Source organism: Panthera onca, chromosome A2 (assembly GCF_046562875.1).
Source record: "Panthera onca isolate mPanOnc1 chromosome A2, mPanOnc1 haplotype 2, whole genome shotgun sequence".
In the NCBI taxonomy this organism is placed as follows: Eukaryota; Metazoa; Chordata; class Mammalia; order Carnivora; family Felidae; genus Panthera; species Panthera onca.
Genome location: NC_138340.1, coordinates 2,226,530 through 2,365,897, shown reverse-complemented (window position 1 = coordinate 2,365,897; position 139,368 = coordinate 2,226,530). Strand labels below are relative to the sequence as shown.

The following is a 139,368-nucleotide window of genomic DNA, read 5'->3' as shown; positions in this document are numbered from 1 at the left end:
CCTGACTACAGGGGGCTGAGAGTGCCCTGCTCTGTGGGCCTCCCACACGCCCCGTTTCCCAATCTCGGGAACCCCTCCTTGAGTCCCCATCATGGCCAGGCCTGCCTGCTCACACACGGGACAGCAGAGAGCCAGCACACTGGTTTCACGAACAAGTCTTGCCCAACTATCTCACAATACAGGTGAGCAAACCCAGGCTCAGAGAGAGGCGCGCAAGTCTTAAGGTCACGGTGGGGGGGCGCTAGAACAAGGGGGAGGCCTCCCCACGTTCCCAGGTGGAAGTTAACGTGTGTGATTCTTCTGAGGGGGGGCTCACCGCCAACCTTGGCAGGAACAGAAGCTCCGAGGTCACCTGAGAGCCCTGGCCCTCAGGAGGGGACAGGCCTGGCCGGTGGCCCAGGAGCTCGGCTGGGGGCGGGGGCGGTAGGCAGAGGTTGGCGAAGTCGGAAGCCAAAGGCTTGGCCTCCCCGAGGGAGCCGCTTTCCCGGCCCGGGTCGGATCAATGGGCTGTAATTATACCGCGCCGGGCCCGGAGCCGGCGGGGAGGGAGCGGGAGCTGGCAGGAGAGAGGCGGCGGGCGGGGGAGCGCGGGCCGGGAGAGGGACCCACGTTACTTTGATTGACAGCCCGGGCGGGCGCCGCGCGGGAGCTTCTGGGGATCGTAGTCTTTCCGAGAACCCCGCTGCCGCCTCCTCTCCCGCTTGCGCTCAGGGAAACTGAGGCACGGAAACGCGCACGTCCCTCCCCTCCGCCTACACGTAGGCTTATCCTCCCCCCGCGGGGCCTGGAAACAAAAGCTGAGTCGTGCCAGGGGCCTCCAGTCCGGGCTGAGAGTCTCCGCTCTTCCCGGGGATTGGAGGTGGGAGGTGTCCAGCTCGATTTGAAGTCTGCCTCGGTTTACCCATCTGTGAAATAGGGCGAAAGGCACCTAGTCGGCCCCGCCAGCTGGCCGGGCTTTTCCAAGGTACTTTGTTGGACGAGGGGCTCCTGCTTTTAAGGAGAGACTCGCCAGGCTCAGGGGGTGGCTGGCGTCTCCGGATTTTCGGATACTAAACGGACCGGATCCCCCCCCCAACCCCCACTCCTGGGGAGCTCTGGTGTCCACGAGGCCCTCAGCGTCTCTAAGGGTGGGGGCGACCGCACTCTCCATACCCCGCTGGCAGCCTTCCGATTGGCCCAGCCGATCCTAGAGCCTCCTGCCATTGGTCGCGGGTTTCTTGATTTCCATTGGCCAGTGCCCATTGTGATGTCATGGACCCATGTGGGAGCGCCGCGGGAGGATTGGCTGGCACACCCAGCCAACCACCGCGGAGAAAGGAATTTCCACAGTAGCTGAGGCGGCGAGGCTGATTTAAGGTGGTCTGAGCAATCTCGGGTCCCAGCGCTGCTTCTCAGCTTTTTCCTTTAAAAAAAAAAAAAAAAAAATCCACATCATAAAAACCCAGCCAGGAACCGGGGCTGAGCTTTCCTAAGTGGAAGGAGAGAGATCGGAAGCTAAGTCCCTTCCCCCATTTTGCAGCTTCTCCCTGGATTCTGCAGATGGGGAAACTGAGACCTCGGGAGGTGGGGCGAGAAGCCCCGGAAGGCCCAAGAGTTAGCTGGGCGCCGCCTGCCTTCTCGGTGTAGTGGGAAGGTTGTGCTAGACTGCCCAGGCTGTAACTCACCCCTGGCGGGTCCTTTCCCTGCCTCCTGCTCTGGCTGGATGTGACATTTCAGCGAGTTATGGAGTCATGGGCTGCCTGAGGGTCTCCCATCTCACAGGTTGCTCTCAGCTAAGTCTTCCCAAATTCTCACAGCTGCTGCTCAGAGCAGAATGTCTCTTCCTTCCTGGCAGATCATATACACCATAGTGTGTGTGTGTGTGTGTGTGTGTGTGTGTGTGGTCTTGTGGCTTCTCAGGCAATCCACAAATCTGTATTTACCCTCCCTTGTGGTGTGTGCCTGGTAGAAACATCTAAAGCCTGGTGGGTAAAGGTCCCCTCCTCCAGGAAGCCTCCTCTGGACTCACCAAGCAGAGGCCCTGGTCCCTCCAGATGCTCCCTCTGTCATGACACTAACTAGGTGGGCCCAGGAGCGAGTGCTTGACTCTGCCCCCCACCCCCTGCCTCCCGGGCCCTCCCTAGGACCCCAGCGGCTTCCGTTAGGAGGATGGGTTCTAGAACAAATCCCTCCCGGAACAGCCTGAGTTCAGTGTGTGTAATGGAGGGGTTGCCTGCAGGAGACGCTTTGGGGCTGGGCCTGGAAGACGCAGAAAAGGAGCAGGAGTGAATTCCAGGAAGAGGTAACAACACACGCAAAAGCCCAGAGGTGGGAGAGAACACAGAGTAGGTACTGGGACTGGTGTGGCTGGAGCAGAGAGAGTGTGTGAACCCTGGACAGGAGGTGAAACCTGCATGGGGGGCGGGGGGGGGGGGGGGGGGATGTGTGCAGGGCATCTGATGCTAGCCTGAGGACCTGGGGATTTGTCCCGAGGGCGATGGGGAGCCATGAGAAGGTCTGAAGTGAGGGAGGGCCAGCCTCACAAAAGGTGACAAGAGTGAAATCCACTCGCATGGGGGAGGTAGGTGGCTTGAGCTCAGATGGGAGGGGTGAGGAGGCCGGAGGGGGGTGCCGTGGGGAGAGGGAATAGGATTGAGTGGTAGGCGGAGGGGAGAGAAGGGGCTGGGTTGAAGCTCTGTGTTGGGGGAGCAGGATGGACTGTGGGGCCTGGAAGGGTGAGGCACGGGCGGGGAATGCTACATCTAGCGCCCCGGGGGACATCCAGGGGAGGCACGACACTTCCTGGAAAGGTTTTGGACACAGGGCTTCACAGACCCCCCAGAACCTGGAGTTCCTGGCACTGCTTGATGGCGGACCTCCTGTTTGTTACAAGTTCCCAGCAGGAGTGTGACCAGCGGATCTCTGGCTTTAGCTGGATGCTCTGTTTCTGTTTCTGGATGCACTGCCCGGCCTGTCCTATTCATTTGTTGAGCACTTACTGTGTGCCTGGCTCTGCAAGGGATAGGCTCTGTCCCCACACAGCCTCATCGTGATCCTGTCAAAACAATAAAACACACCGTGCTGGGGCCCAGAAGGATCCAGAACAAGGCACAGTGTTGGAGGATCACAAGACAGGAGGTGTGAACGCCATGTGTGAACACCACTTAAATGGGCAGCCGGAAGGGGGTCTTCTTAGGAGGTGACATGCGAGCTGAGACTTAAATGGTGGGAAGCATTCCAGGCAGAGGGCCCCAGTCTGGTCAGCTGGGAAAACAGCGAAGGGCCTGAACGTCCCTCTGTCCCTGGGAAGAGGGAGGAGTTTGGGTGTTCTTGTGAGGACAATAGGGAGCCATTGAATACTCCAACACACACACACTCAAATCCTTATCCTCAGGATCTCTGTTCCTCTCCCCACCCTCACATCCTCCAGATCTCATCTCCAATGTAAACTTCTTCAAAGACGCCTCTCCCAGACACCCCGGATAAGCAGGTTCCCTCTCATTCATTTCCATACCTGCTCCCCAAACTCTTCCTTTGTGCACACAAATAATTCCATAATTACCAAGCCGTGGTCTTGTCTTGTTCCCGGAGCTCCGAGAAGGCAGGAATCTGTATTCTCTGCTCTCCCTTATATTCCCGGTACCTGGAAGGGTGCCTGCCACGTAATAGATGTTCCAGAAACACCTGTTGGCTGGAAGGCAATGCTCTGAAGTTTAACAGGGTTTGGGGCACTATTTGCTCACTCCCGTGCAGACACAGATGCAGGGATTGATACAACGCAAGGGTTTCTCTCTGTTTGGCTCTCTGCTGTGCCCAGTGCCCAGCGCAGTGTGCCGTCCACAACAGGTGGTCGACACGCGTTTGTTGATCGACTTAACAAAAGACCATGAGGTTTCCCATAAGCAAGATGGGAATAAGAATGTCCCCCCTCCCAGGTGAGTGTCAGGTGTCTGTGGTCTGTGCTGGGAGGTGCAGCCCCTGCCCTCAGACCCCTGAGTCTGAGGGCAGGGATTCAACTGCCGTTCTCCTGGGAGCTGGGTCTGAGGGAGGCGACAGCCCAGTCTGCTGGAGGTAGCAGTGGAAACACCAAATCCCAGCTGTGGGGGTTTTTACTCTGTGCCAGGCCAGGCTGAGGGCTGTTCATGTACCGCCTCCGCAAAAGCAGCCCCTGTGTCTGCCACTTTACAGGTGGGAATACTGAGCCCAGAGAGGGGCCAGAGAGACGCAGGTGTCCTACGTCTTAGCCCACTCCCTCAGAAAGGCCATTTCTGACCCCAACTGTCCCCTCCCCGCCACGCTGCTCCCCACTGTGGGCCCCCAGGTATTTCTTGGTTTCCTTGCGTGTCTCTCGCTTGGGCCCTGGGGGGGGGGGGGGGAGACGACGTTCCGGGAGGGGGAGGGGGACTGGGCGCGAGCCTCAGTTTCCCCACGGGTCGTCGGCCCGGGGTGGGGGAAGGGGCGGGTTCCCGGGGGAGGGGGGGTGCCCGCAGCCCGGAGGTGGCAGGGGCGCGGCGGGCGGGCCGGGTGGGCGGGCCGGGGGCGGCGGCGCCACCTTAAGGCGGCTCTGCCCGCGGCTCCCGGCCGAGCCCCGCCGGAGGGAGGCGGCTCCGCGCGGGGCCCGCCGCCCGCGCCTCTGCCGACACCGGCCGCGGCTCGCGCGACCTTCCGCGCCGCCCCGCGCGCCCCCCGCCCGGCCCGCGCCCCTCCGCGTCCCCGTCCCCCGCGCGCGCGCCCGGGGTGGGGGGGGCCTGCCCCGCGCCGCCGCGCCCCCTCCTCCTTTCTTCGGGCAGCCCCCCCCGGCCTCGCCCCCCCCCCACCCCGCCGCCGCCTCGCGCCCCCGGATCGTCGGGCTCCGGCGGCGGCGTGGGTGGGGGGCTTGCGGACCGGCAGGATGTACCCCCAGGGAAGGCACCCGGTGAGTGGGGGCCCGGGCTGCGCGGGGTGGGGGCGCGGGCGTCCGGGAGCTCAGACGCCGCCGTCCCCCCCAGACCCCGCTTCAGTCCGGCCAGCCCTTCAAGTTCTCGATCTTGGAGATCTGCGACCGCATCAAAGAAGAATTCCAGTTCCTTCAGGCTCAGTACCACAGGTGAGGGGGGGCGGGGGCGCCCCGCCCCGGGGGACCCGGGAGCCCACCCGGGAGCCCACCTGGGAGCCCACCTGGGCGCCCCCGGGGAGAGCGGCCGGGCCGCTGGGGGCCCGGGGGGGGGGGGGCGGCGAGGGGGGTGCGCAGCCAGGCGGGGGCGGGGCCTCCAGGGTGCGGGGCCGAGGGAGACCCCCCTCCCCCAGGGGCGAGGGAGGGCTTCCAGGTGGAAGCGCAGCTGAGGTGGCTGGGGACCGTCAGTGCTGGGACACTTGGAGCCTGAGAAGGGGCGGGAAGGGACCGGGACCCGGAGGTGGGCCGATAATGAGGAAGTGGGGAGGGGGCCAAGAGCCAAACCCATCGCTTTGGAAACTGGCCCAGATGGGGTGTCCCTGGGTCTTTCGCGGGGTGGGGGCGGGGTGGGGGTAGAGACGAGGCGGAGCAGGACCCCCATGCCCCGTCTCCTTTCCAGCCTCAAGCTGGAATGTGAGAAGCTGGCCAGTGAAAAGACGGAAATGCAGCGACATTATGTCATGGTGAGGGGGGTTTCGTGCCAGGATGGGGCGGCGGGAGGGCTCCCTGTGAGTAAAAGCGCCTGGGGTGTGAATCCCCACTCACCCTGCCACTCTGGGCCTCATTTTCCCTGTCTGTAAGTTGGGAGCCCCCCAACTCTTACAAACAATGGGACAAGGATGTCCCCTCTCCCCACTGGCATCTCTGAGGGGCCAGGGTCTCTGGGCACTTCCTCCCTGCCCCCCCTCCCTGCTTCTTCCTCTGGTCTTGCCCTCTGGGCTCCCAGGGGGCTGGGAGGCTCTGCTCCCCGCTGTGATCCCCCAGCCTGGGAGCCCTTGGAAAACCCAGCATCGCCCTGAGCAGGGCTGGGCACCCACTGGCCCGGCGTACATCCCAACTGAGTTTTTCCTTTCTAGTACTATGAGATGTCCTACGGGCTCAACATTGAAATGCATAAGCAGGTAACTGTGGTGGGGGGTCGGGGAGGGGGGTGCTCAGTGGGAAGGGTGAGGGTCTGGAGCTTGAGGAGAGACCCAGCGATCTGGCAGTCTGGGGCAAAGCAGACCCAGGGAACAGGGGTCTTGCCCGATTTCAGCCTCACGAAGGAAAGGAAAACACTTCTGAACTTCTAGAGATATGGTTCAGCAGAGGCAAGAAGCGGGCAGGGACGGCAGGGGCCAGGTGTCCTGGTCAAGGAGGGCTTATGGCAGAGGCTGGCAGCCAGGTCGGGGAGGAGGTAGGGGAGACATCTGTCCCAGGGTGGGGGCCGGCCACACGGTCTTGGAGGAGGTCCCCTTCAGCCCACAGGGTCTGAGGTTTGGAGGTGGAACCTGATGGTCTGCGATGGACCTCAAGCTTCTGTTGCTGCTTTGAAGGTTCTGAGGTTGACCGTGATGTTCTGAGACTCTCCTGAGCTTCTAAGTCTGATTCAAGGTTCTAAGTTAGACCAAAAGGTTCCGAAATTGACTCCGGTTGTTCAAGATTGAGCCCTCCCACCTGAGGCTGAACTCAAGGCTCTCTGATAGACAAGAGGGGCCCTGAAAGATTCTGAGGTTGATGGAATCTTAGATTTGGTCCCTGCCACTATCAGGGCAGTGGGCGGAGCCTACTGGGTGGGAAGAGGAGGGGGGTGGGCTGAGAGGGTGGGGTGCCTGGGGGTGCCTGCCCTGGCGTGCTGTTCTGGGATGTGCGGGCTCTGCGGGATCTGGTGCGCGCCGGAGGGGGCTCGCCCGCCCGGAGCATGGTGTGGTCCCTTGGGTGCGTGAAATAGACTCTCTTGCAGGGTGAGGGGCATGTGCTAGGACCCAGTCTCTGTCCTCCTGCTGGGAATTCAAACTCTGCCCAGACCCAGCACCCAGCACCCCTCTAACCCAGGCAGAAGCCAAGAAGAAAAGCATGGACTGGCCGGGCACACACCTGGATATGCCCTAGCTGCCCCCCGGCCCCACCCACACAGCCCCCGCTGTGCTCAGCCCCCGTGGGGCACCCCTGGCCCAGGCCCTGCCCCCGATGAAACCTGCAAGTAAGACCAGACTGTCTCTACTCCACTCCCTGGATTTCCCTCTACTGCACCCCCTATACTTTGACCCCAAATATGTGGGTTTTCTGCACCCCAACCAGTTCGCACCCTGGCACCAGCAGATGTCCTACAATTTGGCTCAGTTCTGACACTCTCTGCCTGGAGTTGGTGCGGACCCCCTCCCCCCACCACCACCAAGTTCAGGGCCCAGCCCCACCGGACTGCCTCCATTGGACATGCCGATCAAAAGTCTGGGTCTCTGGCCCAAACTCCTGACCAACCGGCTATATATACACGTCAAGGGTTCCCATAATCCCCTTCTCAGGTTCAATAATTTGCCAGAACAGTCCACAGAACTCAGGGAAGCGGTTCCCTTTCCTGGATCACCCGTTTGTTATGTAGGATCTAACTCAGGCACAGCCAGGGGCAAGAGAGGTGCAGGGGAGGCAGGGGGCGGGGGCGCACCACACTCCCAGAACCTCCATGCGGTCACCCCCCCAAAGCTCTCCACCAACCCGGTTACAGACATTTGTGGAGGTTTCTTTCACTGGACAGGCCTCACTGATTAAATCACTGGCCATCGGTGATTAGCTCACCCTTCATCCCTCTAGTAAACTCAGGTATGATCGAAAGGGGCTTGTTGAGGACAGAAAAATGCCGCCCCCCTCCCTTGCCGTTACCCATCACTGAGAAATTCCAAGAGTCTTAGAGCCTCTGTGCCAGGAACTGGGGACAAAGCAAAGCAAACAGATTTTTTATCCCAACACTACAAAGCCCTCCTCCTGAGTGTGGTGCATGGGGGTCTCTGCCTGGCAGTGGCCTCAGCTTGCAGACGAGACCCAGACCCAGAGACGCGGGCCCGGTGAGGGCCACTCCTTTGTTTATGAGGACCCCACGGCTTCTAAGTACCCCATCTGAGTTGGGCGTCTACGTGGCTGCTTCCTGGGAATCTGTCGATGGCGCCTCGCGGCTGGTGTATCTGTCCTTGCCTTCCGGCTCAAGGCCGCCCTGGGCATCAGCTCAGCAGATCACTTCCTCAGCAGCCCCTCCGTCTGCCCCCGAGCCTGTGTGCCACTCTGGCTTCAGTGCCCCCACCCCCTCCAAGCTTCCTCCTCATTGTTTCCTGCCAGGCCGAGATTGTGAAGCGCCTCAGTGGTATCTGTGCTCAGATTATCCCCTTCCTGACCCAGGAGGTGAGTGGGCTACTGGGACAGAGGGGAGCTGGAAGATGGGGGGCGGGGGGCTGGCTCGATGCCGATGCCGATGCCACAGGCACTGGTTCTGCTGGGTGGCCTGGAGGGTACGGGGCTGGGGCAGGGGCTTCAGGGGCGGAGGGAGGTGATCGCTGACGGTGATGAGTGGGTGCAACCAGGCTGCCTGGGTCCGAATCCTGGCCTTGTGCCCTTGGCGGCTTGCCTTGTCTGTGTCGTTGTGGTGATCAGACAAGCTGATCCGTGCAAGGGTGATACTGGGTGCTAAGGAAGCACCCAATAAAAGTCAGCCCTTACATATGTCCAGTGGAATAAGCCAGTCACCGAAGGACAAATGCTGTCCAATCCCACTCACAGGAGGTCCCTAGAGGAGTCCCGTCCTGTCCACAGAGACAGAGAGTGGATGGTGGGAGCCAGGGGTGGGGCAGGGGGCGGGGAACCAGTGTTTCATGGGGACAGAGTCTCCGTTTGGGGAGATGGAAAGTTCTGGAGACGGATGGTTGCACAACAACGTGCATGTGCTTGCTGCTGCTGAGCTGTGCACTTAGAAATGGTTACGAGGATAATGCTTATGTATTTGTAACCACAATAATAATTTTAAAAAGCTGGAATCAGGGCAGGTGAAATAATAAGCAGTGTGAACAGCTCACTGAAACTTTAAAAAAAAAAAAAATCAGCCTTTCTAAGAATGCTCTGAGTGCGTGCCAGCCTCAGGACCTTTGCATCAGCTGCCCCTGCTTCCATCCGGAGCATTCCGTCCACAAGAGACATGAGGGCAGGTTCCACTGCAGGGTGGATAAGTAGGGCACCCTCACTGTGATGGGGAACAAAAATTTTGGACCCCACTGAATCTGAGATTTTCTGGAAGCTTGGGATGGAGGGATATCCTGGCTGGACTGAGAGTGTCTGAAGCCGGGGGTGGGGACAAGGTGGCTTAGTGAGTAGGGAGAAAATGGCAGAAATGAAGATAAAAAAAACTAAGAAGTGAATAAAGACACACATATGTGCCCCAGCGACTCCATTCTTCTAGATCGAGACTCAGCAAACTGCAGTCCAAGGGCCAAATCCCCCCCTCTGCCTGTTTTGGTTTTTTAAAAAATGTTTTTAATGTTTATTTTTGAGAGAGAGAGAGAGACAAGACGGTGAGAAGGGGAGGGGCGGAGAGAGAGGGAGACACAGAATCCCAAGCAGGTTCCAGGCTCTGAGTTGTCAGCACAGGGACTGATGCGGGGCTCGAACCCACGAACCACGATATCCTGACCTGAGCCGAAGTCCTATGCTCAACTCAGGCGCGCCCTCTGACTGTTTCGTTAATAAAGTTTTATTGGCACAGGGTCATGCCCACTCACGTGCATGATCTCTGTGACAGCTTTCCTGATAAAATGGCAGAGAAGTTAAGACAAGAACCTTCTGACCTGCAAAGCGGAAAATATTCTCTGTGACCCTTTGCCGAAAAAGTTTACCAACCCTTGGCTTAGACACCCTGACACACAGGTGTGCCACACACGTCCTCAGGGGGAGCAGCTCAAACCCCCGACCTCAGGAGTGTGGATAAACAGCCTTATACAGGAGCCACCAGCCACATGTGGCCATTTACACATTAAATCGTTTTTTTTTTTTTTTTTCTAAATCCATTTGTTTCTGAGAGAGAGAGAGAGGATGAGCAGGGGAGGGGCAGAGAGGGAGAGAGAGAGAATCCCAAGCAGGCTCTACACCAGCAACGTGCAGCCTGATGCAGAGATCGAACCCATGGACCTGTGACCTAAGCTGAAATCGAGTCTCCACTTAGCGGACTGAGCCCCCCAGGTGCCCCTGCCAGTTTCTACTTTTTGACCTGGGTGGTTTACCTGGGTGCTGATTTGGATGGTGGTTCTTTGCTGGGGGGCCGTGCTGCCCCAGGGCATTCTGGGCACCGTCTGGGACATTTGTGGTTGTCACCTTGAGGGAGGGGTGCTCCTGGCACGGAGGTAGGGGGGGCCCGGGGATGCTGCTCAGCCCCGCCTCCCCCTACAGCACCCAGGATGCCCCCACAGAGAACGACCTGGCCCCAATGTCCATGGTGCTGAGGGAGACGCTGATCTGGAAACCCCGATTTTTTATTTATTTATTTTTAAAACATTTTTTAGTGTTTATTTAATTTTGAGAGAGAAACAGAGCGTGAGTGGGGGAGGGGCAGAGAGAGAGGGAGACACAGAATCCGAAGCGGGCTCCAGGCTCCGAGCTGTCAGCACGGAGCCCGACGCGGGGCTCGAACCTATAAATCGTGAGATCGTGACCCGAGCTGAAGTCGGACAGAACCCACTGAGCTACCCAGGTGCCCCAGGAAACCCCGATTTATAATTACTGGTTTTCACTGCGCTTGTGTGCCTGTTTCTTTGGCTTTGTGTTTGTTTCACGGTTTAAAATGGAAAGGGAGAGGGGCGCCTGGGTGGCTTGGTTAAGCGTCCGGCTTCAGCTCAGGCTGATCTCACGGTTGGTGGGTTCGAGCCCCCCGTCAGGCTCTATGCTGACAGCTCAGAGCCTGGAGCCTGCCTCGGATTCTGTGTCTCCCTCTCTCTCTGCCCCTCCCCCGGTCGTGCACCCTGTGTGTGTGTGTGTGTGTGTGTGTGTGTGTGTGTGTCTTTTTCAAATATTCTGTGTCTCCCTCTCTCTCTGCCCCTCCCCCGCTCATTCTCTCTCTCTCTCTCTCTCTCTCTCTCTCTCTCTCTCAAAAATAAACATAAACATTAAACAAATTAAAAGAAAATAAAATGGAAAGGGAGAGAGAAGAGAAATAACAAAGCTCTGGGAACAAGGATGGGGTGGAGGGAGGCGGGGGGCCTCAGAGGGCCCTGCCCGGCTGGGTGGGGGCTCCCAGCAGATGGGGAGCCTGAGCACCCCCTTCCCGGCCCCCCGCCTCCCAGCATCAGCAACAGGTGCTTCAAGCCGTGGAGCGGGCCAAGCAGGTGACCGTGGGGGAGCTGAACAGCCTCATTGGGGTGAGTCCGCCCAGCCCCTGCCCTGCCCTGGGGAGACCCCACCCCTGCGTCCCCGGCACCCAGGAGGTGCTAAAGCTGGAGGGTGCCGGGTGGGCAGCTGGCCTGGGCTCCGGCCTCCCTGGAGACTCTGGGGGACCCCCACAGCCCCCCGTCCCCCCGGCCCAGGGGCCCTGCTGGGCGCCCGTGTGGCCCGGCCCCGGCCCACCTCTCCTCTCTCCAGCAGCAGCAACTCCAGCCACTGTCTCACCATGCTCCCCCCGTGCCCCTCACCCCTCGCCCCACTGGCCTGGTGGGTGGCAGTGCCACGGGGCTGCTGGCCCTGTCCGGAGCCCTGGCCGCCCAGGCTCAGCTGGCCGCCGTTGCCAAGGAGGACCGGGCAGGCGTGGAGGCCGAGGGACCCAGAGGTGAGCGGGGGCAGCACGGGGGCGGCCCTGGCCGGGGGGGGGGGGGGGTGGGGGTGGCACGGGGACTTAAGTGCGAGGGAGTGAAGGAGAGGGCCTGCAGGGCCGTCGGGGTCAACTTCACTCCCCACTGGCTGTGTGTCCTGGGGCGAGTTACTGGCCCTCTCTGGGCATCTACCTGAATGGTTCAGGAAAGGAACGATCCACTCCTTTGCAAGGGTGTTGGAGAAGGGAGATCCTGAGCCCGGAAGAGGGCTCTGTCAACGCTGGAGGGGTGTGCCCTCTGGCACCATGGGCCGTGAAACCCTCACCTCTTCTCCTTCTCTCTCTCTCTCTGCCTCGCCTCCAACCTGCCAGCGGAGAGAGCTCAGAGCAGGGTAAGTCGAGAGGCATCCGGGAACTTGTGTGATATTGGCCTTGCATTCGAATGTGGCTGAAGCCAGTGGCTCTGAGCTGCTAAGGTCCTCCCAGCAGGACGCCCGCCCCGTGTTCCAGCTGGGTCGTCTGGAGCGTTTCGGTAGAGGAGGTGCCCCTACCGCTAGAGTTTTCTTTATGGAAGGTTTTCAATCGTGAGCTGGCTTTGGGGGGTTTGTTTTGTTTTTTGCAATTGAATAAACGCACGCACGTGGCACCTTCCGCTCATGAACTTGTCCATCATCCACTCGATATCACCGTCTGTCAGAGCGGTGCCCAACGGAAATAGAGGTGAGCCCTGTGTGTAAGTTTTTAAAAAACTGCTTAATTTGGAAACCGTTACCAACGCATCGGGCATTGCAAAGAAAAGTGCAGGGAAGCCCCGTGTGCCCTTTACCCAGCCTCCCCCAACCGTAATGTCTCGGATAAAACACAGTACAGGATGCAGGAAACCGCACACGGGTGCAGCCCACAGTCTCCCCAGCATCCGTCATTGTGCTGTGAGCTTGGTGTGTGTGTGTTGCGGCGGCGGGGGGGGGGGGGGGGGCGTGTGGTTTTTTTGCCTTTGTTCGCAGCATCACAATCTACTATGTGACTGCACGTTTTCTAGTAGCCACGTTTATTTATATTTTTAAATTAAAAAAAATTTTTTAGCGTTTATTTTTGAGAGAGAGAGCACACGCGCACGTCAGCAGGGGAGGGGCAGAGAGAGAGGGAGACACAGAATCCGAGGCAGGCTCCGGGCTCTGAGCTGTCAGCATAGAGCCCGACGTGGGGCTCGAACTTGGGAATGGCGAGATCATGACCTAGGCTGAAGTCGGATGCCCAACCGACTGAGCCACCCAGGCGCCCCTCTCGTAGCCACGTTTAAAAAGTTAAACAGATGAGATGAATTCCGATAGTATATTTTACTTAACATCGTGTATCCAGAATATTTCAACGTATAATCGACATAAAAACTACTAATGGTATGTTTTATGTCCTTTTTATTGTGCTAAATCTCCACGATCCAAAAGCGTTTCGCTCTTAGAGCTCATCTCGGCTTGCACCGGGCCCCCACTCCCACCCCCTGCCGCCGGGGACACTGGGCAGTGTCTGGGGACATCTGTGGTTGTCACGACCACATGGCCTCTGCCCTTAGAAGGTCCCATTTCCCAGATGCGAAGCTTGAGGCACAGATCTTGAGAACAGCGGTGGGGACCCTGAGACAGAGCGCAAGCCGGGGAGGGGCAGAGAGAGAGAGAATCCCAAGCAGGCTCCGAGCTGTCAGTGCAGAGCCTGACGCGGGGCTTGAACCCATCAACTGTGAGATCATGACCTGAGCCGAAATCACCTGTCGGAAGCTCAACCGACTGAGCCCCCCAGGTGCCTCGAAGACAATTCCTACAGAGAAGGGGACCACGTGGAAAGGGGGCTGCACTTGTTTCCCACGGTTGTTAGAACACATTAGCACACACACTGCATGGCTTAAAACAACACGGATTTGTTCCCTTCCTTGTTCTGGAGGCTACAAATCTGAAACCGAGCTGTGAGCCCTTCTAGCGTCTGGTGGCCTCTGGGCTTGGGGCTCCTTGGCCTGTGGCTGAATCATTCCGTCTCTCCTTCTGTCCTCAACGTGGCTTCTCCCCTGTGTGTCTCTTGCCCTTTAAGGACACCAGTCCGGGGCGCCTGGGTGGCTCAGTCGGTCAAGGGTCTGACTTCGGCTCAGGTCACGATCTCACGGTTCGTGGGTTCGAGCCCCGCGTCGGGCTCTGTGCTGATGGCTCGGAGCCTGGAGCCTGCTTCGGATTCTGTGTCTCCCTCTCTCTCTGCCCCTCCCCCGCTTGCCCTCTATCTCTCTCAAAAATAAACAAACATTTAAAAACCTGAAAAAACAGGACCGTAGCCCCGTTGCATTAGGGCCTACCCCGACCCACTATGCCCTCATCGCAATTAATCACTTCTGCGAAAACCCTACTTTGGGATAAGGTCTCCTAGTGAGGTTCTGGGTGGGCACGTAACTTTGCTGGACCCTGTTCAACCCCGTAAAGGGACCGTGACCCCCTGACCCTTGCCCCGAGCCCCCTCCCATCCAAGTCTCCTGAACGACCCCAGTCGTTTTGGAGCGCCTCCTTCCAGACTTCTCCCCTGTGTAACACGTGTCACACACACAGAGACACAGGTTCGAGGCAGCAGAGGCTCCGTGATGGGAACATAATTGCCAGAGAGGGAAGGGGTATGAGTAGCAGTTTTCGCACAAGAGATCCCGCCCCCAGGGGACACCAGCCCGTGTCTGGGGACCTCTGTGGCTCTCACGACTAGGGGTACGCCTGGCATCGAGTGGGCGGGGCCAGGGTCGCTGCTCAGCCCCCACAGTGCCGAGTGGGGGGAAACTCAGGGACATCCTGTGCGTTTCTGAATTTCCCTGCACGAACGTGGGCTCACCGCGCGCCGGGCCCCGCGTCCGGCTAAGCGTCCGCAGCTCGCTGTATCTTCCCCGCAACCCTAGGAGGCGGGCACTGTTGCGATGATCCCCGGGATCATCCACGGGACACGGGTTGAGCGTGCGACAGGTTGCGTAACCTGCCCGAGGTCTCAGAGCCAATGAGAAGCCGAGCTGGGATTTGCGCCCAGCCAGTCGCCTCTCTGCCTCGGTGATGCATTGAGGCCATCTTTCCGTGCTGTCACATCTCTAACGTCTCTACTTGTTTTTTTCTTTTTTAAGATGTTATTTTTGGGGCGCCTGGGTGGCCCAGTTGGTTAAGCGTCCAGCTTCAGCGCAGGTCATGATCTCGCGGTTCGCGTGTTCGAGCCCCACATCGGGCTCTCTGCCGTCGGGGCAGAGCCTGCTGGGGATCCGCCGTGTCCCTCTCTGTCTGCCCCTCGCCCTCACTCTCTCTCTCTCAAAAAAATAAAAATAAAAACACTTTTTAAAACTATCTTTAACAAGAGATTTTATTTTACTATTTTTTTATTAAAATTTGTTTAATCTTTGTTTATTTTTGAGAGAGAGACAGAAAGCAAGTGGGGGAGGGGCAGAGAGAGAGGGAGACACAGAATGGGAAGCAGGCTCCAGGCTCTGAGCCATCAGCCCAGAGCCCAACGCGGGGCTCGAACCCACGAGCCGTGAGATCCTGACCTGAGCCGAAGTCGGAGGCTCAACCCACTGAGCCACCCAGGCGCCCCTCTGCTTTCTTTTTTAAGCGGCTGCACGCTTTTGCATCTGTGGCCTGCTTTATTTCCTAGTGGCCCATCTTGCTGAACGTGGCTTTGAATCCTGTGTGCGGTTTGCACAGAGCCACCCAGCTCTCAGGGCCCAACGTCTTATCTGCCCATGAAATCAGGCTTCAAGAGAAGATCTCAGTTGAAGAAATGGTTCCAGAACTGCAGTGCTTGAGAAATCACTGTGTGGGGCATCCCCTGTGTACAGCTGGGGAGACTGAGTCCCAGGGAAGGAGAAAACTGTCCGAGGGCACACAGGCAGGTTGATGTTGTGTCTCTGTGCTGGCACACCCAGCCCTTGACCTCAGAAGGTTGGTTGTCGACATCTGGTGGGCTGGCTGGGCATCCTGCCTCGGCCCCTAATTCACTGTGCAGCCCTGTCTTCCTCAGGCTCAGTTTCCCTGTCTGTGCAATGGGATTAATCGTCACTTCCCCAAAGAACTTGCTGTGGGGTCAAGACTTTAGCATCGAGCCTGCCCTTGGAAGGTCCCATTTCCCAGATGGGAAGCTTGAGGCACAGATCCTAATAACTGTGTTTGGGGACCCTCGGTCTGGGCTGGGCCGGGGCGGAGTCTGGGGCCCCAGGGCCCTGACCCTCTCTCCGGCCCTTGTGTCTCTGCAGAGCGCGTCCCCCTCCCCCCCTGAGAGCGTGGTGGAAGAGGTGCGACCCGGTGGCCCAGGGGGCAGTGGGAAGCCGCGAGCTGAGGACAAGGATCTGTCCGGACCTTATGTAAGTGGGGGGCAAGCGGAAGATGGGTGGGCCCCCCAGCCCTGCCCCTCAGGGCCTCCCAGAGCCCAGCTCTGGCCGTGACTCTCTCACTCTGGGGCTTTCCATGGCTCCCCACTGGGCACGGAGCACTGAACAATGAGAGGAGCTGTGGGGCCAGGCCCAACTCTAGTTGCTCTGTCTCCGTAGCCTCTGGGGCACATATCTGTTTGCCCACCTCCTGGCTTTGGGTCCGGCTCTTCAGCGCTCTGGCATTCCCCTCCCTCTGCCCCTCCACGAGGCGCAGAATACTCTCTCCGGGGCCCTCCTCCTGGGTCAGGACCACCCCCGCCCCTCACTGCACCTGCAGTTCCTACTCTGGCACCCCAGGGGCCAGGCTGCAAGCTGGGGCTGGGACTGGCTGGCTGGAAAGCACCTGTCCCATCTACAGGGACAGCCTTCTCCTCCCAGCTGCCTGCTGGCAGGCCCAGCGTTGGCCAGTCCTGCTGTTTCTCAGAGATGCCTTTGATCTTTAAAAAACATAGCAGCTTGTTCTATACCCGTCAGCAACGGGTATTTTAAAGAAGAAAACTGGGGACGGGGCGGGGGGTGGAGGGCAGGGGGCAGTCAACCCCCCCCCCCCCCCCGCCCCTGCTGGGAGATGTGGCCTTCAGGCTGCAGCCTTGGTCTTCCCTTGCTTTTCCAGCCAGACCAGAGGGCAGCCCCACACGCCAGGGTTTCTCCCAAGGGCAGTGGGGAGCCATAGAAGGACGTAGTACAGATGTGGGGACAGGTGTAAAGAAAGTCCTCTGGGGCAAGCTTGGAAGGCTACCTGGAGGGGGCGAGGCTGAAGGCCAGGAGCCTAAGGAGGGGATGAGGTCTGTGCTAGGCCATGGGGATGGTGGTGGGCAGACGATCCCGCGAGGTTGACTGGCTCCGTGGAGAGAGAGCCAGTTGGGAGTTTATGGATGAGTCCTGGTCCCCGGACGGGACGTCCCATCCCGTCACCGAGGAGGAGACTGGGACCCAGGGAGGGCCGGGAGGCGCTCGGGGCCCCACAGCAAGTCTTGGGCCCTAAGTTCCATCCCCTCCTTTTTCTCCATGAGAGACCCGCCCCCAACCCCTTGCACCTGAGCAAATGGCAGCCTTCTGTCTGAACTAAGCACATAGGCCTCTGAAGCCCCAGAATCCCGGTCAGACCGCGGCTGGCGGTCTCCTGGGATCAGTAAGGGGGCACGGAGGTAGCGGCATGGCCAGGGCAAGCTCTTTCCCCCGTGTCCCCCCAGGAGAGTGACGAAGACAAGAGCGATTACAACCTGGTGGTGGACGAGGTGAGTCGGGGCCTGGGCACAGAGGATGGCAGGCTTTCCCGAGTGTTGGGGGACCCAGAGGGAAGAGGGGGGGTCCTGGCCCCCTCTGTGGATGGCTGTGTTGAGGGTGATGTGGGGGTAGGGGGAGTAGGGGATAGAGGGACACCCCAGGCTGACCCCCTCTCCATAGCACAGGTGGGGAAACTGAGGCCCAGAGAACCCTGGCAATGGGCAGCAGAAGTAGCATCCGGCCCTGGCTCACTGTGTGACTGGGACAGTACGCCCCCGTCCCTGGCCTCACTTTTCCCCATCTGTTTAATGGGGGACAACAGAGCCAAGCCCTTACACAGTCGTTTCTATGTGGGTTTATGGAGTAGGTACTATCAATCCCATTTTACAGATGTGTAAAGTAAGGCACAGGGGGGGGGGTGGTTCATAATCCTCCCAAGGTGGATCGTAGGGACCCAGGCTGGAGTGCGGGGTGGGGTTGGGGAGGGGTATATAGAGAGGGGCTCTCCTTCTTTGCCCAGTTCACCTCCACTCAATGTCACCTCCTCAAACCCAGGACCAACCCTCGGAGCCCCCCAGCCCAGCTATCACCCCATGTGGAAAGGCGCCCATATGCGTCCCCGCCCATCGGGACCTCGTGGACAGTCCGGCCTCTTTGGCCTCCAGCCTCGGCTCCCCGCTCCCCAGAGCCAAGGAGCTTGTCCTGGTAAGGAGTAGGGGAGGCCTTGAAACTCACTTTACGCACCCTGGGGACCTGGAAACAGATGCCACTCGATTAGATGTCGAGCAAGGAGAAAGCAGCCCTGCTGGGGTCTTTCCAGCGGGTTGACCAGCATTTCCTTCATGATTATTTGCCACCTTCCTAAAATCTGCCTCGACTTTATCCAGGTATTTTCCCCAAGTCGGCGTGCTCTGTTGAACCTAAATACATATCAAAAGACTACTCACCCTCTTAGGGAGAAAGGGAAGCATCTCTTGCAACAAATAGGAAATCCCTTGGAAATAAACACACTCAGCTGCAGAATGGCTGCTCTGGGACTGACTCCAGCCTGGCAAGTGTTAAAGCCTTGGAGAAGCGGGAGATGCAGCAGCCCCACCTGAGAGGTTGTCCCGTTCCCCCCCCTCCCCCTTCCCGAAAGGCAAGAGCATTACTATGGGAACAACTTTCCCAGTGCCAGGTGTAGGAACCCCTCAGAGCACGCCCCTTAGGCATTCACAGCCGGGCTCCGTTTGGTCCCACCCCTGCCCTCACCAAATCTTCCCCAGACCCCTGCCCTGCGCTTACCCAGAGAGTGCGTCGGTTTCTAGGCCTCCCCTCCCAGCAGGTTGCTATGGCAACCGCCGAGGCTGGGGCTGCCGGTTGCATCTCCTGTGACCTCCTCCACTCCGGGAGGCCAGAGGGGGAGGGGCAGCTCTGCTCTCCGGGAGAAGCCCCCAGAAGGCCTCCCTTGTCCCACGTGTCCCCACCCACTCCCCCTGGTGGAGTGGGGTTGGCAGGAAACACGTGATTGTGTAGTGGAAAGACGGGACGGGGACGTGAAGTTTCTTGAAAGGCAAAGGAGGTGACAGCAGAGAGACGACAGCCCGTGTGCTCCTCCTTGGAGATCCCCTCCCCCTCCCCTCAGGTGTCCCCGCAGGGAGAGACAGCTGCAGGGGCACCCCGCCCCCTGAGAGCAGCCAGGGGCACCCCAGTGCTGGCTGCCGGTCCCTCGCCTGGGTGCAGGCCTGTGCTCCCCTCCTCCTGAGTCCTCTGACTGTCGCCTTCCTCTGCAATGCCCGCTCCCTGCCCCGTGTGCCCTTGCTTGAGGCCTGTCTACACCCGCACTCCTCATACCTGATCATGTGCCCGCTGGTCTCTGGCAGCGGGTGCCGGTCCCCCCCCTCCCCCCCACGCCGTGTGCAGCCCTGCGGGCATTGCGTGCCCATTCCCACTCTGCTGCCCGCCTGGCACTCCCAGCCTGTGGACCCCGCGTGTCCCTGTGCTCAGGGCATCAGCGGTGGGGCCCATGCCCTTGAACCGCACGTGCTTGGCGTGCAGACACCTCCTGTGAGCCCCCGCCTAGCTCCCTCCTCCGGTGCCAATTTCTCACCAGATCGTGGGCAGCAGGGGGCCAGGTGCTGGTGCCAGGGTGGGGGTGGGGCGTTCAGTCCCGACCTTTCTCCCCAGAATGATCTTCCCGCCAGCACTCCCGCCCCCAAGTCCTGCAACTCCTCCCCGCCCCAGGACGCGCCCACCCCAGGGCCCAGCTCAGCCAGTCACCTCCGCCAGCTTGCTACCAAGCCAACCCCTGGCACGGACAGTGTCGGTGAGTGTCCACTGGGGCCTGAACAGGTCTCTTCTGGGGGGTTGGATTCAGCTCTGGGATGGCCTTGACCCCTTCCAGGACTCTGAGCCCAATGCCGCCTCACCCCGGGCCTCGGTTTCCTGTCTTGGCTTGTCGGTTGGGGAAACAGAGGCCCAGAGGGGAAGCGATCTACTCAAGAGGTTTAGCCTTCTGCACGGACAACACAAGCTTTGGAGTCAGACAGCCTGGGGTTTGAGGCCGGCCTTGGATACTACTCGTCAGCCGCATGACCTTGGGCAAGCGACTCAAACTTTCTGAGCCTCAGGTCCCCCCTCGTTAACGTGGGCTCTGCTGTCACATGGCCAGGCCCTGCACTGGTTCTGGGTTCCCAGAAAGAAATCAGCCCTGGAACGCGCCCTTGAGGAGTTCCCAGATGGTGGGGACGGAGACTCAGACCCCTAAGCTTCCAGCCCCGTGTGATCGTGGCGGGGATAGAGGCAGAGAGCCAGAACGGGCTAGGGGTGGGGCGAGCAGGCTCAGTGATGTTCCTGAGATGTTGCTGGACCTTGGGTCTCGGTGTCGAAGGGTGAGTAGGAGTTCAGCAACCGAGGAAGGCAGGGGAACAGCATATGAGCCAGAGGGAACGGTATTCTCAAACATCTGGACACGTGACAGGGTGTGGTGGATGCTGGACGGGAACGCAGCAGCCCCGAAAGACCAGCCAAGGCAGTGGAAGGCCGGATCTGGGTCCAAGGTGTCTGAAGACCTATCTTTGTCTCTTCTCACTCAGCCCTGAGGAGCCCCCTGACCCTGTCCAGTCCCTTCACCACGTCCTTCAGCCTGAGCTCCCACAGCGCCCTTAACGGGGACCTCTCTGTGCCCAGCTCCTACGTTAGCCTCCACCTGTCCCCCCAGGTCAGCGGCTCTGTGGTGTATGGACGGTCCCCCATGGTGAGTCCTCAGTGTGGGGGCACCGGGAGGTATCGGAGGGCACAGGGGCTGGGGGCCGGGAGGAGAAACCAGTTACACAAGAGGAGACAAGGGGATAGGGAAAGGGACGGGAACCCTGGCTTGGCAAGCGCATGCGGGGAGAGGACCTGAAGGTCTCAGGAGCTCCACAAGCTTAATACAAGTAACATATAACTGGAAAGAGCAGCTGTGCTTATGCCGCATTATGAGGAGCAGGGAGCCCCAGCCACGGGGCACAAGGGGCCCATTCAACCTCCCGGCAGAGGGCATACAGTTGTTGGCCCTGATTTTTAAGGGGCTGCGATGACTCTGGTAGATTACTGATGAGGGACTCACCTGGGGAGAGGACTGGAAGCGAGGTCTCATGAGAAGGAGTTGAAGGAATAGGGCCTGAGACCCTGAGCTGGGGCCAGGGAGGGAGCAGACAGGGACTGGGTGGGCCCCAGAGGGCAGCACAAGGACAGACGGCTGACAGAGTGAGCCACCCTGGAGTAGACAAGGGTGCCTCCAGAGGGAAGAAAATGCTGTCACGGGGGACATCCCAGACCCAAGGGATGTTGTGCAAAAGAGGTCAGCAAGTGTTTTCTGCAAGAGGCCAGACATTAAATGGTTTTGGCTTTGCCAACCAGTTGGTCTGGGTCAAAACTACTCACCTCTGCCTTCATAGCTCAGAGCCACCATAGACAACATAGAAATGAACGGGTGTGGCTTGGTACCGATAAAACTTTATTTACAAAAACGAACAGGGGGCCAGAGTTTGCCAACTCTTGCTCTAGAGCCGGTCAGACTCTTCGGGGTCCTTCCAGGCCTGGGATTCTAGGATTCCCTGGGCAGAGGCTCTGGGGTTCCTCCAAGTGCAAGCCTCTGCTCTCCTGTCTGTAGTGCAGCGGGAGGAGAGGGCATCTCTGCCTTCTTAGGGAGGGGCTGACTGGGGATCAGATTGGGGATCCTCTCATAAACAGAGAAATACGGCAGGTGAGCATGGGGGAAGGCAGAGGTGGGTTTGAGTCACCTGCCCTAGGACCCTTCCTCTTTGGCATTTTGGCAGATGGCATTTGAGTCTCATCCACATCTCCGAGGGTCATCTATCTCCTCTTCCCTGCCCACTATCCCTGGGGGGAAGCCGTGAGTATTGGCTCAGGGATCCCTGCCTCCTGTCCGGTGCTTACATTGTAGGGTGGGGGCTGGGGTTCCCTGCTGTCTTTCCAGAAAGTCTCTGGAGGAGCTCTCTGGAGAGGTATGTAACAAGAAAAATGCAGAAACGGGGGTGGGGGGTACTTCTGCCTTCCCCACCCCCACCCCGGAGACATTCGGCATGTCTTTGACATTTCTGGTGGTCAGGCCCACATCCGGCCTCTATGGGGCCTGGGATACAGCTGTACATCCTACAGTGCGCAGAATGCCCCCCGCCAGCCCCAGGGCGGTGCAGCCCCAAGTACCCAGGAACTCTCCGCCATGATGGGAATGTTCTATACCTACAGCTGTCCAACCTGACTGCCATTGGCCACCTGTGGCTTTCCCCACTGAGACACTGAAGTTGTAAATTGATTTCAGTCTAACTGGCCACCCGGGGCTGGGGGCTCCCAGTGGGTCCCAGTCTCTGGAGCTCTCAAGGCGTCTCCCTGGATCCTCGCTACTCAACACGCATTTACTAAGTGCCTGCTTGCCAGGCTGCGGGCCACGGGCTAGGCCACGCTGACTGTCCCGTCCGTCACCTGGGATCCAGGGTTCCCCCCTCCCCCCCCCCGCCCCGAGCCCCCGGAGCGGGGCGGGCACCCGGCCGGGCCGCCACCCCCAGGGCGGTCCCCTCCCCGCGCGTCACCGCCCTCCTCCCGTGCAGGGCCTACTCCTTCCACGTGTCTGCCGACGGGCAGATGCAGCCGGTGCCCTTCCCCTCGGACGCGCTGGTGGGCGCGGGCATCCCGCGGCACGCGCGGCAGCTGCACACGCTGGCGCACGGCGAGGTGGTCTGCGCCGTCACCATCAGCGGCTCCACGCAGCACGTGTACACCGGCGGCAAGGGCTGCGTCAAAGTGTGGGACGTGGGGCAGCCGGGCGCCAAGACGCCGGTGGCGCAGCTCGACTGCCTGGTGAGGGCGGGGCCCGCCGGCGGGGGCGGGGCTTGTCCGCAGGGGCGGGATTTCCGGGCCGCCGGGGGCGGGGCTCGAGGCTCGGGGAGAGCGGGGGCGGGCTGGGGGGCTCCGCGCGCTTGGGGGCGCTCTCGGGGGGGTGGGGAGGCCCCGTCGGGGAGGGCCAGCCCCACACCGTCGCTTCTCTCCCGCCCCAGAACCGGGACAACTACATCCGTTCCTGCAAGCTGCTGCCGGACGGCCGCAGTCTGATCGTGGGAGGGGAGGCCAGCACCTTGTCCATCTGGGACCTGGCGGCGCCCACCCCGCGCATCAAGGCCGAGCTGACCTCCTCGGCCCCGGCCTGCTACGCCCTGGCCGTCAGCCCCGACGCCAAGGTCTGCTTTTCCTGCTGCAGCGACGGCAACATCGTGGTCTGGGACCTGCAGAACCAGACCATGGTCAGGTGGGTGGCCCCCGCGCCCCTCGCTTCGGCGCTGGAGCAGAAGCAGCCCTACGACGGTCGCCTGACGCCTGGGCCCTTCTCCCTCCAGGCAGTTCCAGGGCCACACCGATGGTGCCAGCTGCATCGACATCTCCGACTACGGCACTCGGCTCTGGACCGGGGGTCTGGACAACACGGTGCGCTGCTGGGACCTGCGGGAGGGCCGCCAGCTGCAGCAGCACGATTTCTGCTCTCAGGTGCCGCAGTGGGTCTGCCGGGAGGGCGATAGAAGCTTCAGGAATCCGGAGCCCCCTCCCCTCCCCACAAGGCACTCACTTCCAGAAACTGAGTGGGGACCAGATACCTGTGACCCGTGTCCATCTTTTTTGTCCTTCTCACAAATCCATAGGCCTTACCCCGCCCCCAACCCCATGGAAACACAAAGGCACTGATTCAGAGTAAGCTGTGGGTCTACTAAGACCCTCGGATCACTTTCCCAGATGCTTTTGCTAAGTCACGCCCCCATTCATTCCTTCCTCTTCTCCGGCAGCCCGATTCTCTTCCCAGCCTTCAATCTCTTGACCCGACTGAGAGCTCCTGACCACCCCCCAGGACCCACTGGGGAGCCACTGATCTAGGTCGACAGGGAGAGGTTGACATAGGAGTTGGGCAGAGAGGTCTCCGTTGAGGGCTCTGTGAGAATCCAGGCTAAAGGATGAAGTGAAGGAGCTGGACAGGATCTGGAGACTCCTCACGGCTGAACAGAGTCACCCAGATCCTCTCTCCCACTGCCTTGGGGGCAGGACGGGAGCTTCTTGGCCTGACATTTAAGGCCTCTGTGCTCTAGTCTCTCTCACACACACCATGCCCTCAGATGCATCTAGACCTCTCCACTTACTGTTCCCTCTAGCTGACATGCTTTTCCTTCCCTTTTCTCCAATTGGTGAACTCCTACTCATCCTTCAAAACCCATCTCCATTTTTGCCCCCTCCCTTGAAGCCTGGAGATAGTAGCTAACGCCCAAACTCTTTCTGTTCTACCTTCTCTTCTCTTTAGCTTAAAAGTTTCTTTGATAAGGAACTCAAGGGTGCAGGTGGATATGGCTGTCCATCCCCTGGCCCTGAGACTTAGATGGGTTGTTCTCTGGGGACCCCATGGTGAGTATCTCTCATCCCACTGGGCCCCCGTCTTTGTGCAGGAACTCTGTACGGGCAGGAGAGCACACGTGAAAACTTCCAGTCTTCTCTCCGCTGTCCATTTGTGGTTCTTTCCACACGCGTCCTGTCCGTAGGACTTCGACAGGGTTAGGATAGAACAGGGCGTTAAGCCTCTCTCTGCCTCGCTTGGGGTGGGGCACACGGAACGATGAGGCCACTGAGTCCTTTCACATCCAAGCAAAAGGAGGTGTTGGCAAGCGGGGAAAAGTTCCGAGCTGGGAGTCCGAAGGCCTCGTCTTTCACGGATCTCTGACCTTGAGCGAGCCCTGGCCTCGAGCTTCCCTTCTGCCATCTGCTCAAGGGGGGCGACTGTCCTCGCCCGGCCTCTCCCTCTCCCTCCTTCCCTCCCTCCCAGAGCTGTTGTGCGTTCTGAGCAGATAATGGATGTGAGGCCCCAGGGTTCCGTGTAATTCTGATTAATATTAATGATCCGACATGCAGTTCCTGCTGCGTTCCAGGCCCTGGGCCAGCTGCCTCTCCACGCAGGGCTGCCGCGGGAGAGCGGTGGGCCCCTCCCCTGCCGCTCTGGGCCTCCTCCAACCTCTGCAGGGGGGGGGTTCGATGTCCCCTCTTTCCTCTGCACCCCCAGATCTTCTCCCTGGGCCATTGCCCCAACCAGGACTGGCTGGCCGTGGGCATGGAGAGCAGTAACGTGGAGGTCCTGCACGTGCGCAAGCCCGAGAAGTACCAGCTGCACCTTCACGAGAGCTGCGTGCTGGCCCTCAAGTTCGCCTCCTGCGGTGTGTGTGCCTGGAGGGCGCGGGGCAGGGCGACCCAAACCCCACACCCACCAGACAGCCCCCACAACAAAACACAGGACGCCCAGCGGAATTGGAATCTTTCTGTTTAATGTTTATTTTTGAGAGCGAGAGACAGAGCGCAAGTAGGGGAGGGGCAGGGAGAGAGGGAGACACAGAACCCGAAGCGGGCTCCACGCTCCGAGCTGTGGGCACAGAGCCTGACGCGGGGCTCGAACCCCCGAGCCTGGAGATTGTGAGCTGAGCCCCAGTCAGACGCTTAATCGACTGGAGCCACCCAGGCACCCCCTCGGTGGAATTTTGAATCTTAACGAGTCGTTGGTTAGCGGAAGTTTTTCCCAAGTGCGACCCAGGACATGCTTACGCTTAAAAGCAACTGATTTGGTAATACAAATACATCCCCAATATTGCCTGAGATACACTGACACTAAAAAAAAAAAAAAAAAAAAAAAAAAAAAGCAGCCAAATGATTTTCAGCATAAGTGTGCCCCGAGTACCGCATGGGACACACATGCATTAAAAGAAAATAAATAATGAAATCCTGGGGGCACATCTGTATTAAAATGGTTTGTGATTTATCTGAGATTCAAAGGTACCTGGGCATCTTATGTTTTATCTGGCCACGCTCTCCTGGGGGCTCCCCCTTCTTGAAGGCCAGATGGGCCCCCGCCCCCGGGGGGACCTTGACTTCACCATCTGGAAAATGGGGGGGAAGGAGGGGCCCAGTGGTCCCTTTGTGAGAGCGGAGGTGCCAGAAAGAAAGGGAGAGACCAGGCCTGCTGGACCCTGTCTGCCTGCGGCCCACAGCCGGGGGGTGGGGGTGGGGGGCTCTCTGGTCTCTCCTGCTGGAACCCCCTGCTCTCCCTCCCCCAGGGCGCTGGTTTGTGAGCACTGGGAAAGACAACTTACTGAATGCCTGGAGGACGCCGTACGGAGCCAGCATTTTCCAGGTACCCAGCCGCGTGCAGCCACCGCCCTGCAGGCCAGGACGTGCTGCACGCAGGGGCCCCGGGGTGGCTGAGCTGGTGGTTAAGCCGCGGAACGTCCCCCCCGGTCCTGCGAGGTCCCCCCCTTCCCCACCAGCCAGCAGGCTACTAAAGCAGGGTCTGCAAACTGCAGCCTGCGGGCCACATCCGCGTGCAGCCTGGGTCCTTTTTGTGCGTGCTTCCTCTTTTTAATACATTAAGACTTGCCATCGTGACCGTTTCTAAGCGCACACACACTCACACTGTTGTGTAACCACCCCCACCACCCGTCTCCAGAGCTTTCCATCTCCCCAGACCGAGACTCTGCCCCCATGAAGCACGGACTCCCCGCCCCCTGCCCCATCCCCTGGCTCCCACCGTCCGCCCTCTGTCTCTCTGGACGGGACTCCTCTGGGGACCCCCTGTGATGGGGTCACGCGGGACGTGTCCTCCTGTGTCTGGCTTCTGTCACTGCTCAGTGTCCTCCGGGTCTGCCCACGTGGTGGCAGGAGGCAGGCTGCCCTTCCTTCCTGAGGTTGGGTCACAGCCTGTGGTCTGGATGGATCGCGTCTTGCTTATCCGTCCACCGCTTGACGGACACCTGCTTTGTTTCCGCGTTCGGGCCGCTGTGAGTCGCGCTGCCGTGGACGTGCTTTCATTGCTCTTGGGCAGAGAGGTCTTGGGGTGGGATTGCCGGGAGCTGTTTAACCTCTGGACTGCCCTCCAACTTTTCCATCCCATCAGCAGTGTAGGTGGGTTCAAAACTCTCCGCGTCCTCAACAACTTGTTATTGTGTCCTTTTTTGTTACAGCCATTCTAGTGGGCGTGCAGTTGAGTTTTACATCGTTAAAGGGGTGTAAAACGAAAGGACGATAATGTGACGTAGATTTATTTGGCCCCCGGACTTGTTGGCTAGAGACTCATTTGGACCTTTGGCAAAGCCTGAAAACTTACTGCCGGGTCCTTCACAGGAAACGTTTGCTGGTGTAGGGTCATTGCGCTGTAAGCCTCGGCTGGCCCTCTGCTGTGCCGTGTGGCCTCGTGCCCGGTCCACACCCTCTCTGAGCCTCCCAGGAAAGGGCGGGGCTTCGGTTGGGGCTCTCTTGGTGTCACGAGAACAGGGGACCCGCCCTTCCCAGGATCTGTCACCTGTCCGCCCAATCCCACTGGCCCTGCCCCTTCCCTCTGAACGTCGTGCAGGGCGGTCAGGGGCACGGACCGGACACCAGACGGTGCTAGTATCGGCCACGCCTCACCTCCCCTTCTCTCCCTCCCCCACCCCTGCCCATAGTCCAAGGAGTCCTCCTCCGTGCTGAGCTGTGACATCTCCGGAAATAACAAGTACATTGTGACAGGCTCGGGGGACAAGAAGGCCACGGTCTACGAGGTGGTTTACTGAGCACCCCCCCATCTTCCTGCGCCCCTGGCCTGGCTCCTGGGGGAGGGGCATCCAGGACAGACAGCCCGGCACCCCGTCTCCGTTCATACCCGTGAGCGCCAAGCCTCGTCTGCCCTCCGGCTGGCTCCCTGCCATCTTCCCCTGCTGGACACGGCGCTGGACGGGCAGGTGGACTTCGGGGAAATAAATGTGCTTATCGCAACTACCTTTCTGTCCTGGGCTGGGGAACCAGGGCTGTTGCTTTTCTTGGGCGCTGTTACCGCGGAAGGCTGTGCGGCCGAGGGTGAGTGGCATCCCGTCCCTCAGCCTCCCTTTCCTCCTCTGGACCCCGGAGGACTGCATTCTGCAGGGGCGGCCAGGAGAGTCGGAGTGCTGTGGAGCAGCAGGGCTTACGTGGTGCCGGGTGGCAAGGAGCCACCAGACCTCAGTGGTTGAAGGCGGCGGACGTTTCTCTGCCGCTCGTGTCCACGTGGTTTGCAGGGCTCGACGGCGAGGAGTCACTCGGGGCCCGTTTCTGCCGTCACGTGTAGCTGCAGAATCCAACGTGGCAGGGGAGAGGAAGTCACACGTGGCTTTTATTTAGTTATGCCTTTGCATTTTTGTTTTAACGTGCCCTTTTGAGAGAGAGTGTGAGCGAAGGAGGGGCAGAGAGAGAGGGACACACAGAATCGGAAGCAGCTCCAGGCTCCGAGCTGTCGGCACAGAGCCCGACGCGGGGCTCAAACTCCTGAACTGCGAGATCATGACCTGAGCAGACGCTTCACCGACTGAGCTGCCCAGGTGCCCCACACGTGGCTTTTCAGTGCCCTGGCCCCAAAGTTTCCTGTATCTCTTTCATGCCAGCCCTTCGGACGGAATCATCCCAAGCCACTGCCCATGTACAAAGGGTGGGGAGTATAGAGGAGAACGGAGCTCTCTGGGGTGCAGTTTTCCTTTGAGACCCACCCACCGATAATTCCTGAGAGCCTGGTGCACGAGGACACCTGGCCTGGCATAAGCTGCCAAGCAAACACCAGAACCCCAGGGGAGGTGATGGTAAGCCGGGAGCTAACAGGTGAAACCACCAGCTGGGAGGGTCGTGCAACACTGTGGGTACACAGGGAACAGCATGTGCAAAGGCTCAGAGGTAAGGCGCTCGGCCAGGTGGAAATCGAGGGAAATCTGCTCCTCCTCGGCCACAGGGGGAGCGAGGTCTCCAGCCCAGGCTTAAGCAGAGAGAGCCCCTAGAAATGTGGGCCAGCGGGGACGGGGACATAACACGTCTGTGTTCCTGAAGCTCCTAGGGGCTGCTGTGGAGGATGGTGAGTGGGTGGCTGGGTGGGAGGCCCAGACGCCCCTGGGAACCTTCTGGAGGGAGATGGCAGGGTCCCCGGGTGGAGTTTTGGAGGTGCTTTTTGGGGGAGAGGACAATTCTCTAAGGAAAGCAGACCTCTTGGCACGATTGGGGGTGCTTATGCCGGAGGGGACAGGGCGAGCAGGTGGGGTCAGAGCCCCATGGGGGGAGGACAAGCCTGCCAGAGACTAATTGCTGTTTTGCTGCGAACTACTGTGTTCTGGGGGTGGGGGGTAGGTGGGCAAGGGACCCGATCACTCTCGGGAGGGCATCCTGGGCACCATGGGGCTGAGCAGCATCCCCAGCCCCCACCCACTTGGTGCCAGGCATAGCCCCCCACCCCCAGTCACGATGACCAGAAATGTCCAGATTTGCCCAGGTGAGATGCACCCATCTAAAGCGATAGGGCATCTTGGGAAGGGCGGAGAGCCCCACCCCTCGATGGCACAAATGGCTGGGAGACCCGTCTCTGGGAGATGAGGGGACAGGAAGAAGCGGTCCACGACCACCCCCACTCCCAACAGGGCGGTCAGTGGCTTTGAGGAGATTCTCAGTGAACGTGGAGTTAAGGCTGGGACACCCAGCTGGACAGAGTCCTTCCAAACCTCTGCAAGACGGGCGGGGGTGGGGGCGGGGGGGGGGGTATGCACAGAACCCTCTGCTATTTCCAATTGCTTTATTACATGTGACAAAGATCGCCGGCCCCATTGCGCAATGCGGAAGAGACCCGGCTCGCCCACCACACCCCTCCACCATTATGCCTCCACCTTGCTGGGGGAAAAGGACAAAAAAGAAAAAGAAAAAAAGGATCCCAAGTCAGGACAACTGGTACCAAGCCCCTCAGTAGGTGACCTGGTACACAGAGGCGTGGTCCCTGGACCCCGTGACAATCAGGCGGTTGTTGGGGGACACATCACAGCACAGGATGGAGGAGGTCTCGGGTACCTTGGAAGGCAGAAGGCCAGCATGAGCTGAGGGGGCTCACCCACCCCGCCCCTCACCTCTGCTGGCAGTTCAAGCCTGGTCCCTCTGGGGGCCTCTGCATCAGGACCCCTGCGTTCAGCTCCCAGACCTGAACGCTGCCCACCCCCCCCCCCCCCCCCCGGGTACCTGGAGCTCCACGGCCCCCGCTGGCATGCTGTAGACGCCAACCAGGTCGTCCGTCCCGACGCTCACCCACCACTGGCCTGGGAGGAGGCGGAAGGGACCAGTTTGGGGGGGAAATCGGCATCTGAGGGCAGGGCCGCTGGGGGTCTGGGACGCAGGGGTGGCCCCCCACCTCCCTCTTGCCTCTGTGGAAAGCATCACTGAGTGGTTCCTGCTGATGAAGGGTGTTGGGGGGTCAGGAGGGGTCAGGAAGGCGGGCTAGGATCCTGTGGGAGTCTGGGGACCACAGGGGACTTGCCTGCCCCTTCCTGGCCACTCACCGAGGGGGGAGAACTTCAGACCCAGGATGGTGCCGTCCTTACACCCCACCATGTGCTTCTGGCCCCCTCGGGTGGGCTGCAGCCACTGCTGGCCATTGGCTGTGCCCACCAGCACCCAGTCCTCCTGGGGACTAGGGGACAGGCTCATTATCTGGGGGGCAGGCGGCAGGGAAGAAGCTAGTCAGGTCCCAGCCTGGCCCAAGAGGCGGACAGGGGCACAGGGAGCCACCCTGGGGGCTGACCTCCTGCCAGCCTCCCGGCTTCGAGGGCCTAATGAGCAACTTCACACTGTGGGCCTCAGTCTGCTCATCTGTAAAGCAGGTTGGTTCCCTCTACCTTAAGGGCTGACTGCGGAGACTAAAGGGGGCTATGAGCACCTGAAACAATATGAAAGTGTCTGATGCTCTTGGGGCTGGAGGGGGAAGAACATCTCTAACGACCCTATTCCCGCCAGCACCACTGAGATGTGGGGTCCCATCCAGCCCCCTTCCACCTCCTTCTCTGTTCTGAGACCCAGCTACTACTACCTGGCCGACCAGACCCTTCCCAGCCTGCACACCTGAGACTCAAACTGGTACTCCTGAGGCTCTCTGGCAGCCCTCAGGTCCCAGCACCGCAGACAGGTGTCCAGACCCCCTGTCCAGACGTTCTGGTCTTTGACAGCAATGCTCTTGGCCCCATTCGGGTGGCCCGGCAGGTCCCTGGCCAGAAGGGGTATTGGGAGAGGGTCAGGGCTGAGACTCTGAGCCTTAAGCCCCAGGAACTCCCCTGCCCCACCGAACCACACCCGGGTGACAGATGGGGAAAGCGAGGCAGGCAAAAGTGCCAGGACTGGGTTTTGAAGAAACCCAGCCACGGTCTGAACTCAGGCCTTCAACGCTCTCGGATGCAAACGTAAGTGGTCCAGGGGTTTCTCTGCTTTGGGGCTGCCGGATCCCTACTCAGGCTTTCAGGATGACTCCGCGCCCCTCCCCCGCCCAGGCCTCACCTGATGACACTCTGGTCCCGTAGGTCCCAGATCCTGACTGTGCCCTCCGTGAAACCAGCCAAGGCCAGGCTGTCCTCAGGCTTGGAGGCCAGGGCCTGGCAGGTGAGGCCCGCGCAGGGCAGCTCACCGCTCACGTGCAGGGAGGGCGCGGTCAGGTCCCACACGCCCACGCCGGCCAGGTTGTGGCCACCCGCGAGCAGGGTCGTGCTGTCCGAGGACAGCAGGCAGGTGCGCAGGTAGGCCCGGCGGGTCTGTGGTGGGCAGAGACGCAGGGGACCGTCCTCGTCCTCTTCCGGGGGCTCTTCCGGCTCCCGCAGGCCCCGCCCCCAGAGCCAGCCCCTCCCTCACCTGTACGCACAGGTGGCTCTCGGGATACCTGTCCTCTACCACCTGGCTGGCCAGGCTCCACACTTTGACGCCACCCCTGCCACAGGTGAAGGCGTGCCGCACGAAGCTGCTGACGGCCGTGGCCAGCACGGGCTCCCCGTGTTCCAGCGTGCGCACCTTCTGCATTCTGTGTGGGATGGCCCGCTTCTTGGATTGCCAGGGCAAGGCGTCCGGTCTCTTCCACGTGTCGTCAAAGTCCTCAGGGTCCCAGCATCTTGGGAGGGGAAGCCCCGGGGCACCAGCCTACTGGTGAGCCTCTCCGCCCGGAGGGGACCACCCCTCAAACCCGAGGAGCTTCATCCTTTTGCAGACGTTGGGGTTCTCAGGCCTCGCTTCCCCCACGGCGCTACCCGTGCCCCCTCCTCAAGTATTCTCCCTCTCCTAGAGCCGAACATCACCCCCTTCCACCTGGAATGCTTTGCCCCATCCTAGCAAACTCCTACTCGTCCATCAAGACCCTAACCGTTATGCCCCTTCCCTCCAGGTAGCCTTCTCGTCCCCAGCTGGGCTCCCCCAGCCTCAGACCACAAGGTCAGGACTGTCTGCACCCAGCTCTAACACCCTCTTTCCATGGGAGTCCTTTCTGCAAAGCCAGAGCTAGTCACGTGGGGAGGGACAGTGATGCTGGCCTGACGGTCTCCGAGCTGCCCCTTTCCACCCAGATCCCTCAGCTCTGGTTACTGAGGACAGTAATACGGTGGTGGGGAAGGGGAGGACACACCCACATCCCTGGTCCCCTCTACCTGCCGGGGACAGAGGTGCAGGTAGGAGAGTGACAGATACTTACATGGGCTTCAGGAAAGGGCGGGCTCTCCCAGCAGGCTCCTGTGGGCGGGACCAGGGTCACGCTCAGCTCCTTCTGCCCCAGCCCTCCCAGCCTTCACGGAGGCCACCGCTCCGGCTGGGGCCTCACCTGGGCCACTCGGGAGAGCATCCCGTCCGCCTCGGTGCCTGGCTCTGTGCTCCCTTCGTGGGAGCCCTCAGGGGAGCTGAGGGAGGGCACAGGTGGGCTGAGAACTGGGCAAAGACAAGAGCAGATGAGTGGCGGGTGTGGGTCCTCGGGGCAGGCTGCCCCCCCTCCCCGCACTGGGATTACCCAAAGTGTCTTCCATACGTGGTTCCGGTCCTGAGTAGCGCGGTCCCAGGTCCTGACTCTCCTGCCCGTGGGAATTGGGGCGATCAGTTCAGACCAAAAGACCAGCCCAGGGTCAGTCTTAGACCCTGGAAACCTCAGGGAGGCCCAGGCGGTATAGACAGCACTCGCCAACAGCCCCAAGTCCCGAGTCCCCCGAGGGCATGCGCGGCTAAGGACCCAACGGATCCCAGGACCCCAGCACCCAGCCCGAGGGCCCAGTCCAGATCACCGCCAGCCAGAAGCCCAGCCCTCCAGGTAGCAGAGTCACTCACCAGGCCTGGCGCCTGCTCTGTCACTAGGACGATGGGGGGGGGGGGGGGTGTGAACAGGAGGACAAGGTTCAACTGTGCCGCCCCTGGACAGCCCCCTCCCACCCCACCCCCCAGCCCCTCGCCTGCGGGAGGCTCACGTGTGTGCTGCAGCCGCTCCCCCTTATTGTGGGTCCCGGCGAAGATCTGCCAGAGCTGCTCGGTCAGGACGTCCTGCCAGAGCTGGGGCTCCGAGTCCCAGGATGCCGGCGTGTCCAGCTGGTGGGCTGGGGCGTCGTCCACCCCCGAGCGCTGCGTGAGCCAGTCTGAGGACCTCGCGGCCACGACATCCTCGAAGTGTGGCCCCCGGAGACTGGAGCGCGGCGGGGTCGGGAGCGCCGGGTGCGGGGAAGCCTCGGGGCTGGGGGGCCCCCAGGAGTGCTGGTCAGCCAGCCCACCCGAGACCTGGCTCGAGGGCTCCTGCAAGCACACGGTTGTGAGGGGTGGGAGGGGGTGCCCTTGGCCCCGAGCCCGTCCCCTTCCCCACCTTGAGGGCCGGGCACCCACCTCCTCTGGCTGGAAGCCCCGGGGTCGACTCCAGGTCTCCATGGTCCGCAGGAAGTTTTCTGCCTGGAGGGGCAGACGTGTCCCAGCTAAGCCTCTGCAGCTGGACAGCCCCGGGGCGCAGACCTCCTCCTGCAAGGGTCCCTCAGTGTGCGAGGCGGGGACACACTGCCTGCCTTGAATGGTTCTGGGCGGACTGATTGATGGTAACACAGAGCCCTCGGCACCGGGCTGAGTGTGAAGAAAGTTCTTTGTACCCAGAACTCAGCAGCAGGTGGTAAAGCCTAACCCTAAAGGCCAGTCATTTTCATAAAATGGTAGAAGGTAGGATCCGATCTGTCCTCACCCCAGGACATATGCCCCTCTGCATGGGGACATGTGCGTTTGCTTAAGTGTTGGAAGCATATTAAGAAATCGATGAGGGGGACGCCTGGGTGGCTCAGTCGGTTGAGCGTCCGACTCTTGATTTCCAGGCAGGTCGTGATCTCACGGTTCATGGGTCTGAGCCCCACGTCAGGGCTCTGCTAACAGGGAAGAGCCTGCTTGGGACTCTCTCTCTCCCTCTTCCTGTGCCCCTCCCTCTCCCTGTCTCAAAATAAACAAACTTAAAAACGCAATTCCTCCAGTCTCAGGCAGGTCTCAACAGCCAAGCAGGACAGCACAGACCCCAGAAGCAGGGGTCCCGAGAATGTGCCTGCGTCAGGGCTGTGGGCAGACCAAACCTCTTGGCCACTATTCCCAAGAATCCGTGACGGGGAGCCCCCCCCCCCCCCTCCCCGTGGTGAGATAAGGACCTCGATGGGAACAAAGTGCAGCCACATTTAGTCCAGTGCCAGACTAAATACAGCGGGAATGTTCTAGACCTGCCCGTCTAAGGCAGTGGCTGCTAGCTTCGAGTGGCTACCGGGCACTTGAAATGTGGCTGGGGCCACGTGTTTAATGTCAACCCAGCTCCCGTGGCCTCCCGGAGAAGACGGCGTGGAGCTGGTCTTGGGTCTGTGGCTGTGCCAGCAGCGTCCCTGCCTTGTCAACAACGCGCACCCCTCCGTGGTGGGCACGGAGAAGCCGCCCAGAGTTGTCCGGCCCAGGGCAACCTCCAAAATCCTGGGAAAACGCCCTGATCCATGGAGAGAGAGAGAGCCGATAAAGCAATACGGTGTGGGTGCCAACCGTGGTCTGTCCTATTTAACAGGAGCTACGGGCATTCCCGTTTTGCAGATGAGAAAACAGAGGCCCAGAGAGGCAGAGGCAACTTCTCGAAGTCAGGACGGGGCTTACCTGCTTCCATCTGGAGCCTGGTCAGGCAGGCAGAATGGTGAGGGAGGGGGCGGGCAGCGGGACCCCCTCCCGTGGCCGTGGGCTGGGGCTGCCTCCTGGGGCAGCGGGTGATGGGTTCCCCAGCTGGGCCTCCCAGCAGCACGCGCCCAGGGGAGCCTTCCCCAACTCGCCCTGGCTCGTTAATCCGCAATTTACTGGCACTTGAGTGCACTCAGCATGGAAAGAGCTGCTCCCTCCTGCCTGCTAGCCGGCCCTCCCTGGGGAGAGGAGCTGGCTGGGCCAGCCTGCCGCTCCTGGGGATTTTAAATGTGCAGCGAGGAGGCTGGGAAAACAGGGAGCGGGAGACCGAGGGGAGACGACAGAGGAGTCTCTGAGGGACTTCGTGGCCAGCAAGGGTTCTAGGGATCTTCCCCTGAGTGGGTGTGAGGGGGGCTCCTGGCTTGAACAGCAACTCTCGGGGGCCTTGTCCCCTACATCCTTATAGTCAGCAAGTGCCGCGGGGATCCCCCCGAATCCACAATCTGATTAGTTCTCACCAGCAAAGCATTAAGTGACCACCCCACCCCGATGGTCCTGCTCTCCTGCCCTGCCCCCCACAGTCCATCCTCCAAAGGGCGCCCATGAGCGCCCAAGTCAGGTCTGCCCTTCCCTGCCTGCAGCCCTCCAAGGCTGGCACCACCCTGTGGGAAAAGCCAAGTCCTCCCCGAGGCCCCCACAGCCCTGCACCACCTCCCCTCCCTTCCTCTCGTCCCTTCATCACTAGGCTCCAGCCACTTACCCGGGCATGGTCTTGCCCCAGGACCTTTGTACCGGCTGTGTCCTCTGCCCATTCTGCTCCTCCCATCCTGGACATCTGCACTCCCTCCCTGGTCACCTTCCCAGCAGGCCTTCTCACTCCCACCCCTGCCCTCATGTCCCCCTGGGCGGCTCGGTCCCATCCCCGCGCCTTGCCCGGCTTTCACCACCCGACACTCTTGTTTACCAAGCTCTCATCACCCCAAGGGCACAGGTTCGTCTGTGTCCTTCTCTGCTATTTCCCTGGCGCCTGCAACCACACTTGGCAAGAAGGTGATGGATAAGGAGCTGTTGAATGAATAACCGTGTTCTGGTTGCTTCCTGCCCCCCCGCCACCCCCCCCCCCATCAGTCTCTCCCTGTTCTGTACACTGCCCACCCCAGGCCCTGCTAAGTTGCAGACACGGACCTGGCCTTCCGCCAGTCACATCTGGCACAGGCAGAAAGTCCTGCCAGCACCCAGGAGAGAGGGGCCAGGTGGCGGAAGGACAGGCAGGAGTGGAAGACAGGCTTCGGCTCGGGCACGGAGCCCTGTGCTGGGAGCCCAGGCCCCCGTGCAGATCTGCCACCCCCCCCCCCTCCAAGCTCATGTGCGATCCGGGCCCTGAGAACCCTCAGGCGCACGGAAGGCCGCAATCCGGGTGTGCCTGGCACATGACAGGCCCTTTGGGGCAGAAGTGACAGACCCAGACCTGCAAAGTGCTGACTGAAAAGGTCCCTGGCCTCCTCTGAGCCACGCAGGGACCTGGGAGCAGGCCGGGGAGGAGCCTCAAGAGGATGGGGGACGGGCTCCGATGTGCGGGTGCGTGGGGGCTCCGGGTCAGGCTGCCCTCCTCTGCCCACAGCACTCCAGGGCTCCCACCTCCTTCGGGGTGAAAGCCCACGTCCTCCCCACGGGCCCCACAAGGGCCCCCACAACCTGCCCCTGTCATAGCCTCTGTCTCTCCCCCCATTTTTCCTGTCTTTCAAGGAGGGGCAGCCGCAGCCCAGCTCCTGGTCATCAATCACTCACCTGCTTGTGATGTTCCTGGAGACCCTGCCGGATCTTCTGGAGCTGCAAGGGAACAGCAGGGATTGCACCGAGGTGGGGGAGGGGTGGGGTGGCCAATGGAAGCGGACAAGAGTAGGAATCGAAGGCTGTGCGTGCTTCTCCCCAACTATGTGATCCTGGATAAGGTGCCCTACCTCTCTGGTCACTACATCTATCAGGTGGGACACGACCCACCACACAGAGTGGGAGCTAATTAGGGACACCCTTGGATTTCATTCTTATGGTGAAGTTCAAAGACTCCCCAGAACCACGAGGCCCTACACACCTGCCCCTGTCCCTGTCCCCTCCCTGCCTTCCTCCCTCACTCTCCCTGCTCCAGCCACAGGGGCCTCCTGGCTTTTCCTCCTCCAGGCCCATCCCTGGCCCCAGGGCCTTTGCACAGGCTACACCCTCAGCCTGGAATGGGCTTCCCTGCTCTCTCAGGATTGAAAAGCTGCTTATCCTCCATACGTCACAGGAAACATCACTTCCTCCAGGAAGCCCTTCCTGACTATCTCAGCTCAAAATCTTTACTCCCGTCCACCCCCATCATCTTCCGGCTTCTTTATAGTGGTTACGGCTTATGAATCTGGTTTCTCCACTCACTTCTCTCTCTCCCCCCGCCTAGAGGTGCCCTGTGTCCAAGGAGCTCGCCACGAGTCAAGAGTGTACGCTTAGTCAAGTTGAAGATTCAGTTCCTCACAAGTTCTCCATGGGCCGCGTGTGGCCGGCGGGGTGCCATATTGGGCGCCGTTGATATAGAACATTCTCATTGCAGAAAGTTCTAGAAGACGGCACCATACTTAGCGCATACCCTCCCCAGGAGCAGGGGCTCCTGTTACCTATCCTTCAAGGATGAACTGTCAGCCAAAGAAACGCGCGGAATTTCTAACTTTTGCAGCGAGGCCAGTATTCACGAAGCACCCCCTTGAAGAAACTGGCCCAAAGGAAGCAGGAATAGGCGCAGGAGAGGGGGTCCCCAAACCCGGCTCGCCAGGCCGCCCGGTGGGGCTCACCGCGTGGTACGTGCTCTCCACCTGCGCCGTCAGGTGAGGGGGGAGCCTGAGCGGAAGAAAACCTCCGGTGAGAAGCGCCTTCAAGCCCCGCCCCCCCAACCAGCCCCGCCCCCGCCCGGGGAGGCCCTGGGGGCAGCGTCGGGACACGCGCTTATAGGTCTTGAAACACACAATCGAGGCAAGTACATTCGTGCTAAACAACACAACTCGAAAAGGTACGCGGGGGCCAGGATTGCTGTTGCTGGTTTTCCGTTTGCTTCGGGCTCCAGGGAGGCTCCCCGCCTGCCATTACTAGTTCTGTCTTTGGGGCGAGGGGCTCCGGGGCCACCGAGAGCGCGGACGGGACGCTCTCTCCCTCCGGGGGGCCACAGCGGGACCTCCAGCCCCTGAGCGCGGCCGTCACCTGGGAAACTGCCGCCGGAGCTGATCCAGGACGTCCGGGGAGTTCAGTTCTGGAGAAGCCTGGGGAAGGGGAGAGGAGGTAGATGCACCGCGGCCTCCCGCCGCCCTCAGGCCACAGCTCCCATCGGCGCCTCCCTCCCCGCCCCCCAGGGGGTGGGCTGGGGCCTCCTGAAACCTCCAGGGGAGCTCGCTTTCTCCGGTCACCTGAGTCCCCACCCAGCCCCCTCACCCCGGGAGTATCTCCCATTCTGCAGCTTGGCCTAAAGTCTCAAACACGGACTCTCTGCACAGTCCTGGAGAGAAAGTTTGCCCACACTGTTGGAAAGGGGTCGTTTCTGGAGCAAGGGGCTTCTACTTGTAAAATATTAACCAGAGATGCTGCAGTCATGTGTTCGTCACCTGGGGGATAAGAAGCTAGTGTAATTTACAAAGGGCCTTGGCACCTGTCGGGAGGTGTGACCGGTTAGCGCCCCCAGCCTGAAGGCCTGGCCACTTGCCCGTGACCCTCCAGCAGGAGCAGGACAGCCAGGTTTGAGCCCAGCTTCCAGGAATAAGCACCCACAGGGGTAAATGCCTCACCAGGCCCTCCTCACCAAAGTTCCTGGGGGCCTCCTCAGCCCTTGAGGGTGCTCCTGGGGGCGGAGATGGTCCCAAGAGGTCATCTTCAGGCAGTAGCCACAAGGACGTTAGCCAGGAGGCTCTAAAAGCGACAAAGTGATGGCGGGTCCTGAGGGCAGAAGGCCAAGCAGCCAGGGACAGAACCAGCACCCACCCACCCCCCATCCAGTCTCCCCTCCAGGACCGAGGCCTGGATCCCCATCACCTCCCTGACCTGCGCACTGCATGACCTATATCCTGTGTTCGGTTATCAAACGCTGGGGCCTCCAGCTGCCCCCACGGATGCTGGGCCGCATCCAGGGGCCTCATCCCATGGGCTGGGAGGGAGATGGTGTCAAACACTTACACCCTCCCTACCAGCTGCTGCCAGGGCTGGGGGAACCCCCCGAGAAGGATGCTAAACTTCAACCTCAGTTTTGAGACAGTGTGAGACAAATTTGAGCACGGGTGAACATCACTGGGAAGGGGTTTTGAAGGATGAGTAAGAGTTGGCTAGGGGAATCAGGACGTCTCAGACGCGAGGAAAGGGACCGCTCTCCACCGCAGTCACTCCTGTGGCACCAAGCCCCCTTTTTACTCGGCTTCTGCCCCTCACCAGCCTTCCAGCCTCCTCCCCAACCCCGCGGCCTCTGGGGTCCTCCAGGAGACTCGCCTGCCCACTCACCTCCCTTAGGACGGAGGCCCAGAACAGCAAGAAGGAAGCGACGTGGGGGGGGGGGGGGGCGACCAAGTTCAGGCTGAGAATGAGCGCCCCTCCAGTTCTCCCCTCATCCCGGAGCCCTTTGACCCCTCGGGCCCCGCCCCGGCCCGCCCCGGCCCCGCCCCGCCGGGCGCCACCTGCACCACGAGGACGATCAATGAACGGGCAGCAGCTGCACGTGGGCTCGGACTCCGCGGGCGGCCGCTGCGGGCTCTGGCCAATCGCGAGGCCGCTTGCCCACGTGGCCCACGGCCGCTATCGCTGATTGGCCGGCTCGCCCCAGCCGCCGGCCGGGCTGTCAATCAGCGCGCCCGGCGCCGCCGCTTAACCCTCGCGGTACCGCTGTGGGGGGGAGGGCAGCGGGCAGAGCCGCGGGCAGTTCGGGGTCCGGGCAGGGGCGAGGATATTTAGAAGGGTCTGGGGCTTGGGGTCAGAGGGTGCCACCTGGGAAGGAGCTGGGCGGCGTGCAGTTGCATTGTTTAGAGAGGACCGTCTTTAGCCTTGCCCGGGAGTGGCTGGTGGCTAGGGGTGGGGCTGGGGCTGGGGGCCGAATCTTTCGCACTCATTCCGGTCCTCGCACGGGGGCTGATAACGTTTTCCCCTCAATATTAATAACGTGCAGTGCAGACGAAGGACGTTTCAAGCCCCCTTAATGGGGAAAACGTAACAGGTCCCTTTCACCCAGCACCAAGCCCTGGGCTCTGTATTTTTGTCAGTGAATTTTCCCAACTGCCCTCCCCCGCGCCCCGCCCCCCCCCCAGGCCGGCGTCTGAGCACCAAAAGCGGGAACTGCAGAGGCCTTGACTCTGGTACAAGTTTTCAAGGCCAGGGTAGGAATGGGTCGTGGGTATTCCAGGCTTGGGATGGTAAAAAGATAAGCGGGGGGGGGGAATTCAGGAGTTTGGGTTGTAGGAGGCCAGGGATTCTAGGTTTCTGTTTTGGCCTGGTTTGCAAATGCCTACTGGAGGTGTGCCGTGGTCTTGCCTACCCCAGGACCTTTGCACTAACCATTCTCTCCTCTGCCAGGAATAGTCTCCCCCTGACAGCCACTCAGAGGTCACCAGACCTCCGGGAGGCCTCCCCTCACATTCCCTTTAAAAAATGAACTTCCAACACCACCACCACCACCCCCACCACCCCCATTCTCCCTTTCTTAATTTTTCCCCAAATGCGGTTTGAATTGGCACTAATCTTGCAATCTCAGTGGCTGTAGGTCATGCTGTGTTCAAAATTCACATAACACACAACGCTGATAGGATTCTCAGACATTCTTGCACAGGCCACAGGGCACCTGGGTAGGTGTGCTGGCTTGGGATCCAAAGGAATGAGCGAGTGAGTGAGTGAACAGTCCGCTTGCCCATCATCTGCGCTTTGTCTGGGGCTGGGGGAGGTGGGCACCCTGGGAGTTCAGATCCTGGGATGCACCGTCCCCAGAGGTCCTAATGTAAACACACAACTTGGGTTTTGTGGCTGGTCTGTGGAGGAGAAAGCGAGGGCTGCCGCGTAGCAGCCGCAGAAAAGGTTTTCACCCACGATCCCTCAACTGGCCCTTAATTGAAGCGTATTTTATTTATGGGCCAGTCTGCTAATTGCCTCCCCCTGTGCGCTTGGCTCTTCTCTCCGTGGTTGCTGGGCACACCAGTTTATCCAAGGCAGTCGGTCTCATACGGGATCCGCTGGGTACCTGTGGCTATTTAAATTCAAACAAATTAAAATTAAACAGAATTTAAAACTCCGTTCCTCAGGCTCACTGTCCGTGTGTCAATTTCTGCACAGTCACCCGCGGCTGGGGACGACCGTCCACACTGGACAGTGCAGATCTGAGGTCCTTAAAGCAGAAAAATGTCTAGGTCCACACAGAGGTCAGGAGCCGTCCACGGCATCATCCATTCTCCTCTCGCCCGTGGACGCCCCGCATGCCGGTGGGCTAATAGCTGGGACTTGGGCTGGCCTGTGCTCACCCTGTCCTTCCTTTCGCTGTCCCCCGCTTGCCCTGGTCTGGCTAGCAGGGACGCAGGCTTCCTTGAGCCCTTTGGAAGGGCTCAGGGCACAGAGGAGGCGGGGGCAGGGAGGAAGCAAAGACTTCCTTCTTGGCTTTTGAGTTGTGGTTGCCCGGGAAGCCCCAGGGTCTGGATGAAAGTTTGACAGAAAAGGGGTTTCCATTTCCAAAGCTTTGGAGATGACCTCAAGCCCCCAGGTTCTGCCTTCTGTCCAGGGTTACTTGCCTTGGGGACAGGCCACGCAGGAGGCTCAAGAAAAAGCCCAGGGTGCAGAGGGGGCTGTGGAGTGCCTACAGGGAGGTGACAGCAGGGAGGTGGTGACAGGTTTCAGCCTTGGGCCTCCATTTTCTCCCCTATCCCCAGGACATCTCAATGGCCTTCGTGGGCAAGAGACAAAAGCCAAGTGACACACGTGAAGGAGCAGGTGTAGAAAGCCAGCGGGTAGAAGGACCTCGGTGTCCAGCCAGCAGATGAATGACTGACAGGCAGAAGGACAGGGACCCTCCCAAGACAGTGGCGGGGCCCAGTGATACTCGAGGGTAGCAGGCCCCTCAGCTGCCCCTCTCCAATGCCACAAGGAACACCCTTGAACTTAGACCTGGCCCCAGGAAAAGCGAATTGATTGAATTACCCAGAATTGATTGAAGTTTGCCTCCTGCCATCTGGTGGAGAGAGCCTTGTATTCATTTCCGGGGCTGCTCTAACAGGCCCCACATGCCCAGGGGCCTGACACAACAGAAATCTATTCTATCATGTTCTGGAGGCCAGAAGTCCAAAATCACCGTGTCAGCAGCGCTGTGCTCCCTGCAGCGGCTCTCGGGGAGGATGCTTCCTGCCCTTCCTGTTTCTAGCGTGGCCCCTGTGCCTTGGTGTCCCTTGGCGTGTAGACACATCTCTCCAATCTTTGTGTCTGTCCTCACTTGTCCGGCCTCCCGTTCCACATGTTCTCCCCGTGTGTGTCTGTGTCCAAATCCCCCTCTTATAAGGACACCGGTCATTGGATTTAGGGCCACTCTACTCCAGTAGGACCCCGTCTTAAATAGTTACACCTGAAGTCATTCTGTTTCCAGAAAAGGTCACATTCCCAGAGACGAGAGATGAAAATGTGAAAGAAACTGTTTGAAGGGCACAGTTATATTCTCTATGAGCTCAGAGAGAAATTAAGTGGATAAATCAACCCATTCAATCCTCCATGAATCCAGAGAGGTTAACTGACCTCCCCAGGGTCACACAGTTATTAAATGGCTAATCCAGGATTTGAACCCGGGTCACCTTGCTGTGAGAAGTGTCCTTGTAACCCTGACACCATTATGCTCAGGTCTAAAGTAGGTTCCTGTCATTGAACTGGACCCGAACATGCAGGAAGGTGTGTCCATTCTAGGAGTGGATTTCGGATCACCTGGACCTGGCTCTCGCTTCCAATGAAATCCAGATGTATTAGCTACTGCTGCATAACAAACTGTCCCCAAAGTTAGTGGCTTAAACAATAAACATGTATCATCTCACACAGGCTCCGGTAGCCAGGAATCTGGAGGTGGCTTTGCTGGGTCGTCATTGGGTGGCTGATAAATAGCTGTTCCAGGGCGCCTGGGTGGCTCAGTCGGTTAGGCGTCCGACTTCGGCTCAGGTCACGATCTCATGGTCCGTGAGTTCGAGCCCCGCGTTGGGCTCTGTGCTGACAGCTCGGAGCCTGGAGCCTGCTTTGGATTCTGTGTCTCCCTCTCTCTCTGCCCCTCCCCTGCTCACCCTCTGTCTCTGTCTCAAAAATAAATAAAAACATTAAAAAAAAAAATAGCTGTTCCAGCTTCCCTGCCCCCCTCCCCAGCGGACATGGTCTGCCACCCAGAAGTCGATTTAAAAATCTCACTGAGGCCCCATCACTTTCCTGCGTCCCTAATGCTACTCCCTACCCAGTGCTTTGTTGTTAAGTTAATTCTTCTTTGTCCTGTTCATGGGCGGCCCTAAGGGTGACTGAGTGGATAACACCTGCATCAGTCCACATGCCTTTTTTGTGTTCTTCTCCCTCGGATGTCGGTGTCTCAGTTGTGGGGTCCAAGGTGACTTCGCCTCCCCCGCCCTGGACATGCTCCCCCACTGGGGCTGGTGCTAAGGCTGTCAGAGGACTTGGGGAGGAGATGTGACCCGAATGAGGCCCCCATATCACCGCTTCCTGTGACGTAGTGCAGAGACTCGCGCATCCAGCCAGCTCTCGGGAGATTTAAGACGAAGTGTAACCCAGGCTGGTTAATTGAGCCCTGGGCTGCTGAGGGCTTCCTAGCAGATCCGCACGTGGCCAGCTGTGAATACCAGTGACGTCCTCCCAGTGAAGGCAGCAGCCTTGTCCCGGAGAGACACCCCCCCCCCCCCCCCTCCAAAGGCAGGGAGAGGCTGCATTCGCCTTCCGGAGGGGCCAGTTCATTGCCTTTAGGAGGTGGGAAGAGGGGAAGGTGAATCCTACTAGGCCCTATCCCGACGCCCATTCATAGTTGAACTTGTGGTCTCTGGCTCCCTCTGCTGGCGAGATATTTTATTACAGCGCTGTTGCCGCAGCGTTTCTGCACCGTGAGGCCGCCAGCTTGCAGCCGCGCACGTAAATTTAGTAAATTTGTCCCGGCGTACAACCATCACCACAACCGAACCTTAGCACATTTCCGTCACCTCAGAAGGGTCCCTCTGGTCCATTTTGACACCCCCCCCCCCCATTCCCTAGCTTTCTGTCCTCCAGGGGTATCTCCTTTCCTAGAAATGTCATATAAATGGGCTTATAAATGTGTCTTTTGTATCTGGCTCCCTTCACTGGAGGTAAGTTTTTGAGGTGCATCTACGTTTCTGCGTGGATCAGCACTTCGTGTGCCTTGTCGTTGCCCACGAGCGTTCCGCTGCGTGGACGGACCCCATTGTGTTTACGCACGCGCCCTTGATGGTGGTTTCTAATTTGGGTGATCACGAATCCGGCTACCAGGAACATCCGTGTATGTCTGTGTTGGGATTTGATTTCATCTCTCTCGGGTGGATCCTCTGAGTTGAATCGGTAGGTATATGATAAGGTGTCTCTTTAACTTTTCTGGAAGCTTCCAGAGGCTTTCTTCCTAAAGTGGCTGCACCATTCTGCATTCCCACCAGCTGTGTGTGAGGCCCCAGAGGCTCCCCATTCTCACAGTGGGGAAACTTTTCAATTAGGGGATTCCCGGACCAGGGACTTCTTCCTTCTCAGAAGGGTCTCCCGGCGGCCAGGCCCAGCTTGCCCTCATCTGGCTGCGGGCCTGATCGTGAACTCCATTTCTGCCCCCATCCTCTGAGATTGGACGCCAGACTCAGAGTCAGGCGGGTCTGGGATGTCCACGCACTGTGGGTCCTTGTGGGTGAGGACCTGTGCCTTCAGTTTGTCTCTGTTTATCCATCTTTCTATTATTTACTGCCTACGGATGCTTTTAAAAAATGTCCCACTGGGGGCGCCCGAGTGGCTCGCTTGGTTGAAGCGTCTGACTCTTGGTTTTGGCTCAGGTCATGATCTCACGGTTCTTGGGTTCGAGCTCTGTCCTGACAGCGTGGAGCCTGCTTGAGATCTTCTCTCTCCCTCTCTCTCTGCCCCTCCCATGAGTGCGCACTCTCTCTCTCTCTCTCAAAATAAATAAAATAACCTCTAAAAGTAAAATAAAATAAAATAAAATAAAATAAAATAAAATAAAATAAAATAAAATAAAAGTGTCCCCCCAAAGAACCACACTGGTGCATTGCTTCTAAACACAGAACAAACCTCAAAGGTTTCAAATGAAGAATTATCATCACCTGCTGGGTCCTCAGTGGGATTCCTAGGCATCGGCCACATGTTACTTTTACCCTTTTCCTCAGGTGTTTGCCTACATATCTTTAAGTCGGGTGGTTCTCAAGCTGCTGGGCACCAGCATCCGCGGGGGAGGGGTCGTGCAAACACAGGTCACTGCACCCCAGCCTCAGAGTTTCCAATGCAGGAGATCTGTGGGTGGGGGTCCAAGGGTCTATATTTTGAGCTAGCTCCCAGGGGACCTCGTTACGGCTGGCGCAGAGCCCTGCTGGGAACCGAAACTCTCCATGGCTTTTGCAGTGCTGGACGTGGTGGCTCCATGTGACGACGCAGGGCTTAGCCCGTCGCACCCAGCCCTGTCTCCCCATCCGCTTCCCTTCCCCACCGTCAAGTCCAGTTAGATCGACTAGGGGCCTCGCCGTTACTGTGATGGTAAGTGCTGCTGTCCTCTGACCTCTTTGGTACACGTGGCGACAGAAACGGGCTAGTGGATGGGGGCAACTGGGGGGGTTCAGCCGGTGAAGGAACCCGACTGACTGATTTCCGTTCAGGTCATGACCCCACGGTGGTTCGTGAGTTCAAGCCCTGCGTGGGGCTCTGCGCTGACAGCTCAGAGCCTGCTTGGGATTCTCTCCCTTCTGTGTCTCTGCCCCTCCCCTGCTCACTGTCTCTCTCTCTCTCTCTCTCTCTCTCTCTCAAAATAAATAAATACATAAACGTTAAAAAAAAAAAAAAAAAAAGAAGGAAACATGTACTCATGGAACCGAGGAAATGGATGCCTAATTTTCTTTAAATTAAATTAATTAAAGTTTAGATTTTAAAAACGATGCTTGATTAGGGGTGACTAAGCCTCCCGGTGTGTCTGGCAGGATGTTAGGGACCGAAAGTGGACGGTGCTGGTCCAACCAGGACGATAAGAGAAAGTGTTTCTGTTTGGGACAACTGGGACGATCTGGGGGTGCAAATCTAATTTTCTCACGGCAAATTTTATGACATCTCAGTGGGGAGGGGGGTCAAGGATTTGCAGTGACAACCACGGGGTCAAACTGAGGGTGTCAAGCACTCGGGAATTTGAAGCGTTTGTACCCGAAAAAAGGTGGGATGCTCTTGAGTGTTTTCCATACCGATTACATTTGAAAGGCTACGACTTCAGACAAATTGGGGTAAATATACTGTTAGAGGTAATTTTACTTCTGTTTTCTTCCTTTTTAAAAAACGTGGCTAGAAAAATTTCAACTGCATACGCAGCTCACCCCTTATTTTCCTTGGCCGTCACTGCCCTCCAGATGACCCTGTTATCAACCTGCTCTTTCTTCGTTTTCTGGCTCATCGTTTATTTGGTAAGGACTTTTTTGAGCTGTAACGCCCACGCCACGCAACTGACCTATTTCAAGTGTAGAATTCCGTGTTTGTTTGTGTGTTTGTTTGAAGTACGTTCGCAGGGTTGTGCAATCATTAGCACAACTAATTGTAGAACATTCTGTCACCCCAAAAAGGAACCCAGTCTCCATCAGCGGTCACCCCCACCTCCGCCCCCGGCCCCCACGAGCCCCCTTCCCGTCCGTGGATGGGGCTGTTGTGGACGTTCCACTCGCGTGGCCTCATATCCCGCGTGGCCTCTCGCGTCCGGTTCCCTCCCTGCGCGTCGTGCGTTTGGGGTTTGTCCGCGGGGGCGGCGAGCGTGGGCGCCTCGCTTCTGCTCCCGCCGAGGGACGTGCGCGTGCGCGGTGGACACGGTCAGCCGTGGACGTGCGCATGCGCGGTGGGTGCACCTGAGGGGCGTGCGCGCTGGACACGGTCGTCTGTGGGTGTGCGCGTGCGCGATGGACGCATTGTGTTTCCGCGTGTGGGCCTCTATTTCACGTACACTTAAGTTGTTCACATTAGTATTTAGTTGCCTTTTTCATCCTGTTTTTCCTCTGCTTACAATATATTCTTTTTTTTTTTTGCTTGCAATATATTCTTAACAAGCAGCCGGAAAATGGTTCAAACATTGAGTGGGCTCCTGTCCCTCCCCTGCTCAAACTCTTTCCCCCCCGCCCTCCCGCAGATGCAAAGCCAAAGTCTTCAGGTGGCTTCCAAAAGTGCTGCAGGGTCTTTACCGGATTACAACCCCTTCTGATTAATGCCGGACCACAGTCCCTTTACTCAGCCCCACAGACCTTCCTGCCATTGCTCACAGACGACCACAGGACTTTTGCACCGGCTCTCTGCCCACCTGGAACAGTCTTCTCCGTGACTGTGTTGTGACTCATTCCCTCTAGTACTTCCGGGTCTTAGCTCCAGGTCACCTCTTCGGAGAGGCCTTCCCTGACCCCCACCTACATGAAACCGCACCCTACCTCTGCCCAAGGCGCTTCCCAGTCCTCTTACCTTGTTTGCTTTTGTTTCACACCGCTTTTCACCGTCGGACAGCCGTATATTAGTTTGGAAACTAGGAGGCGAGGCTCATTGGAAACCATTCCAGAAGCCCTTACGACGGATGCTTCTTGCCTGGAGCAGGCTCTGCCAGGATCCATCACCTTGTACCCCGAACACTCCCCGCATTTGCCAGTGGGTCCTTAGTATTCTACCATAAGCCAGAGCCTTCCTTTTCCCCTGTGAACCTGTTTATTTCAGAGCCCCATTTTTAAAATGGCTTCTCTATTCATTATTCTCTGTAATTATCTTGATGGTCCCATGGTCTGAGATTTGGCCAGACTTCAAGCTGGCTTCCGTACTTTGGTGACATGCCCCATCTTTGTTTTGAGTGCCTCCTGGCTTTCAGGTATAACCAGATGGCCCAGGCTCCTGCCCCTCTCCTGCCCCAGCACTGGGATCATCCTTGCAAACATGCAGATTTCGGAGCCCAAGCACAGTAGGAGAGGGAGTGGAAATTAGGGGTTCCTAGGAGACTGGGCCTCTTTTTAAAAAGCTTCCTGCTAGGGGCGCCTGGGTGGCTCAGTCGGTTGAGCGTCCGACTTCAGTCCTGGTCATGATCTCACGGTCGGTGAGTTCGAGCCCCGCCTTGGGCTCTGTGCTGACAGCTCAGAGCCTGGAGCCTGCTTCAGATTCTGTGTCCCCCTCTCTCTCTGACCCCCACCCCTCGTTCTTGCTCTGTCTCTCTCTGTCTCAAAAATAAATAAACATAAAAAAAAAAAAAGCTTCCTGCTGGAATAGGGTGGCCTGAGAGTGAGGTGGGTATGAGTATAAAAAGGACACAGGATATCCTTGTGCCGTCACAAATGTTCTGTATCTTGGCTGTGGCTACATGAACCTACCCACGTGATACACACACGCGTGCACACGCGTGCGCACACACACACACGTGAAAGGGAATGTCTGCCTGAGATGAATGGACTGTATCAATGTCAATATCCATTGAACTCCAGTTTTGCAAAATGTTGCCACTAGACAAAGGCGAAGGAAATGTAAACTGGGGTCTCTCTGTACTATTTCTTACAACTGCCAGTGAATCCACCATTCTTTTTTTTTTTTTTTTAATTAAAAAAAAATTTAACATTTATTTATTTTTGAGACAGAGAGAGACAGAGCATGAACGGGGGAGGGGCAGAGAGAGAGGGAGACACAGAATCGGAAGCAGGCTCCAGGCTCTGAGCCGTCAGCCCAGAGCCCGACGCGGGGCTCGAACTCACAGATCGTGAGCCGAGCTGAAGTCGGACGCTCAACCGACTGAGCCACCCAGGAGCCCCTCCGCCATTCTTTCAATAAAAATTTCTATTAAAAAAGAGACCTACTGATAGGAACATAAGAAAATAGCATCACAATGGGAATGCCGGTAACATGAGAGGCCATGGAAAGAAAATGGAAGGATCTCGTATCGCTCAATGAAGGAACTCCTGTGCTGTCGTCCAATGTCCAATCAGTTTTACGGAAAAGATGTGAGGATAAAATTCGGAATGAAAAACAAAAAGGACACCTTCTGGATGACGCAGGGAAATGGCTTTGTTTAGGACCCACTGTTTTCAACTGCACATAAGCCATTCTACAATTCTGGAAGCAGTAACATGACCAGTTATATTCTCGGCAAATGCAGCAATGAAACCAGAGCTGTAGGCAAAAGAACGAAAGGAAATGGTTGCAAACAATTAAAATCGCTCACTCTTTACTCCCTGATCATTAGCTGGCTTTCTACATACAGGATAGTCCAGGATAGGAAACTACTTTTGGGTAAATTTCCACTTTGATATCATTTCAAACTTACGGAAAAGTTGCAAGAATAGTACCAAGATTTCGTGTATATGTGTGTGTACGCGTGTGCATGTGTGTGTGTGTGTATTGTGTACGTGTGTGTACATGTATGTATGTGTGTGTATATACGCATATACAAATTATGTATATTTCTCCTCTTAACTCTGAGAGTCAAAATTTCTTGCCCTCATCCTTCTTAGATTGCAGCTGGGAGGGGCAAAAAAATTAAGCATGTCTGTGCCCCTTTGCTCCCCAAATACTTCAGGGAATGAGGAGGTTTTGAGGGTGTAAGAGGCACTCTTGTGGTCACACTCCACTCCACTGGAAGAATTCCACATATATTCTAGAAATAACCACTTTGTCAGTATGTTTTGCAAATATTTTCTCTTGTCACTTGCCTCCTAGTTTGCTTTAAAGTGGCTTTCAGGGGCGCCTGGGTGGCTCAATCGGTTGAGCAGCCGACTTGGTCTCAAGTCATGACCTCGCAGTCGGTGAGTTCCAGCTCCACATCAGGCTCACTACTGTCAGCACAGAGCCTAATTTAGATCCCCTGTCTCCCCTCTCTCTGCCTCTCCCCCGCTTGTGCTCGTTCAAAAATAAATAAAACATTAAAAAAGAAAAGGAAAACCTGTAAGAATTTTCAGTTTGCCTTAAATTGAGCCTGTTCATTTAACGAAATTGTAGCCAGCTGTCCCAGCACATCTGGGCTTCTCCGGGTCCCTGAGATAGCAGCTCACAGCCAGCAGCTGCTCACAGAGTCCCCAGGCCTGCCCCAGCCCTTTCTCAGGCACCCTGGGCCAGCTCCCCACCCCCCAGAAGCGCCCTGCCTAGAACGTGGAAAGTCTGGGGCTGGTTTCCAGAAGGGGGAGTGGGGAATTTGGGGAGCGTGGGGGGCAGGGTAGGGGCTTCCCTGGGAGTGATGGGTCTCAAACAGCTGTGCAGGGCCTGGAGGACCCAGCAGAAAGGACGGGTGCTCGCCATCACTCCCCATCTACATTGGGCTATATTATATTTATTATATATATATCATTTATTAACATGCTTAATTTTTTTGCCCCTCCCAGCTGCAATCTAAGAAGGATGAGGGCAAGAATTTTTGTGTCCATTTACTGCCGTATACCCCAGTGCAGAGAACAGAGTCCGGGATATAAAAGTTGCCCAGTGAGTATGTACGGAAGGAATCCACACGCACTTTTCCTGAGCCCACCCAGTGCAACAAACAGAAGAGTCACAAACGTGAAAATGTGAACTAGGTCGCCATCGAGTGGCCAAGACAGGATACTACACCCATCAGGAAGGGAAAAAAACAAACAAACACATGTAGAGAAATGCCCAAAATAGGACCCCATTTCTGGAAGAAATAAGAGACATTCCAGGGAGAATCATTCCAATATGGGACTATCTTTTCACAGGAGTGTTTGGCAGGTGGAAAGTGTTGTGGAAATAAGCATTTGTTACTAACGTAACGGGGCGCACGGAGAGAGCTCGGCAGCCACGCCCCCAGCCGCACCCCGGGCCTCTTCCTGCCCCTGGCCACGCCCCAGGGCGGATCCAGTCTCTACTACGCCCACACTACCATGTGACTTCAGGTCCGCCCCCAGGGCGGATCCGGAGACTGGGCCCAATCGCGTTCCAAAGGGCGGGGAGACTAGTGCCTCTCTGCTCACCGATTGGAGGACGCGACTAGCCCCTCCCACCGTCGAGACTCCACCAATCCCGAGCCCCAGGCTTGCCTCCTTTTCCGCTCCAGGCAGCCCCGGAAGCGGAAGCGATGATTCGGCCGTGGGCGGTGGCGGCCGTACCTGTCCCGGGATGCTCGTCTTTCCTGGGCGTGGTTGTTTGTGTGTCCACTGCAGGACACTGCGTGTGCTCCCGGCCGGGGCAGGGGCGGGGGGCGGGGCCGGGGCTGGGGCAGGGGGCGGGGCCCAGCACGGGCGGAGGCCGCGGGGACGGGGCTGGGCTTCCGAGGTCTGGACTGGGGGGGGTCTTCCGACCCTTTGGACCTTGGGGTCAGGGCCGAACCCACGCAAGGTGGGTGGGAGTGGTTGCAACATAAATGCAGCCTGGTTGCCACGGGGTCAGAACAAAGCAGGGCCGCGTGCAAGGGGTCAGCGCCGCGTCTGGAACGCGAGGTGGATCCCGGTCCTGTTTCCTTGGGAACCGCAAAGATGGGAGAAGCGGGAGGTGGTTGTGTCCGGAAGCCCCTTATCCGAGCCTCCGCGCCGGTGCTGGAAATGGAGCCTGATTCTCGAGTGTCAGATGTTCCAGGCAAGACAGGAATGTTTTCTTCTTCACTGAATGGACAGAGCTTGCAGCGAGTTAGAAAATGGGAGTGGCTCAAAAGGGGTTTGTTTTGACACTTGACGCTGCAGGGAGGAAATGCTTCCTGTTAAGTTTTGCTGCTGGCTTTACTGCCCCTGTCCTCCCGGCCTGATGAATGTCAGGGCAAGTACTTACCTCCTCAGATGATTTTTAGTATCTCTCACATCCATGGGGCGCCTGGGTGGCTCAGTCGGTTAAGCGTCCGACTTCAGCTCAGGTCACGATCTCACGGTCCGTGAGTTCGAGCCCCGCGTCGGGCTCTGGGCTGATGGCTCAGAGCCTGGAGCCTGCTTTCGATTCTGTGTCTCCCTCTCTCTCTGCCCCTCCCCCGTTCATGCTCTGTCTCTCTCTGTCTCAAAAATAAATAAAACGTTAAAAAAATTTTTTTTTAGTATCTCTCATGTCCAGTACACCGAGACTTTCTGCCCAGCAGGGCGCCGGCCTTGGGCTGCAATCCTGGCCCCATAGCCTTAATCAATTCTCTGGGGATATTACACAATTTGCGGAGCCTTTCAGAGCCTCAGTTTCCACATCTGTAAAATGAGAGTGCATGACCGGACCTGCATTTTGGGGAAGTAATGACTGCTATGTAAAGTGTGGATTGTTAATGTGCGCTCATCGTCTTGGTCCTCATTCTCAATATTAAAGGCTTAGACCACTGACGTGCGGGTGGCAGAATGGCAAGTGGTTATGACCATGGACTTTGGCAAAAACACTCCAGGATCGAATAAAGGGTCAAATGAGACTAGTGATTTCCACCCTTAAGAACTAGTTTATCCCCAGGAGACACTTGACAATGTAGGGAGATACTGTGGTCGTCACAACCGGGTCACAGGGGGTTGTTACTGGCATTGGGTGGGTGGAGGGCAGTGATGCTGCTCGCCCCACGTGTTTAATAGTGCCGCCTTGAAATGCTCTGCTTATGGGAGAAGAGTGCCTGGCATAGAGTAGACATTTACCAGGCATGTATCGTTATTAACGTTAACGTTATTTTGTGACTGATGAATTTTCACGGAGAGATGGTTTATCCATCGTATGTTTGCCTTTTCACGAAATAATTTAAACAAAAGCACAAAAGTAACACGCAATTTTAACAGGCACCCGTATTTGCTGCAAATATTTGTACAGAAAAACAGTACACACACAAAAGAAAACCAGTACAGCTATCCTCTCTCCCCAGAGGGAGCCGTTTCTAAGTTGACATGTAACCTTGTAGTCCATGGTTATGTGGGGTTTTGTTCTGTTTTTCACGTGTGTGTCTGTGCCCTTAGACAATACACGGTAACATTGTGTGTGTGATTTCAAAAGCTGCCATAATGGAATCCTGTACACATTCATGGTCAGCCTTGCGTCTAGAACTTCAACGCGAGTTTTCAGATTTAGTGTGGATTATACATCAAGGTTTCTCAAACTCGGGACCTCCCCGGCCCCCACCCACCAGATGCCAGTAAAAGACCTACTTTTGACACCCACATTGCCTCCAGGCATCGCCAGTGTCGCCCTGGAGGGCAAAAATCGCACTTGGTCGAGCACCAGCTGTATGCGAAGCTGAAATTAGTTCCTTAGACCTGCCTGGTGTATACAGGACTTACTGAACCGTTTTGTTGGTGGCGTTTTAGTCTGTCTTTTTTTTTTTTTTTTAATGTTTATTTTAAAAAGTTTTTTTTTTTAATGTTTATTTTCGAGAGAGAGAGAGAGAGAGAGAGACAGAGCATAAACAGGGGAGCAGAGACACAGGGAGACACAGAATCGGCAGCAAGCTCCAGGCTGTCAGCACAGAGCCCGACGCAGGGCTTGAACCCACGAACTGTGAGATGATGACCTGAGCCGAAGTCCGATGCTCAACCAGCTGAGCCCCCACGGTGCCCCGGCTTCTGTCTTTTTAGAAGCTGCCGTCCGTGGCAAGACTCTCCGGCCAGGTTTCACAGACCTCCCTTTTGTCAAGAAGATTTGATTCTTCGGTCACTTTTATGCAGGTCCCCCCCCCCCCCCCCGCCCCGGTCACTTCTCAGAATTAATTCTTGAAATTCCATGTTCCCTACGAGCTGTGATTTCTGTGGTGGTTTTCCTTTCAGCGTGTGCTGTCCCATGTGGTAGCTACATGTGGCCGTTCCCAAAACTTGTATTTTTATTTAAAGAGTTTAGTGTGCATTTTTTTTTTTTTGGCATTACTTTACTGAAAGAGAAAGTGTAAAAGGCAATGGCCTTTAGTACCCACCGAGCTGCACAACCGTTGCCACAATTTTAGAATATTTTCATCACCTCCAAACGGAATAAAAGTCCATACCCTTCATTTTACCACTGCCCTGTCTCCCTAATCTCCCACCTCAGCCCTAAGCAACCGCTGATGTATTTTCTGTCTATACATGTCTCTCTTTGGGTATTTTGTATGAAGAGAATCATGCGATTTGTGGCCTTTTTTATTTTTTAATGTTCGTTTATTTTTCAGAGGGGGAAAGGGCAGAGAGAGAGGGAGGCACAGACTCTGAAGCAGGCTCCAGGCTCCGAGCTGTCAGCACAGAGCCAGACGCGGGGCTCGAACTCACGGACCGCGGGATCATGACCTGAGCCGAAGTCGATGCTTAACCGACTGAGCCACCCAGGCGCCCCAAGCCAATGAGATCTTTAAAGTGTACTCAGACGGGCACCTGGGTGGCTCAGTCGGTTAGTTGTCCGATTCTTGATTTTGGCTTGGGTCACGATCTTACGGTACGTGAGTTCGAGCTCCACATCGGGCTTTGTGCCGATAGCGTGGAGTCTGCTTGGGATTCTGTCTCCCTCTCTCTGCCCCTCCTCTGCTTACTCTCTGTCTCAAAATAAAGTAAACGTTAAAAAAATTTACTCAGATAAATTGTGTGTGTGTGTGTGTGTGTGTGTGTGTGTGTGTGTGTTAACAATACCTAGGAGTAGAATTGCTGGGTCATACGGAAACTCTATGTTTAATCATTTGAGTAACTACCAGACTTTTCCATAGCAGCTATACTGTTTCACACTCCCACGAACAGTGAATGAAGATTCTGATTTTTCCACATCGTTGCCGATACTGTTCCTGCCTGTCTTTTTGATTCTAACCATCCTAGTGGCTGTGAAGTGATATCTCGTGGTATTTTTTTAGATTAAAAAAAAATTTTTTTTTTAAGTTTATTTGTTTTTGAGAGACAGAAAGACCCAGGGGCCCCCAGACATGGAGGGATCTTAAATGCATCTCCCTCAGTGAAAGAAGCCAGCCCAAAAGGCAAGTCCTACATAATTGCAACTCTACGACGTTCTGGAAAAGGCAAAGCTGTGGACAGTACACAGATGGGTGGTTGTGGGGGTTCGTGGGAAGGAGGGGATGCACGAACAGGGGGAGACAGGGATTTGGGGGGGCAGTGAAACTACTCTGACACAAGGACGGATACATGTGATTATACATCTGTCCAGACCCATGGAGTACATACAGCACTAATATCAACCCCAATGCCAACTGTGGACTCTGATTAATAATCTACCAATATTGGCTCATCCCCTATAACAAACGTTGCAAGAATGCAAGATGTTAATAAATAGAAGAAAGGCCGGGTAGGGCATATGGGAAAACTGCTTTCTGCTCAAATTTTCTGTAAATCTAAAACCACTTCTAAAAAAATAAAATCTACCCGGGGTGGGGGGGTGGGGGTGGGGGTGGGGGCTGGGTGGCTCAGGCAGTTCAGCATCCGATTCTTGATCGTGGCTCAGGTCACGATCCCAGGATGGTGGGACTGAACCCTGCATCAGGCTCTGCACCGGTAGCGTGAAGCCTGCTTGGGCTTCTCTCTCTCAAAATAAATAAACATTAAAAAAATAAATAAAACAAGGGCCGCCTGGGGGGCTCAGTCCATTAAGCATTGGACTTTGGCTCAGGTCATGATCTCACCTTCCCCGGTTGGAGCCTTGCCTCTGGCTCTGGGCCGACAGCTCAGCACCTGGGGGCCTGCTTGGGACTCTGTGTCTCCCTCTCTCTCTGCCCCTCCCCTGCTCACGCTCTGTCTGCGTCTCTTTCTCAAAAATAAACATTTAAAAAAAAAAAAAAAAAAAGATTCCTCCATGTCTTTCCCGGCGCCATAGTTTCTTGCCCTTTAGTGCCGGATGACGTCCCCTTGTCCGATTGCCCCACGCTCGGCGAATCCATTTCCCTCCAGAAAGACATCTTGATTGTTCCCGGTTTCCGCAATTAGGAGTAAAGCTGCCACACGCATCCACGCGCAGGTCCTGGTGTTCTGGAAACTCCCTGAGCCTGTGGTCGGTTTTGTGAGAAGCCGCCCCGGGGCCCGAGCGAGTGTGGCTGTGGCCCGTTTTGCGACGGCGCCAGCGGGGTGAGTGCGCGCTCCTGCTGGGTCCCCGACACCTGCTGCTGGGTCCCGGGTGGGGGTGGGGGCGTTCTAACAGGCGTGTGCGGCTTTAGCTCGCGTCCCCGACCGCACGCGAAATGGGGCATCTGTCTGCGAGCTTCCTTGCCATCTCTGCACCTTTGGCGAGGAGTCTCTTCGGATCCGTGGCCCATTTTTAATTGGGTTCTTATTTTATTGTTGAGCTTTCAAGATTCTTGGTGCATTTTCTTTATGAGCGTACAGGTTTCGCAGGCGCGTTCTCCAGTCTTCGGGCCGCCTGGTTCCCCTCCGAGCGGTGTCAGCCACCCAGACCCGAAGGCTTCATTGACCTGAGCGAGGTCAGCGCTCCCTCGCGTGGATCGAGGGGGCGGCGGGACCCCGGGGGAGCCGCTGGGTGGGTGGGCTCGCACCAGGGGGCGCTCCGAAGTGGTCAGGGCCGCTCGTGGTCTGTGTGGGCCAGGAGGAGGGGTCGGCACAGCTGGAGGGGAAAGGGAGGCAGCCGAGGGTTTGGGTTTGAGGCCCACCTGGGGTGAGCATGGGTGAAGGCCGAGGGCAAGGGCCACCGGCTCGCACGGTGCCAAACCAGAGGGACAGAGCCCGTCCCGGATCTGGGTCTGAGATCAGGGTGTGGCAGGGCCGTGCTCCCTCTGCAGGCTCTAGGGGTCCTCCCTTCCCCCCTTCCCCCCTGCTGCCGGCTGCCTCAGGCCTTGGCCTTTCTCTCCGTGCGTCTGTCCCCTTCTAGTTTTCCGGTCTGTGAGGACCCCAGCCGCTTACTCTCCAGTGTGATCTCATCCTAACTGGTCAAGTGTGCAGAGACCCTGTTTCCAAGTAAGGTCACAGGCTCAGGTACCGGAGGGTTAGGAGTCAAACAGATCTTTTTTGGGCGACACATTTCACACACTGCAGCAGAAACCCCTGCGGGTGACGCCAGGGTGGCGCAGGGCCCCTGGGAGCTGGGGACAAGGTCGGGCAGTGAGGACGTGCCTGGAGGACAGAACACTGGGTCCTCGCTGTCCGGGACTTTGGGACCCCGGATGTTGCAGGTTTGAGGGTGGGAGTCAGGGCGGGTGGGGGGGACGGGGGGAGGCAGGGGAGGGCATGTGACAAAGACCAGGGAGGAAGTAGGTGATGGCCGCTGGGTGGGTGGGGGGCACCCGAGGAGAGCAGCACAAACGGGGAGGGTGAGCCTTTGGGGAAGGAGGGGGACAAAGCCTCCTGCTCGTGGAGGGACTGGGCAGCAGCCACCGTCCTCACTGCAAACAGGCCCGAGACCTGAGATAGGAGAAGGTCTCGGGGAACAGAGGCTGCAGGGCAGGGGCGGCTGTGGGAGGGCGGCTGGGGGGCCTCCTGGTCTTGCTGGAGTTCTCCCCCTTCTTCCCTTTGTTCTCCCGTCTGGCCACATTTCCACATTCATTGAGGGTTCCTGGGCCCAATGCCCACGTGTGTGCAAGGGACTGACCCCCACCCATAAGCCCAAGCAATCCTCAGACACCAGCTGGGGCCACGGCCTCTTCCTTAGGTTCGTTAATTTACACAGAACTCAGAGAAACTCACTTCCCTATTTATGTATGTATGTATATTTACTTTTGAGAGACAGAGAGAGAGCACACATGCAGGGGAGGGGCAGAGAGAGGGGGAGACACAGAATCGGAAGCAGGCTCCAGGCTCTGAGCGGTCAGGACAGAGCCCCATGCAGGACTCGAACCCGCGAACCGTGGAATCATGACCTGAGCCAAAGTTGGACGCTTAACCGACTGAGCCCCCCGCCAGGCGCCCTGGGATGAGATTTATTCTACTCTCTGGTCCTTTAGTGCAGTATTTGTACAACTTTAAACTCCATCGCTTTTCCCCATTGCCTTCTCTTTTCTCCTCAAATTAAAAAAAAAAAAAAAATGAACTCCACTGCTTTGGTTCTTTTACATCCACGCTTAGTATCTGCTGGGGTCTGAATGTCTGTGTCTCCCCACACCCTTATGTTGAAACTTAACCCCCCGTGTGATGGCGTCAGGAGCTGGCGCCCCTAGGAGTGGGATTACCACTTGAGGAGAGACCCCGGAAGGCTCCCTCCCACCTCCTGCCACAATGTGATGGGCACCGAGGAACTGGGCCCTCACCAGACACCGAATTCACCAGGGCCTTGATCTTGGACTTCCAGCACCCAGAACCATGGGATAGGCCTGTTGTTTACAAGCCCGGAGTCTGTTGTTTATTCTCTTACAGCTGCCAGAAAGGACCGAGACTGTACCCATTTCTCAGATGGGGAAAATCTACCTGCCAATTTCCCACCCAGCAGCACCCGAGGCCCCGGGAGGCACAGCCTGGATTCACACTTCCCTGCTGGGCTGTGCCAGCCGCTCCTACCAGCACCACCCCCCCACCCCCCCACCCCCATCTTGAGTCAAAATCAGTTTCCCCCTTTGCAGGACTTACTGGCTGAACTGTGACCCCCGGGACCTCAGAAAGCGGCCTTATTTGGAGAAAGGGTCTTTGAGGAGGTGATTAAGGTTAAGGCGAGGCTGTTGGTGTGGGCTGTAATCCAGTCTGGCCAGTGTCCTCGTAAGAAAAAGAGATCAGGGTACGCCATGGCTCTCGGGCACGCGTGCACAGACGGGGACCACGTGAAGAGACGGCAAGAGGGGTGACTGCAAGCCCCGGGGGAAGCCTCTGGAAAACCAGGCCTGCCCGCACCTTGATCTCAGATTCCCAGCCTCCAGAGCCGTGACGGGACGTGTCTGTTGTTTCAGCTGCTCTGCCCCTGGTATTTTGTTTTGGTGGTGGAAACCGACTAATTGCATCGGCTTATTAGGAAAATGTACCGAGCCCTCCCGCGCCCGTGGCCTCGTCACCGCTGCTCCGCCGTGGTGTCTAATCATTACCGAGGCTGTGCCCTGTTTCCAAGGGGGAGTGGCTTTCACATTAAACCTGCTTCCCTGGGATGGGGAAGGAGCAGAGGCTGGTGCCCGGCTGATGGCCGCTGATCGGTGTTAGTGGTTCAGACAGGACTCCAGAAACCACACTTCCCAGAGGGGCCATGGGCCGATCAGCCCAGCAGTGAGCCGGCTGTGACCTCGCCAGGTGGCAGCTGCTGATTGGAGCCTTGGTGAGCCCCCGGTCCCGGTGATGCCGGCTGGTGGGCACCATCTCGTCACATGATGGGGGATGCCACGTGGTCAAGCCAGAGGCCGACCGGACGAAGGCCCGGGCACCAGCCGGCTGGTGTCTGGGATGGGGAGGGAGTTTTCTGGGGAGGCGGTTCCGGAACCCCATTCGTGAGTTCATTTGCCACCCTGGCCCGGCCAACAGCCAGATCTCTCTGAGCTGGTCTCTAATCTGCAAAATGGGGATGTTGCTGGCCTTCCGGTGGGGCGTGCGGGCTCTGAGAGGATTCGTGTCCATGAGGGAGGGAGCTGTGTGAAATCCGTTCGTGCTAACAGGCTTCCCTGGGTTGGACCTGGACGGTGGGGGGGGGGGGGGGGGGGAAGACCAGGGAGCAGGCACTTTCTGTGGCTTTATTAATATTTCCCCACTAGTGTTTGTGATTGAACATATCGCGTTGTTTTGGGCCAGTGGTTTATTGCATGTTCAATGGTGAGTAGTGTATATTGTTGCATGTCTGGTAGGGCCAGATTGGTTTTTGGTCCAATCCAGAGTTCTTCTCCCACCTTTTTTTTTTTTTTTTTTTTAAGTTTATTTATTTATTTTGAGAGACAGACAGAGCATGAGCAGGGGAGGAGCAGAGAGAGGGGGAGAGAGAATCCCAAGCAGACTCCATACTGTCAGCGCAGAGCCCGATGTGGGGCTCGAACTCACGAACCGTGAGATCAGTGACCTGAAGAGTCAGACGCTTAACCAACTGAGCCCCCTGCCCCCCGCCAGGTGCCCCAAGTTCTCCCTCTTCATTGAAGTCACAGTGATTAGATTTCCAATAATGTTTTCGCATTTCTGGGGCCCATTTTGGGGGCACCGCTGGTCAATTTCTCCATGTTATTATTTGGGAGAACATCCCTTTGAACTATGACGGAAGTTTGCCTCTTGGTTTCCTTGAGCTGCGTTTCATTTTTGTGTGTGTGTTTTAAAAATGTCAGTGAGGTGGTTTCTGTTGGCTTCCGGGGAGTCAAATCTGGAACCAGGACCCTTCATAATGCCGGAGCAGTCAGTTCAAGTACGGCATCTAATAAATTTGGGACAGGGGAGCCATTTCATCTATCTATCAATCTCTCTATCTATTGCTTGCTTGCAAGTGAGTGAGTGAGGGGCAGAGAAAGAGGGAGAGAGGGAGAAGCAGGGCTCGAGCTCACCCAAGGCGGGGCTCGAACTCATGAACTGGGAGATCCTGAGCTGAGCTGAACTCAGATGCTTAACCAACTGAGCCACCCAGGTGCCCCTAGCATTTTCAATGTGTAAATAGGAACCATCAGTAAACCATGGAAACTCAGTGAGAGGCACTTCCTGTCCGTTCGCACGGGGAGTCGGAAGGTGCTGTGTCCGTGCTCAGCAGTCACGAGGGGTTTCACGTGGGTCCAGGTGTCACGCTCATTCCCGGATCAGACGCCCTACGTATCGATCATTTTGTCCTTTCAAGGCCAAAAGGGGTAACAGGTGGATTCGGGCTTCCCGGGAAGCGGTCTGAGAAGGGGAGCAGAGACCCAAACCGTCTACCTGTCATCAGAGAGCAGAGCCTTCAGCAATTTTCCATCATCCAGACCAGCTTTTGAGATTCAAGAAAAGCAAGAAAGCCTGTGCCGCCCTGGGCGTGAGTGCCCTGGTGTGTTTCTGTTCCTTTCAAATGCAAGCGGAGTTAACTGCGTTCATCCTCACAAACTACCGTAGGAAAAGTGCACTGTGCAGTTTCATTTCCTTGAAAATTTGCTCTCAGTGGGAAGGGATGTCAGCGTGTGGGAGTTGGGAACAGCAGGTGCCAGTGATCACCATGTCCTGGACAGTCCTCCGTCGTCTGGGCACTGGGTTTTCTCACAGGTAAAAGGGGGGTATTACACGGACGGGTGCAGGTATGATGGGATCATAAGCCTCAGGCTTGTAATCTTTTATGGGCTTGATGCCTTTAAGGGCTTCTTTATTTAAAGGGAATTAATTCCTGGCAGCGCTCTGAGGGATTTATATGAATCTTCATGGCAGGTACACTGTGGCTTCTGCCAATATCAACTGAGGATTTTGCTCAGAAAGAGGATGGCAGGTGATCCAGTCGAGAGACAAATGATCAGTGTCCCCAGATGCCACTCTAGTGTGTCAGAGATGACGTAGATAAAAGATGTTCAAGGATCATTTCATGCCCCTGGTTAATCTGGTTACTAGTGTCAAATTTTAATGTTTTTTAATGTTTATTTATTTATTATTTTTTTTTTTTAAATTTATTATTTTTTATTTTTTTTATTTTTATTTTTTTTTTATTTTTTATTTATTTTTTATTTATTTTTGGGACAGAGAGAGACAGAGCATGAACGGGGGAGGGGCAGAGAGAGGGAGACACAGAATCGGAAACAGGCTCCGAGCCATCAGCCCAGAGCCTGACGCGGGGCTCGAACTCACAGACCGCGAGATCGTGACCTGGCTGAAGTCGGACGCTTAACCGACTGCGCCACCCAGGCGCCCCAATGTTTATTTATTTTTGAGACAGAGAGAGACAGAGCATGAACAGGGGAGGGTCAGAGACAGAAGCAGACACAGAATCGGAAACAGGCTCCAGGCTCCGAGCTGTCAGCACAGAGCCCGACACGGGGCTCGAACTCACGGACCGTGAGATCATGTCCTGAGCCGAGGTCGGACGCTCAACCGACTGAGCCACCCAGGCGCCCCAGTACTGTCAAATTTTAGAATTATGTCCCCCTTTTGGAGGAAAGAAATCTGTCATGACCCTGTTCTAAGAAATCTCAGCCTAATACGTGACTAGAGGAGGAGGAAGGAAAGAGAAGAGAGTATCTCTCAAAGTACATAGACAAAAGGAATAGGCTGACAGACAGGAACCTGTTGCGATATTTTAGAGGCCCCCTGCTATCGGAACTATTTTAGTCCTTCCAGGCGGGGGCTGCATTACAGCAGGGGGCTGGGCACCATGAGTGTAGTTCCAGGGTCCACAAGGACAGAGAGAGATTCATTCCCAGTGTGGAGAGTGGTTTCTCTGAGCTGCTTACCAGAGAGGACTTGGGAATTGGAAGGACTCTGGAAAGGCCAGCTGGCAGGACGCAGGTTTGCTGAGTGCTTACATTTGTGACCTTTTTTTTTTTCTTTAATGACTTTGGCTCTTTGCAATAGCAGGATAGGAGATACTAGGATAACAGCAGAAACTAGGAGATAACTCATTTTGTTTAGACTTTTGGAGTTGAGAATTAAGAAATTAGCATTCTTAGATGACTCATCTATGGCGCAAGCAAGCTGGTTTGCAGATTAACGAAATCTGCAGTGGACACAGTTTCCCACTGAGGTCCTTTTAACTAAAGAAAAAGATACCAGTTGAGCCCCTTAATAAACAGATTTGAACGCTACCCGGCTGGCCTCGGTGTCTATGGAAAGGCCAGAATTCCCTTTGATGACAATTTGGAGTTGCTCGTAATAATCTTGAGCAGGTTCTGGGCAAGCCTGGGCTTTGTTCCCATCAGCAGGCTTAGGAGAAGCTACTTTCATTTCTTGGAGATTTCCAGCAAGTGTTCTAACGTTTGCCCAATTTAGGAGTTCGAATATTTAAATCCATTTCGGGGAGTGTCTGGTGGGCCTCCCTCATCCTGTGTGCAGCCTGGCCCTCACCAACATGCTTGTGGACTAGTCGATATCAGTCTGAGAAACCAGGTTGGTAAGTTTGAAGAACAATTGTTAAATCCTTCACCAAACCTCTGGTGATCTTGGGTCACTTTAGGAAATGCTTTATGGCTTAGAATTTGGCCTTAGTCCAGGGAAGACAAGATTCATGTTTTGTTTTTTTTTTTTTCCTAATGTTTATTTATTTTTGAGAGAGAGAATGCACAGGCAGGGGAGGGACAAAGAGAGAGAGGGAGACACAGAATCCGAAGCAGGCTCCAGGCTCCGAGCTGTCAGCACAGAGCCTGACACGGGGCTGGAACCCGTAAACCACAAGATCATGACCTGAGCTGGAGTCAGACACTTAACTGACTGAGCCACCAGGCGCCCCACAATGTTTTCCACTTTCTCTCCCTCTCGTGCATTGAGTCCACTCTGTGCCGAGGGCACAGTGGTGACCAAGAATCGTCTCATCCATTCTTATGGACAGAGTCAGCTGGTCCAAGGGAATAAACAGACATCACATACCTTGCCATGTGAGACACCATCTGTTTTTTCTTTTCTTTTTTTTAATGTTGATTTATTTCGGGGAGGGGAGGGGCAGAGAGAATTCCAAACAGGCTGCACCCCGTCAGCGCAGGGCCAGACCTGGGGCTCGATCCCACACACCCTGAGCCCATGACCTGAGTTGAAATAGAGTCAGATGTTCAACTGACTGAGCCACCTAGACACCCCGAGACACTATCTGTTTTAATCATCTGCCTCTGACCCATTGGTGAGTGAGGGACCCCCACCTCAAGGTTACGGGGACAACCAACACGTGACACGCAACACTGAGCAGATGTGACCCCGGGAGGTTTATCAGATGGCTCACAGCCTGGGGGAGCAGGACACCACAGGCCAAGCAGGGCCACTCAGGGGGCACGCTCAGGGACGGAGTGAGGCACAGGGGCTGCGGGAGGCAGGCTTTGCAGGGATGCGGGGTGGTGGTGGTCCTGGTCCTGGGGGAGGATGTGATTGTCTTGTTGGACTGATTCCGAGGCTGCGGGGGGGGGGGGGGGGGGTAAGTGACAGCCATGGCAGGCCCCCCGGAGGGGGGCTTTGGGGGCCTTTATCGGTGGGAGCAGAGTTGGGGGCTGGGGGACTTGTGCTCAGGCCATTCAAGGCCCGATTTTACCGCATGAAGGCAGAACATAATATTGAGCCCTAATCTGGGGCCCGACACCACACCATCCTAGGATATAAACTTCCACATTGCACTGAGAGAAGCACCGACTCATTTTGTTCCTTAAATAACTTCTTTATTAAGCTACAAATCACATATCATGTATTCCACCCACTCAAGTGTAGTTTCTAGCACATTCACATGGTGTGCGTACAACCATCGCCACAATCAATTCCAGAACATTCCATCACACCAAAAGGAAGCCCTGTTCCCATCAGCCATCACCTTTGCCCCCTTTCCGGCCCCCACGAAACCCCTCCCTGTCCGTGGATGGGCCTGTTCTGGACGTTTCACACACGTGGACTCACAGCCCGTGTGGCCTCTCGTGTCTGGTTCCCTCACTGAGCGTTTTCGGGGGCCCGTCGGCGGGGTGGCGGGTGTGGGCGCCTCGCTCCTGCTCTGGCTGAGGGATGTGCGCGTGCGTGGTGGACACGTTCCTCCGCGGACGTGCGCGTGCGCGGTGGACACGGGCCTCTGCGGACGTGCGTGTGCGCGGTGGATGCACCTGATGGACGTGCGCGTGCGCGGTGGACACGTTCATCTGTGGACGTGCGCCTGCGTGGAGGGAGACCCTGCGTTTGTCCCTCCATTGAGCTTCAGCTTGTGGATTACACTGCAATTAACACAGATGTGCAAGTATCTGTTTGAACACCGGTGTCCAGATCCTGTGGGTATATACCAATGAGTGGAATTCCTGGGTCACATGGTCATTTTATGTTTAACTTTTTTTTTTTTAATTTTTTTTAACATTTTATTTTATTTTTGAGACAGAGCATGAACGGGGGAGGGTCAGAGAGAGAGGGAGACACAGAATCTGAAACAGGCTCCAGGCTCTGAGCAGTCAGCACAGAGCCCGACGGGGGGGGGGGCTTGAACCCACGGACAGTGAGATCGTGACCTGAGCCGAAGTTGGACGCTTAACCGACTGAGCCACCCAGGCGCCCCTATGTTTAACTTTTTGAGGCACCACCAAACATTTCCAAAGCGGCTGCCCTGTTTTTGTTCCCACCAGCCGTGCACAAGGACCCCCCATTTCTCCACATCCTCACCAATCATTGGTGCCTTTTTGCTTTCTATATTTTCTAAAACTTTATTTACTTTGAAGGGGGAAGGGACAGAAAAAGAGCGCGCGAGAGAATCCGGAGCAGGCTCCTCACTGATAGTGCAGAGCCTGATGCAGGGCTCCAACTCATGACCCATGAGATCGTGACCGGCGCCCCTTTTTTGTATTCTGATGCTGTCACATCTGGGGCCTCACTGACCCCGGAGGGACGGCCCCACAGAGGCTGCCAATCGCTAGAGACAGGAAACAGCTTGCCCACAGCACAACTTTTATATGCAAATCAGCCAATTCAGAGTCCACCTCCCCGTCCCCTCCTCTATGGGGCTTTCACTCTCAGGCCACTGCCCCCCTGCCCTAATCACCCCAGGGCCAGGTACCAAGCAGGAAGGGGTAGCCTCTACACCCCAGAGTAGCTGCACTCAAGCTAGCCTGGCCCGAGCCTGCATCCCTGCCTCGCCTATTTCCGCCCAATGGAACCACAATAAACACTTGGCTACATTTCCCCCTTTATCCCTCTCCTCATGGCGTTTGGTGTTTCTTCTCCGAGTGGCCCTGCGTGGCACAGAGTGGCATGCCCTCTCTTCCGGGGCTGTGAGTAACAGATTACCTTTCCATTACAACGTTGTGTGGCGACGGATGTGAGCAGACGGCGTGGTGACGGTCTCTCGGGGTACACGGCTATTAAATGTTAGGTAATACAATGTCCTATGTCAATTGTGTCTCAAACAGCCTTTTCAGTGCCCTTCGTCTCCTAACCTGCTGGCCTCATCAGACCTGAACAATAATAAAACCTACATTCCAAAACAGCCAGGACTGATTTTTTTTTTTTTTTTTTTTTAATAAGCTCTATGCCCAACGTCAGGCCTGAACCCACGACCCTGAGATCACGAGTCGCCAGCTCTAATGACTGAGCCAGCCAGGCGCCCCCAGAAGAGACAGAATTAAACCAAACCCTGCTTAGTCATAAATAATAGATGGTGAATTGATGAAGAGCAGCGGCGTAATTCAGGGTAGTGATTCTATCCAGTGGCTGAAGGGTGATGAGTCAGGTGGTGGGCACCCCAAGATATGAGTAGCTGCCCAGTTTGTTCATGACCGTGGGTGCCCAGGCTATAGCACATTTATTATTTGTTCTTTCAACTTCACATACTTTTTTGCTTAAAATTGTTTTTAATTTAATTTTAGAGAGAGCATGAGTGGGGAAGAGGGACAGAGAGAGAGAGAGAGAGAGAGAGAGAATGAGACAGAGAGAGACAGAGAATCCTAAGCAGGCTCCACGCTCAGCGCAGAGCCTGAGTGGGGCTCAATCCCACGACTCTGGGATCATGACCTGAGTCGAAGTCAAGAGTCAAGATGCTCAACCGACTGAACTACCCAGGCAGCCCTAGTTAAAATGATTAAACTTAACATTAAAACATTTAGTGCGTTTTTTTCCTCAGTCCAGTGTACTTCACGATACCAATCTAAATAATTTTTAAAGCATGAAATAATACACAGTTTTCAAATATTTATTTTACCACATGATGTGACCATCTCCCATTTTTTTTTTAATGTTTATTTATTTTTGGGAGACAGAGAGAGAGAGAGAGAGAGAGAGAGAGAGAGGCAGTGTCAGCAGGGGAGGGGCAGAGAGAGAGAGGGAGACACAGAATCTAAGCAGCTCCAGGCTCCGAGCTGTCAGCACAGAGACAGACGGAACTCATGAACCGTGAGAGATCATGACCTGAGCCAGAGTCAGACGCTTAACAGACTGAGTCACCCAGGCGCCCCTGACCATCCCCCAGCTTTGATTTCACTCTTAGTTTGGAAGAGGTTCTCAAGCCTTTCATACCCGGTGCTTTGAAATTTAGTTGGTTTACAGGCAAATGGAACCGAGAGTAAGAGCTTTCATTCTCCCTGTTGAAAATGAGGAAAGAGATGGCTCCCTCCTTTTTTTCTTAGAGCATTTTCTTTAGAGAACTTGTGTTTATAAACCCCTTCTCCTTTGAAATGTACGTAAACCTCTGTAAAAGCTAAGGAAAGCGTTCGCCTGCTTTACCACCGGGACTCTTTCCTGGGAGCTCACTTTGAAATGCAATCAGCAAAAGAGAGAGCGGTCTCTCCATGGGGGCTTCTCTCACTTGCAAAACTACCGACTGTCATAAAGAGAAGCTTGTTTTTCCTTTGCACAAAGCCAAGTAACTAATACGGACGGTCACCGAGTCACCAGGTGGGTGGAGGATGCATGATTGTATGACAAAGGCTGTTGGGATTGGCCACGGGAGGACTGGTTATCACTTATCCTGAGAACGTGTATGGAATGGCTTGACTGTGCTTGGCTGTGTAAGGGGGAGAGATTTCTTTGTCTTTCCAGGTTCTCAAGAGGATTGCCCGAGATGCAGGTCACATTCTGGCTTAGTGCTGACTCAGAAATAAAACCGTTCTCCTGGTCTCTTTCTCTTCAGTCTTTGTGACGGGTTTCCTGGGTTGGCAGGAGGTTTGGTTTTCAGTTATATTTTCCCAACAGAGAGCGGTATTTGAGTAGCAAAAGTTTGGAAATAAACCCAGTGTCCAGGGCGGAGACTAACATGGGGTCTGAACTCGTGACCCTGAGATCAAGACCTGAGCTGAGATCAAGAGTTGGACGCTTAATCCACTGAGCCCCCCAGGTGCCCTGCGTGGGATTTATTTCTAATTGAACCAAAACATCAAATTCTATTGCCGTATAAATATGTTGCTTTTTTATGTAACAAAGAAAGCAAGATAGGTATATGAAATTGTTACTTTTTGCATAAATACTGACCAGATGGACAGGAAATGAGTTGCTGAAGGACATGCTACCAGAGAGTCTTCGAAGGATTTCTGAATCCCAGGCTGGATTTTTTTATATGTGGCATTTATTTATTATTAATCCATACCAAGAAAGAAATGTTTAGTTTGTAAGTCAAAAGGGATTTATTTTTAATTGGAAGTCACTTTTCTACATAGGAAATTATTCTCAAATATGTTCCTCTTCTTTAAAAAAAATGTTTAATGTTTTTTTATTTTTGAGACAGAGAGCGGGGGAGGGGCAGTGAGAGGAGGACAGGGGATCCGAAGCAGGCTCTGTGTTGACAACAGGGAGCCCGATGCGGGGCTCAAACTCATGAACCTCAAACTCATGACCCGAACTGAGGTTGGACACTTAACCGACTGAGCCACCCAGGCGCCCCTATGTTCCTCTTCTTTTTTTTATTTAAAAAAAATTTTTTTTAACGTTTATTTATTTTTGAGACCGAGAGAGACAGAGCATGAACGGGGGAGGGTCAGAGAGAGAGGGAGACACAGAATCTGAAACAGGGTCCAGGCTCGGAGCTGTCAGCACAGAGCCCGACGCGGGGCTCGAACTCATGGACCACGAGATCATGACCTGAGTGGAAGTCGGACACTTAACCGACTGAGCCACCCAGGCGCCCCTATGTTCCTCTTCTTAAAAAAGAAACAGCAGATCTCAAATGGAGTCACTGGTGCTAAGTCCCACATCAGCACCGGGAGATTTAATACCTAATCCAATTATAGTTTTGGCCTCTCTTGAGGAACGTGAACTTCACCGGTCAGTCTGGAATTGCTGGTCAGCACCAGTGAGATAACCTGCCTGATACACACACTTTCCACCAAAGGAAGGTGACCTTGCCTGAAACAATCCAGCCTTTGCTAGAAACTTCTTTTCCCCATCCCCTTCTTCTGAAGAAAGGCTTCTATTTTGTGTGGTTCCTCAGAACTCCTTTGTAAGATGAGATGTAGTCTGATTCATGAATCGTGAAATAAAGCCAAATTACATATTCAGATGTGCTGAGATGAATTTTATTTCTTAACACCCTGAACACTCATTTTTATGAAAGTGAATAATACCTTTTTGCAAAACAGAGAAAATTAATTTTTATAATTATGTTTGTAAGTAACAGGGTCGATGATGCTGGAGTTTACACTTCTGTACCCAACGCTGGGCGGGTATTTTTGAAATGAGCAGTCGTATTACATGCTGCTGATGTATTTAGTGTTTCAGGTCCAACATAAATTTATTTCAGCTTTTGATGCTTTTATTTCATTTCATTTTTTTCGGCTTTTATTACTTTTAAATCAGTTAAAATAGGAATTCAATTGCCTTCAGGATATCGTAGCCTTTAATTTTACAAAATGCGCTAGAGATCTGAAAAACAGTTCCTTGCAGAGTGTGAAAGACGACTCAGTGAAGATAGCCCTAAAAGAGTCACTCAAAATACAGTCGGAAGGACATTCAGGAAGCAGGGACTGCGCACGTCCCCTGTTTCAATTTTCAGAACACCGTGAACTTTTGACTTTTGTCAATTGCAATTCCACCTCCTCCTGGAACACTTCCTCCTACTGGGGACCGAAATAGAGATCATGTAATGCCTGTTAGCCAAGTAGCCAATCGTGTATTAGACAGTCAGTTTAAACTCTGCCAGCACCAATCATAATTCTTTCAAAACAACTTATGTAACCTTGTATTTTTTGCCTTTATAAGCCTGCTCTCCTTGTTAGCATTTTGGAGCACGCTTTGTATTTTGACTCTGGCTCTCCGGATTGTAATCCCTAAGACCCCAAATAAACGCTTTGGGTTGCTTTACAGTCTTGTGGGCTTTTTGGCTGAAAAGAGTAAAACGCAGGTCTGAGAATGCCAACATCCCACCCCTGTGGCTGTGCTGAGGGGTGAGGTTGACCGACCTCAAGTCCCAGAGGTGGGGGACGGGAGAGGAGGCGGGGCCTCCTAGCGTGAAAGGTCACAGGTCAAAACCCACGGACCCTGGCTCTGCCCTTACTGTTGAGGCTCTTTGTTCTTTTTTAATATATATATTTTAAATGTTTGCTTATTTTTGAGAGAGAGAGACAGAGCTTGAGCAAGGCAGGGAAAGAGAGTGGCAGACACAGAATCTGAAGCAGGCTCCAGGCTCTGAGCTGTCAACACTGAGCCCGACAAGGTACTCGAACTCACGAACAGCCAGATCAGGACCTGAGCCCAAGTCGGAGGTTGAATCCACGGAGCCACCCAGGCGCCAGGAGGATCTTTGTTCTTAAACAAAAGTCACAGATCCGCTCTTCACCTCGCCCCCGCGCCAACCCTTGACCCTAGGGCTCACCAGCCCCTCCCGTCTGTCCCCTCCTGTCCAAGCTCCCGACAAGGGGCGCTCCGCAGGGAAACTGAGTCAGGATCTCACGGTCCAGGAGGAGGACGCAGGCAGGATGGGTGGCCGAGCTGCAGGCGCCGGAGGTCCAACCGCAGGGAGCGGTCTCAGCTCTAAGCCCACGCTGGCCAGACACGTGTGTCCGAATGACCTGTCACTCAGGGCGCAAGGGGCAGGGTCTGGGAGGATTGTCCAATCAGGGGGGGCAGGGGCGGTGCGGAGGCGCGGAGGCACTGTGGGTGGGCAACCGCAGGCCCGGTCTCTGAGGGGGCGGGGTCCGGAAGACGAGCCAATCAGGACGCATGGTCTCGTAGCGCCGTCCAATCAGGACGGGGGGCGGGCGCGCTCCAGAGGCGAGTCCCTCGCTGCCCTGCTGCCCTGCGTCGGAGCGCACCTGCCTCGCGCGGCGTCTAGCTCGGTGTCGCGGTCGGTGTCGTACAGCCGCTTGCCTGGACGCCGGGACAGTCCGGAGCGGGCTGCGAGATGGTGAGTGCGCGGGTTTGGGCGGAGCCCGGAGGGGCTGGTTCGAACCGGCCGGAACCGGCTGGAGGGGGCCCCCGGCCCAGGTGGCACCGCCCCTGGGGGTCCTAATCCGAGCCTGTGCCCTCGGCCGGGAGTGGGGCTGCAGCGTCCTGCCCTTTCCTCCTCTTCCCGGTCCCCACCCGGGTCGTCCTTGGGCGGGGGTCTGAAGCGAGGGTGGGAGGACCCCAGCGCCGGCGATCAAGGGCTCGGGGGCAAGTGGGGGTGGCCGAGGTGGAAGACCCCCGCCCCCCACCTGACAGATAAAATCAAATCCATACTTGGTTAAGGAGACTTTGTTCTTGCTAAAAAACAAAATTCAGCTGAGTAATTGGCTTTATTCAATGATTCATGAATCGGGCAGCATGCCATCTCGCGGATACAAGGGAGCCCGGAGGAGCTGCGCAAAATGAAGGGCTCACAGGCAGGAGGAGTGGGGACAGGAAGTTCTGTTAGACAAAAAGTGGATGGGTGGTGGGAGGTCACCTTTCCTTCCGGGAGGGCAGGGGTCTAGCAGCCCGGCGACCTCACCAGGGCTGACCAGGTCGTTCCTGATTGACTGGTTTAAGATTGCATTTCTGGGAGAGGCCGAAACTGCAATTAAGTTAACTCTTGGTCTGGTGACAAGGAGCTTAGTATGAGGGACTCCATTTTGGCTCTGGTGTCTTGTTTGTAACATTCCGAAGACCGCTGCAGAGGACGCTGGGTTCGGAGACTCCCCCCACCCCCCACCCCCCACCCCCAGCACCTCCAATACTCAGAAACAGGCTTTCTGTATGAGGAGCAGTGACCGAAAGGTGTTTGGACGGGAACGGGCTCCCTGTGCTCAGAGGTTTCTTTGCTCAGGTGGGCAACTCAGGGCTAGTTCTGTCCACGTGCCGATGGGGAGGCAATGTCAGGGGCCTGTGGGGAGGACAGTGGCCTGGATAAACTGGGTAGGAAAGGGGCGGTGGCCGACAGTTGGTCAGACCAGTGTCAAATGAAGAATCCGAATTGAGGAGGAGAGACCGGTATTGAGAAGAATGATTGCAAAGGCTGGGAGGGAGGGGACTGTTGCACTAGAGGCAGGGGCCGGGCAGGGAGTTGGGGGGCTGTTGCATTAGGGGCAAGGGCTGGGCGGGGGGGAGCTGGGGGGGGGCTGTTGCATTATGGACAGGGGCTACGTCGACAGGGAGGACACTGAGTATAAGACCTGTGAGTGTCTCAAGAGTTGTGTAAAAGGAGAGGAGGAAAGAAACCAAGCATGAGCAGGTGTGGTGCTGACGTGGTGGTTCCCTGAGGCCAGCCTGTCCCCCTGTCCCCAGGAGGGGCTGTGTGTGGCTCAGGCTGAGAGCAAGCCCACGTTCAGGGGTCTGGAGGAAGGAGAGAAGCCAAAGCAAAGTGGGACCAGCCAGCATTTTGTGCCCCTTGGTCACGGGGACAAGCAGCTGAGCTGCTCACAGATGAGGCACAAAGTGTGGGTGTGGGGGTCTGTGCGTGGCCCTGTCGTGGGTGAACAGGGGGACGTCCTGTGAGCCTTCTCCTGGTCTGACGGGGGAGGGGCCCTCGTGCAGCCTGCTGTTTTCCAGACCCCAACAGGGTGGGGGAGGGAGTGCCTTTCCCTTCCACTGAGGTTTTCCTGGGAGCTCAGGGCTCAGGTAGGCGTCTGCATGTCACCTGTGAGCAGGACCTGTCACCCTGTCCAGCTCAGCACTGATGGCTCTGTCCTCTGCCAGCCTTGTGTTGAGCAGGTGTAAAATGCGAGTTCTTTCTGCCTCCTTTCTTCCCCTTCAGGGCAGAGGGTAGTAAGTGTGTCAGGTCGTTCCTGTCCCTGCTGACTCGGGTTACTGGGGGCTTTATCCAGAGAGCGTCCCCTGGGGAAAAGTGTCTCAGGACAGAACTGTCCTTCTCCATGAGGGTTGGGGGGGGCGGTTCTGCAGGAGGCTCCACACCTTCATGCAGGTGGGTGGAGTCATGGATCAGAGGATTCATCCAAATGCTGGTGACGGTTCCACGCAGGGTCCAGAGGTGGAAAACTGTCTTCCTGATCTGTCCCCTGGGAATTGCCGGTGTCAGAGACGCACACAAATTCTGTGAACTGAGACGGGTTCAATTCTAACGGTACCAGGTCCCCGTTCTCTGAAAGGGATAAACAGCTTCCATGCTTGTGAAACCACACAGGAGCCCTAGACCACCCCTCCCACTGTGGCCTTGACCTCAGGGTGGAAGCCGTGATTCTGCACCTGGTTGTCCACACAGCAGCTTGGGGTCCCCGTGTCATTCGGATGACCCGGGTTGCTGGAAGCTGGGGCCTCCTCTGGGCTGGGGACCGGCCACCCCCAAAGGTGGGCCTGGTGGGAGGCGAGGGAAGGTGTGGTAGGGTCTCGCTTGCCTGCAGGTGGCCTCCAGCCCCCAGGATCAATGGGGACCAGTGGGGAAGGGGCTGGGGCCGCCCTGGGGTGTCTCCCGAGGACCGGTGTTGGCATCGTCCAAGGGGTTGTGGGGTTAAGTGGGATCTGTGGAAACAGGAAGTCTGTGCAGGTCAGACTGAGGGAAGGCTCCTCGGGGTCAAGTGCCATTGGAAGGGTCATGAACACAGAGCGTGTAGGGTTCAGATCCTAAACTGGGAGGGTTTCCTCTCTGGTGAGAATTGTGGCCCCAGAGGAGGGGGTTCAGGGCGTGTGGAGCTCAGAGTTCAGTTCCCAGGGGTCTCTGGTCCCCTCCTTCCATCCCAGAGGACCGGTGTCAGCAGGGAGAGCTTGGCGCTCATGGGGGGACTGGGTGTCACCCTCTGCACTGGGGTGTCATGTGTGGTGTGGGCGCCATGGGTGACCAATCTGAACGGCTCCTGCTCTGGTGCTCGGCCCGTTGTTCCTGGAGAGGCTCTCGCTGCCCTGGGCATCCAGTGTGGGTGACACTTAGGACTTTTGTCCCTTGGCCATACCTCTTTGTGCTGGCAGCTTTCCGTGTCGTCACCCCCCAGCAGGCGTCACTCGACCTGATCTCTGTTGTGGGGCGAGAGGGGAATGTCAGCAGTGCCACCGGTGATGTGTGGCTGCCCAGGGCTCGTCTGTGTCTCTCGGGCGGGTGCTTGCGGCTCAGTGTGTCCGGTGAAGCCCTCCGTCCCGGGATGGTGGGGCGTGGGGTCTCCAGTTCATGTTTTCCTTTTGTGGGCTCTGCTGTTGCCGTCAGTGTGGTCTTGTCTCCAGGGTGAAAGCCTCGTAAGTCCTTCTGCGCCGGGGGGACATTGCATGTTGTAGCTCGTAAGTTACACGTTAGCAGGAACGGGGTGCGGAGTGTGAACCACATGTCGGTTTTGGGTCCCGTCACTTGAGACTTCATGGCGTCCAGCTCGAGTGTATGACACGGGGTCTCCTGGACGTCGCACGTTGGTTTATCTGATTCCTCCAGGGCTGAGCATTTGTCACGTGTGGGGTTCCCTCTTCCATGGAAGCGTTTCCAGCGTGTTGTCTCCTGTAACTCACGTGTCTTCTTCCTGATGATCTGTTTCCTTCACTTCCTGGGGACATTTGTCTGTTTCATTTCTGCCTGCTGTGTTTTCTCCAGGTCAGGGTGTATCATTTCTCTGTGTTGTCTGCGTGGATGCACCCTTCGCGTTGTTAGTAGAGTTGAACTTCCCGGTCTTTTCCTGTGTAGATGACCATCTTTTGTTCTGTGAGAAAACTCCTCCGTTGCTCAGGTCATAATCATACGTGCTGGAACTTTCTGTGTGTTCCACTCGTTTCCACGACAGTTAAATCCACAGGACTCAGTTACTGTCCATGACGCTGATGATTGTCTTTACCCTTTAGAAAACCGGTCTTCCCTGGCCCCGTGTGTCCCAGTGTCCCTGTCTCTGCTGCTGTCCTAGGGCACCTGCTGGGTATATATCCACCAGCATAAATCAGGGGCACGTATCTGTACATTCCCTTTGCCCATCAGGGTGTTTTTCTTCCTGTTAATGCCAAGTGTTCTAATAACCGATAACTTGAAAATTTTTTTTACTGTTATTTTTTAGAGAGAGTGCATGTGCAGGGGAGGGGCAGAGAGAGAGGGAGACAGAATCTGAAGCAGGCTCTGCACTGTCAGCTCAGGACCCGATGTGGGGCTCAAACCCACAAACTGGGAGACCATGGCCTGAGCTGAAGTTGGACGCTCAACTGACTGAGGCACCCACGTGCCCCTAATTACTGATGACTTTAAAAATAAAACTGTCAGGTGATCACTCCTTTCCAACGTTGACCTCTACGTGAGGGTCAAAGGAGCAGGGGTCACTGCACTGGACGTGCTGTGATATATCAGGGTGGGAGGCTGAAGGCCCTGGAGGGTGGATGTGAGATTTCGAAGGACCAACCTCAGTGCTTTCGGACATGGTGGTTGTGTGTGTGTGTGTGCGCGCGCGCGCGCGTGTGTGTGTGTGTGTGTCAGGGGGTCTCTACACAGTGTGTCCATTGAGTGTCAACAGTGCCATTAATGTGTTCAACTGAGCCTGCGTATGGGGCACGGTACTCACAGCGAAGGTGTAAAACGGGCTGAACAGAACAGACCTGTCGAAGCACCTGGCTGGTAAGCTGGGTTCCTGGATCCCTGTGAAGTGAGAGGTGTGTTCCCCAGGTGAGACAGTAGGTTCTCACAGCACTGCAGCCACAGGATAAGCAGTGGGGTATCTACAAGAGAAGGCTTCTGTCCAGTGACATAACATGTAAGCCATGCCTAAACCGTATTCATGTCCGTGAGAGAGGGAGCTGTGTGAAATCCGCTCGTGTTAACAGACGTCCCTGGGTTGTACTTGGACAGGTGGGACCAGGGAGTAGGCGCTTCCTGTGCATTTATGAATCTTGGGATTGAACATATTGTGTTGTTTCGGGCCAGGGGTTTCACGCATGTGTAGTGGTGAGTTTGGGCTGTGGTAGCATCTCTGGAAGGGCCAGATTGTTATTTGGGCCAAACCAGAGTTGTCCCTTTTTATTGAAGTCACAGTGACTAGATTTCCAATATTGCTTATCCTTCATGGGGCCGGTTGTTGGGTATCTCTTAGCAATTCTCTAAAGTATTATTTGGGAAGAACATCCCTTTGGACCAAGACAGAGGTTTGCCTCTCGGTTTTCTTGAGTTGCTTTTCATTTTTTGTTTTCGAGTTTTTGTTTGGAAAAAAATGTCAGCAAAAATGGCTTCTGTTGGCCTCCAGGGAGTCAAATCTGGAGCCAGGACCCTTCGTAATGCCAGAGAAGTCAGTTCAAGTAGGGCATCTAATCAAATTGGGACAGAGGAGCCATTTTTAATTGGTTCCCATGTGGGTGAGGACATCTTGTCTCTATAATAGTCCAAGGTCATGAGCTCCCTTACAGGCATGGCGACCGGCCTTATAAACATTTGTGGTTTTACCCTTGGCGAAGGTACAAGGCCAGAGGAAGGGCCAGTTGTTCAGCATGTTGAGCCGAAGTAGCCCAAAGGTAAAGTGCTGCTCAGTGACCTCAAGGGACTTGGAGTCGCATCCCCAGCACGATATTTGCCATTTTCCATTTGTAAATAAGAGTCGTCAGTAAAGCATGGAACCTGTGCGTCAGTGAGAGGCGCTTCCTGTTTGCACGGGGAGTCGGAAGGTGCCGTGTCCGTGCTCAGCAGTCACAAGGGGTTTCACGTGGGGCCAGGATCGGGCGCCCTACGTATCGATCCTGAGTTTGAGCAACCTGCAATATTTCTTTAGAGACATTTTGTCCTTTCAAGGCCAAAAGGGGTAACAGGTGGATTCGGGCTTCCCGGGAAGCGGTCTGAGAAGGGGAGCAGAGACCCAAACCGTCTACATGTCATCAGAGAGCAGAGCCTTCAGCAGTTTTCCATCATCCAGACCAGCTTTTGAGATTCAAGAAAAGCAAGAAAGCCTGTGCCGCCCTGGGCGTGAGTGCCCTGGTGTGTTTCTATTCCTTTCACATCAAAGCGGACACATGGGTCATCCCTACTGGAACATGAAAATGCACTGCATAGGGTAGTTATATCAAAAAGCTGCTTTCCGTGGGAATGGATGTCAGTAGTGTTGGAGGTTGGGAATGACGGCGTGCCAAGGGTTAAATAAAAGATGTTCAGGGGCGCGTGGGTGGCTCAGTCAGTTGAGTGGTTGAGCATCTAACTTCAGCTCAGGTTATGATCTCGCCGTTTGTGGGTTCGAGCCCCGCGTTGGGCTCTGTGCTGACAGCTCAGAGCTTGGGGCCTGCTTCGGATTCTGTGTCTCCCTCTCTCTGCTCCTCCCCTGTCCAAAAAAAAAAAAAAAAAAAAAAAAGATGTTCAAGGGGCATTTCATCTCCTGGTTAGGTATTTTGAGTACCTTCATCCAGTTCTAGAATTACTTCCCCTTTGTGGGAGAATGAAATTCCAGCGTGATCCCTTCTGAGGATCCGTGCAGTGAATGACTAGAGGTGGAGGAACTAACGTGAAAATGGTGTGTCTGTCACACGGGACTAGACACAAGGGGGCGGGTTCAGAGGCAGGAACCTGTGCAGGTTCATTAGAGACCCCACTGTTGGAGCCCCGTGAGCTCTCTGCGGCGGGACCTGCTTCACAGTGTAGGTCCCGTGTCAGGCGGCACAGAGAGAGTGCCTCCCCATCTGGAGAGTGGTTTCTCCAAGCTGATCAGGAGGGAATTTGGGGCAGAGCCCCTGTGGTCCTTAGAGCCCAGCCGTCGGGCATGAGGAGGGCTTGGGAGGGGCCGGGAGGAGGGCTCCCACCTGGAGCATTCAGGCTGCTGATAACCTTCCCTCACAAGTCCTGGATGTTGGCAATAATAGTGCAAACTAGGAGGTATTTGGTGGGGTTTTTTTAAATGTTTGTTTATTTTTAGAGACACAGAGTGTGAGTGGGGGAGGGCAGAGAGAGAGGGAGACACAGAATCTGAAACAGGCTCCAGGCTCTGAGCTGTCAGCACGGAACCCGACGCGGGGCTCAAACCCACAAACCGTGAAATTATGACTTGAGCTGAAGCTGGATGCTCAACCAACTGAGCCACCCAGGCGCCCCTTCTAGAAGAAGGCTTCAGTTGCCCGAGCTGAAAATGAAGAATTTTAGCTCTCTTTCTTTCATGTGGGGTGTCAGTGGCCTAGTTTGTCAAAATAACTAAATATGCAGGGGACGAGGCTTCCCAGCCCATCCTGGTGCTTTTAACTAAAAAGAAAGATTCCAGTCCAGCCCATTAAATGCTGCCTGGTGGATTCCACATGCGAAGAAAGACCAGAAGTCTAAAATAAACAACTCGGGCAACAACAGATGTTGGCGAAGATGCGGAGGAAGAGGAACCCTTTGCACTGCTGGTGGGAACGCAAACTGGTGCGGCCACTATGGCAAACAGTATGGAGGTTCCTCAAAGTTAAAAATAGCACTGCCCTATGATCCAACAATTGCACTACTAGGTATTTATCCAGGGGATACAGGTGTGCTGTTTCAAAGGGGCACATGCACCCCCATGTTGATAGCAGCACTGTCGACAAGAGCCAAAGTATGGAAAGAGCCCAAATGTCCATCGACGGACAGATGGATAAAGATGTGGTATATATACACGATGGAGTATTAGTCGGCAATCAAAAAGAATGAAGTCTTGCCATTTGCAACTACGTGGATGGAACTGGAGGGTATTATGCTAAGCGAAATTAATCAGAGAAAGACAGATATCATATGACTTCACTCATGAGGAATGAAAGTTACAAAACAGATGAACATAAGGGAAAGGAAGCAAAGATAATATAAAAGCAAGGGGGGACAAAACATAAGAGGCTCTTAAATACAGAGAACAAACTGAGGGTTGCTGGGGCAGTTGTGGGTGGGCGGGATGGGCTAAATGGACGAGGGGCATTAGGGAGGACACTTGTTGGGATGAGCACTGGGTGATATACGTAGGGGATAAATCACTGGAATCTGCTCTGGAAATCATTATAGCACTAGATGGTAACTAACTTGGGTGTAAATTTAAAAATAAAATTAATTAATTAATTAAAAAAAAAAAAAGACCAGCTGGAGTCCATTGTAATAGCCACGTACAGATTCATCAGGCTTTTGAGTGGAAACCTGAATTTTGTGTTCGTCCAGTCTTCGGAAAAGCTACCGTTGGGGCACCTGGCTGGTTCACTTGTTGGAGTGTGTGACTCTTGATTTCAGAGCTGTAGGTTCAAGCCCCCACATTGGGTGTAGAGATTACTTGCAAATAAAAAAAAACTTAAAAAAAAGGTACCTTAATTGCTTGGCGGGGATTTCCAGCCAGTGTCATAAGCATCTTTCCAGAAATGGGCGTCTATCTCTCTCGGGTTAGTTTCATCCCATGTGTGGCCTGGGCCCCAGCAACACGCATGTGGACTAATTGATCTAAATCTGGGAAACCATGTTGGTAAGTTGAATAGCTGTGTTATGTTCTTCAGCGAGCTTATGGGGGTTCCCGGGCACTTCTGGAAACTTCTGCCTTAGTCCAGGGAACATGAGAAACATGGGGTTTCAAATCTTGAGATGCTTTACCTTAAAGAGGCTGGGTTAACAAGTTGAGGTAAGGAGGGATCAAGGGCAGGTTCAGAAGAAAAGGGAAGTTCAGAGCATGTCGAGGGAAGTGGTTGGAGGCAGGTCCTGGGTGTAGAGTGAAGCCGGGGCAGGAGAGAAAGACCCTTCGAAAGCCATTTGTCATATTTCAGTTGTTTGCCTTGGTTCAATTTAAATAGTCTTTTGCAAAGAGGTACACTTAGATCCTGAAAATATTTGCAAGTCTCGAGGTACTGAATAAAATCTGTATCAAATTCAGTTTGCTGGATTCATGACTTCCTAATTTTTTTCTTTTCCTTTTCTCTTTTTTTTTCCTTCCTTTTCTTTTCTTTCCTTTCCTTTTCCTTTCTTTTCTTCTTAATTTTTAATTTTTTCCCCTAACAATATTCAATAAAACAAGTTTGGGGAGATCGAAAGTTCCCCATAAAGGCCCTTGTAGTTCTAAATTATATTGTTCAGTTGCTCATTTTGTTAGAAATGCACAAGGACACACCATGGTTTTTAAACCTAAGATTGGCCAGGGTCCCAGTTGGGTCCCCCCTCCATGCGCTTTGATAACTGGAATCCATTTCTTGGTAGTTTTTTCTAGACCAGAAAAAAAGTTTATAGACACTGGTCTCTACAGGAGTAGCCTTGTTCCAGAAGAAGTCAGACGAAGGGCCAGCGCATTTCCAACAGGCATGGTTCCAAGAGGAACAGTCCAGTTCTGGAAAGTAGTCGGAACAAAAATGAGTTCTCTGAGAAAGGACAAGCCCCTAAAACAGGTTCCGAATAATTCCCCGAGAGCACAGACACAGGAGAGCGCAGACCCAGGGAGTGGGGCTCTGATCCCAGCACAAAACTTAACCTCCGCTTCAGGGTTGGGGAGAAAACAGAGAGCTCATTGGGCTCTGTGGGACCTGCACCTGTTTGCTCGCCAGCCTGGAGTGGTTGGGGTCTTCTCTGGGATCACTAACGTTAACCTTAACAATGAAACCGTCAGGGGTGCCTTGGTGGCTCAGTCTGTTGAACTCAGATCGTGATCTCGTGGTTCAAGGGTTTGGCACCCTGTTGGGCTCTGTGCTGACAGCTCAGAGCCTGGAGCCTGCTTTGGATTCTGTGTCTCCCTCTCTCTTCCCCCTCCCCTGCGTATACTCACTCTCACTCTCTCTCTCTCTCTCTCTCTCTCTCAAAAAAAAAAAAAATTAAAAAAATTAAAACTGCCAGTTATTTTTCAGCGAAAATGGGATTACCTGGGAATAGCAGAGAATTATAATTTGGGACACGCCAGCCCCAGCAAAACCACAGGCAAGTCTGGAGAAGAAACGGAAGAACAAAGGGAGGAACGCTCTTTTCTAGAGGAGAGGGGGCATTGGGAGGGGCTGTGGGAAACTAAACAACGATTGGAGCAAACTACGGGAATCCAGGTGTAGTGGCTTCTCATTGGCTGGACTGTGATTGTCTCTCATTGGCTGGACTGTTGCCAGGGCAGGAAAACCCTTCCTTCCTACTCCTGGGACAGTAATATACCTCATGTAGACTTGCAAAGTCCTGTTCTTGATGGTGAGGTTTAGAGCTTGAGAGCTTCCCCTGCTGGTTTCCCCACTCGATTCTAAACAGAGTTTTCTCATGTTTTCATATTCACGTACTTTATTTTATTTTATTTATTTTATTTTTTTTTAACGTTTATTTATTTTTGAGACAGAGAGACAGAGCATGAACGGGAGAGGGTCAGAGAGAGAGAGGGAGACACAGAATCTGAAACAGGCTCCAGGCTCTGAGCTGTCAGCACAGAGCCCGACGCGGGGCTCGAACTCAGGGACTGAGAGATCATGACCTGAGCCGAAGTCGGCCGCTTAACCGACTGAGCCACCCAGGCGCCCCATATTCACGTACTTTAAAAACTGATTTCTATTGGGCAAAGTCCCACCAGTTCTGTAACATATCTCCCCTATTCTGAGAAATCTGTGTTACATTGCAATATGAGAAATAGTGTCCTTTGGGGCGCCTGACTGGCTCAGTCAGTAGAGCATGTGACTCTTGATCTTGGGGTTGTAAGTTGGAGTTGCACGTTGGACAGAGAGATGACTTAAAACAAAGTCTTAAGTTCAAAGAGAACAGAAATAAATCCCATAACAAAGCCACAAACAAACCTGATTGCAGATTTAATGGGATTTTTTTTTTTTTTTTTTAAATCTCTTGATGTTTTGGGAGAGTTGATATTATGGTCTCATTTTGGAAGACACACAGCATCTCTTCATTTATTTCATTGTGTTGTGGTGTCACTGAATGACGTTTTGTAGGTTTTCCATTAAGTTACTTTATACCCTTCACGAGACATATCTTAGGACTTAAGGAAAATTAGTTTAATAGCCGTTATAAAGGCTAATGTTAGAAAGTATTTTTAACACTTAATTTTCAACTGCTCGCTTCTAGTGACTCATTGTACCCTGAGATTTCTTTTTATGAGTTTGCCTCCTGCAAACTAAAAATCCGTTTCTGTGATCATCTTTCTATTCTTTTCGGGCGCGAGCTACACGCTCATTTGAGTTAGGAGCAAAGGAAAAAATGTTTTTCGGTTACAATATTCTCCTTAGGCGAAACTACATTGTTAGTTTGCTCTCTAAACGATTACAAAACATCAAGCGTGTACTGCACTTGAGCAGTAGAGAGATTTCTCCGTCTATCATTACCGGTAGCTCAGGGTGAGAAGCACATTTGGATGCTTGAGAAGACTCAGACAAGAAATAAGGCTTGAAATGTGGTTTCATGTGAATCAATTTAGAAAACCTCACTTATCTAACAGCTAAAAGTGCAGAGGAGGAGATAAAGAGGGATTTATTAAACTCTTGGTCTCCAACCATGCAAAGTAACCTGTGAAGGCACCTTTCGTTCCCATCCTGGTGGTACGTGCAGCGGGGACAGGTTTTAAATGGGAACCAGCCCTTCTTCTCACATGCATTTGGCAGATTTTTTTTTTTTTTAATGTTTGATTTTTGAGAGAAAGAGCATGAGGGGCAGAGAGAGAGAGGGAGACAGAGGATCCGAAGCAGGCTCCGCACTGACAGCAGAAAGCCTGAACGTGGGGATCCAACCCATGAACAGCGAGATCATGACCTGAGCCGAAATCAAGGGTCGGACACTTAACCGACTGAGCCCCGCCGGCCGCCCCCACCAATTCCTTGTTTTTGGTTGCAGCGCTGGCCGAGCCCTCGCAGGCATGTACATATACATCCTCAGCAAGTTGTTCCCGATCTCCCATTTCACCACCAAATAGGGAGTCGGCTCTAGATTTAGTGTGGACACCATGGTTTTCTGACGGTGCATGTTTCCATCTGGTTTGTAAGCCAGTCGTCACTCGTGTGTGGTGACGTGAGGCAGGCGTGTCCTCAGCCTGTATGGATTGGAAGCCTGGGGTTTGTTTGTCTTTTTTTCCATTAGTGGCATAAGTTGTACTTCTTGAAGAATCAGTGTTTAATCCGTGTTGCATTTCTGGAATAAAATAGACTTGGTTTTGCTGTCAAAGGTTATTTCTACATTTATGTATAAGGTTTCCTTCTAAAAAGACTTCAGTCTGGGGCTCCTGGGAGGCTCACTTGGCTAAGCCTCCGACTTCAGCTCAGGTCATGATCTTGCGGTTCACGAGTTCGAGCCCCGCGTCGGGCTCTGTGCTGCCAGCTCGGAGCCTGGAACCTGCTTCGGATTTTGTGTCTCCCTCTCTCTCTGCTCCTACCCCGCTCGCACTCTCTCTTAAAAATGAAAACATAAACACTAAAAAAGAATTAAGAAAAAAGGATTAGCCTGTATGCATGTTGCGTTTAAGACTATTTAAGTTATTCTTTTCCTGTGTTGGTAATGCCCTGTGATTCCTTTCTGCAGTTGGGAATCACAGATGTTAAAATACTTGGTGCTTGGCTCACGCAGTGTTTGAGGTTTGCATGTAGAGTGTGGGGGTAGTTGAATCTACGGAATTCATTTCTTTAATGACCAAGGACATCCTCAGATGCTCTGTTCCCTTGCATCATTTCAGGTATGTTACCAGTTGGTTCACATTCGTTCCTTTCCTTCTGTTCTAAAACACCTGTAGTGTCTCCTCAATCTGCTTAATCTCCGAAACTGTAATTTTGTTTCTTTTTCATACTTCCTTTAATTTGCCCGATTTCTATTGTTTTTGATTACAAATGCCAAAAGATGAAGGAGGATATATTTTTAGCTCCTATGACTTTTTAAAAACAGCTTTCATGGAGGTGTAGGTTCCGTACCATGAAGATTATCTGCTTAAAGTAAAAATTCCGTGGCATTTATTGCAGTTACAGAACTGTTCAACCATTCTCACTTTCTCATTTTAAAACATTTTGATCATTCCATAAAGATAATTGCATCAGTGGGTGGTCATCCCCATTCTAGTGTATCCCTGCCCTGGGTTCTAGACAGTTTCTCAATCTTTCTCTCTATTGATTTGCTGAGTCTGTACATTTCCGTATAAATGATATCCTGCTCTGTGTCCTCGTGAAGTTTGTTAACGTTCTCGAGGTTCATTGATTTTGCGAATCAGTACCTGGATCAGTATTTCGTTGTGCGCATTTCTGAATAACATCCCATTGTTTGAATACACGGTGGTCATTTTGAAATGGGTTGCTGACCTTCAAAGTAAAACTGTCATTAATTTTACCAGCAAAAATGGGTTCATCCTGGAATAGGTGAGAATTGCAACTCGGAAAAGCAGGCTACAACGAGACCAAAGGCAAGCCAGAGAGCAGAGGAGAGGGGAGGCTCTTTTATAGAGGAAACTGGGAATTGGGCAGGGGGACGTCGTAAACAAAAAGTCCATTGGAGCAAGCTGGACGCGGAAGTATTGCGGCTTCTCATTGGCTGGGCTGTGACTCTCTCACTGGCTGGGCTGTCACCACACCGGGAAATAATCTTCCTCCTGTTGCTCTAGTAAAGTGATGCCCACTTGTAACCGCAGGGTCCTCCTCTTGTTGTTGGGTCTGCAGTTGACCATGAGTGGTAGGGTGTCAGAACTCCACCTGCTGGCCTCCTGACTCCATTCTTCACGAGGTTTCCCTGTATTAATTCTCACAATTTCCCCTTTTGATAGAGACCCTTTCTTAAATGCATCATTAAGAGGCAGTTTTCCATATTTAGTGGTTTTGTTCCTTGGTGCCACGAAGGATCTTTCCTGATCGTCATGTCCCACGTCATAGGGAAACCACATAGCAGTTGGAAACTCGTTAAGGTGACATTTGAGTAACAAGAAAGATTAGAGGGGAGCAGTGTCAGGCACTTCTCATCTCCAGTCCCTATTTATGAAGATAGTAAGCGTTGGAGATTATCTCCTCGTGGGTACGTCACTTTTATAACGTTTTGGCACGTAACAACTGGGAAGGCAGAAGTGATGTGGGAATTCCAAATTGTATGATGGTTCTGAACCAGGACCCTAGATCTGAAAGTAGCTAATCGAATATTGGCAGTTTTCAGACTCAGGGAAAAATTAAAAAAAAAAAAAAAATTTTAACATTAATTCATTTTTGAGAGACAGAGTACAAGTGGGGTAGGTACAGAGACAGAGAGAGAGACACAGAATCCGAAGCCAGCTCCGGGCTCTGAGCTGTCAGCACAGACCCCAATGCGGGGCTTGAACTCAACGAACCGTGAGATCATGACCTGAGCCGAAGTCGGACGCTTAACTGAGCCACCCAGGCACCTCCAAATTTTTTATTCTATTGATAAAAACTGGGAGTCATGTATTCCTCCTGGAATTTGCATACAGTAGGAACTGGGTCGGTAGTTTATGGGGGTTAGGAAGCACAGGGTACCAAGGGTTAACAATGGCATATGTTGCTCAGAGGTTCCAGACAAACCTCCGTCTTCAGCCGTGGGGTTTTCACACCAGTAAAAACAGGCCATTACAGGGATTAGTGTAGAGGATGATGGGCCTCTGAGGCTTGTAATGTTCTATTATGGGCCTGATGCCTTAAAGAGCTTTTTTCTTTTAATAAAAAAAAAAATTTAATGTTTATTTATCTTGAAAGAGAGAGAGGGAACATGTGCGCACAGGGGAGGAGGGTGGGGAGGGGTAGAGAGAGAAGGAGAGAGAGAATCCCAAGCAGGCTCCGCGCTGTCAGGGTGAAGCCCAACGTGGAGGGCGAACTCACGAACTGTGAGATCATGACCTCAGCTGAAATCCAGTCGGGCGCTTAACCAGCAGAGCCACCCAGGCGCCCCAAGAGTTTCTTTATTTATAGGTATTGATTAATTGCAAGGAGGTCCTTTGAGAGATCTATTTTCATCTTGATGGGAGATACACTGTGGATTCTGCCAATATCGCTTAAGGATTTTGCCCAGGAAGAGGAGGGTAGGGAATCCAACAGAGACAAATGATCAGTGACCCCAGGTCCATTACGGTGCGTCCGAGATAGAGCAGATAAACGATGTGGAATGGCCATGTATTTCCTTTGGTTGGCTATTTCGATTACTGTTTTCAGATTCTGGAATTATTTCCTCTGTCGAATAGGAGTGTAGGAACTATCTCTCAAAGGGTCTAGACAAAGGGGAGTGGGTTCAGAGACAGGAACCTGTTAACGTTCACTAGAGATGCCGCCTCCCCCCCCCGCCCCCCCCCCCCCCCCCATTGGAACTGTTTTAGTCCTTCCAGGCAGAAGCTACTTTACAGCAAGGGGTTGGGCACCGAGAATGTAGCTCTCCGGTCAACAAGGACAGAGATTCATTCCCGATGTGGAGAATGGTTTCTCTGAGCTGCTTATGAGGGAGGACTGGGAAGAGTCCCTGTGGTTCCCTAGAGCCCCGTCACTGGGGATGAGGAAGGAGGACGTTGGAAAGGCCGGCTGGAGGGATGCAGGTATGGGAGCACTTAAACTGGTAGCAAGTGGTCTTTTTTCCAGTGTCCTGGCCCTCTGCAAGAATAGGAGAACCTAGTTAGTTTCTGGTTTTATTTAGGAACCTGCATTGCCAGAATGGAAAATCAAGAATTTTAGTGGTTTTGGGGCACCTGGGTGGCTTCGTTGGTAGAGCGTGCTATTCTTGATCTCAGAGTCATGAGTTCACGCCCCACTTGGGCATGGACTCTACTTCAAAAAATAAATAATGGGGCGCCTGGGTGGCTCAGTCAGTTAAGCGTCTGACTTTGGCTTAGGTCATGATCTCATGGTTCGTGGGTTCAAGCCCTGCACCAGGCTCTGCGCTGACAGCTCAGAGCCTGGAGCCTGCTTCGGATTTTGGGTCTCCCTCTCTCTCTCTGCCCCTCCCCTGCTCATGCTCACTGTCTTAAAAATAAGTAAACATTAAAAATTTTTTTTTAAATAATAAAAATAAACCAGTAAATCAAAATAAAGAATTTTAGTGGTATTTTTGTAACTCATCTAGGATGTGTGTGAGCCGTTTGCCAAACTAAATCTGCAGTGGACATATTTTACCATTCTATCCCGGTCCTCTTAGTGAAAAGGGAAAGATAACTGGCTCTGCCCTTTAATAAACATAGACTTAGATGCTACCCGGGTAGATTCTATATCTACAGGTGGACAATTTTCTTTAAAGAGAACTGGAGTTGATTTTAATTGTCATGAACAAGGCTGATCGTGATGCACTGTTGACCTTAAAAATAAACCCAAAAATGGCTTGTCTGGGAATAGCAGAGAATTATGATTTGGGACATGTGAAGCCCCAGCAAAAGAACAGGAAAATCTGGAAAAGAAAGGGAGGAACACTCTTTTGTAGAGGAGACGGGGCCGTTGGGAGGGGCTGTCCCAAACACGAAGTCCTTTTGAGCAAACTGGGGTTTTCATGTGTAGTGGCTTCTCATTGGCTGGACTGTGGTCATCTCTCATTGGCTGAGATGTGACTCTCTCACTGGCTGAGCCCTGGCTCTCTCTCATTGGCTGAGCCGTGATTGTCTCACATTGGCTGGGTTGTGACTGTCTCTCATTGGCTGGGTTGTGACTGTCTCTCATTGGCTGGGCTGCTACTATCCTGCATTGGCAGGGCTGTGGCTGTCTCTCATTGGCTGAGTTGTGGCTCTCACTGGCTGAGCCCTGGCTCTCTCTCATTGGCTGGGCTATGATTGTCTCTCATTGGCTGGGCTGTTGCCACCCCAGGAAATCATCTTCCTTCCTCCTGCATGAGCAGTGATGCATTATGGGTGTGCTGGTGCGTCTCTCCGTGTTGTGTCTGCCTTTGGCCCTGAGCGGCAGGTTGGGGAGCTTCCCCTGTGGACTCCTGACTGCACTTCAGTCGTGTCGCCTTTACTCGGCCTGGAAGGGGTGCCCGGCTTCTGGGTGGTTTTCATCGCTGGCGATCGGGAGTCGTGCCGCGGAGAGCAGAGCGCGTGCGCACGCGTGTGTGTGATGGCGCTCGTCCTCCCGGGTCTGGGGCAGGTGGATACGAGGAGCGGACCTGCCGTGTTGGGTGGGAACTCCACGTTGCTCGTGTTGGGGGTCCACCAGACTCTTCCAAGGCGGCCGCCCCCTCTTACATCCGCAGCAGGATGAATGAAGGAGAATGCGCCCTGCTCACGTCCTCGCCAGCGCTTCCCGGGGCGTCTTTATAGCCAGTGTGGTGGGTGCGAAGGGGCCTCTGCTGGTAGTTCGAGGTGCGTGTCCCGCGTGACGAATGTCTAGCATCTTTTCATCGACCTGTTTTCCATTTGTATATCTTTGGAGAAGTGTCCACTCACTTTCTTTACCCATTATTTAATCATATTATTTTTCTTTATATTGTTGTTTCTTATTTTTTATGGTTGTCATTTTTGAAATGTTTGAAATATAAGACTTAACAGGTGTGTGATATGCAAACCCCAGTTACAACTACAGTTGAAGTAGAATTTCCTTTCTTCTAGGTGATATGGTTGGGGTTTTTTTTTTCTCTCTCTCATTAAGTTTTGAGAACATAGTTTTTGCTTAAGCAATCTCTGATTTTTAAAAAAATAATTTTTTTACTCTGTGTTTCATGAGCGTGGTGTCAACCCTTATTCCTCTAAAGTTATGAATTAGCCTTGTTTTTTTTTTTTTCTCTGTTAAAGCTGTCTCTGGATCTGTCCCCATCAATCCTTCAGGGACTCTTCCTTCTGGTGCCCTTTTCCTTGAATTCTGGGCACTGGGTCAGAGGCCCTGCTTACGCCCAAGTTTCTTCAGCATCCAGAACTCGTTTTGCACACTAGGTGTGCCAGGCACCCGGGCCCAGGCCTTTGCCCATGCCCACAGTCCATCTAATCCGCGGAAAGGGTCATGTCTGCCTCTGTCGGAAGAGAGGGGACGCCACCAGGCTTCTTGACTTGTTCCTTCCAAGGCGAGAGCTCCTCACATCGAGCGGCACTGGAATCTAAGTGTCCACAACATCCTGACATTCTGGTCCCAGTTCTTGGAGCTGACGAGGCATAATCGTCTTTGAGCAAGCCAAACGTGTGTCCTCCGATTTGTGTGCTGTCCGAGTGAATATTTCACTTTTCAGTCTGTACAGTGCTGGTCTGCTCAGATGTGTCTCCGTAGAAATAACCCAGTAAATTGGGTGTGTGTAAGTCCATGTCAGCTGTTGTCCTCACCCTCTGTTGTGACTCAGGGGTCCTAGAAATGGAGTGCAGCTCCCCGCCTGTCACCCTTCATCCTCCCACACACATGGGTGATGATGGAACTTTGCTGCAATAGAGTGTGTGGTATGTTTCAGGCCTCTGTGGTCTTTGAGGATGTGGCTGTGTACTTCACCCCGGAAGAGTGGGCTTTGTTGGATCGAGGTCAGAGGAAGCTCTACAGAGATGTGATGCTGGAGACCTGCAGGAACCTGGCCGCCGTGGGTAAGGATGGCTCCATACCTTCACTAGTCTTTTAGGGAAGAGATGTTTCTTACGATTGTCCGATTTTGCTGGGGCCGAGGAATGGGAGTGCGTTGCAGAAGAGACAGACACGGTCCAAGCCTTCATGGAGCCTACCTGGAGTCACATACCTTTTCCAGGAACACAAAGTTTTGTTGCTCTTAATCAAAGTCTGAGACTCTCTAATTTTATCAGTGTGGGGATGGTCTCCAGTGTTGCTCTGGGGCAGAGAGTGCTGCTCTGTGGAAGATACACTGGTTAATACACCTGTCTCATGGTAATCATCCTGCAGTTAAACTCACACTTCGTCATCTTCGGTGACTTTGAAGACCAAATTAAACAGCCCGTCTTCCAGATTGCTTGTTGCTCTTCAAATCCTCCCTCCTGCCGAGCTGTCCTCCAGGGGCAGGACCAGCAGCCACACACACCACCCACCCTCCCAATGGCAGCTGGGACGGTGCAGGCGGGCTTCACTGAGGGCCTCTGTGCCTTCGGAACAGTCCAGCAACCCTCGTTTGGACCAGGTTCTGGAGAAAAGAATGGCATTTGGAGACACCCATTAGAAACAAGACTCAGTCTTTGTTTGAGAAGGGTGGTCGTTGTCATTTACCTGCTTTCCTGTTGGACTTTTCACCCATCCTCATGCATGTGGTGAACCTCTTACACAGGTAGCGTGTGGATGTGTGTATCTTGCCCAGTTCCTTCTTTTCTTTAATTTTCTTTTTTCTTTTTTGTCCTTTTAATATGTGTTTATTTTGAGAGAGACAGTGTGAACATGGGGGGGGGGGGGGGCGGGGCAGAGAGACAGAGGGAGAGAGAATCCCCAGCAGGCTCCAGGTTCAACAAGGCACCCAACACGGGGCTCAATCTCAGGACCTCAAGATCACGACCTCAGCCGAAATGAAGAGTCGGACACTCAACCGAGTGAGCCACCCAGGCGCCCCCTACTTTGCTTTTCTGATAATACCTATTTCCACGTTAGTCACCATCTATTTTGAAGTATTTCTAAGTGAATGGGCTTCCATTGTAGACACTTTTCCCATTATTGCCAAAGCCCCAAATCACTAGCGTCCTCAGAATTTTCCTTTGGTCACCTGTCCATTCATTCTGATGAACTTCATTCACATTTGGGATCAGTATATAAATAGAAATCTGCATATGGTCTGTTTTCTTACCTTTACACATCAGATCATTCCCAAGAATTTAAATTATGCTCCCAATTCTTGCAGATTGTTGCACTCAAGTTAAAACTTGTGGATCAAGGACTCAGCTGAATATTTTGGAGAATGAACTATCCAGTGAAGAGAAAATAGTAAGATTTACAAGAAATGATCCCTGGGCTCTTTTTCGAGAAAACCCGGTGTTTCATAACATTGGTGATCAGTCCCAATCCCAGGAGAGGCGTTTGAGGTGAGTGCCTCTCCCCGTAGGAGAAAGGGGGATCTTCCCAGATTGATTGACTAACTTGGAATTAAAGAAAAAGTATAAACCTAGCCCCGTAATTGTGTAGTTGGAATTATACAATATAATATCTTCATAAATGTGATGTAGATATTGATCATCAGAAACATAATTGAGTTCAAAATGTTTATTGGGAGAACCCACATGTAAGAAATCCTGACAGGGCATTTCTGGGCCCTTCTCCTGAGCACGTAACTTCTTCCACTTTACAGCAGTATAGGCGGTACCACCAACGTGCCCATTCCTTGAAAATGGCTACTAGTAATCCGATAATCATTAACAAACATCAATAGGTCATTAATAAAGAGATCACTTATAAGCGTCATCCCCTAACCGTGTGCCTTCCTATTTTGAACAGAAGTCCTTTGGTGGAGAGTGTCTGTGAACGTATTGAAGGAGATCAATGTGGAGAAACCCTGAACCCGATTACAAGTCTTACTGTGCATGAGGGGTATCCCACTGGAGGCAAATCCTGTGAATGTGCTAAGTGTAGAGAAGCCTTCGCAGATGGTTCCTTCCTTGAGAAACTGCGAAGATCTCACCCAGGACTCAAACCTAGTCCTGGTGAGGAGTGTGGCCCGGCCTGCAGCTCTGTCTCGAGCCACAGCACCCACGTGGACGCAGACCTTGTAGAGAAACCCTATGAAGGTCAGGACGCTGGGAGAGCATCTGACACATACGCGGAGAGTCTCAGTAGTAAAATATCTCTAGAGTGCAAGAAATGTGGAAAAGCTTTCACTTGCACGTCTTCCTTTCAGGGTCACGTGCAAGGTCCCTGTGGACAGAATGTCCATGCGTGTGACGTGTGTGGGAAAACCTTCTTGTATCACTCCTACCTTACACGTCATGTGAGAACTCACACTGGGGAGAGACCCTATGAATGTATGGAGTGTGGGAAAACCTACAGTTGCCTCTCATATTTTCGAGAACACACGAGATCACACACTGGAGAGAAACGCTATGAATGTAAGGAGTGTGGCAAGACATTCAAGTACCCTGCATCCCTGCAGGGACACCTGATGACGCACACTGGAGAGAGACCTTATCTGTGTCAGCAGTGTGGGAAAGCCTTCAGTTGTCCCAAATACTTTCGAAGACACGTGAGAACGCACAGTGGGGTGAAGCCCTATGAATGTACGTTATGCGAGAAAGCCTATAGTTGTTCCTTATCCCTCCGGGAGCACGTGAGGACGCACAGCGAAGAGAGGCCCTATGAGTGCAAGGAGTGTGGGAAGGCTTTCAGACACCCCCGATACTTCCAGAGGCACGTGAGGATGCACAGTGGGGTGAAACCCTATGTGTGTAAGGAGTGTGGGAAAGCGTACAGTAGTTCCACGTCGCTTCAGGAACACGTGAGGTCGCACACGGGGGAGAGACCCTTTGAATGCCAGCAGTGTGGGAAAGCCTTCACGCGTCACTCCTCCCTCCAAGGTCACGTGAGAGCACACAGTTTGGAGAAACGTTACGAGTGTACGCAGTGCGGGAAGGCCTTCCGTTGGTCCTCGTCCTTGCAGAAGCACGTGAGAACGCACCGTGAAGAGAAGCCCTACGAGTGCCAGCAGTGCGGCAAAGCCTTCTGGTATCCCGCGAACCTGCGGGCGCACGTCAAGACCCACACGGAGGAGAGACCTTACGAGTGTCCGCACTGTGGGAAAGCCTTCAGTTGTCACTCCTCCCTGCAAGTACATGCGAGGAAGCACAACGGAGTGAAACCCTACGAGTGTAAGGAGTGTGGGAAGGCCTTCTGGTATCCCGTGAACCTGCGCGCCCACGTGAGGACGCACACGGGAGAGAGACCGTACGAGTGCCAGCAGTGCGGGAAGGCCTACAGGTGTCCCGCAAACCTGCGGGTCCACGTGAGGACGCACACGGGGGAGAGACCCTACGAATGCCAGCAGTGCGGGAAGGCCTTCAGGTATCCCGCAAACCTGCGGGCGCACGTGAGGACACACACGGGGGAGAGACCCTACGAATGTCCGCACTGTGGGAAGGCCTTTAGGTACCCCACAAACCTGCGGGCGCACGTGAAGATGCACACTGGGGAGAAACCCTGAATATACAACCACGCGATTTTCCCTCGTATCTTATTGTAAGTCCGGTCAGACACATGGGCAAGAAACGTGATGTACGAGTGTAAAGAATGTTGGAGAACCTTCAGGCATAGCACCTCATTTATTTTGTACATAAAACGTCAGGGCTGGACGGCAGTTTTTGTTACAAATTTGCTTGTGCCTCAGAAGTGCCTCGTCTGTAATAGGGGTCTCTGTTGTATTTATTTCCACTGCATGCTGCTGATATGAACACCCAAGATAAAACATTCCTGAACACCCCCAGTTTCTGTATGAAATATATTTTGCTATCTCAGACATGAAAAGACTGTACAGTTCTATAAAATGTGTCTCATTTCCACGACGATGTCTTCTGGACCCAGGGCCGATCAGTGGTCTGTACGTGTATCTCGTCCTCTGGTGCAGAGACTAGAATTCCCCGACTCCGCCCTGCCCCTCCTTGCGGTCTTTATTATTGAAAGTTGTGTCTCCACGTGTGCTGGTGCTGCCGTGTGCCCACCTGTGTTCCCCATGGACGTTAGTAAACGCGCAAGGATACTGGAGGAGGACAGTCTCCTCTGATTGTGTTTGTAGTTTGACCTTCGCTCATCACCTTTGGTCTCGGTTGTTTATCAGTCATGACCTGTTGAGTTACGAAGGGTAACTGTTGCGGGTGCCTGGGTGGCTCAGTGGGTTAAGCGCACCACTCTTGATTTCGGCTCAGGTCATGAGCTTGCGGTTCGTGGGATTGAGCCTTGTGTTAGGCTCTGTGCTGATAGCGCTCTCTCGCTCTCTCTCTCAAAGTAAATGCATAAACTTAAAAAAAAAAAAAAGAAGAGAAACCTTGTGGCTTGAAGTGGAAAGGTAGTGTCCGGCTAGTTCTGCTGGGTTTCGTTGTGAGCCTTGTGAGGCGGGAGGCCGTACGTCCCAGGGTCCTCCTCTGTGTGGCTCTGAGAGGAAGGCCCTGAGAAGAGGAGCTGTGTGGGGCTTGGAGAGCAGCAGTGAGGAACCGTGATTCTCCATCCTTCCGTGCCGCCAGGGGACAGACGCGTGGGGACCCAGGTGGGCCCGAGTCACGGCGTGTTGTCCTGGCTTCTGGTCTACCGTCTGGAACAGCCCCCGTGTAAGAAAAGTTTGACATTAGTTCTTGTTAGCATGTTCCAGAGACTTCCACGAGCTGTCCCGTGACAGACCGTCTTGGCTTCCCGGTCCCCACGGATCCTTACGTTGCCCTGTGACTCTTTGTGTCCGTGAGGCCGTCTCTTGAGGCTGTCGTGCTTAGCGAGCTCTCTTATCCTGTGACCCCTTCATCTCCATGCTTTTTCTTTACATGATTTCTGTGGTAAGCAGCTTGTCCCTCTCAGGGTAGGTCTGTATCCTGCCTCCCTCCCCCCTGACAGATCGAATGCTGTAGCCACAGATGCAGGAAACCTCTGTCCCTGGTGGCGTTGTGGAGAGGCTGTGCTGACCCTGCATTTCTTCTTTCTGGATGTTTCCATGATTGAAATTAGCACCTGTGAGTGTATTTGGCAGTTTGTGGGAGTTTTCCCCTATAGCTGACTGCTAAGAGAGAAACCCAGTATGTTTAATGACTGTCTGTTGTTATGTGTGATTTCCCACTGTTTAATTCTGTCATTTTTAATATGTGATTCAAAACAATGCGTTTTTTTGTTTTTTGGTTTTTTTTTGGTCAAACATGGTTTTCTACATTGCTTCATAGAGGTCTCATTACCAAGGTTTTCAAATCTATTGCATAATTCTTTTTAATGTTTATTCATTTTTGAGAGAGAAAGAGAGTGAGTGGAGAAGGGGCAGAGAGAGAGGGAGACACAGAATCTGAAGCAGGCTCCAGGCCCTGAGGTGTCAGCACAGAGCCCGACATGGGGCTTGAACTCACAAACCGCGAGATCTTGACCTGAGCCGAAGTTGGATGCTTAACCGACTGAGCCACCCCGGCGCTCCACATCTGTTGCACACTTTAAGATTATATGTTTGGGGCGCCTGGGTGGCTCAGTCGGTTAAGCGGCCGACTTCGGCTCAGGTCATGATCTTGCGGTCCGTGAGTTCGAGCCCCGTGTCGGGCTCTGTGCTGACAGTTCAGAGCCTGGAGCCTGTTTCAGATTCTGTGTCTCCCTCTCTCTGACCCTCCCCTGTTCATGCTCTGTCTCTCTCTGTCTCAAAAATAAATAAACGTTAAAAAAAAATTAAAAAAAGATTATATGTTTTATGTTTCACAACTGAGAAATTAGTTTACAATATCCCATTCTAGAAGATTAAGTTCTTGTGTTAGTTTTTTGAAATATATATTTTGGTTGATAGTGCTAAGTACATAAACATTATGACATTTTCCTTCTGGTTTGTATTTGTTTAATTCCTCTACAGCCGTCATGATTTTCTCAGTAAAATGACTTACTCATGGGGTGCCTGGGTGGCTCAGTCAGTTGAACATCCGACTTTGACTCAGGTCATGATCCCACAGTTTTTGGGTTCGAGCCCTGCACCAGGCTCTGTGTTGACAGCTGAAAGCCTGGAACCTGCTTCAGAATCTGTGTCTCCCTCTCTCTCTGCCCCTCGGCTCTGTCTCTCTCTCTCAAAAATAAATAAATATTAAAAAAATTTTTTTTACAGTGACTTAACTCCTAATGGGTGAAAATCCAAATATTGCTTATGTAGTGGCCTCCTCCCAGAGTCATGGTCTTGCAGCTCAAGAGTGTGGGAGGGGACCCAAACACATTCATCTTCCCTTCTTGTCTGTCAACAACTAGAAAAAACAGCGTTGTTGCTGTTGTGAGTCTTAGTTGCGCTGGGAATCCGTTATTACACGGAGCTCCAGGCAGAACTGCCTTGAGGAAACTAACAGTTTCTGGCAATGCTGCTTCCCAGTGTGTGCTGTCCACATACCTCAGAGGGGTAATGGAAAACTGACCCCAGAATGGAAACGTGTCCTTCCTCCCTTACTCCTTGCTGGGAATTGTGCTGAACAGGACACTTCTAACTGGGACCGATGTGTAATTGGTTCGTAATGCTTCACCCAGTGGTGTCTCCTTGTATTATTCCCAGGGGAGGCAGAATAGTCCACTCATGCTTTTGTTGATCTGCCCCGGTTGACACAGAGGTAGCAACTGATCTGGCGTGGTGGGAGTCTGGCGGTATTTCGGGTGGGGCTGGTTGGGCTTCACGTCTGAGATGATGTGTAAGGGGAGCGGTTCCACGGGGACTTGGGGAAGGAAATGGCAGAGGAAATGTACAGGAAGTTGGTAGTATAAATGGAAAATAAAGATATCTGTGTCTTCAGAGAGTAATACTTATGTGTAGTCATTCCAGCCAATGTCGGAATGGGCTTTCCTCTCTGCTGTCCTCAGTCCCCCGGTATGACCTTGTCACCGGCCGACAACACACTGACCTAACAACACAGAAGGTGTGGATCACAACAACGTTGCGATTTCAGCGCCGACGGTGGGAAATAGTCTGTGTGTGACATTTTCCGTGGGACTCTTGCTTGTGCCTAGCATAACTGTGAAATCCCTGATTTCAAACACGGTCTGCAAATACCCAGGTGAGGTTTTCCTTGTGAAGTGGTGTTCCTTTTCTCTCTGGTGCCTTTCTGATTCTGACTCTGCAGTTTTGCAGGGACAGCCCCAGAGTTCACGTTTAGAGGCTTGTGAATGGGCACCTGTTCTGTGGCCATTAGGGGTTGGCCAGTGTCGTATGGTCACAGGAGGGGGCACAGGAAGCCCCAGGACAACAGTTTATTACACTCAGGGCTGAGAGGGATGGTCAGTGCATGTAATGAGGGGGTGACCCCGGGGAGCACCGCGGGAGTGAGCACGAGCAGGAGGGTGGGCGGCCGTGAGCCCGAGGCCATGCGGGCAAGTGCTTACAGTGCCTGGGTCAGCATGGAATGTGATGGTGTGCTTTGAGCCAGGTGTGTGGCACCTGAAGTAGGGTCAGTAATCAGCCCCTGCCGCTGAGTATAGAGTCTGGGAAAGAAAGGCTGGATTTGCATCTTGATCCTGAGTTGCTTCCTTTCTTGCGGTTTTTGGAAAATCACCTGCACTTACAGGCCTCAGTTACCTCCTACGAGGAGATAAAAATAGTATGTACCTTGTAGAATTTGCTGAGCAGCAACTAGATTTATATGTGCTGACAGGGTTCCTTTCGGGAGGACATTTAACACACTGCCGGTTATGAGTTAGCAGCACGTCCGTGTTCACACAGTCGGTGAGAATGGCAGTCATAGCCTCAGACACGGAAGCCGGCCCGGCGCTCGGTACCGGGCTGTGACATTCACTGAGCAGAAACCATTTCACCCGCCTGTCCTCGGACGAGGCACACCCTTGTCTGTGAGGCGTCAAGGCACATGAAGACCACGATACGGTCATGTGTGTAAAGAGGCTAAAAAATAGAGTCCAGTCCACACAGCTCCCCACATATTCCCTGCTTCTTGCTGATGTGCCTGCTGCCTCTTTTCTTTTTTTAAATTTTTAAAAGATGTTTATTTTATTTTTGAGAGAGAGAGAGAGAGAGCATGAGCAGGGGAGGGGCAGAGAGGGAGGGAGACACAGAATCCGAAGCAGGCTCCAGGCTCTGAGCTGTCAGCACAGATCCGACACAGGGCTCGAACTCACGAACTGGGAGATTATGACCTAGGATGCTTAACCGACTGAGCCACCCAGGCGCCCTGTGCTGCCTCTTTATTCATAGTTTGAGCTGCACCGCATCCCGCCTGCTTTCTAGACAAGAAGTGTGAAGATCTCCAATCACAAACTTACCTGTACCTCCTGACGGCATCTAGTCCAGAATAAGGGAGCCCTTCCCACACGCCCCCATCATCTGTCACACGTCTGCATGCGTCATGTCAGAACACGTCCACGCGGTACATGTCACAGTGTGTCCCTCACACCGACACCTCTGCCCACCTTCATGAGTTGTGGTCATCCAATGTCCCGATGCAGTGTGATCCTCTCTGCCCACAGGTGTGGTCCTGGTGGTCTTTGAGTGGAGGGCATTGATGAAGTCATCGCCTTAGTCTTAGTAGTGTGTTACAATCACGGTAATGACAAAAATCGTAAGTATATAAGAATTTAAAATATCGACCCAAAAGAAAACATCCCTAAAATCCTGTGCAGCTGGTACCATGACTAAGAACGCATGAAAATATTAACCAAGAATTGTCCTAAATGAGAAATAGCAAGCCTGACTTGACACTACATAAGCGCAAAGGGAAATTTTGATAAAATCTCTCTTGTAAAGAGAGTTAGGTTTGTTAGTATACAAGTGATAGTTAAACACAACTTAGGATTTCCTGGGAAACAAGTAGAATCATCTGAGTAAACAAATGTAGATTGGGGGGGGGGGCACCTGGGGGGCTCTGTCGGTTGAGCGTCCAACTTCGGCTTAGGTCATGATCTCATGGTCTATGAGTTTGAGCCCCGCATCGGTCTCTGTGCTAATGGCTCAGAGCCTGGAGCCTGCTTCAGATTCTGTGTTTCCCTCTCTCTCTGCCCCTCCCCTACTCATGCTCTGTCTCTGTCTCTCAAAAAGTAAATAAACACTAGAAAAATTAAATGCACATTGTTTTAATCTCATGTAAATAGAATAAGTCAGCATTTACCAATGACTTGGATTCAGCTCTGTGTAAATGGAGAACTCGTACATTTACCCTGAGATATGCGGAAGGTGCTAATTTCTCACACGGAAGGATAGAATATGCACTCAACAAAGCAGCAGAGGGTCAAAATTCCATGTGCCTTTTAGCTGTGCTGTTATATCTGTTGTCCTGGCATCGGGATCCCTGATCTCCTAAAATTATTGAGATGACGGATATTTGCTATACAAATGAAATCCCCCCCCTCTTTTTTTTCAAGTAACCTCTTCAGCCAATGTGGGGCTTAAACTCATTAACTGGAGATCAAGACTGATCACCGACCAAGCCAGCCTGGCACCCACAAATGCTATGTTATTATACAAATATGGTATGATCTAGAAAAGAGGGGAGTCAAAGCACCAAAGAAAATCAACAAACGTGACAACCTAAATTAGGGGCCTGGGGGACAAGGTGTGACTGGCTGGAAAACCCAAAGCTATGGATTTCTGACCCTAGAATCTGTACCATGATGGGGAAGATCATGAGTGGAACACAGGGCTGCTAAGAAAATGGAAGAGTAAAGTTTGGTGTTTGGTTAGGGTACATGGTTGAATGACAGGCTAGTACTCAGAAAGATGGGCCGCGAGCCCCTATGCATTGATCCGTCTGTGTGGTGACCCCAACTCTAGACTAGGGCATCTTCACTTGTGTGTACCTTTTTAAAGTTTATTTTGAGGGAAAGTGCGAGTGGGGGAGGGGCAGAGAAAGGGGGACAGAGGATCCCAAAGCAGGCTCTGCATTGAGAGCAGAGAACCCGATGTGGGGCTTGAACTCACAAACTGAGATCATGACCTGAACCAAAGTCGGATGCTTGACCGACTGAGCCACCCAGGCACCCCTTCGTTTGTGCTTCCAGTACTCATGCAATTTGACCATTGGTGAATTGTCACCTAGAATCATAAAGACAGGGATTCTGGGAAATATGCCTGCTGGCCTTACCCACGATTAAATAACACAATTCAGCAGAACCATAGTTATCTACATGTAGATTTCATTGACCTTGCATAGTAGTATTGTAGTACAGTGAAGGGATGGAAGGAAGATGTATGTAGAGTTCATATAATGTGTCTCAGCAATACACATGTGTATATAATCTGGAATGTTTATGTATGTTTCATAGAGATGTTGTGCATGTGGTTGGAAGGACTAGGAAACCAAAATAGTAAAGTAAGGATTTCAGATAACACTGCAAGTTGATACCGAAATTGATGATAAGATATACGCAGTGCAGGCATATACATACTCTGGGTCCAGTATCGTACCCCCCAAGTTTCATGTCAAATGGACTTCCGACTACAGCCTTCTCTAGACATAAGGTGTTCGCACATGTAATGAAGAGGAAGCCATACTGGGTCAGGGTAGGTCTTGACCCAGTGATGGGTGTCCTTATAAAACTGGGAAATTGGGACACAGAGGCCTGCACTGAAGACAGGGCTTGACCATGTGAAACAGAAGCAGGGATTGGCATGATGTGTCTACCCGCCAAGGAATGCAAAGGGTTGTGGGCAACCCCCAGAAGCTGGGAGGGAGGCCTAGGACAGATTGTCCTTCAGAGCCTCCAGAAGGAACCAGCCTTGCAAGACATCTTGATCTCAGGCTTCCATCAGCCTCAGTTGTGACACCACAAATGTCTGTCTCTGTGTTATGGCTGCACCAAATAATGAAGGCATTCTGCAGGAGGGAGGGAGTCTTGGATGTCCGAAGGACACCAGAGGCCACTGTGCCCCCAGCAGAGTGAGGGGGGAGAGGAATAGCAGACGTGAGAGGAGAGGATAGGGTGGGTCACATGCACTGGCTGACCAAGGAGACGGACTTTGGTGGTGGGTGGCGTGGACCCTCAAGATGAGCTGATCAGGCACCCGCACAGGACCCCTCTGTTACCATGACAACAGGCACTAGGAAGGTGATGTCGGCCAAGGTGGTGGGTCACACTGGGTTGGTAGCAGTGGCTATGATGTGGAGGTTGAAGCCTAGATAGTATTTGAAGTTAGAGCCATCAGAATTTCCTGGCTTGGTTGTGGGTTGAACACAAGAAAGAGTGGGAAATTAGGCTTCAGCAAAATTACAATCTTTTGTACATCAGAAGTCAACATCAAGAGATTGAAATGCCTCCCATGAAATGGAAGATCATGTTTGTAAATCAAATGTATGATGAGATTTTTATCGTCCAGAATACACAAAGAATGCTTATATCTGAATGACAAAAACTCGACCCAGTTAGAAAGCGAGCAAAACCTTGCATAGACATTTCGTTTAGGATGACACACAAATGTCTAATACACACGTGCAAAAATCCTCAATGTCACTAACTGAAGGGAAACACAAGACAGAACACAAGACAATACCACTTCCCATTCACGAGAACGGCTAGGAGCCAGAATCCAGAAAACAAGCGGCAGTCGGGATGTGGAGAAAGTGGAACCGTGTGCTTGGCTGGTGGGAGTGTCAGGGCAGCTGACGTGGAAGAAAGTTTGGTGGTTCCTCAAGAAGTGAAACACAGAATGGCAGTGTGACCCAAGTGTTCCAGTCCTACGTAAACGGAAACACTCAGATGTGTGCACACGAATGCCAGGTGCAAAACTGTGCAGACCTTGCAAAAGAGGGAAACGTCCCAAGTGTCCCCCGGTGTGTGGATGGATGAACCGGGTGCGGCATAGACACAGGAGGCAGGTGATTCAGCCCCAGAAAGGAATGAGGCACGGACACGTGCTGTAAAATGAGTGAATCTTGAAGGGGGAGTTACGATGGCAGAGCAGCCCGGAGACCCCGAGCGTGTCTCGTCCCTGAAATGCAGCTAGATCAGCACCAAAAGACTTTGGACACCTAGGAGGTCGACCAGAGGATTAACACAACAATCTGCAGAACTCGAGCCACAAAACTTGGCAAGTACGTGGTGCCCAGAGGTGAACTGGGGGAGAGGAAAGCTGCGGAAGGTAGGCAGCGGTTTTTGTGGAGAGAGGACAAAGAGAGAAAGAAAGGGGGAGAGTGGGGTGCATCGGCAGTGCAAGAAAAGTACTCCTCTGAAAGTAGCTGGAGTGAAGGAGAGAGAAAGAGTGAAAAACACTGGCAGGGGACTCAACAAGAAACCTGTTCCCCAAAACCACCGATGGGGAGAAAGGAGTGGGTTTCAATACCACCAGGCTTGTATAAACAGTGAAGTGGAGCCTGAAGTTCCTGAGTTCGGTGCCTGACGGTGCTCCGGTGAGGAAGCAGGGTGAATGCCCAGGAGCAGGCAGCGGGGTCTGAGGGGTCCGTGGGCGACACGGGGAGAAGCGGTTCCCCTGCCTGGAATGCATTTGGTAGAGGCCATACGGCCTCCCCATGGGCAAAGGTCCCAGTGGACCCTGGAGGGCAGACTCGTTTGCTGGTATTGGGAGAAAGATGCCAGAGTGCGGTGAAACACGGGGCCTGGTTTGCCGTAGTCTGAACCTCTGCTGCCGCGCAATCGCACGAACGTTTTCTGGGGCCTTTGCTCAGTGAGACCCTCCCCCAGAGAGTTGGCACGGGTCCAAGCTGCAAGGGTCTCTGAAGCGTGGGGTTTTGAAACAACCCCATCCGAAGATAAAACTCGGGAGGGAGTTGCCGCCTGGCAGGCGGACAGCTTGGACGTGGACAGGTAGAGGTGCGGAGGGGACAGCGGCCTGAGACAAAGGAGGGGTGCTTGATCGCCGGTCCATGAGAGCAGGAAGTTCCTGCCCCAGAGAGGAGGCAGCTGGGGGAAGCCATTTCCGCCTCTCCCGCCCACGCACATGCGTGCCACACTGATCCACCCTAGTGAGCTAAGCAGCGCCACCAACTGGGGAATGGAGCCCTGACACCAAGCCCCGCGCGGCTGTGCCCTCCATGCTCATCCCCTAGAAGACCAGCACAAGCCCCTCCACCTGCTTAGTGTACGACTATAAAAGGATTCACAGTTCAAGTTCTAGGGAAAACTAGATGTAACTTCATTCTGGTTTCATTCTGTGGGCTGGTTCCTTTATTTGTTCATTTTCTTTACTTCTGTTTTTGCTTAAATTGTTTTTTCCTTCTTTCTTTCTACCTCATTCTTGGATACAGAAAGAAAAATGTATTCTTATTTGTATGTTTTGTACTTAAAAACTTTTTTTGTTCTATCTCATTTCATTTTGTTCTATTTTATTATATATATATTTTTTTAATTTTTTTTTTCAACGTTTTTTTTGTATTTATTTTTGGGACAGAGAGAGACAGAGCATGAACGGGGGAGGGGCAGAGAGAGAGGGAGACACAGAATCAGAAACAGGCTCCAGGCTCGGAGCCATCAGCCCAGAGCCTGACGCGGGGCTCGAACTCACGGACCGCGAGATCGTGACCTGGCTGAAGTCGGACGCTTAACCGACTGCGCCACCCAGGCGCCCCTATTTTTTTAATTTTTAAATTTTTCTTTTTTTTTTTTTTTTTTACTTTTCCTTCCATTTTGTCCCCCCTCTATTCTACCAAGCTTCCTTCCACAAGCAGACCAAAACACACCTAGGATCTAGGTTCCTTTGATCTTTTGTTTTTAATTTTTTGATTTTAGTGTTTTATTTCATTAATTTTTCTTCCTCCAAAATCAGAAACAGGGAGAAATTCACCCCAAAAGAAAAAACAGGAAGAAATGACAGCCTGGGGCTTAATCAACACAGACATAATCAAGATGTCTGAACGGGGTGCCCAGGTGGCTCATTCGGTTAAGCGTCTGACTTCAGCTCAGGTCATGATCTCACAGTTTGTGAGTTCGAGCCCCATGTCGGGTTCTGTGCTGACAGCTCAGAGCCTGGAGCCTGCTTCAGATTCTGTCTCTCTCTCTCTGCCCCTCCTCCACTTGCACTCCATGTCTCGCTGTCTCTCAAAAATAAACATTAAAAAAAAAAAAGATGTCTGAACTAGAATTTAGAACCATGCTAATAAGAATACTAGCTGGGGTTGAAAAAAGTATAGACTCCCTTTCTGTGGAGATAAAAGAAATAAAATCTAGTCAGGACGAAATTAAAAGTGCTATTACTGAGATGCAATCTTGAATAGATGCCATGACGGTAAGGATGGGCAAAGCAGAGCAGGGTCAATGATTTAGAAGATAAAATTATGGAAAGTAATGAAGCAGAAAAAAGAGGGAAACAAAGGCAAAAGATCATGATACAAGACGTAGAGAACTCAGTGACTTATTAAAAAGGAACGACGTCTGAATCATATGAGTCCCAGAAGATGAAGAGAGAGAAAAAGGGGCAGAAGGTTTATGTGAGCAATGTTTATGTAAGAAAATGTTCCTAATCTGGGGAAGGACACAGATATTAAAATCCAAGAAGCACAGAGAACTCATTTGGTTCAACAAAAAACGGCCATCACCACGGCATATCATAGTCAAAATCACAAAATTACACAGACAAGAAAAGAATTATGAAAGCAGCAAGGGGGAAAAAAAGTCCTTAACTTATAAGGGAAGACAGATCAGGTTCACAGTAGACCTATCCACAGAAACTTGGCAGGCCAGAAAGGAGCGGCAAGATATATTCAACATACTGAATTGGGAAAATAAGCAGCCAAGAATTCTTTTTCCAGCAAGGAGAAGGAGAGATTCAAAATAGAAGGAGAGATAAAGAGTTTTCCAGACAGAAACTAAAGGAGTTCATAACCACCAAACCAGACCTCCAAAAAACAAAACTCATCTATATGCTGCTTACAAGAGACTCATTTTAGACCTAAAGATACCTGCAGATGAAAGTGAGCGGATAGAGAACCATCTATCATGCTCATGGTCATCAAAAGAAAGCTGGAGTAGCTATGCTTATATCAGAAAAACTAGATTTTAAAATGAAGACTGTAACAAAAGATGAAGAAAGGTGTCATATCATAATTAAGGGGTCTACCCACCAAGATGATCTAACAATTGTAAATATTTATGTCCCCAACATGAAGCACCCAAATATATAAATCAATTAATCACAAACATAAAGAAACTCATTGATTATAATACCATAATAGTAGGGGACTTCAACACCCCAGTTACAGCAATTGACAGAGTATCGAAGAAGAAAATCAATGGCTTTGAATGACACACTGGATCAGATGGACTTAACAGATATATTCAGAACATTTCATCCTAAAGCAGCAGAATTCACATTCTTCTTGAGTGCACATGGAACATTCTCCACAATAGATCCGTACTGGGACGCAAATCAGCCCTCAACAAGTACAAAAAGATCGAGATCATACCATGCATGTTTTCAGACCACAGTGCTATGAAACTCAAAATCAACCACGATAAAAAATTTGGAAAGACCATGAATACTTGGAGATAAAAAAAAATCATACTGAAGAATGAATGGGTTAATCAAGAAATTAAAGAGGAAACTAAAAAGTACATGGAAGCCAATGAAAATGAAAACACAACAGCCCAAAACCTCTGGGATGTAGCAAAGGCGGTCGTAAGAGGGAAGTATATAGTAACCCAGGCCTTCCTAAACAAGGAAGAAAGGTCTCAAATACACAACCTAACCTTACACCTAAAAGAGCTGGAAAAAGAACAGCAAATAGAGCCCCAAACCAGCAGACAAAGGGAAATAATAGAAAATTAGAGCAGAAGTCAATGATACATATAAAAACAAAACCAAACAAAACAAAAAACAGTAGAACAGATCAATGAAACCAGGAGCTGGTTCTTTGAAAGACTTAACAAAATTGATAAAGCCCTAGTCAGGTTGATTAAAAAGAAAAGAGAAAGGACCCAAATAAATAAAATCATGAATAAAAGAGGAGAGATCACAACCAACACAGCAGAAATACAAACAATAGTAAGAGAATATGATGAACAATTATATGCCAACAAATTGGGCAATCTGGAAGAAATGGACAGATTCCTAGAAACATATAACCTACCAAAACTGAAACAGGAAGAAATAGAAAATTTGAACAGACCCATACCAGTAAAGAAATTAAATCAGTGATCGAAAACCCTTTGGGGCGCCTGGGTGGCTCAGTCGGTTAAACGTCCGACTTCGGCTCAGGTCATGATTTCACGGTTCGTGAGTTTGAGCCCCGCATCGGGCTCTGTGCTGACAGCTCAGAACCTGGAGCCTGCTTCAAATTCTGTGTCTCCCTCTCTCCCTGCTCCTCCCCCGCTCATGCTCTGTCTGTCTTTCAAAAATAAATAAAAAACATTAAAAAAATTTAAAAAAACACAAAAAACCCTTCAACAAACAAGAGTGGAGGGCCAGATGGCTTTCCAGGGCAATTCTACCACTCTTAAGGAGAGTTAACACCTGTTCTTTTGAAGATGTTTCAGGGGCGCCTGGGTGGCTCAGTCGGTTAAGCGTCCGACTTCAGCTCAGGTCACGATCTCACAGTCCATGAGTTCGAGCCCCGCGTCGGGCTCTGGGCCGATGGCTCAGAGCCTGGAGCCTGCTTCCGATTCTGTGTCTCCCTCTCTCTCTGCCCCTCCCCCATTCATGCGTTGTCTCTCTCTGTCTCAAAAGTAAATAAACGTTAAAAAAATTTTTTTGAAGATGTTTAAAAAAAAAAAAAAAAAAAGAAATGGAAGGAAAAGTTCCAAACTCATTCTACAAGGCCAGCATTACCTTGATTCCAGAACCAGACAAAGACTCCACTAAAAACGAGAACCACAGACCAATTTCTCTGATGAACATGGATGCAAAAATCCTCAACAAGATACTAGCCAACCGGATCCAACAATACATTAAGAAAATTATTCACCATGACCCTGTGGGATTTATACCTGGGTTGCAGGGCTGGTTCAATATCCACAAAACAATCAATGTGATACATCACATTAATAAAAGAAAGGTTAAGAACCACATGATACTCTCAATAGATGCTGAAAAAGCATTTGACAAAATACAGCATGCTTTCTTGATAAAATCCCTCAAGAAAGTAGGGATAGAAGGATTATACCTCAAGATCATAAAGGCCATATATGAAAGACCCACAGCTAATATCATCCTCAATGGGGAAAAACAGAGTTTTCCCCCTAAGGTCAGGAACATGACAAGGATGTCCACTCTCACCACTATTATTCAACATAGTGTTGGAAGTCCTAGCCTCAGCAATCAGACAGCACAAAGAAATGGAAGGCATCCAAATCAGCAAGGAGGAAGTCAAACTTTCACTGTTTGCAGAAGACCTGATATTCTATGTGGAAAACCCAAAAGACTCCAGCAAAACACTGCTAGAAGTGATACATGAGCTCAGCAAAGTTTCAGGATATAAAATCAATGTGCAGAAATTGTTTGCATTTCTATACACTAATAATGAAGCCACAGAAAGAGAAATCAAGGAATTGATCCCATTCACAATTGCACCAAAACCCATGAAATACCTAGGAATAAACCTAACCAGAGAGGTGAAAAAGCTATACACTGAAAACTCTAGAAAGCTTGTGAAATAGGGGTAGCTGGGTGGCTTAGTAGGTTAAGGGTCTGAGTTTGGCTCAGGTCATGATCTCATGGTTTGTGAGTTCAGTTGCCACATCAGGCTCTCTGCTCTCAGCACAGAGCCTGCTTTGGATCCTCTGTTTCCCTCTTTCTCTGCCCCTCCCATGCTCATCCTCTCTCAAAAATAAGTGAATGTTAAAAATTAAAAAAAGAAAGTTTATGAAAGAAATTGGAAGAAGACACAAAACAACTGAAAAACATTCCATGCTGATGGATTGGAAAAATATTGTTAAAATGTCAGTAACTACCCAAAGCAATCTACATATTCAGTGCAATCCCTATCAAGATAGCACCAGCATTCTTAACAGAGCTAAATCCTAAAATTTGTACGGAAACTGGAAAGACCCCAAATAGCCAAAGCAATCCTGAAAAAGAAAACCAAGGCTGGAGGCATCACAATCCCGCTCTTCAATCTGTATCACAAAGCTGTAATCATCAAGACAGTATGGTACTGGCCCCAAAACAGACACACAGATCAACAGAACAGAATAGAGAACCCAGAAATGGACCCAGAAACATATGGCCAACTGATCTTTGACAAAGCAGGAAAGAATATCCAATGGAAAAAGACAGTCTCTTCAGCAAATGGTGTTGAGAAAACTGGATACCAGCATGTAGAATGAACCTGGGCCACTTTCTTACACCATTCACCAAAATAAACTCAAAATGGATCAAAGACCTAAACATAAGCCAGGAAGCCATCAAATCAAGGAGAAAGCAGGCGAAACCTCTTTGACCTTGGACACAGCAACTTCTTACTCAACACGTCTCTGGAGGCAAGGGAAACAAAAGCAAAATTGAACTACTGGGACCTCATCAAAATAAAAAGCTTCTGCACAGCGAAGGAAACCATCAGCAAAACTAAAAGGCAACTGACAGAATGGGAGAAGTTATTTGCAAATGACATATCAGATAAAGGGTTAGTATCCAAAATCTATAAAGAAATTATCAAACTCGACACCCAAAAAAGAAATAATCCAGGGAAGAAATGGGCAAAAGACATGAGTAGACACTTCCAAAGAAGACATTTAGATGGCCAACCAACACATGAAAACATGCTCAACATCACTCATCAACAGGGAAATACAAATCAAAACCACAGTGAGATACCACCTCACTGGTATCAGAATGGTGAAAATTAACTTCTCAGGCGACAACAGATACTGGCAAGGATGCGGAGAGAGAGGAACTCTTTTGCGCTGCTGGTGGGAATGCAAACTGGTGCGGTGACTCTGGAAAACATATGGAGGTTCCTCAAAAGATTAAAAATAGAACTACCCTATGACCCAGCGATTGCACCTACTACATATTTATCTAAAGGATACAGGAGTGCCGATTCAAAGGAGCACAGGCACCCTGATTTATTATAGCAGCACTATCAACAATAGCCAAAGTATGGAAAGATCCCAAATGTCCATCGACTGATGAATGGATAAAGAAGATACACACACACACACACACACACACACACACACACACACACACACAATGGAATATTACTTGGAGATCAAAAATACTGAAATCTTGCCATTTGCAACAATGTGGATGGAACTAGAGTGTTAGGCTAAGCGAAATAAGTCAGAGAAAAACAAATACATGATTTCACTCATATATGGAATTTAAGATACAAAACAGATTAACATAAAGGAAGGGAAGCACAAATAAGATAAAAACAGGAGGCAAACCTTAAGAGACTCTGAATTACAGAGGAGAAACAGGGTTGTTGGGTTGGGGGAAGGCTAAGGGGTGAGGGGCAGTAATGAGGACACTTGTTGGGATGAGCACTAGGTGTTATACGTAAGTGATTAATCACTAAATTCTATTCCTGTAATTATCATTACACTATATGTTAACTAATTTGGATTTAAATTTAAAAAAGAGAAAATAGCCTATGTGAAAGAGACCAGACTCACATGGACACATACTCATATATAAAATGCAGAGTAGACAAATCCATAGAGACATAAACTATGTTGTGACCAGGAGACATGGTTTCATGGCTGTTTTGAACTTTATTTTTTTTTTAATTTTTTTTTTAACGTTTATTTATTTTTGAGACAGGGAGAGACAGAGCATGAACGGGGGAGGGTCAGAGAGAGAGGGAGACACAGAATCTGAAACAGGCTCCAGGCTCTGAGCTGTCAGCACAGAGCCCGACGTGGGGCTCGAACTCACAGAGTGCGAGATCATGACCTGAGCCAAAGTCGGCCGCTTAACCGACTGAGCCACCCGGGCGCCCGGCTGTTTTGAACTTTAAATCTGTTTGAAAAAATGGAGCTGTAATTCACATACCATAGCTCACACTTTTTTTAAGATTTATTTTTATTTAGTTTTATTTTATTTATTAAAATTTATTTAAGTGTTTTTCTTTGAGAGAGAGAGTGCTAGGAAGAGGCAGAGAGAGGGAGGGAGAATCCCAAGCAGGCACCATGCCATTGGCAGGGATCCCAACTGGGAGTACCAGCGGGATTAGGGGTGCAAACCCATGAACCCACAAACGGTGAGATCATGACCTGAGCCCCAACCAAGAGTTAGATGCTTAATGGACTGAGCCACCCATGCTCCCGGGGCTCACACTTTTAAGAGTAAAACTCAGTGCTCTGTTTTTTGTATGGTCACAGAGCTGTGCCACATCAGTGTACCATATGCAGAAGGGAAATAGAGCTTTTACATTCCACATTCACAGGAACTGACTACAAACTGCGGTGATTTTCCTTGCAGAATATAACGCACACCTGAGTACTATAACATCTCACACCTGTGGCTGTGTCCTGCTGGGGCCCAGGGGTCCCATGTCCCACGGAGGCTGAGAGCACGGGCATGTTTGGTTGACCTGGGGACAGAGAGAAGTGGGAGCGGGGCCTTGCGGTGTCAAGAGTCAGGTCAAAACGCTGGGAGACCTTATCTTCTGTTCCGTGACATCACTGGTCATTGAACTGTTCTTAAACATGGGACAGGGGCACCGTCACCTCGCCCGCGTGTCGACCGCAGACACAACCGTCACCAGGCCCTTCTGCTCTGTCTCGTTCCGATCCGGCGCGGGACAAGGGAGGCTCCGCGGAGAAACCGAGTCAGATTCCCGGGACAAAGGAGGAGGCAGGCGGGTCAGCGGCCGGGAGGGCGTTCGGCCGGAGCCGACCTTAGGGCGGGCGGATCAGACACGTGTGTACCGCCGGCCCGTCACTCAGGGCGTAAGAGGCGGGGCCTGGGGGATCTGCCCAATCTGGCGCCACAGGGGCGGTGCCGGGACCACCCTCCAATCAGAACGTGAAGGGCCTCAGGCTGCCCTATCACAGTGCGGCTGTGCGGTGTCTCGGAGAACTGTCCAATCGAGGTGGTGGGGAGTTATCTTCGGAACAGCATCCAATCAGGTCGCATTGCCTGAAGCAACGCCCAATCCGTGCTTGGGGGCGCATAGCGCGGTGCATTTATATTACCGGGTCCGGAAACACTCCAATCAGGCCCTGGTGGGTGGGGGATGGGGTGATGCCATCCCGCTCGGTGAGTGTGAGCTCTGAGTCGTGGCTGCTGGTGTGCGCTTGTCCCGCGCTCACCCAGTTTTCCGGTCCGCTAGCTCCTCGGTTGGAGGAGGGGCACGTGAGGGCCGCGGAGTCGCCGGGTCGCGGGATCAAGAGGAGGACGCCCGGAGAGCTGCGTGTGCGGCCGCGAGATGGTGAGTGGCCGGTCCCTGGCCCGGGACGCGGAGGGGCTGGTTCCAACCGGCCTGAACCGGTTTGTAGCGACCGCGGACCCCTATTTCCCTGTTCCCCGCGAGTTCTCTCCCGAGTTTCCCCTGTGGGCCTTCGGATGGGATCCCGGCGTTCTCTCCCATCCTCGCGTGTGGGTCTCATAGTCTCTACCCGAATCTCCGCCGTGGACCGCGGTCCTAACCCTAGATCGGCCATGGGCCTCGGGGTGAGGTTCCTTTGTCCTGTCCCCTCTCCTCGTGGGGTCCCGGGGGTCCCGTCCAGAGATCTGTGGGCCGCGGGGTGGGGTTCCGGCGTCCTATCCCCTCTCCTCGTGTGGGTTCCGCAGGTCCTGACCCAAGTCTCTGTCTTTGGCCATGGGGTGGGGTGCCCGTGTCCCGTCACAATCACGGGTTTCCATGTGACCACCCGAGTCCTGGCTGGTGGAAGGAGGCGGGGACCACCACGTGCGGGGGCAGTAAAACCTGGGAATCGGAGTCCGGGAACTCACGATGGACCTGAGAGATAAATCCAAATTCGAGCTTGTCGAGGACACTTTGTTACAAAGGAGTTCCAACAGGGACCAGGTCCCGTCTCAGAGATCCTCGGATCCTCAGAGATTCAGCCTCCAGTGAAACAGAACCGGCCTTGGCTGTTCTGCAAGAGGGGGATGGGCAAGAAGGCCCAGTGTCAGGATCCCACCCCTACGGTGGAGGAAGGCCTCATTGGCTCAGGTCCCCCGGGCCTCGTTCCTCAGCTCAGTGGATGTTCAGCGTGTGGGCCACCCACAGCCAGGGGCCTGTGGGGAGGACAGTGGCCTGGGTAAAGTTTGGGTAGGAAAGGGGCAGTGGTGGACAGTTGGTCAAACCAGGTTCAAAGGAAAAATCCAAACTGAGTAAGGAGAGACGTGTATTGACAAAAATGATTGCAAAGGTGGGGGAGGGGACTGTTGCACTAGGGGCAGGGGCCCTGCAGGGGGGAAGGACTGTTGCACTAGGGGCAGAGGCTGTGCAGGGGGCTAGGGAGGCTGTTGCACTAAGGTCAGGTCGGTGGTGGGGGCGGGCTGTTGCATTAGGGGCAAGGGCTGTGCAGGAGGGCGGGGGGCTACATCGACAGGGAGGACACTGTGAGCCTAAGACCAGCGAGTATCTCAAGAGTCGTGTAGAAGGGAGGAGAGGAGGAAAGAAACCAGGCATGAGCAGGTGTGGTGCTGACGTTGGGGTTCCCTGCGGCCAGCCTGTCCCCTGGCCCCAGGAGGGGCTGTGTGTGGCTCAGGCTAAGATCAAGCCCACATTCAGGGGTCTGGAGGAAGGAGAGAAGCCAAAGCAAAGCGGGACCAGCCAGCATTTTGTGCCCCTTGGTCACGGGGACAAGCAGCTGAGCTGATCACAGATGAGGCACAAAGTGTGGGTGTGGGGGTCTGCGCGTGGCCCTGTCCTGGGTGAACAGGGGGACGTCCTGTGAGTCTTCTGGTCTGATGGGGGAGGGGCCCTCGTGCAGCCTGCTGTTTTCCAGACCCCAACAGGGTGGGGGAGGGAGTGCCTTTCCCTTCCACTGAGGTTTTCCAGGGAGCACAGGGCTCAAGTAGGCGTCTGCATGTCACCTGTCACCTGTGAGCAGGACCTGTCACCCTGTCCAGCTCAGCACGGGTCCTCTGCCAGCCTCTTGTTGAGCAGGTGTAAAATGCCCGAGTTCTTTCTGCCTCTTTTCTTCCCCTTCAGGGGAGAGGGTGGTAAATGTGTCAGGTCGTTCCTGTTCCTGTCCCTGCTGACTCGGGTTACTCTGGCCTTTATCCAGAGAGCGTCCCCTGGGGAAAAGTGTCTCAGGACAGAACTGTCCTTCTCCATTAGGGTTGGGGGGGATCTGCAGGGGGCTCCACACCTTCATGCAGGTGGGTGGAGTCATGGATCAGAGGATTCATCCAAATGCTGGTGATGGTTCCATGCAGGTCCAGAGCTGGAAAACTGTGATCCTGACCCACTTCTGGTTAATTGATGGTGGTCTGAGATACACAGAAATTCCTTGAACTGGGTTGTGTTCAGTTGTGACTTATGATTTGCTATCATGAGGCTAAAGTTAACAAGCACCTGTTCTCTGAAATGGATCAACAGTTTCCATTTATTTAAAACCAGAGAGTGCCCTAGAACTTCCTTTCTTTCTTTCATCTCAAGCACACGTAGAAGCAGTGATTCTGCACGTTTTCCTTCCCATGCTGGGAGGGGGTCTTTGTGTCATTCGGATGACCCAGGGGGCTCGAAGCTCAAAGCAAAGACCCAGGTCTCAAGTTCCTGCTTGTCTTGTGGCTTCATGTCTCTAAGTGTAAATGCATCGCCATTTTTACATGATGGGGAAAATTGCATATTGTAGATTGAGGGTAAGTTAAAATTTACTAAGTGATGGGGATGCAGCGTGTGAGTCAGCCATCAGTGCAGTGGGAGTTACCCGCTTTATGTTGTCCCGCTCGAGGGCGCGACTCGTATCTCCTGGAAGTCACACATGGGTTTATCTGATTCCCCCGGGGCTGAGCGTTTCTCACATGTGGGTTCCCTCTTCTGTGGAAACGTTTCCAGCGTGTTGTCACCTGTAACTCACGTGTCTGCTTCCTGATGTTCTGTTTCCTTCCCAGCCTGTGGACATTTGTCTGTTTCATTTCTACGTGTTGTGTTTTGTCCAGGTCAGGGTGTGTCATTTCTCTGTGCTGCCTGCGTGGATGGACCTGTCACATTTCCCTTTTTTTTTAAGGTTATTTATTTATTTTGAGAATGAAAGAGCATGAGGGAAGGGGGGGCAGGGAAAGAGGGAATCCCAAGCGGGCCTAGCACAGAGCCCGACGCCGGGCCCGATCTCCTCAACCCTGAGATCATGATCTGAGCTGAAATCTTGAGCCGGACGCTTAACAGGCTGGGCCACCGAGGCACCCCCTGCACATTTTCAGTGGACTTGAACTTCCTCATCTCTTCCTGTGCAGACAACCTTCTTTTGTTCTGTGAGAAAACTCCTCCTTCACTCAGGTCATAATCACACGTGCTGGAACTTTCTGTGTGTTCCACTTGTTCCCATGACGGTTAAATCCACAGGTCTTGGTTACTGTCCATGAAGTGGACGAGGGAAAGGATTCCTTTTTTTTTTTTTTTTTTTAATGTTTGTTTAATTTTTTGAGAGACAGACAGAGAGTGTGTGAGCAAGGGAGGGGCAGAGAGAGGGAGATGCAGAATCCGAAGCAGGCTCCAGGCTCCGAGCTGTCAGCACAGAGCCCGACGTGGGGCTCGAACCCACGAACTGCTAGATCATGACCTGAGCCCAAATCGGAGGCTTAGCTGACTGAGCCACCCAGGCTCCCTAGGATTCCTTTTACCCCTTAGATAACCAGCCTTCCCTGGCCCCATGTGTCCAAGTGTCCCCATCTCTGCTGATGCCACTTGCTAAAGTCAGGGGCGCCTGTCTGTGCATTTCTTTGTCGATCAGGGTGTTTATCCGTCTGTCTGTTGCTGCCACGTGTTCTGGTTACTGGTAACTTGTAAATTGAAACTGTCAGTTACTTTACCCCCAAAACTGAGGCTGTTCCGGAACAGCAGAGATTTAGTTCTGGACGTGTAAGATACCACAGGACCACAGGCAGTTACTAGAACAGAGGAGAGGGACGCTCTCCTAGAGAGGCCAGGAGGGGCCGGGATGGAAACACGGGATGTGGAAGAACCTAGAGCTGGAAGCACAGTGGCTCCGCACTGGCAGGGTGGGGGTGGGGAGGTGGCGTCCCGGCTGAGGCAGGCTGAGCTTGCAGGGTGCTGGGCTTGAGGCTGGGGCCCCCTGTGAGGACGGGGCAGGACGCGAGGGCGCCCCCTGCCGGCCCCCCACTCCGTCCCTAAGGAGCTTTCCGTGTGCGAATTTCTACATTTCCTCTGTGTGACCTCAGTGTTTCCTGAGAAGCATCTGGGAGTGAGAGGCGGGTTTGCTGTATTTAGTGGATTTGTCCCTCAGCGCCAGGAAGGACGTCTCCCGCTTGGCGTGGCTCGTGTTGGAGGGAACGAGCAGAGCAGCGGAAACCAGTCGAGGCCACAGCTGAGTAACAGGGACGGTTCGGAGGGAGATGCCGTCAGACACTTGTCGTCTAGGCCGTGTTCATCAGCAGTGTCAGCCTTGCAGAGCGTGTACTTGTATGAATCACACGAGTCACCGGCAATAAAATATGGAAGAAAAGTAGCATAACTCTATGGTTTGTCCTAATCCGGGACCCCGGGTCTGAAGGCGGCCCACTGAACTGTTTATTGGCACTTGTTCCAACCCCGGGGAGAAAGTTCTCCCTGTGGAGCAGACCCGGAGTCCTGTTGGCCTCCCGGAAGTATTGTTCTTGGGGTGTCTGGGTGGCTTAGTTGGTTGATGATGGTACTCTTGATTTCAGGGCAGGTCATGTTCTCATGGTTCATGGGTTCAAGCCCCCGGTTGGGCTCTGTGCTGACAGTGCAGAGCCTGCTTGGGATTCTCTCTCTCTCCCTCTCTCTGCCCGTCCCCTGCTCCTGGTCGCTCTCTTTCTCTCTCTCTCTCAAAAAAAAAAAAAAAAAAAAAAAAAAGGCAAAACAGAAGTCAGTTATTTTTCCAGGAACAAGTGGGTGTCTCTGGGTATAGCAGAGAATTACAATTTGGGACAGGTTAGCCTCAGGAAAACCACAGACAAGTCTGAATGAGAAAGGGAGGAACAAAGGGAGGAACGCTCTTTTCTAGAAGAGAAGGGGGCGTTGGGAGGGGCTGTGCCAAGCTAGAAGTCCATTGGAGCAAACTGGGAGAATCCAGGTGTAGCGGCTTTTAGTTGGCTGGACTGTGGTCGTCTCTCATTGGCTGACATGTGACTCTCTCACTGGCTGAGCCCTGGCTCGCTCTCATTGGCTGAGCCGTGGTTGTCCCTCATTGGCTGGGTTGTGACTGTCTCTCATTGGCTGGGCTGTGACCGGCTCTCATTGGCTGGGCTGTTGCCACCAGAGGAAATCATCTTCCTTCCTCCTGCATGAGCAGTGATGCATTATGGGTGTGCGGGTGCGTCTCTCCGTGTTGTGTCTGCCCTTGGCCCTGAGCGGCAGGTTGGGGAGCTTCCCCTGTGGACTCCTGACTGCACTTCAGTCGTGTCGCCTTTACTCGGCCTGGAAGGGGTGCCCGGCTTCTGGGTGGTTTTCATCGCTGGCGATCGGGAGTCGTGCCGCGGAGAGCAGAGCGCGTGCGCACGCGTGTGTGTGATGGCGCTCGTCCTCCCGGGTCTGGGGCAGGTGGATACGAGGAGCGGACCTGCCGTGTTGGGTGGGAACTCCACGTTGCTCGTGTTGGGGGTCCACCAGACTCTTCCAAGGCGGCCGCCCCCTCTTACATCCGCAGCAGGATGAATGAAGGAGAATGCGCCCTGCTCACGTCCTCGCCAGCGCTTCCCGGGGCGTCTTTATAGCCAGTGTGGTGGGTGCGAAGGGGCCTCTGCTGGTAGTTCGAGGCGCGTGTCCCGCGTGACGAATGTCTAGCATCTTTTCATCGACCCACTGGCCATTTGCATATGTTCTTGGGAGAAGTGTCTGGGTGCGCAAATGTTAGGTGTGGACTTTTCCCCGCCGCCCCTTTTCCGGGATGAGGAAGTTCCTTTCTGTTCCTAGTTGGCTGAGTATTTTTGTCAAGAGAGGGCGGTGGGTTCAAGGAGATACCTCTTCTGTGTGTAAGTGATCATGGGGTTTTTGTTTCTCTCCTGTTCATGAAGTTTATGACTGCTATTTTGCTTGCTGAACCAACCATTTTATTCCCAGATAAATCCCGCTTGGTCACGTTGTAGAATCCATTTTATATATGACTGGTTTTGGTATCACCATAAACTGGCCTCATAGAGTAGGTTAGACGTGTCTGTGCACAATTAAATTTTGTGGATGGATCCCAGATGATTGGTGACATCGAGCATCATTTCATATGCTTTTTGGCCATTGTGTATCTTCCTGGGGAAATGTGTACTCGCGTTCTTTGTCCATTGTTTAGTTGTATTATTTGTCTTTATACTGTCTTTTTTTATTGTTGTTACATGAGTTTTTAAAAACCTGTTTAGATCACAAACCTCGTATCAGCTGTGTGACTAGCAAACCCATGTTGCAGCCCCAGACGAAGGGGTGTTGCCTTTGTTGTAGCTGATGTAGCTGGGGTTCTGTGTCCTTAGGTTTTGGGGACGTGTCTTTTGTTTTGCAACTTCTGATTATTTTTATCATAGTTGTCTGCTCTTTATTTCAATGATGCAGTGTCCTCTGATTTTGCTCAAAAGATATTATGTGTTTTGTTTTGTTTTTTTCCCTCTCTGTTAAAGTCACCTCTTGCTCTTTTAGGATCAATCTCTCGGGGAACTTTTCTTTCTGGTGCCCTTTTGCTTGAATTCTGGGTACTGGGTTATATATTTCAGAGGCCCTGCTGACTTCTGAGTTTCTTCAGGAACCAGAACTTGTCTTACACACCAGGTGTGCCAGGCGCCCGGGCCCTGGCCTGTGTCCGTGCCCAGAGTCCAACTAATCCGGGGAAAGGGTCGTGTCTGCCTGTCGGAAGAGAGGGGACTCCACCAGGCTTCGTGCCCTTGTTCCTTCCAGGGCGAGAGCTGCTCCCATCAAGCAGCCCTGGAATCTGAGTGTCCACAGCATCCTGACATTCTGGTCGCAGTTCTTGGAGCTGACGAGGCATAATCGTCTTAGAGCAAGCCAAGCGTGTGTCCTCCCGATTTGTGTGCTGTCCGAGTGCATATCTCACTTTTCAGTCTGTACGGAACTGGTCTGCTCAGGTGTGTCCCAGTAGAAATAACCCAGTAAGTTGGGTGTGTGCAAGTCTATGGCAGCTCTTGTCATCGCCCTCTGCTTCAAGTCCCAGCCCTTCCCGTCACTGTGCGCAGTGCAGTGGGTCTGCCTGGGTGTTGTCACTTCCTACTCACGTGTGACTCACGGTCCTAGGAATGGAGTGCAGCTCCCCGCCTGTCACCCTTTATCCTCCCGCACACGTAGGTGATGATGGAGCTTTGCTGCAACAGAGTGTGTGGTATGTTTCAGGACTCTGTGGTCTTTGTGGATGTGGCTGTGAACTTCACCCCGGAAGAGTGGGCTTTGCTGGATAGCAGTCAGAGGAACCTCTACAGAGATGTGATGCTGGAGACCTGCAAGAACCTGGCCTCCGTGGGTAAGCATGACTCCATCCCTTCCCTCGTCTTGACGCAACAAATGTTTCTTACAACTGTCCTATCCTACCGGGGCCGAGGAATGGGAGTACGTTGGAGGAGAGGTAGACATGGTCCAAACCTTCATGGAACCTCCGTAGAGTCACAGAGCTTTTCCACGAGAAAAGTCTTATGTGTTAACTTGCTCTATTCATCTGGATTAAGGTCTGAGACTCCCTAATTTAATAAATGTGAATGCGGTCTCTGGTGAGTGCTGTTTTGTGGTTTTTACTCCTGTGGAAGTTACACGGTGGCGAATACACATTGGACACCTTAATATTGCTGCACTTAAATCCTCACTTAACGAGGAGGGAAGGCGGCAGAGTAGGGGATCCCGAGCTCACCGCGTTTCCCAGACGCTCTGAGGCAATAGGAACGTGTACTCCCACTAACTCTGCGATGCCCCCACTAACTCTGCGATGCCTCGAAAACTGGCGGAACAGGTCTTTCGAAGCTAACATGAAGGCTACATGGAAAAGGGTAGGCAGGGGGGAGATGTGGTTGGAAACCAAACCCCCAGTGTGGCTGTCCACAAGTGGGCGGGACATCCCAGTTACCGAGAAGCTGGGGAATCAGTCCCCACACCATGCACCCCTGGCCCGGGGGACTACAGTGGAAAGACCAGGACCCATAACACCTGCCTTTGAAAATCAATGAGCCTTAAGTTTTGGGGGTGAAACCTCACAAGGGCTTCACTCTAGGCTCTATCGTTTGGCAGAAGGTCCAGCATAGGGGCAGCCTTTTGAAAATCACCTTAGTTGTATGTGATAGAGATTTATTGATTAATTTTAGGACACGCACTGGAGGCTCAGGGAACTTCCTCCAGGAACAGACGTGTAGGCAGGTGTCATTTCCCTTGCCCCCCTTCACCCTGGATGGTCAGGTGCTTGTGGGAGCCAGTTCTGATGCTCTGCATCTATGCTGCCAACACCAGTTGCCACACGACAGCATCCCCCCAGAGGACCCCCACCGGCCCCAGGATACAAAATCAACGTACAGAAATCTGTCGCATTCCTATAGACTAATAATGAAGCGGCAGAAAGTTAAATTAATGAAGAATCCCCTCTTACAATTGCACCAAAACCAATACAATATCTAGGAATAAGCTCAACCAAAGAGGTGAAAGAGCTGTATTCCCAAGATGGTAAAACACCAATGAAGGAATTTCAAGACAACACAAGGAAATGGAAAGACTGTAGTGCCCCAAGCAATGTAGAGATTTAATGCAATCCCTGTCAAAATTCCAACAGCATTTTTCACACAGGTAGCACCGAAATGCTAAAATTTGTATGGAACTACAAAAGACTTCAAAAGCCAAAGCAATCTTGAGAAAGGAACATGAAACTGGGGGTATTCCAATTCCAAATTTTGAGTTCTATTACAAAATGGTAGTAATTAAAACAGGATGTACTGGTACAAAAATAGATCAGTTGAGCGGAACGGAAAACCTAGAAATAAACTCACAATTATATGGTCAATTAACCTTTTTTTTTTTTTTTTTTTTTTAAGTTTATTTATCTTGAGAGAGCTCGAGACTGAGTGCAGGGGAGGGGCAGAGAGAGAGGGAGAGGTAGATCCCAAGCAGGGTCTGCACTGTCAGCAAGGAGCCTGATGCAGGGGTTGAACTCACCAACTATGAGGTCATGACCTGAGCCAAAATCAAGAATCAGATGTTTAACTGACGAAGCCGCTCTGGCACCTCGTCAATTAATCTTTGACAAAGGAGGAAAGAACATACAGTGGGAAAAGTATAGTCTCTTTGACAAATGGCACTGGGAAAACCGGACAGCCACATGTAGAATGAAACCAGACCGCATTCTTCACCACACACAAAAATAAACTCAAAGTGGATTAACGACCTAAATTTGAAACCTGAAACCATAAAACTTCCTGAAGGAAGTGTAGGCAGTTCTCTCAGACATTGGCTATGGCAACATTTTTCTAGATCTGCCTCCTGAGGCCAAGAAAATAAAAGCAAAAATAAACTATTGCAACGGCATCCAAATAGAAAGCTTCTGCACGGTGAAGGCAACAAGCAACAAAAGTAAAAGGCAGTCTCCGGAATGGGAGATCATACATCCTATAATGGGTTAGTATCCAAAATCTATAAAGAACTGAAACAATGCAATACCCCACAAGAAGCAATCTAATAAAAAATGGTCAGGATGGCTCAGGTTGTTGGGCGTCTGACCCTTGATTTTGGCTCAGGTCATGGTCTCACGGTTCGTGGGATCAATTCCCACCTTGGGCCCTGTGCTGATAGCAAGGAGCCTGTTTGGGATTCTCCTCTCTCTGCTCCTCCCCCATTCATGCTGTCTCATTCTCTGTCTCTCAAAATAAATACATATTTTTAAATACATATAAACATATTTTTAAAAATAAGGTTTTAAAAAAAATTTTTTTAACGTTTATTTATTTTTGAAACAGAGAGAGACAGAGCATGAACGGGGGAGGGGCAGAGAGAGAGGGAGACACAGAACCGGAAGTAGGCTCCAGGCTCCGAGCCGTCAGCCCAGAGCCCGATGCGGGGCTCGAACTCACGGACCATGAGATTGTGACCTGAGCTGAAGTTGGACGCTTAACTGACTGAGCCACCCAGGCGCCCCATAAAAATAAGTTTTTTGATTTAAAAAAATTTTTTTAATAAAATTTTTAATTTTTAATATTTTAATTTTTTTTTTTTTCAACATTTTTTATTTATTTTTGGGACAGAGAGAGACAGAGCATGAACGGGGGAGGGGCAGAGAGAGAGGGAGACACAGAATCGGAAACAGGCTCCAGGCTCCGAGCCATCAGCCCAGAGCCTGACGCGGGGCTCGAACTCACGGACCGCGAGATCGTGACCTGGCTGAAGTCGGACGCTTAACCGACTGCGCCACCCAGGCGCCCCAGATATTTTAATTTTTTTAAACTTACTTAAATTTATTTTTTAACTTTTTATTTTTAAATAAAAATGTTTATTTTTGTGAGAGAGAGAGAGCGTGAGCGGGGAGGGGCAGAGAGAAAGGGAGACAGAATCTGAAGCAGGCTCCAGGCTCCGCGCTGTCAGTACAGAGCCCAATGTGGGGCTCTAACTCACCAACTGTGAGCTCATGACCTGAGCTGAAGTCGGAAGCTTAACCGACTGAGCAACTCAGGTGCCCCTATTTTTTTTTTTTATGTTTATTTATTTTTGAGAGAGAGAGAGAGAGAGAGAGAGAGAGACAGTGCATGAGTGTCAGATGGGCAAAGAGAGAGAGGGAATCTGCAAGAGTCTCCAGCCTCCAAGCTGTCAACACAGAGCCCAATACAGGGCTCGAACCCACAGACCATGACATCATGACCTGAGCCAAAGTGGGAGCTCAACCAACTGAGCCACCCAGGTGCCCCAATAAATAAACAATTTTTAAAACTGGGTAGAAGACACGAAGAGACACTTCTTCAGAGAAGACATCCAGATGACCAACAGGCACGTGAAAGGGACTCGGCATCACTCCTCATCAGGGAAATGCAAATCAAAACTATAAAGACATATCCCCTAACACCTGTCAGCATGTCTGAAAGAGAAAACATGAAAACAAGTGTTGGTGAGGATGTGGGGGGAAAGGAACCCTCGTGCAGTGTTGGTGGGAATGCAAACTGGTGCAGCCATTGCGGAAAACTGCGTGGAGATTCCTCAAAGAATTAAAAATAGAGCTGCCCTATGATCCAGGAATCGCGCTTCTGGATATTTACCCCCAAAACACACACACACACACAAAAAACTAATTCAGAGGGATACACACAGCCCTGTGTTTATTGCAGCATTGTCTACAATTGCCAGACTATGGAAGCAGCCCAAGTGTCCATCACTAGATGAATGGATAGAGAAGCAGTGGTGCATATACAAATGGAGTATTACCCAGCCATAAAAAAGAATGAAATCTTGCCATTTGCAACAACATGGATGGCGCTAGACAGATTACACTAAATGAAATAAGTCAGAGAAAGACAAATACCAAATGATCCCACTTCTATGTGGAGTCCATGAAACAAAAGCAAACGAGCAAAGGGAAAAAATGAGGGTGAGACAAACCAAGAAACAGATTCTTAACTATAGAGAACAAACTGGTGGTTACAAGAGGGGAGGTGGGTGGGGGGCATGGGGGGTGTAGGGGATGGGGATTAAAGAGTACCCTTATGATGGAAAAAAAAAGAAATTGAAGATGATACAAAAAGTTGAAAGATACAGTATTCTCATGGATTGGAAGGATTAATAGTTAAAGTCCGTACTACAAAAAGCACCCTACAAATTTAGTGTACCTACCAACCTACCAATAAATAGTATTTTTTCAAAGAACTAGAGCAAAATATCCTAAAATTTTAGGATAGCCAGAACAGTTTTAGGAAAGTGTAACAAATAGCCAGAACAGTTTTAGGAAAGTGTAACAAAGCTGATGATATGATAATCCCAGATTTGAAAATATACTGCAAAACTCTAGTAATCAAAACAGTATGGTATGGCACAAAAACAGACATAGATGAAGGGAACAGGATAGAGATCCCAAAAAGAAAGCCATGCTTATATCGTCCAAATATCTACAACAAAGCAGGTCAGAATATACGACGTGGAAAAGACTGTGTTCAGTAAATGGTGTTGGGGAAAACTGGACAGCGACCTCCAAAAGAATGAAACGGTGCGGAGAAAGGGGAACCCTCCTGCACTGTTGGTGGGAATGCAAAGTGGTGCGGCCACTCTGGAAAAAAGTATGGAGGTTGCTCAAAACACTGAAGATGGAACTACCCTACAACCCAGCGACTGCACTACTAGGTATTTACGCAAAGGATTCAGAAATACAGATCTGAAGGGATACACGCACCCTGATGTTTATAGCAGCATTATTTATCATAACCAAGCTATGGAAGCAGCCCAGATGTCCATCGACCGATGAATGGATAAATAAGATGTGGTTTATATACACAACGGAATATCACTCAGCCACCAAAGATGATGATGAAATCTTGTCATTTGCAGCTACATGGATGGAACTAGAGTGTATTAAGCTAAGCGAGATAAGTCAGACAGAGGAAGACAAATACCATATGATATGAGTCATATGTGGAATTTAAGAAACAAAACAGATGAACATATGGAAAGGGGGAAACAAACAATAAGAGACTCTTAACGATAGAGAACAAGCCGAGGGTTGATGGACGGAGGTGGGCGGGGGATGGGATAGCACCAGGTGTTGTATATAAGTGATAAATGATGGCTTCCACTCCTGAAACCAATATAATGCATATTTACTAACAAATTTAAGTGAAAACTTGAAGGGGTGCCTGGGTGGCTCAGTCAGTTCAGCATCCGACTCTTGGTTTCAGTTTGTGATTTCACAGTTCGTGAGTTCAAGCCCCGAGCTGGTATTCTCTGTCCCTCTCTTTCTGGCCCGCCCCCACTCATACTCGCTCACTCTCAAAATAAATAAACTAAAACAACAAAACGGGGCCACTTTCTTACAGCTTACACAAAAGTAAACTATATGGATCAAATACCTAAACATAAGACTTGAAAGTATATACCTCTTGAAAGAAAACAGAGACAGTAAACTGTAAGGACATTAGCCTTAGTGATATTTTTGTGGACTTGTCCCTCAGGGAAGGGTAAAAAAAAAAAAAAAAAAAAAAAAACCCACAAAAAAAACCCACACGAAACAATTGGGACTATATCAAACTGAAAAGCTTTTGCAGTGAGGCAACTATCAACATGATGAAAAGGCAACCCTTTGTTTATGGGAAGGGGAGAAGATATTTGCAAATGATATTTCCAATAAAAGGTCTGTATCTAAAACATAAGTAATTCCTACAACTCAACACCAAAAAAATTTTGATTATAAAATGGGCAGAGGAACTCAACAACAGACATTTTCCTGAAGAAGATATTGAGATGGCCAATAGACATTCAAAAAGCTGTTCAGTATCACTAATCCTCAGGGAAATGCAAATCAAAACCACAATGCGATATCATCTCAGAGAAGATAGATTGGTTAGTATCAAAAAGACAGGAAATAGCAAGTATTGGTGAGGGTGTGGAGACCAGGAAACCCGTCGTTGTTGGTGTGAAGGTAAACTGGTGCAGCCATGTTGGAAAACCATATGGAGCTTCCACAAAAAACTAAACCACAAGTACCACATGGTCTGTAATTCCACTTCTGGGTAGTTGACCACAGGGGAAAAAAACCAACACGCAAAGATATGTGCGCCCTCACGTTCACTGTGGCACTAGTTATGGTATTTAAGATGTGGAAGCAACCCAGGAGTCCGTCGACAGATGAACTGATGGGGAAGATGTGGTATCTACATACAAGGGGCATCGCTCAGCCGTATAAAGTGGATGAAGTCTTGCCATTTATGACCACATGGATGGACTACAGGGTGTCATTCCAAGTAAATAAGACGGAAAGACAAACACCGTGTTGTAACTTCACACGTGGGATCTAAACAACAAAATGGAGGCACAGACAACAAAAAGTAGAAACAGGTGTAAAAACAGGAGATCAACATGGTGTTTGCGAGGTTGGAAGGGGCTGGAGGGACGGGTGAATGGATGAAGGGGATTGAGAAGTACAGAGTTGAGCTTATTAAATAAAGAAGTCTTGGGAGTGAAGAGTGCCACACAGGGAATACGGGCAGTAATATTGTAGTTTGTATAGTGCCCAGTGGTAATTTCCCTTATCGTGGTGAGCATTTTGTAATGTATAGAACTGTCCTATCACTATGTTGTACCCCTGACACTAATATCATAGGTCATTATGGTTCCCTCTCCACCCCCCAAAAAAGCCCAGGGGCTCCTGGCTGGCTCAGTCAGAAGAGCATGTGATTCTTGATGTCAGGGTCATGAGTTTGAGCCCCACGTGGGGTGTACAGGTTAGTAAACAACAAAAAAAAAAAGCCCGCGCTTACCCATCATCAATGACCCTGAAGACGAAAGTCAGGCCCATCTTCCAGATTGCTTGTTGTCCTTCAAATCCTCCCTCCTGCTGAGCTCTTCTCAGGGGCAGGACAGCAGCCACACACACACCATCTAATCTCCTAGAGGCAGCTGGGGCAGTGCAGGCAGCCTCCTCCGAGGGCCTATGTGCCTTCAGAACAGGCCAACCCTCGGTTGGACCAGGTTCTGGAGAAGGGATTGGCGTTTGGACACATCCATTAGAAACATGACTCGGGGGCGCCTGGGTGGCTCAGTCGGTTAAGCATCTGACTCTCGGTTTTGACCCAGGCCGTGATCTCATGGATTGTGGGATTGAATGCTGTGTCGGGCTCCAGGCTGACAGTGCAGAGCCTGCTCGGGATTCTCTCTGTCCCTCTCTCTCTGCCGCTCACCTGCTCGTGCTCTCCCTCTCTCTAAAAATAACTAAACTTCATAAAAAGAAAGAAACATGACGCAGTCTGTTTGAGAAGGGTGGTGTTTGTCACTTACCTGGCTTCCCTGTTGGACTTTTCATCCATCCTTATGCACATGGTGAGCCTTTCTGTAGTTTTGTTACAGAGGTAGTGTGTCGATGTGTGTATCTTGCCCAGTTCCTTCCTATTTTGCTTTTCTAAAAATACTGATCTCTGCATTAGTCTCCATCTATATTGAAGTATTTCTGAGTGAACAAGTTGCCATTTGATAGTTTTCCTATCATTCCCAAAGTCCCAGATTACCAAGGTCCTCAGAATTTTTCCTTGGTCACCTGACCTTTCTTCCTGATGAACTTCATTTACATTTGAGATCAGTATATGAATGGAAGTCTACATTCGGTCTGTTTTCTTTCTTTTATCCACTAATTCTTTTCCAGCAAACTAAATTTTGCTACCAAATGTTGCAGATTATTGCATTCGAGTTAATACCAGTGGATCAAGTCCTCAGTGGGATGTTTTGGAGGATGAACCATCTCATGAAGAAAAAATAGTAAGATTTGCAAGAAATGATTCCTGGTCTGTTTTTGGAGAAAACCAGACATTTCGTAGCAGAGGAGATTACCTGCAAACCCAGGAAAGGCGTTTGAGGTGAGTGACACTTGCAGGGAGGAGGGGGGGACGTTGGCAGATTGTGAGACGAACTTGAAATTAAAGAACAGCTGAAAACCTAGCGCAACAATTGTGTAATTGATGGGGAAAATGCATTCTACGTATTGATCGTCTGAAACCCCATTCAGTTGGAAACCACGGTCAGGGAAAACTCTACGTAAGAAGCCCTGAATGTTACGACTCTATTTGAGTCCTCAGCCAGACCAGTAAGCTTGTACCACTTTGTAAGCATGGAGACAGTGCCACAAACGTACCCGTTCATTGACAGTGGCCACTGTGCAGTCCCAACACGGATTAGCAAACGTCAATAATAGGTCATTAGTGAATAAAGAGACCGCTTCTAATCACTAGTCCCTAACCGTGTGCCTTCCCGTTTTGAACAGAAGTCCTTTCGTGGAGAGTGTCTGTGAACGTATCGAAGGAGATCAACGTGGAGGCACCCTGAACCCGATTACAAGTCTTACCGCGCACCAGGGGTATCCCATCGGAGGCAAACCCTGTCAATGCGCTAAGTGTAGAGAAGCCCTCACAGGTGGTTTTTTCCTAGGGAATCTGCGAAGATTTCACCCAGGACTCAAACCTAGTCCCTGTGAGGAATGTGGGCTGGCCTGTAGCTGTGTCGCGAGCCTCAGCACTCAGGTGGACGCGGGCCTCGTAGAGAAACCCTATGAAGGTCAGGACGCCGGGAGAGCATCGGAGACGTACGCGAAGAGTCTCAGTAGTAAAATATCTCTAGAGTGCAAGAAATGTGGAAAAGCTTTCATTTGCACGTCTTCCTTTCAGGGTCACGTGCGAGGTTCCTGTGGACAGAGTGTCCATGCGTGTGGCGTGTGTGGGAGTGCCTTTATGTTTCACTCCCGTCTTACGTGTCACGTGAGAACTCACGCCGGGGAGAGGCCCAGTGATTGCATAGACTATGGGAAGGTTTACAGCTGCCTCTCTTACGCTCAAGGTCACTCCAGTAATCAACCTGGGGAAAGAGTTTTTCAGTGTGGGCTCTGTGGGAAAGCCTTCACTCGTCGGACCTACCTTCAAAGTCACGTGAGAACGCATACTGGGGGAAAACCCTATAAATGTCAGGAGTGTGGAAAAGCCTTCACTCGTCGGGCCTACCTTCAAAGTCACCTGAGAAAGCACAGTGGAGTGAAGTCTTTCAAGTGCCAGCAGTGTGGAAAAGCCTTCTATTCGTCCTCGTACCTTCAGATACATGCACGGATACATACTGGGGAGAGACCCTGCGTGTGTCAGCATTGTGGGAAAACGTTCAGATACCCCGCAAACCTGCGAGCTCACGTGAGGACACACACCGGGGAGAGGCCCTACGAATGTAAGGAGTGTGGAAAAACCTTCAGTCGTGTCTCCTCCTTTCGAAGGCACGGGAAAACCCACAGTTGAGTCAAACATCTGGGAGTACGGAGTGTCGTTCCTAATCCGTTCTATCGTTCTTCATTCCTTCGACACGGAACAACGCACGCTGGGGAGTGACGCTTGCGAGTAGTGTGGGAAAGCTTTCAGGCAGCTCCAGCATTTGCAAAGTCATTTGAGATACAGTTGCGTGAAACCCTAGGAGAGTAAAGAGTGTGGGAAAGCGTAGCGGGCTTACTCCTTCCTTGGAGGACGCACAGGGGGGAGAGACCCTTGGAAGGTCGGCACTGTGGGAAGACGTTCAGGCGTCACGGCTCCCGTCCAGAACACGTGAGGCTGCACAGTGGACGGTGAGCCGGTGAATCTAAGGACTCTGGTGGGGCCTTCCGGTGCCCCGTAGACCTGCGGGAGCGTGTGACGACTCACACCGGGCACTGTGGGAGAGCCCCCAGTCGTCCCTCCTCCCACCGAGGACACGTGTGAAGGAAAACACGGCGAAGTGTAGCCTGAGAACGTAGGAACCGTGGAAAAGCCTTCGGGCATCCCAGGAACCTGTGAGCACGCACACACTGGGGACGAGCCCTGAGCACAGCACCTGTGGCAAAGCCTGCATTCTCCCCTAATGGTCATATTTAAAACATGAGCAAACACCACGGAGAGAAATCTTCTCAATGGGAAAAGTGTCGGAAAAGCTTGGAAGGATCGTAGGTCATGTATTTTGTCCATGGCAGGTCAGGCCGCCCCGGCATCTTCTAATTGTTGTAAATACGGATTTGTCTTTGCAAATGCCTCTTCCTTACAGGGATCCCAAGTGCGTTAATTCCAGCGCATGCCTAAGAAGCATCCCACTGTGTCCTTCTCACCTGTAGGGCGTTATTTTGTTATCTCAGATCCGAAAACCGCATACAGTTATGGCAAACGTGTCTCCACGACGATGTCTTCTGGACCCGGGGCCGATCAGTGGTCTGTACGTGTATCTCGTCCTCTGGTGCAGAGACTAGAATTCCCCGACTCCGCCCTGCCCCTCCTTGCGGTCTTTATTATTGAAAGTTGTGTCTCCACGTGTGCTGTTGCTGCCGTGTGCCCACCTGTGTTCCCCATGGACGTTAGTAAACGCGCAAGGATACTGGAGGAGGACAGTCTCCTCTGATCGTGTTCATGGTTTGACCTCCGCTCATCGCCCTTGAGCTCGGTTGTTCATCAGTCATGACCCACTGAGTTACGAAGAGAAACTTTGTTGGGGGTGCCTGGGTGGCTCAGTGGGTTAAGCGCCCCACTCTTGATTTCGGCTCTCAGGTCATGAGCTTGCGGTTCGTGGGATTGAGCCCCGTGTCAGGCTCTGTGCTGACAACTCTCTCTCTCTCTCTCTCTCTCTCAAAGTAAATACATAAACTTAAAAAAAAAAAAAAAAAAAAGAAGAGAAACCTTGTGGCTTGAAGTGGAAAGGTAGTGTCCGGCTAGTTCTGCTGGGTTTCGTTGTGAGCCTTGTGAGGCGGGAGGCCGTACGTCCCAGGGTCCTCCTCTGTGTGGCTCTGAGAGGAAGGCCCTGAGAAGAGGAGCTGTGTGGGGCTTGGAGAGCAGCAGTGAGGAACCGTGATTCTCCATCCTTCCGTGCCGCCAGGGGACAGACGCGTGGGGACCCAGGTGGGCCCGAGTCACGGCGTGTTGTCCTGGCTTCTGGTCTGCCGTCTGGAACAGCCCCCGTGTAAGAAAAGTTTGACATTAGTTCTTGTTAGCATGTTCCAGAGACTTCCACGAGCTGTCCCGTGACAGACCGTCTTGGCTTCCCGGTCCCCACGGATCCTTACGTTGCCCTGTGACTCTTTGTGTCCGTGAGGCCGTCTCTTGAGGCTGTCGTGCTTAGCGAGCTCTCTTATCCTGTGACCCCTTCATCTCCATGCTTTTCTTAAAAATGTTAATTTTACTTTTTTTTTTGAGAGAGAGAGAGAGTGAGTGGTGGAGGGGCAGAGACAGGGAGACAGAACCCCAAGGGGGCTCCTCACTGTCAGCACAGAGCCCGACTTCAGGGCTCGATCTCACGAACCGTGAAGTCATGACCTGAATCGAAATTGAGAGTTGGACGCTTCACCAACTGAGCCACCCAGACGCCCCTCCATGCTTTTCCTCATACGTGATTTCTGTGGTGAGCATCTCAGGGTAGGTCTGTGTCCTGCCTCCCTCAGACCAAAGGCTGTAGCCACAGATGCAGGAAACCTCTGTCCCTGGTTGCATTGTGGAGAGGCTGTGCTGACCCTGCCTTTCTTCTTTCTGGATGTTTCCGTGATTGGAATTAGGACCTGTGAGTGTATTTGGCAGTTTGTGTGCGTTTTCCTCTATAGCTGGCCGCTGTCTTAAGAGAGAAACCCAGTATGCTTACTGACTTTTGTTACACGTGCTTTCCCAGTGCTTAATTCTGTTGTTTTTAATACGTGGTTCAAAGCACTGTAGTTTTTGTGAAACAGTCCCCCCCATTATTTCTTAGGAAGCATCTTACCTGGGTTTTCCCATCTTTTACATCTTTATAAGTGTTTTCTGATTCGTTACCCGAGATTTTATGTTCAAATATGATCTGCTGGGGAAGTGACTCATGTTTGGAGTGTGTCATTTTTTCCATACATATTCCGAAGCAATAGTACTAAATACTGTTTATCTTAAAAGTAAAACTGACCAGTTCCTTCGCCAGGAAAAATGTTGATCTGTTCTTAGCAGTTCAGTAGAGGAACGCTTCAGCAAGGGTATAGACGTGTCTGGAGAACAAAGGAGAGGAATGCTCTTTTACAGAGGAGAGGGGGGTTTCTAGGAGGGGCTGGTATAACAGCGCATTGTCGTGAAGCAGGAGTTCCAAGTGGAGTGTATTTTCATGGGCTGAGCTGTGACGGTCTGCCACTGGCGAGGCCATTCATGGCAGAGGAGAAAACCTTTCTTCCTCCTGGTGGGACAGTAAAGCAGTAGCTGAAGGCGTATCGAATCCGAGGGTGTCTTTCCTTCTGAGTGTGTAGTTGACAATCAGCGCTGGGTCATGAGACCTCCCCAAGATCGTTCTTCAAAGGCATTTCTGACCAAGAGACCGGCTTTACGTTGTTAGTGGTTTTGTCCCTCGGTGCTGGGGAGGATGTGTCTTGGTTCTGTGTCTCACGTTAGAGAGGGAAGGTGCACGGCAGTGGAAACCAGTTAGGGCCCCGCGAAGGAAAGCTGGAGAAACTCTCTAGCACTTCCCACCCCGTCTGTATTTATCAAGCTGATAAGCATCGGAGGGGCGGCCGGCTGGCTCGGTCAGTAGAGCACACAGCTCTTGATCTCAGGGTTGTGAGTTCAAGCCCCACGTTGGGTGTAGCGATTACTTAAAAATAAAATCTTAAGAGACAGAGAGAGATGGTAAGTATGGGGAATCATCTAATTATTAGGTACATCATTTTCACAAAAGTTTGACAGGCAACAATATAGACACCTTAGAATAAATATACAAAACTAAGTAGCTTAGCTTGGCAATTCTACATTATGTGAATAATATTCTTTTTTTAAATAATTATTTGTTTCTCTAATTTTTTTTTGAATCTTTACTTTTTATTTTTGAGAGAGAGACAGAGTGCCAGCGGGGGAGGGGCAGAGAGAGAGGAAGACACAGAATCCGAAGCAGCTCCAGGCTCTGAGCTGTCAGCACAGAACCCGACACGTGGCTCGAACCCATGGACTGTGAGATCATGACCTTAGCCGAAGACAGGCTCCCAACCGACTGAGCTACCCAGGAGCCTCAAAACGATTATTTGTTTTTGAGAGAGAGAGAAAGTGTGAGCAGGGGAGGGACAGAGAGAGAGGGAGAGCGAGAATCCCAAGCAGGCTCTGTCCTGTCAGCACAGAGCCCAATGCTGGGATTGATCCCATAAACCATGAGATCATGACCTGAGCCGAAACCAGAGTCAGATGCTTAACTGACTGAATGAACCAGGCGCCCCAACAGGTGAATATTCTAAACCGGACCCTAGGTCTGAAAGTACTCAACTGAAGTGTTTATTGTCACTTACTCAGACTTCGGGGAGAAAGGTCTTATTTATAAAAGCAAACCCGGAGTCCTGGATGCATCCTGGAAGTCTCTTGGAGAAGCAGCATAGAAGGTAGGACAGTGGAGGGGTGCCGGGCATGTGACTCTTGATCCCAGGGTTGTGAGTTTGGGCCCCATATTGAGCATAGGAATTGCTTAAATTATTATTAAAAAGAAAACAATAGTGGGTCCTGTAGGAGCACAAGAACCAACTCAGGGGACTGGGGCAGATGTAGTGCAAATAATGCAAAGCAGTAGCTGATGAAATTTTTTGCAATAATGGCAAAACTTGAAAGTTTATTATTTATTTAAGTTCTCTCTCTCCAACGTGGCTCTCAAACTAATCACTCCAAGATCAAGAGTCCCATGGGGGTGCCTGGGTGGCTCAGTCAGTTAAGCATCCGACTTTGACTTGGGTCATGATCTCACGGTTCGTGGGTTCGAGCCCCGCGTCGGGCTCTGTGCTGACAGCTCGGAGCCTGGAGCCTGCTTCGGATTCTGTGTCTCCCTCTCTCGCTGCCCCTCCCCTGCCTGCATTCTCTCTCTCTCAAAAGTAAATAAGCATTAAAATAAAATTCTTTCAAAAAAGAAAAAAAAAGGGTCCTGTGGCTGCTCCAACCCTGCCAGCCAGGCGCCCCAAAAGACATTTTAAAATGGTATTGTTAGCGGCGCCTGGGAGGCTCAGTCAGTTGAGTGTCCAACTCTTGATTTTGGCTCAGGTCATGGTCTCACAATTTCGTGAGTTCAGGCCCCACATCAGGCTCTGCACACCGACTGCACGAAGCCTGCTTGGCATCGTCTCTGTCTCTGTCTCTGTCTCCCCCCCACCCCCCATACCCTGCTCTCTCTGTCTCTCTCTCTGTCTCAAAATAAATAAACTTAAAAAAAAAGAAAGTGGTACTGTTATTCCAAAAGAACTGTTTGGAACCAAATGTGTTATCAAATGCAGCCTATAGAGCTGCATTTTTAGAAACTACTGCGTAAGAATCCCGTGTCAGTGAAGAGTTCAGATGAAAGAAAGACTTCTTTAAATTCTGAACGTCTTACCTCTTAGGAGAAAGCCCGTGAAAATGACTGTATCACAGGGCCGTGATGAGGGGGTTTCTGAAAGGCCACAACTCGAAGAAGAGATTCCCCTCTTTTGTAACAGTTTGGGAAAGGTGGACAAGGGCATGTTCTTTCCACGAAGGACAGAGAAGAAGCAACGATGAGAAAAAGGAACCCAGGTGAGGCTGAACGTCTCAGGAGGGCTGCGACCCAGATGTTGCCTGCTGCCTTTTGGGGAAAGCTGTACCAGCTATTGGTCTAAATGTGTGGTTTTACCCTTGGCTGAGGAGAGAGAGAAACAGTGTGAGTGGGGGAGGGGCAGAGAGAGAGGGAGACACAGGATCCGAAGCAGGTTCCAGGCTCCGAGCTGTCAGCACAGAGCCCGACGTGGGGCTCGAACTCACAGACTGTGAGATCGTGACCTGAGCTGAAGTGAGACGCTTAACCGACAGCCACCCGGGCGCCCCCACTTTGATCCTTTTTAAAACACCAATCAATAAGCTATGAAAAATCTTTATTGTGTAGAGGGGTGGCATGTTCAATGCCATAGGGCGTCCAAAGGATGTGTCGGCATTAACCAGCCATGAGGGGTTTTGTCTGGATCCAAATGTGGTCCAGTTCCAAGATCGAGTGCCCCGAGTATTGATCCTGAGTTTGAGCAGACTGCAGATTTTTGAGACTTTATGTCCCTTTAAACCCCAGAGCTTAACAGGTAGATAATGTCTTCCATTGGAGGGAAGCAGAGAATGGAATTCTCTCCATAGTGTAACAAAGGAGAGAGGCAGGAAACTGTCTATCCTCCAGATCAGCTTTAGGGGCTTAGGAAGTCAGACGCTCTGTGGGTCCCTGGGGCACGACTGTCCGGTGTATTTCTGTGCCTCCAAGTGAGCAAAAACTTGCTACGCTTACCAACTGGAATATGAAAATCCACTGCATAGATAAGTCTCAGTGAAAAGTTTGCTCTCAGTGGCAGTGGGCGTCTATAGCCAATGGGGGTTGGGATCGACGGTGTGGAGGGAAGATGTTACTTATTGCCGAGACGTCTTGGACAGATGTCCAAGGTCAGCCACTGGATTTTCTGCTAAGTAAGATGGGTGTTACAGGGAGTGGTGCGGGGGGTCATGAGACACTGAGGCTTTCAGTCTGCCATCGGCTTGATGCCCTAGAGGGCTTCCTTATTTATAGGGTATGGACTAATTCTGGGAAGAGGTGTTTTTTTTGTTGTTTTATTGGTTTTTTGTTTTGTTTTGTTTTGTTTTTGAGAGAGACTGCAAGTGGGCGAGGGGCAGAGAGAGGGAAACAGAGAGAGAGCGAGGCTTGAGCTCTCCTGATGTGGGACTCGAACTCACGAACAGTGAGATCATGACCCGAGTCAAAGTCAGATTCTGCGCCAATGACCGAGCCACCCAGGCAGCCTTTAAAAAAATTTTGTTTAATAAGACTTTCTTTTAAAATTTACTTTTAAAATTTATTTTGAGGGGTGCCTTGGTGGCTCAGTCGGTTGAGTGTCCAACTTCGGCTCAGGTCATGATCTCGCTGTCTGTGAGTTGAAGCCCTGCGTCAGGCTCTGTGGGCACAGAGCCTGGAGCCGGTTTCAGATTCTGTGTCTCCCTCTCTCTCTGCCCCTTCCTCACTCATGCTGATGCACGCTCTCTTTCTCTCTGCAAAAATAAGTGAACTTAATGAAAAATAGAATAAAATTTATTTTGAGAGAGAGAGAGCATGAGCAGGGAGGGGCAGGGAGAGAATCCCAAGCAGGCTCCCCGCTGTCAGCACAGAGCTGGGTGTGGGGCTCCATCCCAAGAACTGAGATCATGACCTGAGCCAAAATCAAAAATCAAGAGTCAGACGCTTAAACGGCTGAACCCCCCCCCCCCCCCAGGCGCCCCTGGGAAGAGGTTTTGAAGGACCTGGTTGAGTCTTGATGGGAGGTCACTGGATTCTGCCAATGTCAGTTGAGGATTTTCCCAGAAAGAGCATGGTAGCTGATCCACTGGGAACAAATGACCGGTGTTCTTAGACTCTGCTCTAGTGTCTCAGAGACAGAGCATAGAAGAGAGGACCTGGGCTCACTTATTTCCTCTCATTGGCTATTTTGATTACTACTGCCCAATTCCAGAATTACTTGCCCATTTTGAGGAAATGAAATTCTGGGATTTTACCTTTCTTGGAAGACTCGGCCTAAGACGTGAATAGGGGAGGCGAAAGGAAGGAGAAGAGGGTATTTCTCAAAGCGCCTAGACAAGGAATAGGCTGACAGGCAGGAACCTGCTGAGATATTTTAGAGACGCCCCCCCCCCCCCCCCCCATAGTGGAGCTGTTTTTTAGCCCTTCCAGGCAGGGGCTGCGTTACAGCAGGGGGCTGGGCACCAAGAATGTACTTGTGTCGACAAGGATAGAGATCCCTTCCCAATGTGGAGGTGGTTCTGATGGGGGAGGATGGGGCAAGCTGAGGGCAAGGTACAGGTTGCCACGTGCACACACACACACACACCAGGTGAGATATGTGAGACATTCCTCGGACACTCCTGGCTACCCACGAACAAAGGAAAGGGGTTTAAGTGCTTGCCATGGCAATGTGGGAAACTAAGGCAAACGAAAAATTAAATTCCCTTACTGCCTACAGCTCATTAACAAGTCCTTGAAACTGGCAGAGCGACCTCCTTCTAGGAGCTCAGCTGCCTCCATGAGGACACTTTGCTGGGAGCAAAAGGGAATCTGGGCTTAACATTATCCCGACCTCATGGACCCTGTCAGTCTACTCCCTTTATCTCACCTCCCCCAAGGTACATGCTGGCAATCGTCCGCCAAGCCTGTGGACCCCTGATATACATCTGAAGGGTCTCATGACTGAGGTTTTATTAAATGGTAATAAATGGTGTTTTCCCTAGCAGCAGCCAGCCCCTCAAGGTCCTGGAAACCTTGCTTCCAAAATACCTTAGAGACTTACTCTATCCCTGACCCCCTGCCAACCTGAGGGCGTATAATGAGTCACCCGTCACAACCCCAGTGCGGCTCTTCCTGCCCATGGGTCCTGTTCCCGTGCTTTAATAAAATCATCTTTTGACCCCAGAGATGTGTTCAGGAATTCTTTCTTCGCTGTCGGCTCTGGACCACCCCACCATCACCCCAAAACTTCAGTTCCACAAGCTGATTGAGAGGGAGGACTGAGAACAGCCCCTGTGGGAACCCTGGAGCCCCGTCGCTGGGAATGAGGAGGGTGTGGGAAGGGCTGGCTGGAGGGACACAGGGGGTGGAGTGCTTACATTTGTAACAAACTTTTTCCCCAACACCCTGGCTCTTTGCAATAATTGCAGAAAGCAGAGTTTTTTGTTTTCATCATTTTGTGTAGGGGCTTCCATTTGCCATAAGTGGAAACTGAGAACGTATTCGTATTCGTCTTTCTTCAAGTGAGGAGCGTGTCCGTGAAATTACCTGAGTCTGGGATGGTCACAGTTTCTCATTCCACGCTGGTTTCTTTTGCCTAAATGAGAAAGAATTCAGTTGTGCTCATGCATAAACAGAGTTATGAGCTACCCAGGTACATTCAGTAACGAAAGTTCAACCAGAATTTTCTTGAAAGGCAACTTGGAGTCCATCGTAATCATCATGAAAAGGTTCATCAGGTTGTGATGTGCAAGGCTGAGTTTTGTTCCCCTCCCCAGGCTTAAGGGAAGAGGGCATCGCTCAGTATTTCCAGTGAATGTTCTGGCATCCTGGCCAACATGTAGGTGTCTGATTCCCCAATACTCTTTAGGGTGTTCCCACTGGGCTAGCTTCATCCAGTGTTTGGCCTGGCCGTCTCCAGCAAGCATGTGATCCAACTGGTATAAATCTGAGAAACCAGGGTGGTGAGTTTGAATAACTGTTAAATTCTTCAGCAAACCACTGGGGATCCTCAGTCGCTTTGGGAAAGTCTAACTCTGGCTCCCTGTTCAGCCTCTGACCATCAGGCTTTATCTTAGGCTTTATTTGGACCCCCACAGGGGCGTGTTTTAACAGGTTCAGGAGAGCAAGGACTGGGGAGAGAATCAGGAAAAGGACCTTCACTGAAAGGATTAGGAGGAGGGTGGGGGTACACAGGTGGCAGGGAGGGAGCAGAGGGAAGAGAGGAAGGGGGCACTGATGGCCTGGTCTGCACTGGAAGAGGCGCCCACGTGTCTGGAGACAAAGAAGATGGGGAAGGAGACGGAGACTCGGAAGCCATTTTGACACCTTTCAGTGGTTTGTCTCTGATCATTTAGAAACAGTGTTTTGCAGAGAAGGGAATTTACATCTTGGTAGTGTTTGGAAGCTTCCAAATACCCATTGAAGTAGACATCCCATCTTGATGGGGTTTTGGGGCGATGGTGGGGGTCCAGAGCCAATGGCCAAGAAAGAATTCTTGAGACATCTTTGGTGCAAAAAGGTGCTATTAGTAAAGCACGGGGACAGGACCTGTGGGCAGAGGCACTGTGTCGTTAGTGTGGGGGGTGACCTGGGACTTGGGGGAGGTAGAGAAGGAAAGTTTCCAAAAGGACTTTCATATGCTAAAGAGGACTCCTAAGATAGCAGGAGCCTTGCTGTGGTCAAGCTAAGGTGGTTTTCCCTCTTGTAAGGCGTTAACATGAAGACAAGACAGTTGAGAGTTAATTGGAGGAATGTTTTACTCTGCCTGTCTCAAATATTTGCCAACGGGCCACAGGTTACAAAGAAATTTAATTAGAAAAAAAATTTTTTTTAATGTTCATTTATTTTTGAGAGAGAGAGTGCGAGCAGGGGAGGGATAAAGAGAGAGGGAGACACAGAATCTGAAGCAGACTCCAGGCTCCGAGCTGTCGGCACAACAGAGCCCCACGCAGGGCTTGAACCCACAAACCATGAGATCATGACCTGAGCCGAAGTCGGACACTTAACCGACTGAGCCACCCAGGCACCCCAAGAGGTTTAATTTTATTTAAATTTTTATCTGGCGTTTGTTCCCCACATCACCATGGAGTGGGAGGGTGATGTTAGGGCTTCAGGAAATTGAGTCTATGGGTTTCTGCTGGTTAGACGCTATTGATAAGATTGCCTTGTTCCTTGTAATTTACTAGGACATTTATGAGCTGATGGAGACTCACGTCCTGCACGACTGTGCTCTCCATCAGTTGACCATTGGGTTTTTTCCCCCCCTTTCTTTTGTTCTTGGGCAGCCAGGATTGCCTGAGGAATGTCACACAGATCCCACTCTGGGGCGTGGGGGAGGGAGTTTGCCGGGTCTCAGCTTGCTTTGCGCCCCCTCATCAATCTGGTTTTGGCAATTTCAGAGCCAAAGGTGTCCAATTCAACTTTGTTAAGAATCCATCTGGGGAGATCAGAAGTCTCTAATAATGGCCATTGATGTTCTAAGTTACTTCTAATGAAGTTAGTTAGAAATGTGTATGAGGATGAAAAAATGCTCAACTTCACTCATCATCAGGGAAATACGAATCAAAACCACCATGAGATACCCCCTCACACCTGTCAGAATGGCCAACAGTAACAACTCAGGCAACAACAGATGTTGGCGAGGATGCGGAGAGAGAGGATCTCTTTTGCACTGTTGGTGGGAATGCAAGCTGGTGCGGCCACTCTGGAAAACAGTATGGAGGTTCCTCAAAAAACTAAAAATAGAACTACCCTATGACCCAGCAATTGCACTACTAGGCATTTATCCACAGGATACAGGTGTGCTGTTTCAAAGGGACACATGCACCCCAGTGTTCATAGCAGCACTATCGACAAAGTATGGAAAGAGCCCGAATGTCCATCAATAGATGAATGGATAAAGAAGATGTGGTACATATATACAATGGGGTATTACTCGGCAGTCAAAAAGAATGAAATCTTGCCATTTGCAACTACGTGGGTGGAACTGGAGGGGATTATGCTAAGTGAAATTAGAGAAAGACAAAAATCATATGACTTCACTCATATGAGGACTTGAAGAGAAAAACAGATGAACATAAGGGGAGGGAAACAAAAATCATATAAAAACAGGGAGGGGGACAAAACAGAAGAGACTCGTAAATATGGAGAACAAACTGAGGGTTGCTGGAGGGGTTGTGGGAGGGGGAATGGGCTAAATGGGGAAGGGGCACTAAGGAGGACCCTTGCTGAGATGAGCACTGGGTATTATGCATAGAGGATGTATCACTAAATTCTCTTCCTGAAATCATTGTTGCACTACGTGTTAACTTGGATTTAAAGTTTAAAAAATAAGTTAAAAAAAAAAAAAAAGAAATGTGTGTGAGGAGAGACCATAATTTTTTAAATATAAAACCAGAGGGTGGGGTGCCTGGGTGGCTCAGTCAGTTAAGCATGTGACTTCAGCTCAGGTCATGATCTCAAGGTTTGTGGGTTCAAGCCCCGCGTGGGGCTCTGTTGTGCTGACAGCTCAGAGCCTGGAGTCTGCTTCCGATTCTGTGTCTCCCTGTCTCTCTGCCCCTCCCCTGCTCACGCTTTGTCTCTGTCTGTCTCTCAAAAATGAATAAATGTTAAAAAAAAAATTTAAAAAACCCCAGAAGGTATGACACAATGGGTCTTGAGGGATGCTCTTCAAGTATTTTGATGACTGGGATCCTTAGCTTTTTCTTTAGAACAGAAAGAGAAATTCCTAAATACCACTGTTTCAACAGGAACAGGTTGGTTCCAGAAGGACTTGGTCAAAGACCTACCCAGGACCAGTCTGTGCCCACATGATGCAGAGAGGAAAGGCGAAAAGAACTGTAGATACAATTAAACTTCCTTATGGCTTGTAGCCCATTGAGAAATACTTCAGGCTGGCGGAGTAGGACTTTCCTCCAGGAATGCCCAACTGTCTTAATCCCTTGCTAGAGACAAATAAATAAATAAATAAATAAATACATACCAAAACAAAAACACAAACACACAAAAACACACAAAAACAAAACCCCAACAACAACCTTAGTTTGACAATAGCTAGGCCTCCAGGATCCTGTAAGCTTCTTTAACCTATTAAAACGGGTTTGGATGGGAATGCAAGCTGGTGCAGCCACTCTGGAAAACAGTCTGGAGGTTCCTCAAAAAACTAAAAATAGAACTGCCTTACGACCCAACAATTGCACTACTCGGTATTTATCCAAGGGATACGGGTATGCTGTGTTGAAGGGGTACATGCACCCCAATGTTTATAGCAGCGCTATCGACGATAGCCAAAGTATGGAAAGAGCCCAAATGTCCATCGATGAGTGAATGGCTAAAGAAGATGTGGTGTACACACACGCACGCACACACACACACACACACACACACAGTGGAGTACTACTCAGCGATCAAAGAGTATGAAGTCTTGCTATTTGCAATTGCGTGGATGGAACTGGGGGGGTGTTATGCTAAGTGAAATTAGTCAGAGAAAGACAAAAATCATATGA

At 52.4% G+C, this 139,368-nt stretch overlaps 4 protein-coding genes and 1 long non-coding RNA gene across 10 annotated transcripts; 3 read left to right on the top strand and 2 right to left on the bottom strand.

Annotated features, from left to right (window-relative positions):
- Positions 1-4,578: 4,578 nt before the first annotated feature.
- TLE2 (TLE family member 2, transcriptional corepressor) lies at positions 4,579-27,634 on the top strand. Of its 2 annotated transcripts, none has more exons than XM_078443651.2 (20): positions 4,579-4,894; positions 4,968-5,065; positions 5,532-5,595; positions 5,989-6,033; positions 8,222-8,284; positions 11,206-11,280; positions 11,504-11,684; positions 12,039-12,058; positions 15,919-16,026; positions 17,289-17,333; positions 17,878-18,027; positions 19,489-19,627; positions 20,397-20,557; positions 21,624-21,700; positions 22,416-22,665; positions 22,863-23,110; positions 23,199-23,346; positions 24,896-25,046; positions 25,938-26,014; positions 27,321-27,634. In XM_078443651.2, the coding sequence occupies exons 1-20, from the start codon at positions 4,871-4,873 to the stop codon at positions 27,426-27,428; spliced, it is 2,232 nt and encodes a 743-aa protein (XP_078299777.1). In that variant the 5' UTR covers positions 4,579-4,870; the 3' UTR covers positions 27,429-27,634. The 2 variants fall into 2 exon arrangements, with proteins under 2 accessions (XP_078299777.1, XP_078299776.1); XM_078443650.2 differs by having other exon boundaries at positions 11,501-11,684.
- A 1,789-nt stretch (positions 27,635-29,423) lies between these two features.
- On the bottom strand, positions 29,424-39,726 carry TLE6 (TLE family member 6, subcortical maternal complex member). Of its 5 annotated transcripts, none has more exons than XM_078443646.2 (17): positions 39,313-39,721; positions 38,624-38,730; positions 38,032-38,090; positions 37,629-37,674; positions 36,595-36,636; positions 33,514-33,576; positions 33,108-33,426; positions 32,971-32,993; positions 32,660-32,720; positions 32,477-32,580; positions 32,351-32,388; positions 31,525-31,777; positions 31,177-31,427; positions 30,748-30,889; positions 30,189-30,339; positions 29,872-29,948; positions 29,424-29,706 (listed from the first exon to the last, which is right to left on the bottom strand). In XM_078443646.2, exons 2-17 carry the CDS (start codon positions 38,690-38,692, stop codon positions 29,602-29,604), a joined length of 1,803 nt encoding a protein of 600 aa, XP_078299772.2. In that variant the 5' UTR covers positions 38,693-38,730; positions 39,313-39,721; the 3' UTR covers positions 29,424-29,601. The 5 variants fall into 5 exon arrangements, 4 of the variants coding, with proteins under 4 accessions (XP_078299772.2, XP_078299773.2, XP_078299774.2 ...); XM_078443647.2 differs by having other exon boundaries at positions 32,678-32,720; XR_013554369.2 differs by lacking the exon at positions 30,189-30,339 and having other exon boundaries at positions 29,592-29,706; positions 39,313-39,726.
- A 30,841-nt stretch (positions 39,727-70,567) lies between these two features.
- On the top strand, positions 70,568-95,808 carry LOC132677315 (uncharacterized). Its single transcript, XM_078443652.2, has 4 exons — positions 70,568-70,680; positions 88,861-88,987; positions 90,235-90,415; positions 90,825-95,808. Exons 1-4 carry the CDS (start codon positions 70,678-70,680, stop codon positions 92,518-92,520), a joined length of 2,007 nt encoding a protein of 668 aa, XP_078299778.1. The 5' UTR covers positions 70,568-70,677; the 3' UTR covers positions 92,521-95,808.
- Positions 79,549-80,670, bottom strand: LOC132676606 (uncharacterized). Its single transcript, XR_009609064.3, has 2 exons — positions 80,436-80,670; positions 79,549-79,909 (listed from the first exon to the last, which is right to left on the bottom strand). It is a non-coding gene; the product is annotated as an uncharacterized LOC132676606 (long non-coding RNA).
- Positions 95,809-109,929: 14,121 nt separating the features above from the next.
- On the top strand, positions 109,930-128,280 carry LOC144615761 (zinc finger protein 77-like). The gene is made up of 4 exons (XM_078443653.2): positions 109,930-110,278; positions 117,332-117,458; positions 125,322-125,502; positions 125,907-128,280. The coding sequence occupies exons 1-4, from the start codon at positions 110,276-110,278 to the stop codon at positions 126,916-126,918; spliced, it is 1,323 nt and encodes a 440-aa protein (XP_078299779.1). The 5' UTR covers positions 109,930-110,275; the 3' UTR covers positions 126,919-128,280.
- The last annotated feature ends 11,088 nt before the right edge of the window (positions 128,281-139,368 follow it).

Bases quoted from the DNA above. Each gene is read 5' to 3' on its own strand.
- TLE2 (XM_078443650.2), top strand. From the start codon at position 4,871: ATGTACCCCCAGGGAAGGCACCCG. The intron at 8,285-11,205 runs GTGAGTGGGCTA...CCCGCCTCCCAG, and splicing joins TCCCCTTCCTGACCCAGGAG to CATCAGCAACAGGTGCTTCA. The intron at 23,347-24,895 runs GTGCCGCAGTGG...CTGCACCCCCAG, and splicing joins AGCACGATTTCTGCTCTCAG to ATCTTCTCCCTGGGCCATTG.
- TLE6 (XM_078443646.2), bottom strand. From the start codon at position 38,692: ATGACCTCTTGGGACCATCTCCGCCCCCAGGAGCACCCTCAAGGGCTG. The intron at 30,890-31,176 runs GTGAGGCCTGGG...CCTTCTGGCCAG, and splicing joins CGGGACCAGAGTGTCATCAG to GGACCTGCCGGGCCACCCGA. The intron at 30,340-30,747 runs GTGTGCAGGCTG...CCTGCCCCCCAG, and splicing joins AGTACCAGTTTGAGTCTCAG to ATAATGAGCCTGTCCCCTAG.
- LOC132677315 (XM_078443652.2), top strand. The intron at 88,988-90,234 runs GTAAGGATGGCT...CAATTCTTGCAG, and splicing joins CAGGAACCTGGCCGCCGTGG to ATTGTTGCACTCAAGTTAAA. The intron at 90,416-90,824 runs GTGAGTGCCTCT...TATTTTGAACAG, and splicing joins TCCCAGGAGAGGCGTTTGAG to AAGTCCTTTGGTGGAGAGTG.
- LOC144615761 (XM_078443653.2), top strand. The intron at 117,459-125,321 runs GTAAGCATGACT...CAAATGTTGCAG, and splicing joins CAAGAACCTGGCCTCCGTGG to ATTATTGCATTCGAGTTAAT. The intron at 125,503-125,906 runs GTGAGTGACACT...CGTTTTGAACAG, and splicing joins ACCCAGGAAAGGCGTTTGAG to AAGTCCTTTCGTGGAGAGTG.